Source organism: Phallusia mammillata, chromosome 1 (genome assembly GCF_965637545.1).
Source record: "Phallusia mammillata chromosome 1, kaPhaMamm4.hap1.1, whole genome shotgun sequence".
Lineage (NCBI taxonomy): Eukaryota > Metazoa > Chordata > Ascidiacea > Phlebobranchia > Ascidiidae > Phallusia > Phallusia mammillata.
Window position 1 is genome coordinate 14,088,824 of NC_137252.1, and position 140,967 is coordinate 14,229,790.

Genomic DNA, 140,967 nt, shown 5'->3' on the forward strand with positions numbered 1-140,967 from the left:
GTGATATTTAGGCCTCGTTCTCCACCTCGGAGTTGAACGGAGCCGATGCAGCCCAGCACTACTATAACTTCGGAGCCAGCGCCCAACCCGAAGATCACGTGTTCAAGGAGCCCAATGCCGTCCATCCACGTGAACCAGGAGTTGTGTCATACTCCCGAAGTATTGCCACACCCCATCACCAGCATTCGCCCGATGCAAATAAAAGGTGTGTTGAAATGAATAGCGATTGAGCTTCAGCGAATTGCACAACCATTACCTCATGGGAAGTTGAATTGATATTGAATAGACTGCGTTTTTTTGTATTGTATTGATATAATTTAAGTTTTTGCGTGTTATATGCAAAATTGTACTGCATCTTCTGCAGAAGACTAAGAGCATCGCGTTACTATTTTTATAAATATTTTGTTCACCGAACACTTTTTTAATAGCTTATAAATGTTCTGTATTATTTGTTGGAATTGAAGAGGTGATCAAAATGTAAAGATTTTGCCAATAAATAACTGTAAAATGCATCTATAGAATTAAATTCTGTCAACGCATTGTACTGTAAGCTGCAACCAGTGCACACTGCTTCGACCTAGTATGCAACTTACTTATCTATTATTGAATTACTGCTTTTGAACTGAACTGTACTATGTTTTGCACAGAAGCAGTTTAGGCGAAACAAGCGAAGGTTGCACGTACACCAACAGCAGCACCACGCCTCAATTCGTTAGCTACGCCGGTTATTCTTACCCGGGCTACGAAGGCGCGCAGTCACAACTTATTCCGGCAGCAGTAAGTGAATTTCAGGCCGAGCTTGCTGCGCACGGAGAAAGCTTATACACCCAGCTGAACGGGGCCCAGAACGCCGCGGACCTTAAAATGATTCCACACACTACTGCGATGTCTGAAGCCCACCACTACAACGCGCACAGGGGCTCAACACCAACCGAGAGCCATCCGACAATGCCGTATCTTTATGCCGAAGCATCGGCTGTGGCACAGAACTACCCCCAACACCCGCTCGCCAACTCCGAGCTACATGCCAATATGACCCCTGCTGAATTCTACAACCGCGAGCATTTCCAGTATCAACAAGTCCTCCAGCAAGGCATGATGCCCCTGGACGGGTCAGCAGCGCTCGCTGTGCCCACGAGTCAGGGAAAATTCCCCCACGCCGCTGTTTTCAACCGTCAGTACCGCAACCAATTGGAGAGCATCGCAGAACGAGCAAAGATGCGATTACAAGACAACACTCATTTGCACGACGAGGCAGTTGCTGTCAACCCGATTATTAACATACAGGAACTCACCGGCTACACGGGTAAGTAAGAAACATGCAGCGTTGATTTTCGACGCATGTTTGGTGTCTGCGCCCTTGTCATATCCAGTTACTGCAGTTTCAGCAAAGTATCTGCGACTAAAGGTTAAAACGCCGCTACTATAGCAGTACCAAGAAACAGTGTTATGTACCCCATCATGTGCTCAAAAATTAAAAGCCAAATCAGCTAAGCTTTGCAATGAAGTGCGGGGTTTGCAGAGAGTCTTTTGAAATATTTGGATTGCAGTAGTTTGACAAATAAACATGCATTTTAATCGTTTTTTGCTGAGGTAAATGAATCAGACGTAATGTGGATCTGTTATGAATGACAAAATTTTATAATTGCTAGCATTGCATATACAGCGCACTAAGGTCAAACTGCGATTCATTTAAAAGCATTTTTTCGTAAAATATGTTTATAAATAGGTATTGTAGCCAAATTATTGAAATTTTCATTTGGGGGACAAAGCAACTGCATGCGTAAAAGAATATGAAACCGTGCATTTTGCAAAAAATCAGCCATTTGAATGCATTCCAACAAACGACAAACGCATATTGGCGGCATGGCACAGCGAGCAGCTGTTCCGCCCAACCCACCCAAACTTTCGCGCTGTTCGGACGGAGGTTCTCGCACTCGCGGAATTGAAGATGGTTGCGCGGCGAATATTGGGTGGATGCGGCTTGTGAGGATTCGCGAAGTAGCGTAAGATTTCGGGCGAAACCGCGGGCAAATCAATGAAAATATCCTGTTTCACTTCTCAATTTGCACCGCACCCGCTGGCCACGCGTTTTTTCTTTAGCGTTTTTCTTTAGCCCAGTGAGCTTCTTCCTCGCATCGCTGACACTATAGCTAGCACGTTGTTGGAACAAAGTTTATTTGGGTCTATGCGATAGATTGACTTACTATTAATTAAACGAAACGCCCACTTAATAACCGTTTTTAGCGCTCTAAAGAAGCGATTTTTTTTTTACAAGTATTATTTATTTGGTACAGAAATTTTCTAAATCTATTTGTCGGACGCTTGATTATATCCTTTAAACATAATAGTTACCAGCGAACTAAAACAAATTTTACAAATGTTTCGTGAAAGGAACAGCGGAAAAAACTAACCAAACGAGATAATCTTGTGCGGACAAGCTTAAAAATTATAGCAGAAAAAAATTGCTTATAGGGGAAGACTTTTTTCCGGTTAAGCTCGCAAGTTTAGTCCCACTTTTTCATAGAATTAAAACGCGTCAAATTGGGTATTCTCTGCAAGGGTAGCCTATCCATCCAAAAAATAAACGAAGGAAAACTACGCGGAATGTGAATGGTAAAATCCAAAGGACGAAAACTGGGCTAAAATCCCTGTGGAAAGTACATAGGCCTTCGCGTGACCGGACATATACCGAGAAAATCTCCGCAACAAATATCGCGCTGCCGTTGGATAGTCAATAAATTGTGATCCGCTTAAACTGTGCCCGCAAGAAAGACAGGAGCTGCTCGGTTATGAACAAGATGTTAGGCAGATTGGCAGACGCGTTTCAATGAAATTGGACAACAAACAACCAATTTCTGCTTCTTGTCTATTTAATAAAACATTCAACATTGTGTTGATCAACGCCTGATCGAGCCATTGTCAATTTCCCTTTTATTTTATTTTTTGCACTGACTTGCCGGTCGCGTGGCGTTTAAATGCAAGTTCGTGTCTTTGTGCCAAACTTTGAATCAAATGAAACAAAATTTACATAAAAATAAACAATAAAGTATTCAATAAAACAAGTTTAGAAACCAAAATAAGCTAACCACTCCTCACACTTTTTTATTTGCGTTTCATAAATGGTTACCGCAAAATCATGGTGGAATACTTTTACACAGCATGTACCACAACGTTTGTTTATTGAAGTGTATTGATATCAAAATAACAAAAACAACTGAGGAACTAGATAAACGAAAACAGTTATTAAGACCGCACATATTTTTTTGCGTGAATAGTCAACGCATCTAAGCAATTTAGACACATTTAGTAAAAAATACTGCAAGTAGCCCATTTGATATAGGCCTATACGTCTTCTTGACTTTAATTTGTTTCGCATGAGGATAAATCTAAACATTTTAAACCTGTAAAAGCCACACGATCGTAAAACAGCGAAAATTTTGAACACATAACACAGTAACATTGCATCAATATGTAAATTACAGCGTAAATTCGACAGGATTGTAGCAGTTCGCTTAACAGTTATGGGATATCGAACAGTAATACTTCACAATACTTTATTGTTGTGTGTTTTGCGCTTTAAGGTAACGGACCAATCCAACTGTGGCAGTTCCTTCTCGAGCTACTCTGCGACCCAACGTGCAAGCATTTAATCAAGTGGACGGGTGAAAGTTGGCAATTCAAAATGGAGGAACCCGACGAAGTTGCCAAGTACGTTTTGTTTGTTGCAACCTTTTTAATGAATACAAACTGCCACATAATTTATGTAATCCATAACACGCAGTGTATTGTCTGCTACAAGTGGATTGTGTTTTTTTACTGCATTTTCGTAATCAGTAAATTCTTATGTTGGACTCTTTTTCTCTGGAAGTTTGATGGTTGGCAGTTTACCAAGAATAATACCTATTTTATTTTACATTTCGAAAATAATACATTTCAAAATTAAATTTTACTTTGCATATACTTCTTGCCAATACAGGATAAATTTACTTATAATGTATACTTTGGCATTGCATAAAGCGGTAAATTATACTTACTATATATACGCAATATTTACTCTCTATTACTTTGTTGTTTTATTTATCCACTTTTTGCGCACGTTTTAGTCTAATGGGCCGTTTTTGCCCAAAATAACTATTTAACCATTTCCCTTTTTTCGCAGGCGATGGGGAATGCGCAAGAACAAACCGAAGATGACGTACGAAAAACTGTCACGTGGAATCCGATATTACTACGATAAAAACATCATAGTCAAGTGCCCGGCCAGGTATGTCAATTAGCCACAACCGACCATATAGCCATTCCATCATCCTGCAATGACTGACTTGTAAAGTTTTGTATTTGCGAAATTATGAAGGGCAGCGCACGCTTTCGGGGTCATCGCGAGGATGTGTTGCTCTATATTGATATCTTGGCAGCCAATTATATGTTAGACGCACTTTGCACGACAATTAGGTATTTGTTTAGAGATTAATTGTTTCATTCCAAGGAGTGATACATTTGGTATTAGTTAAGTTGGTTTTATTTCGCGAGGTATAAGAAAATCTTTGCGACACGTTTTCATTGAAGCAATAACCGAGCAGGAAATTGCTGGGCATCGTTGGAACGCTTTTGAGCGCAAAAAATAAAGGTTAAGCTGCAGTTACAGAGGTGTTTTTTACTGGGGCTTGCAAAAAAGTAAATTTAGATGATGTAGGTAAACATAACTAACAAAAAATGTGTGGTCGATGTTTTTTTCTGAATCCTTCGCAGCTAAATGATTTAAAATGAATGCATCGGGCGCAAGGTAGAGAATTGTATTCAGATAGTTTATTCATGAAAACAAGTTACAGCAACGTATGGCAGAAACTTGTAAGTTGTTTAACGACTGCCATTTAAACACGGGGGTTTATTTATCTACGTCCAAATAATCGTTTTGTAACTATCTAATTTAAATAAGCATTAGACGGAAGTTTTTAACACATATTCCAGTGTAAATTTGTCGTCGGTAGCAGATATCGATGGTAGTGTACAACCATTGGGTGTTTTTTTTATATTGACGTACAGTAACCATACCTTGTATCAGAAACAAAGTCGAATTAGGCGCGATTATCAAAAAAAAATCAAGGACATTTTTATTTTGTTAGGCGATACGTGTACAAGTATGTCAATGACCTGGAGAAAATACTTGGAATCTCGTCGACCCAACTTCACAAAATGTTAGGGATCAAACCGCTTAATGAGGATGGGGAGGAAATCATCACTAGCGATACAGACGTGAAAAGGGAGCCAGAATCACCCCAACATCACCCACAGGGGGCAGTGGGTGGATCCCCTCATGTTAACTCCGCCACCCCAGGCATGTTGCACCATAAATTTGACATTTAATGTTGAGGTGTTGTTCTTGCAAAAACGATGTTTGTCACTAAGGCACTGACCGTCCTTTGCGCTGTGGTAATTTACATGCCAAACAATAATGGGATAATGTATTTCTTGCACCTTTTTATTGGGTTAATATTAGTTCTTTATGTGGGTTTGCAACAGTACAAAATTTTTGTTACAAGTCTCACAATGTTGGACCATGAACATTCAAGTGGCTTTAAAAGGTCGTTATGACTCACATCCTGCATTGCAATCGCCAAGGGCGCGACATTGCTAACCGCTCTATAAATCCTACAGACGTAACCAACGAGCAACCAACCACGGAGTCAGGCCACCACCAGACCGGGGAAATATCCACCAGTGCTGGGGTGACGCCCCCTATGTCCAACGGTCCTTCACCCACCATGCATTACCACCCCCAACAACAGCAACCGCAACAACACCAGGGGGGCAGCGACTCACCTTCGATCATGATGACACAACAGCAACATGCGGCCATGCAGCATGCCCAACACGCAGTGACCCAAGCTGATGTAGGAACCTACCCATCGCCGCAGCAAATTGCCGGTAAGGTTTAGCTCGGCGCACTTTCATGCACAGGTACATGGGCTTCGTCCGGGAAGGAACATAGAAATTTGCCGTTTGACTACAGAGTAAACGACCTTGATCAATGGGTCTCACTCGAGCGACGTTTCCCGTTGTCGACTCGACAACCTGCGATCCTCCGCCCTTTCGCTTTTGTTTCGGTCGTCGCAGATCGGAAAAGGGTGTGAACGAACGCGCGCGCGGAAGGTAAACAAAACGCGCCGGAGATTCGATTATTGCACGTCCTTTCGCTGATGCTAATAGCTGGCGAATATGCACGGAGGAAAAGAGATATATGGATGTTGACATCCATAAGTGTTCACACCCATTTCCGGTTTTCGATTAATATACTAACATATGCGAGATCAACAAAACTTGGTTGTTTCATTTTCAAACAACAGACTATGAACAAATATTTACTAAGTCTTGGCTAATGCTTGTAAATCTTGCAGCTCAACAGTCTAAAGGTAACTTCGATGAATGGATCGTCGGAATTTCCAACAACAGCAACGTGCGGGGCCAGCAGCAGGAAACTATGGACGATCTGAGGAAGGGACATCAACAGTCGCACCAGCAGCATGTTATTCAACGACAGCACTCCATGCCATGCAACAGAAGCTCACCGTCAGTTGATCTGCACAGCACCAGCGCTACGCCACCTGCCGGCCAAATGGTTCAGTCTGTAATGGACGGCAATGGTCACTATCAGGCAATGCGGGGTGTAGAACAGCAGCCAGCTGCCGAAATGTCCCAAACTCGGTTAAACTCCAACGCCAATAACAACAGAACGAGCCCGAGAGATGCTAATACCACGCTACAACCAATTTATCAGAGAGAAGTGGACGTGGAGAATGAAGACCACCGTCTTGCTTTGTGCCGGGACAATAGATTCGTTGCATGCAACGGTGATATACAGCCGTAGCGCATACAGAGTGCGAAAACACTCTCTTGGGTGCCATAATGTTCCAATTGCTCACGTTGTGGTGCGTTACTGCCCAGGTGGGTGTACACTTAAGTCGAAGATTACTGTTTACTGCATGCATACAGCATTTCAGCATGCACATAATACTGAACTGTTACAGCACAAGGAACGATGCGAATACCTTACCACAAAAAGGTTTCCTGTTGTTGCTTTCGTGTTCACTGCCTAGAGAAGTCATATTATGTTGCATCTGGCATCCAATGCCTATTATCTAGTGCGTGCAATTTTTAGAGCAGTTAATGCGTTTGGAAGTTAGGATAAGTGCCTTACACTACGAATGAGTTCTTATGGTTTTGTTTCTTTGCGATTTTATAATGCCTTTATCGTTTGTTTATTTTAAATTTGTTGCGGTTTAGGTCGGTTCTAACTTATCCGCTTTTTGATTGTGTTTTTTTTTTCGAGAAGTTCTTTCTAAGTTCAGCTCCTACCGTGGTATAATGGGTGCCAAAATGCGTTTTGAAGGCGTAGGGCAACCAAAGAAATCGGGAATAAAATCTGGAATTTAACTAACCACACTCCGTGCTTTATAACAAATTGCAGATGTAAGTTGAACAAACCATTCCTACCATTGCGCAACCCTGATTTTTGTGAATGAATACGACAAACTTGGGGAAATCTCGCCGCCCATTTAGAATAGCGGTTATTTAACTATTTTGTGACTATTGTTTAGTATTGCCAATTGTTATATGTTGCGAGCGTTGTTGCAATCTATCATGCGGTACCGTGTGCTTCTCCGCTTCATGCTATATTCTTGCGATGTTTTATAGATGTACAAAAAAGGTACGCCCGACAATGGAGAAAAATAATACCAAATTTTAGCGGGTTTTCAGTGCAACGTTAGAAATGTTTTAGACAAGCTGTTCACTGCAGCAGTAGCTGGTTTTGTGGACCAAAAATGCTGTTTTTTTCTGCATTCCTCGTTGGTACCCAGATGACTTTATTTCTCCCCCTTTTCTCTGTTTTTGTACATAACCGTGTGTTGTATATTTACATAACCTTCGCCGGAATACAATGCTTTTGCCTTGAGAACTCACGAAGTAACCAAAGGTTACGAGCACGTAAACCGCTTGGGTGTTGCGCAAGTTACGAAGCAAAAACCGTAGGGCAAGTTACAAAAACATGTTTTTGACAGCAGAACAAAGTGTGACTATAGGGACCGAGCATTTTTCCATTACAGCAGCAAGGCCCACTGTTTTTTTTGCAAAATGACTTTCGCAAATAACACTGATCTAAATTCAGAAAAGAAAAACTGACATAAGAGATATTTTGCCCCGATGAGTGACTGCAAAACATCCATATGAAAGATAAATGTTTACCTGTAAGTTATTTATTAGTCATATTTTTAATGGCGTTCTTCGAACGACAACCTCTCCAGTGGACATTTTCGCCATGAAAAAGGATGCAAGTATCGAGTTGCCAAGTAATTTCAGACGGTCCTTGCGTGGGGAAAGTTGATGATGTTGCGGCGGACTGTGCATTAAAGTTGTTGTAGGGATATGTGCCACATTAAATTTAATAATTTATGCGATAGGGAGAGAAGAAGCGTTGAAAGGCCGCAACTGCAAAAGATATTGGGCGGCTGGAAATGTTTAATTCATGTCTTTTATTTTCATTAGTCGAATTCGGTATGATGTATGGATTAAAAAGGCATTGCGTTGACCCACAAATATCTGTGCTATCGTCGTGTATGATACTTTGACTTGCGAAAAAACGAATTGCAATTTCTAGAAAGGGGAACAGGAACCACAAATCAAAACAAAAAAAGAAGCTTTGCGCTGCATTTGGGATGAATTTTTTTCAAATGTTTGTTGGAGTAGATTTTCTAACACAAAACCCTACAAAACGGGTAAATTATTTGGGTAAAGACCGCATATAAGTTATATATTACTGTGGGGCAACACACATATAGACACAAGATGTTTGCTAATAAACAAAAGCATATGCGCGGAAACTTACTCAATGCACTGTCGCTAGGTTAGAGGAAACACAAACCAATTATCAGTTTGTTGTTTGTTAGTGTTTTTCCGCGAAACCAGCGGATGCAGTTTGCTTTAAACAATCGCCGGGCGTTAACGGCTTTCGACGAAACAAATGCTTGTTGACAAATATACACCCGGGCTTGGTTGCCTTACAGCTGTTTAATAAGTTAGTGTACACAATAGATATTGTACAGGTCATGTGATCCGTCGCATTAATTGTGCTATCATTAAATGGGCCGTACGTGTAAGGACAACTTACAATGTCAACGTAAAATGGTTTCAACAAAGTTGCATGTACCAATAAACACGTACACAAACAGTTTTTAATAAATTGATGCCTGTAGCGTATTTTAGTTCGTATTAAAAGCGCATTAAACTTTCATGTCAGTACTTCATATATCATCTTCGTCGCTGAGTACAGGGAGTTTTGGCAAACGTCGCCGGTGCCTTTCGTATTGGGGGTAGCCCCCGTTCCCTATCGGTTCAAACGGGGTATCCTGATGGTGGCCGTTTGCCTTGGCATAAATAGGAGGTAGTTTGACATAGGGAGACATTGAGGGCGTAATTTGGGCGTGGTTTGCGTCCCGGAGAGCTGCTAGTTGGCGTCGATGATCTTCCGTCCACGAATACGAATCCTGCTGAATTTTTGAGCGCGGTCCCCACGTTTTTAGGTCGTGTTTGTTGTAGTGTTGCTGAGATAAAACAAATACACAAACATATGAAAGACTTTTTGATGGTTATGGTTGCAACCAAATACAATTCCCGAGCAAAAACTCAAGAGGAACTAAAAACGTACTAGAAGAGGTTGTTTTGCCAACTTGCTGACTTGAGCATCTTGTCGGCATATCTATAACTTATGTTTAACTTAGTAGAAGAGTATGGCATTGAACAAAACGTTTGATGAAACAATTTGTATAAATCAGATGGTAACTTACTACAAAAAATTCTTTAACAGGGTAATTTGTAACAATCTATTTTATTTCAACATGTTTTAAATAAGACCACTTCTTTTATTTTTAGTTTTTACGAATGCAAAGCCAGACGACATTTATAATAATTTCTCAGTAAAATATGTAGTAGTACAACACCTTGGATTCGGTGTGCCATTCGTTGATACAGTTGCCAAAAGAAAGAGTTGATTCGAGCATTCCTCGTCTTCGTGTTGACGCCATTTGACGATCCCCAGTAACGGCTTTGCCCTGATTACTGCTCCCACCAACAACTTGCCTTTGAATTGTCTGCGATTTATAAGTTAGCTAGTTTGTCATTTGTGTCTTATAAGTTACACAAGACATATAGGCTATGGAACACGTAAATTTCCGAAGGGAAATCCTCTTTAACAAAAAATACCACAGGATCTTTTACAGGTTTTATTGTAATGCTTTTACAGCAGCAAACATTGCCATTAAAAACTACCTTGTTTGTTGTTTCCCAATTATCTCTTTCGCATCCCAAAACAATATTGCTGGCTCTAGGATCGGTTCTTTTGTACCGTACTGTTCTCGAAGGTTCCAATTTGCGAGCAGAGCGACTTGAATCCTGTATAGCATTTACACCGACAGAAATTGAATAGCTGGCTGTTGGTAGTTAGTATCAAGCTTTTGGCGAGCTACTTACCAAGTATTCCATATTTTTTTGAAATCTCAATGTTTGTGATGACTGATTTTTTGTTTCTGATTTTCTTTCGCAACAAAACGTTTAGCTACAACTTACCAATAAACTTTTGCGAACATGCATGACATATCTTAAGTCTTTGACCAAATACATAAAGAAGCATTAGCAAGATGGTCATTTAGCAATGCAACAGCGAAACAAGGCGTTTTTATTCCGTGCAGAGCAACACCGACCGCGATATGATGATATTCATGTGCACATCGTCACGCGTAATTTCATGCATAATACATGCACCACCCAATAATTCCCAACATGCCACCTTCGCAAAGGATCGCAATATCATTATCCGTGGTCTGTGTAAAACTGTGCGTTAATGAAGTCCATGACATAGTGAAGTAGGAAACAGTTATCAAACGGAGTGACGTTGTTATTTACATAGTTTTGCAAACAAACCATAGTCGTTGATCTGATAGGTGCACCACCAGATAGGTACGTTTTCTTTGGCACTTTATGTCTATTGCTGTTCCGTTTAAATGTTTCTAAGCGCATTTTGGGGAAAATAGAACAAAAAGTTCATACCGCCACTTTGCAACGAGGTCCGCTAAAGCGACGAAACATCAGCGGGGTTGCGCGATTTTCCGCACATCAGATCAAACTAACGGCTGAGGTAACGGTGTGAAAGTATAGTGTTTGTAAACAGCATCTTGTGGCGACTGAAATATCTTGCAAGGGCTAACTCGATGACCGATATGGTCCATTCGCCGCCGGTAATAACCGTATACGCAACTGCAAATAAATATGATGATAGGGGCGTCTTGTTTAGGCCAGCAGGGGGCTTTTATTTGAGTAAGAAAAACGGCGACTTTGATTTGCACCAAGATGATATTTGACATTTTGTTTTGTACTAATCATAGACAAGTCGTTTATAATGGACGTGAAACGTCTTTGTTGTGATAACTACTGTTGCTATTTGGCGCCAACTACCGGTGTAAAATATCCCCAACAGTCTGTAATATTTCCTGCTACATGACCTAAACGTTTGCGCTAAACTTTGCAAGTTTAGTAAAATAAAGTGTATTATGTGTCAACTGTGTGCTCAACCAGAATTTTTCAAGCATTCTCTTGGCAAAGAAGCTAGAGACCACACCAGTGTGTCAGGTTCTAACATCACCGCTTTTTCCTTCACATGGGTCAATGTATGGAAGCATTAGTCACTTCATATTACTGAATCCAACCAATCCTCCAAGTCTTCTTCACAACTTTTATCATCTGAAAGAAAACCATGATTACAGTTAGCCCAAGTATTTAAAATACCTTATAACAGGAGCCCAGGAACCTTCTGCATGTTAAAGGCCATAACCAAGAGCAATTCATTGGGCTGTGCTTTTCATAATCAATTCTGTTCTCTGTACTGTTTATGATATTGTTAAAAACACAAAGACTTTTGGTGCTTTTACCTTAATGCAATCTTTATTAAAGATTAGTGAACAGTCATATCGAACCCACAGCCTTAAGTTGACTTACAAAATAGGGGATATGGGCACAGTACAACTCTCATGAATTGGTATGTTTTAAAAATCCACTAAAACTCAAAGCTGAAGTGCATGCCCTATTTTCAGAATGGTAATAAAAAATGTTATCAGAACTCATCAGATTTTATCCTAAATGGCATACAGATACAAAAGTGAAGTAACATACCAGAGGCCACTTCATCATTGTGGGGAATGTTGTCACAATGTACTGTAGTTTGTTTTTCTAAAATGATATTCGTTAAAACAAAATACATACACACCACACACAATTTATACCAAGTCAAACCTTACCAACTTCAGCAGTTAGACCTTGTTTAGCTGTGCTCAACAATAAGTCATCTAAATCACATTCCAAATCATTTACTTCATCTAATGTTTTGTCATCATGAATGTCATTGATTTCAGCTTTGTCTGAATGCAACAATGTGTCAGCATCATCATTATTTTCACCAACAACCACAGTTGACTTGTTGGTGACAGAGTTAAAGGTTTCAATTTGTGTTTTTTCTTGCACAGAAATTGGAGCTTGGAAGTCAAATGTTGCTTTGTCAATGACAAGTGTTTGTGCAATAGAGTTCTCAATGCCAAAGGTTGAACTTGCAGATGTTTCATCAAGAATCTTTAACAGAGATGGCTGAAAATCAGAAATATATTGCATTTAGTATCAATTGTTTGCAGTAATGATGTGTTTTGTCTGTCAGTAAACTCTTTGAATGCAGGATTCCATGTTTGGAGGTGATATACATAAACAATCAAATTAACCTACCTCAAAATCATTTGAATCAAACCCATAACGCTCACAAAATGTAAGTTGTGACAAAGCATCTGCTATCTTCTCGCAGTCAATGGTCAATGCATCATCCACTTCCTCATTAAAATCCCACTCCTTTTCAGATTTTAATTTTAGATGGGAATTTGACTGACCTTAAAAGCAATGGTCAAAAACATAACAATATAATGAACTATAGTCCAAAAATATTTTCAAAACATACTTGCATATGACATAAGCACTTCATAATCTTCCCCAATTTGATTAAGACTCTCATCTTCTTCTTCATACTTGTTCCAATTGCTTTTCACTTTTCTTTTGGCAAATGGGTTTTCAACCTCATCAATGTCAGTATCCTTTTGGGCACAAGTAATTTTACACACAACAATGTTACAAAAATGTAACTGTGAAAGACACATTAAAAAACATGGAAAATTAATTAAAGTCCGTCTGTTTTACCTTTTGTTCTTTTGGTTGGTTTCCAGTTTCTTGTCTGGTCGAAGCACCTTTTTGTTTGTCTGTGCATATTAATGATAATTCTATTTAATTGCCTGTCGAAATCCCCCCCAAAAAACGTTTGCATGATGGACTTAGCAGTTAGCACACTGATGATAATCCCCCCAAAAAATTTTTGCATGCTGGACTTAGCAGTTAGCACACTGATGATGGGTGACACTAAAACGCTGAATGGGCGGGACGTCGCGGAAACCGCTCAATATCGGGTAAATTGCTGACGGTTAGTGCTATTAGGGTTAGGTTGAGGTTTTATAATAGTATATGAATCAAAAAATGTCCCTGCCTAAAACTTATTCAACTATTTCCTGACATTAGGCAAAAATGCTATGGCGGGACGTCGCGGGAGATGGCAGGACGTTTCGGGCGCGTAATGTAGTGTTCGGCGGAATTTTTTTTAATGATTTTCTATTATAAAACCTTATCCCAACCTTAATAGCTCCAACCGTCAGCAATTTAACCCGACATTTAGCGGTTTTCACGACGTCCCGCCATCTCCCGCGACGTCCCGCCCTCCATTCCGCCCGTCCCGCCCATTCAGCGTTTTAGTGTCACCCCTGATGATATTTCAGCGTTCTACTTGTTAAAAAAACAGAATAAGTGATTAAGCACCACTATACAATTAAATTCATTAAAATCACTTGTATATTTAAACCGGAAGTCTTTAATACGACACAGCGTACATTGGCATTGCTGCTTTCAAAACAACATGATTAATTAAACCTAAACACTGTTTCATTGTCCCATAAAGCAACGCTAACCTGTTTTTGAGGTTTGCATTCCATGTTTCTTTTTGTATTGTGAACTTTTCTTTTGCTTATGCTCGTCAGGTCTCATTATAAAATTAGATTTGTTTACAATTTCAGAACTATTTCGTTTCGTTTTCACCTTTCTTGTGTGGTGGGAATTACCCCAATTGTTTTTGCAACGCGACGGGCGATAAGCTTCACGCAACAAAAAATAAAATATTTTCCATTTTTTAACTTCAACAACAAATCGATAAAGTTACCTAATTTTATAGCTTCTAATCTTTCTTTGTTTTTTTTTGCGTTAGAGTTTGTATCCTGTTTAATTGCTAGGCTTAAAAAAATGCCCAAAACACCCACGAGTTACGACCATTCTGTCAACTGTACACAGTGCAAGTAGGAAGATTGCTTTATCTATCCTTTCCCTTTTTTGCTGCAAGTAAATTAAAACACACAGTGAAGGGAATGCATTCGTTATATTGATTACAGTAACATGTTTGATGTCAAATCACCAGCGAAAAGTAAGACTTTTTAAATTGCGATGCAGCACAATTATATGAATACCAGATGGTAGGCCTATTTACATTTGATGCAAATAAAAGTTTGATGTTTGTCAGAAATTTAGCTCTCCTGAACCGCTTCCATCTTCTCAATGTTGATTGGAATTTCTTTAGGCTTTTCCTCGGGCGGTGGCAAAGCCAGAAGTGGAGCCTTTAACTTGAGAATTCCCTGCTCGTTGAGTGTAGAAGTCAGTTGGTCCGCGTTAACATTTTCGGGCAGCACAAGTGAGCGATGAAACTGTCGTCGAGAGTAAGATTGGTGTTCCTCGTCCTCGTGGTGATCTTCTGTCACTGCATCCACCACAACCTTATTTCCAGCCATCTTAACCTTCACATCTTCTGGTTTAAAGCCGTGCAAGTTAAAATTGCAAGTAAAACTGTTTGGGTCTGATCTTTCTACATCCATTGATGTTCCAGCACCCATATCATCTCCAAATACACCCTTGACCTTATCCTCGTCAAGCAAATTAGGTAGGTGATAAAGCAGTCGCTCAAGGTCGTTAAATGAGCTTTGTCTTCTTGGTGGAAAACCTGGCGCATAGTGGAACGGGTGTAACCAGCCTGGCGCATAATCTGGCCTGATCAATCCCCAATGAAATGGTCGAGGTTCTGTCATTTTGCTGATTGCTAAACTGCCTACTTGTGTCAAAAACACCTTAACTTGTACAGACAATCTGCTGGATGTACAGAGTAACGCGCTGCTTATAAGCTACCTGCAACACTCAGTGCGCGACTCCTGTCACGTACGCGTAGACTATTGTCGAAATTTCGCGACTTTGCTGGCATAGACATCATTGCGTAAACAACTTACTACACTCGAGATCCTAGACATTGTTGGTATTCTATATCATCATTGACATAGGCATAGTTTCTGAAAAATGTCAATAAAAGTTAAGACTGAATAAAAAAAATATTTCCTCAACGGCAAAAAATTTGACTCGCCTTATATGTCAACAAAACAAGTTGACTGCTTCGCGAAATCTCGCGTCATGTCCACGCACGTGACCTGAAGACTGTGACGTAGAAGTTGTAAACATTGTGTGCGTGTTGCAAAATACAAAACAACCTTACCGCAGGATTATGTTTTGGGAGAAAATATTACAAATTAGCATAAGTTATTGTACACCACAAATTAGCATAAGTTATTGTACATCTTATTTAACTCATAACAACATTCATGTTTGTCTGCATATTCGTATTAGCGACACACTGTTGCAATTTATGAACACCTTCATCAAATAAAACTTAATCAACCTAAAAATGACATTCAAATTGCTGCAAACCGAGATGTCGTGTTTTTTGACATGTAAATGTCGCGCATATTCCGATTTTGACACGGCGTGTAACGCATTTGCACCGTCGTTGCATCACGAATTTTCTATTGCGCTCTAGAAAATTCGCACTCACAAGGACACATTTTGAAAAGTAGTGTGGTAATTGAAACAGCTAGTTGGTAAAATTGTTAACTGAAAAAACAAAAAATGTCCCTTCGTTTGATTTTACCTGTTTATCGCAATTGTCGAATGTTTTCGAGGTGGCCAAGAAGATACGCTTGGGATGTTTTTCCAAGAATGGAGCCTTTTGTTGAGATGGAAAATAGGTTTCGTCGTATGACAGAGATTTTCGACTTTCCATCCACGCAATACTACTATAAGGACATGAACAAGTGGATCACTGACAGCACAGACAGGGCAAATTTTACAAGAAAGGTGTCCTTGATTGGATTTGAGCCTAACGACATTAAGGTAAGGCTGAATGGAAACAAACTGGTCGTGGAGGCGAAAAGAGAGATCGAGGACAAGGGCCAAGAAAGCGACTCTTACACATCTCAACAGTTTTACTCGACACTGACAATGCCTGAAAATGTGGATCTGGCAAAACTGAGAATGAGTTTGAATAATTCAGGCACACTAAAAGTCTCTGCTCCTCTGCAATCTGTGGAAGATGGGTGCACAGAAACTGAAATTCCGGTGGACGTTGAAACAGACGCAAAGTCCACAGGCAAAAACAAATAAACAGTTAAACGTGTATTAAAGAACGCTGTATGTGTGAAGTTGTTGACTGTTGTTCGTTTCTTTTGTTGTGTAATAAATATTCATTCACATGATTTAATTGACCTTTTTTGTGATCAATGAACATTTTTCGGCCGAGAATTAAGACAAGCAAAAACCAATTTGTAGATGTTTGTGGTAAACAAAAAGCGATGTTTAGCTCAGTGTTCTTCAATTTACAAAACCAGCCTGAAAGACGGGTTGTTGGTTTTATACGGCGTTTCAAAGTTATAAACAATTTACCAGAAAATAGGTAAAAACCTAAAAAATGAGGAATTATCATGTGGAAAGTTATCAAATTAAATTAGGTCAAGTTTAATTTCTGCAACAAACGCATTTCAATAACAGCAAATAATGTTTTCCCAGAATGACGCAAGAATCAACAGCGTGCGGCTGGTCACGTCTGGCGCTTGCGCTGGGCGTGCCTTTTTCGTTTTTAATCGAGAGAATTCTCTCGAATATTCTGTGTACGTGAGGTGAAAGGCGTAAAAGGCTGTTTTCGGCACATAAATACTCGAGCGTGATTTGTGCTCAGAAACTTTTCAGAAAAGCAGCCGTTTGCGATCAAACCGAGCAGTCATGGACAAAGTTCACAGACCAATCGACTGGGATTACTGGAACCCGGGGGATTCATATCGCTTCTTCGACCGGACAAGACCGACCAGCACGACAGGACCGCGACCGTACCATTGGGGATTAATCAGGCCAGAATACGCCCCAGGATGGCTACACCCGTTTCATTATGGGCCAGGTTTCGATTGGGGTGGTAATATAATAAAGAATGCAAAAATCTCAACCAGCGGAATGACAGAGCCTCGACCACGTTATATGGGTACAGTCCCGCTAGATGTTGCCATAGGATGGTTAGTACCTTTTAACCATGCGCCAGGCTTCGATGAGGGTGCTGACACATCAAAGAAAACTAGTGGCTCCACAACCAGCGCAACAACAGAGCCTAGACCCCGTTATATGGGAACAGTTCCGCTGGAAATTGCCATAGGATGGTTAACACCTTTTCATGCGCCAGGTTTTGATGGAGATGATATGGGTGCTGGAACATCAATGGATGTAGAAAGATCAGACCCAAACAGTTTTACTTGCAATTTCAACTTGCACGGCTTTAAACCAGACGACGTGAAGATTAAGATGGCTGGAAATAAGGTTACGGTGGATGCAGTGTCGGAGGATCATCACGATGACGAAGATCACCAATCGTACTCTCGACGACAGTTCCATCGCTCACTTGTGCTGCCCGAGAATGTTAACGCTGACCAACTGACTTCCACATTCAACGAGCAGGGAGTTCTCAAGTTGAAGGCCCCACTTCTGGCTTTGACTGCGCCAGAGGACAAGCCGAACGAAGTTACCATTAACGTGGCGAAGGTGTAAACTTGATATTCCTTGAACGAGTGGAGTTATTAACCGTAACACACATGTATATATGCATTATAATCTTATTACCTGTAACATGTAGAATTGTTTCATGCTGAAACGTTTGTTATGGGTGACAAAGAAATTACCTTTAAAGTCATTACTTCGGGAGATTTAGACGGCACACTTATATGTTATGACCGTTTACCTCACGGTATTTGTTGTAAATTTCATATTATATGCATCAATATTGCAGACACAATTTTTGTATCGGTTGAAATGCGTACGTTTAATAAATACAGACAAACATCCAGATTGCCGACTACATTGAGAAAGAGGTCAGTCGTTAACATAAAGTGAGAACCAAAGATTATATATTAAGTGAAATAGCTTGTAAAACACTCGTAAAGAGATTTGGAAGGGCTATAATTAAACAAAACAATTATTTGAATCGAAACCACCACAAATACAAGCGGTTAGAAATTAATAAAGATGTAGTGCGAGTGATGTAGATTCAGAATATTCAAACCGGTTGCGAGTAATAATTGCCGCAAGAATAAAACAATTTAATAAACTTTTCGACAGCTAACTATAGCCATTCAAATAGAATCACACTAACTCAAAGGAATAAAGTTGAAAACAAACAAACAAAAATAAATTGTAATAATACTTATACGCTGCACATTTGTTTGGTTTCAGCACACAGCTGTTACAGGGGTAAAAGTGCTTAAAATTAAGTCTAATTATAAAAACTTTCTTCGCGTGTTTTCTTTAAATCAATCTTGGCTTCTGCTCTGATATAATAGCAAATCTAAATCTGTCTTGCGTAGAACCTATCAAATACCTTGTTTTGGGCCATTTAAGTGACTTATGAAATCGGCCAGAGTCACAGAAGATTAACGTGTGTATTGGAACTTTATTGTTTACAAAACCGAAAACATAAAAAAATTACACCTTTACAGATTAATCTATGTGCAACAGATCGTAGCCTACATGTTAATTGGTGAGGTACCGCGCCATAATGTTAGCCAACGTACACATGCTGAAAGTTACAAATGTTAATCGATAATTTTGTTTTAGTTAATCCGCATTTTGTCTTGAAGTTGATTCTTCCGCTTCAAATAAGTTAGTTTAACCGAAATGTCGGAAACTTTTTTCTTGTTCTCCGCTTTGATTAATGGCGCTGTGACTTTTAGGACGCCGCCAGGTTCCATGGACACTGTAAGTTGAGCGGTGTCGACAGCGTCCGGCAAAGTAAAGGTTTTATGGAGTTTGCATGGTGTGTGTGAAGACGCTCCTTCGTTCTCCGAATATTCCTTGCAATCCGCATCAATAATCAACTCCTTTCCGATCGTCTTCACTGCAACATTAGCGGGCCTGTATCCTGCCAATTGAAGTTCAAACTCGTAAGTGTCAGGATTAGCACTGTGTACCGGTTGTCCTAAGTTGATTTCATGCCGCCTGACGCGTTGTCTTTCCACACGTGCGGCTAAAACGTTAAATTCCGGCAAACTCCCAAATGTATATCCGCCCAACAAATCCTCATCTGGGTCAACTTCCAGCAGGACCATTGGATTCCAATCCCGTTCCGGGCTGAAATGAGGCTGCACGTCACTCCCGCTGTCTTCTGATTGGCTGTTTGCACGCTGAACCATAGCTGATTCAAATTTGCGAACGCCGTATAAAAGTATAGCTAGGCGTCGGCAAACGACCACTTATAAAGCCACGTGGAAGCTACGCGAAAGCTATGACCGCGGTGCAGAGTGCAAACATTACGTGCGTCTCGCATGTAGGCTGACCCATCGGGCGTTACGAATTTTGTTGCGCTTAGATCAAAGTCCGCTTGCTCTTTAGCTGTACGCAGCGGCACACTGCAAAACAATACGGGGTTGTTTCAGCAATTATTTTTAAAAATCAATAATGTGTAAATATCAATACCTTATGTAAGTGTTCTATTATTACAGGCGGGCATTTTTGTTAGATGTTCGACTTTCATCGTAGATTTCTGATGTGGTATATATTTTAGTCATTGAGAGAAATGTTTGGATATTTCTGCATTTAACTCCGACTTCGTGTTAATTTTTGTCTGAGTAATACGTTCCAAAACAGGTTTTGCTCCAACACCGCAACATCATTAGGACAAGGTCAGGTGACCTTTTAAACCACGTGCCAATTTACTTTACGTCAAATGGTCACGGCTTCGAGTGTAACATTCGTGTGTTGCTGTTGTGCTGCTAAGTTATTCGAATAGCAACCAGAAAGCAGATTGATTCGCACGTGTGGAATGGCTTTACAAGACTATGACACCATAAACTACGTTATGGTAATATTTACTTAAATATGAACTCACCAATAACTTGAAATGCGATGGAAAATCGTTGTCCTGCACTAAGCATTGCTCACTGCCCAATTCCACTTAACTTTACACTGTTTCTACAGCACTAGTGTCCATATAAAAGTAGATAGGTCATCAAATACCACTTACGTATTGGTAGCTTTTATTTATATATACCCACAATAAAAACAGAAAGAACTTTGCGAATTAAATTCAAGGTGCAAAACAACAACGCTTCGAAGAAAAAAAGAGAAATAAGCACTTTTTTACAGTGGATCACCGCTTAAGAGGCGCAAGGATAATAGCATTTCTGACATATTGGTTCATTGCACATTAACCCTCTGCTGTCATGACAAATGTTGGTTGTCCAACTGCAATGCTAAAAAGTTACCAATGGCAAAGTGTCAGTTGATCTATACGTCTGTGTTTATCGCGACCCTTGCGCCATTCTCGCGGTTTTCGAATGAAGTAAAACGAGATTAGTTTACCGGTTACGATACTGCATTGAGCAATGGTTTGCAACTGTTTCGACAAGCATTTATACTACTTCCAATACACGTGTTTTTTAATGGAAAAAGTCAAGTAAATATTATGCATTATAGTGGCACATTGATTTGAGAAAATAAAACATGATTTAACAAACAATAGTGGCTTATATATATAATGTTCCTTAGAAAAAAATTATACATATGGATATGTCTATGTCATGTTTTTAGCACACAATTATACACCTTGTTTGTACAATGCCATCTGCCATAATTCGCACATAAACCAGACTGTACTTCAAATAAACATGTCCACACAAAGGGCAATGCAAATGTTTACACATGGATAAGTTTGAAGTATGTCTGTCTAGCAACCAAGTTGGCAATCTAGTTTTTAACATTTTAATAGGAGTAGGCAGGGAGAGAAAAAAATAACTGGTGGCAAGAGTACAGCACAAATATTTGGGTAATTAATGACACTTGACCAAAAGAGCCACTTATAATCTATATTTACCAATAGAACACAACCCAAGTGGTACCCACATTGAAACAACTGGTTGTTTTTGCTGGTGAATGTATAATGCATGTAAAAAAGTACAACAAATTTAAGTCATTTAAAACTGACGAATGTTGTTTTAAAATTTACTTCATACATCCAAAATTGGCTGACAATGGCAAAACAACATTTTTTACTAAGTCATTTAGGCACCAAATAACAACAACAGAGTCTGTACCTTTCCTTGAAATGAAACAAATTAATGGTGGGACAAATACCAAATGCTACTTTTCTTACTGCATTCAGATTGAATGGCTAAAAATGCAGTGAGTTGAAACTAATTAACTATTCAGTTGCATAGGAAAATTTGAAGCCTTTAAAGGTAGGAGCACAATCTCTTCCAGGTGAAATGAGTGTGGAGTGCATGACAGCTCAATGGAATGAAAACAAAGCAAAGGACTTCTCAAGACTTGCCTGCAAAAACGATAAGGTAATTCTAAGAAAGAGAGGCAAAATTAAAATATACAACCATACAGGCAAAAAATAGAGATTTTTTTCATAAATAAAATACACATTTGAAGTTCAGCCACATATCTTATGTGTGTGTGTTGACCATTTCACACTGATCATGTTCAGGTAAGTTATTTTTAGGCCTGAAATTTTACAACAATAGAAAACCCGGTACTGCTTTGAACGTTCGTTTAAACCAGGGGCGTGCAACATACGGCCCGCAGGCCAGTGTCCGGCCCGCGGCACCTATTTTCGTGGCCCGCGGCACCTATTTTCGTGGCCCGCGCAGACTTCAAAGTACTCTTAAATTAATATGAATACTTTTTACTGTTAGAGCATGGAATGTTGCTATTTGGACACCATCACTGGTATTTTTGACTTTATAAAACGTCACACTGTGACGACATATTCCCATTGTTGCATCATAGTGTGCATTATGACAGAACTGCCTTTCTAGCAATGATTTAGTAACATGATTTATAGGTGCAGTAAATATATTGACATTTATTCTACGAAAAGGTTAGCAGATATTCCATTGATTAAAAAGTACTCAACGAGTAACTTGATTATGTGCGCTTTGCTATTAAATAAATAATAAGTTTCAAAAAAAGATATGTGTTGCTTTATTGTCTGGCCCCCAGCATCATTTTAACTGTAAATTGTGGCCCACAGCGATAAATAGTTGCACGCCCCTGGTTTACACTGTATGCTCAGTTCTTACCTTCATCATAGGATTTTAACTCTCGTGGTTTAGGCATATCTTCCCCATCCACTTTGTCATTAACATCTTCTTTCTTATCATCTGGTATATCATCCATATTTGGTTCGATTTTAACTACTTCGGAATCAGCCAAATTTTTGTCAACGTTCCTCTTTGAAAGTTTATCATTCTCTTTGGCTACAACATTTTCTTTTCTTGGTTCCTGAAAAAGTAAAGATATTTGTTGAACCATGCAAAATGCACATCAATTACCAGACATACATTTGCTCCTACAAACAAACAGTCTAACTGTCAAGAGCAAAGGCTAACTCAAACATTAGCTGTTGAGTAACTTCTTAAGTTGAGGACATTTAGAGTGCAATTGGTAGACAAATAGTACAAACCTAGGCATCAAATCTTTTTTTCTCGTAGCATACTTAAGGAAGTAGTAAAAATACAAACCTAGATTTTCCTCATTTTCTCACCTGAACAACAGGCTTGATTTCAGGTTCAAGGGCTTCTTGTTTTCCCAGTTGTTGTTTCACTTCTTCTCTTTTAACTGGTTCTTTTTCAACAGGATTTTCCTTTGGTTTCTCCACTTTGATGTTATTTTGAACGTCACTATTTCCCACAACCTGTTTTACATTTTGTTTTGGCTCCTCCACAAGTACTGGCTTTACAGGGTCTTTCACTGCATCAACCTTTGGGATGACAGGTTCAACTTTCTTATTTTCACCATCCTGGGGTGGTTGCTTCTTTTCTGGTGCATCCACACCTTGGGGCTTATCCTGACTTTCCACTTTTCCATCCTCAGATTCTACATGCTCTTTTAAATGTTGTTCTTGTAAGGCTTGAAGCAGATCACTTTGTTTTTGAAGAATTTCTTGTTGCTTCTCTTGCTGTGCTTTGATCTGCATTAGAAGTTCTTCTTCTTTTTTATCACCATCACCATCCTGCTTTTTTACATTATCTTCAGAATTAGATGGCTCTTCTCGCTTTGCATCCTTGTTGTCAACCTGTTCCTGTTGATCAACTGGGAGTTCTCCAGCACCAGCAGGTACTTGATTAGGTTTTTCTCCTGCTTCATCATTGTGTTTGACTGAAGGTATTTCCTCCTTTTTGACAGCAGGTGGATCTTTATCCTTCTCTGCAACATTAGGTTGAAGATTTTCAGCATTTACTTTCGGACTGTCTTTAACTTCTTCCTTTGGAACCTCTTCTGGTTTTTCATCCACTGTGTCAGGTTTGTGGTCAATGTATACAGGCTCAATGGGGTTCGCAGGTTCATGTCGATGCTCATTTTTTACCGGTTCACCTTTAGGTGCTTTTGATGGTGGTGGCTTATCAAGATCAGGTAATGGATTTTCAACATTGGCAGGTGCATCAACGTTTAATGTATCATCATGGGCCTGATGACCATTGAATGAATCCTGTTTCGCAACCTCTGGTACAACCTCAGGTTGAGCAGTGAGGTTTTGATATGTGCAGAATATGAGCAGAAGACAGCCAACCGCAAATACAAATCTTGTAATGAAAGCATCTGCCTTGGCATAAGCCTTAGAGTAGATAATTGCCGGAAAAATGAAGCAAATAAAAGACCCCATTGTTGCACCAGTCAGACCCAGAATTGTTTCAACATTGGGAATAAAAATTGCCACTGTCATGGTGGACAAAACAATGCAAAGTGTGATGACTTTGAAAGTAAATGGCTCTATGTAAGTTTTAGAAGGGACTCCATCTGACTGGGGCTGCTTGAAAAATAGGGTATAGATACTTTGTCTGCAAGGAAATATCATGAGAGGAAAGCCAATTACAACTGACCCTGCAAAACCAAACTTTATTGCCTCAAGCAAAAATGTGTGGGGCAAATTCTGCAAGACATTGCCATAAACTGAATCTTGAAATGTTGTATAACCAAAGACAGCAACAAGGCAGTATACTGTAGTAACAATCTTAAGAGCTCCAGATACTATTGATTCCATTCGCATGACTGAAGCATCTTCAAGAGAATCATAAACCACAAATAACTGACACTGGCAAGCATAAGCTAAACTAAAGATAGGAAGACTTTGAAAAATACCAGCGGGACGGAATAACTCAATTTTTGTCAGCCAGTCAAATGTTAAAAGGCCATTTGACACTGATGTTATAAACATCACTAGGACAAACAGACAGTAAAATATCATGGAGAAGAATCCCATGAACCCCAACACAGACAAGTTCTTCATCAGGCCGAGTGGAAGCGCAATACACAGTCCACAAAACACCAGAACAAACGTTCTAAGTTGAACTTGAGATGCTTCAACATAGTTGGATAAAATTCCAGTAGCTAAATCACCAATAATGACATAAAATGCCACACAGGTTCCCAACATGAGCCCAATCATGCTTAGCTCAACAGCCAACTTTCCACTGGGTCCCACAGCATGGTAGGCTAAATATTCATATGTTCGTCTTCGCTTGATTACAGCTGAGGTCACAAGCATACTGCATGATACATAAGTAAGCCACGAGGCCCCAAGTAGCAAACCAAGTCCAAGCAACAATCCACACTGCTTCATACAGTATGGCATGGCCAAAACACTGACCCCAATAATGCTGTTTACCAAATTTGCAATACCTGGTGCATTCTCCTCCATGGTGAGACTAAGACTGAGAAGTTACAAAGTTTCAATTTTTAGATATATTTGATTTGAAAACAATTAACCTGTGGCTGTTAAATGTAAAAAGAAATTAACAGCTGTAAAAGTCACTAATTGTTAACCAAAAGATAATAATACCAGTTACTTTTGTATATGGTATAATGGTTATAGCTATAGGTAAGACTAAAAAAGCATTGTTTGTTTTCTGCAGTCTGCTCTGCACATTACTAAAAAAATCCGTAATGCATTTTATACAAAAAAATTCAATAGAACTTGTTAGTATAAAACCTGTTAGTATAAAAATCAAACAACCAAACGTACATTAAAGCCTTAAGAGTTCAGAAAGCCTTCTTAAAGTACACGCTCGTTTGATGAGAAAAAAAAAAACAAATAAAAAAATGATACAGCTGACTTGCTTCAACTTTTCACATCGTTTCATATACCTGTCATAGAAATCTACCAAAAACTACATTTACACCGAATCAGTAAACGGCGGCGAAAAAATCGCGATTGAAATACGCCCATGCCAAAATTTACACGCATTTTTAAGACTATTTCTACAACGAACTTACACACAATCTCTCTGGAAAAGTAAAGGAAACCACCGGGCGTGACAAAAACTCCGTATTTACGTTTTGAGTTTCTATTTCTACTACCAGACTACTTATCGAACATCCACGTTGGGACTATCATGGCAAATAAAGAAACAACAAAAATAGTTAATAAGAATATCCTTGTTCCAACGTACACGACCTCTATATTAAACGAATGATGCTGTAGTAGTATTGTACCGAAGCCTCACAAAAGGTTTGGGCCGAAACCGAATAGCCTATCCGACTAAACAATTTTGCCCGAATCAGGCCGAACTTAAAAATCTTTTTCAAAAAGATGATTTTAACTGAGCTCTGTGTTGTTGGTACGAGTGAACTGATTATGATAGGTTTACTTTTTGAGCATGAGGTGATTCAGGTGGGACGCCAAATTTCCTAGATTTTTAAAGGAACGCAGTCTACAAGCCACGATTTACAAACAGCACAGGCATTTTTTATTGTCGCAATCTTTTTTCAGATCGGATCTAGAAAGCTATACTGCATATTTTTTCTAGCAGTAAGATATTTAGCAGATTTATCCAAGATAATGACAGTGTATTTTGTTGTAGGTGATTCTACCCGCCAAGGTCTTGTAGCGTCCTTTGTGTAATAAACGTCGACACAGGAGTAGCCTACAGGCCGTGATCGTGCAAGTGATGTCATTTCGTACATTTGTAATAACAATAGTCGTCATTTCATTAACAGGATGTTTCCTCATGTTCATCGATCAACAAGAAAGGAAAGTTAGACGGTAGGTGACGGAAGAAAGTTTTTTATTCACTGCATTCTAAATGTCATTTTTTTGCGACTGCTGCGATTTTAAAATTCATTGTATTCAATCATATAAACCCCATGCTATGGCTTTTAGTTAAACTGGCTAACCATTTTCAAACTTTCTATTGTAGAAAGACGTTTTCAAGATTAGCGGGCATGAAGCACCTAAATCAGACAAATAATGCACAACGGGCAACCAGAACAAAAAACCCTAGTATTCCAGAAGCAAAATTGGCAAACTACATTCACGAGCCAACATCACCATTCAAGTTGACATGCGACAACGTGAAATGTATGCAAGGGCGAAGTGAGTGTTTAACATGTACCTAGTAGAATTTGACACCAATTTACTGCAGAGGAAAAGTAATAACTCTAATTTACTACAGGTTCCCTTGATTCAAAACAAAAATCGTTTCACATATTTCGAGATCCTTTGGTCCTTGGACATACCAAAGCGAAATAAAACCTATAGTTAACAAGTAGACGTAATTGATCCCTTGCGAAAAGATTCCCACAACAACGTGCATTATAAATTTATATTACTTTCGTAACATTACTTTGTGTGGGAATGTTTTTCAGGTCGTCACAAATAAGACTAAACGTCACAGATAAGACTAAAACAATAATGAAATAGTACGCAAACAATCTCTTTTTTTGTGAAAGGACCAAACAGTTGTACATAGTATTTCGACCGTTGTACATAGTATTTATATTTCACCAAATGTTTTTGGCATCTTCAGTTCCTGTGGGCGAATACAACAACGAAAAATTCGTTTCCCACAAGGTATAGCGTTGTCATCGCGCAGCAAGTAAAATAATTACCATCACACTATACCACTGGGCAGGAACTTGGCCGAATGGTCAGGCGCGCCTGGCCCATATACAGACAAAGCCCTGATCGGGATTCTTCCCCGGAGTGTCCTGGTTTCGAACCCCGCGAAAAAAAACTCGGTTCGAACCCCGTGAAAAAATAACACTACACGAGGGGGCGCCAACCTTCACCACTCTAAGAGCCATTCGGACCAATTTCACATTGCAAAAAAACGCTGGAATCCACAAGCCGTTTTGAAAATTGAAATAAAAAGCAACTGCAATACGACTTCATGTCTCACGACTTTCGACGTTTTGTTGTCAGTTAGTTTATTGCATATTAGGCACACTTGGTAAACCCGTCTTGTCAGCAGTAAAAGCAAATTAAATTCCCCACACATACGTATAGTGCTATAGCACTGAATGTTATGTTTTCTTCAGACGTTGATTTTTATTTATGTGTCAACACGTATCATTAGCCAAATGTTAACCAACAGGTATTGTTGCGCGCGCGCACACACTACAATCCGAAGCAGTAACCTAGATTTGTGTGTTCACCTGCGCGACGCCAGTTTGTCTCTTTTGGGCTTCACGTTTCAGGGCATTGATGCGGTTGTAGTTACTAGAAGCAGGTTCGCTCGGGTTATTGCACTGCAATTTTCATTTTCGATATTTTGTTCAGGATAATCGTCACAGAATTTGTAATCAAAACAGTTGGTAATTTCAAAAACTGATCCACATCAGAGGAATCAAAGGGGCTCCGGAGCGGCTAGTTGGCGACCATGGGCGCCGCCACGTGGGGGCAAGAGCACTTGCCTCCCCTTGGAATTTCAGTGTACCTCAATTTAACATATTTAGCAGCAAACCTAATTAAAGTGGCAGCGCGGGGATTCGTGACATGGTTTAATGCTTTAACTTTTAGGCAACTCAATTGTGAAGTACATGATTTATGGCTTCATATGTAACAAATTCTTGATGCGGTAAAGGATCAGCCAAAATTTGCCCCCTCTTGCAAAATTTTCTGCCGGCGCCCATGTTGGCGACTGTGCAATACACCAACATGACGAAGCCGCGCTTTTTCGCCATTACGAATAGATACATATGTCTTCATGCGCTGGTTGATAATTCGAACATAGCACAATGTTATTCGGTCATTTTTGCAGAACTACCTGTGTTCCAAAATTTAGACATGGCACAAGCAAAGTGGTTAGCTTTGACCAACGCCAAAATAAACATCCAGCGCATGATTTTGACGCGTGTTCGTTAAATCCATTTTCCACGCGTTTCGATTAACCTAATTACTTTTTTATCGTTTTCTCTTTCTGTTTTGGAACACACCTGCACCAGACGTGACAGTCTGCCAGTAAAGTAAGTAAAGGGTTCATCGTTCACTCTGGAAAGTTTCTTTTTTTACTATTTTATTGTTTTACTATTTTAGCGCTTTATATAACTGTGTTGCATTTGCTCACAGGAACTGCAATGCAAAAAAAACATTTGGTGAAATATATATTCTGTAAAAAAATGCTATGACAACGACGGCCGATTCTGTTTGGCCTAGGGTTTTGTACACTGGGTTTTGGATTATAAGACTGTAAAAATACATTTTGCTTCTCGCGGAAATCGCTTGGCGGACCCCTAAGAAACCGCACACCCCAATTTGAGAACCGCTGCTTTAAAGGTTGATCGAATCTGAATAACAGACCGCGAAAAGTTCTGACTTATTAAAAAGAGGCTTCTTTGAGGACTTTCACCAGAAAAAATATTACACACTTGAATTCACTACTAAGGCCATAATGTAAGTCGGACCACCTAATATTTATTTTCAAAAAGTCGCACTGAGTTTAACCTAACTACGTTTTTGAACATATGTGAATGTGGGGTGTGTTCATGGCGTATTGAACATCCGGTGCTGGGTCTGTGTGTCAAATTCTTCATTGGGTCTCTTTTTCGAGTTCGGGTCTGAATATGGAAACCGCTTGCGAGTTTCGAACATACAAACTTTTAAAACACTAAACTTTACATGTCTTTAAACTGCATAAACTCTTTACAATAACCAACAGGGATCTCATGGCGGATGGTAATTCTCGTCAAGTCAACTGCACCGAACTTTTTCCGACGTGAACTTATCCGTCGAACATGGGGTAAATGGTGTTACGTCGAAGGTGGCTTGCTTCGAGTGATTTTTGTCATTGGTAAAGCGGGCGACTCGAGAACAGCAGATTTACTGCACGAGGAAAGCCTAAGAAATGGCGACATATTGAACTACGACGGACCTGACAACTACGGGTAATTTCACCATAGGTTTTCTGAACAATAAACTTACTCTTTTAGGATACATTTACTGATACATTGTCACAGTATTGTTGCCTTGACGACGGTTGTTAATTCAAACGGTATATTATTTAGCAAACACCGAGGTTATTTTTCATGAAATTTACTTTCAGTCTGTTTAGTTGCAACTAAATACTGTACCACAAAATGTTGTAAAAAAAGGAAGTAGTTTTATCACTTACGTACAACATATGGGTTGTTCTGGTGTATTTAAAATCGGTTAACAGTACATAGAGCTTGGTAAAATGATAAACGAAGGTTTATTGATTTGTAGAGGCACGTTATTTAAAAACGCTTTTGATCGTCCGCATTGAATGAGCCATTTAACTTTTTTTTACCATGTTCTGTGCCCGTGTTGTTATTCATACCAGCGTAAAACAATGTACAAATTAATTTGCAGTAACATTGCAATTAAAACTTTGACGGGAATGCGTTGGGCGGCGGAAAACTTTCCAGACAACTACCTATACTCTTCAGCAGACGACGATTTCTTAGTGGATCTTGGTGCTTTACAGGCAGCGGTAGATGAAAACGAGCATGTATTTGGTGTCAACAGCCAATCAGGATTCCCAATTATCTGTAACTACGGGCTACTGGTACTGCCCCCAGTGAACCGAAATCCCAAAAGCAAGTGGTACATTTCTAAAGACGAGTACGGATGGGACACTTACCCACGCTCGTGTCGTGGCGGTATGTACACAATGTCAGTGGGACTGGCACACCGTCTTTGGTTGAAAGCCACTGACTCGGAAGCACCGTTGCGTGTCGATGACGTGTGGATCACGGGCATTCTACGTGAAAAACTGTTCATGCCCGCTGAAATGGTAGTGAAGCCCAAAAAATCGATCGCCATACATTTCACTGGTTACAAAGGCAAACGAGCGAATAACATTCGGACTTTTATGAGTAAAGATTGGACAAGGATTTATATTAAGTTTCAACATAAATATATGTGTTTACGTTAAAGCGTTCAATTAAGCGCGATGTGGTTCTGTTGTTTTAAAACAGTGGTTCTCAAAGTATAGGTCGCGTTATGGTGATTCAATTCTGCCCAAACGAACTTTTTTCATTTCATTTTTAAAGTATTTTTATTCGTCCGTCATGACTAAATTCTTACATTATAAGCATTTTATGTGGCTTCATCTCAGTAACCTGGAGTATTGCATCATAAGTGGTTTTCTGAGAATTTTGATGGCAGCCAGCTGCAGTACAGCCATAGCCAACTACAGCCTCAATTGACCAAGTTGTACAGTAGCCGACCTCAATCGACGAAGTTGTACAATAGCCTTCCAATTTTACTGTTACGCACACGGCGATTGTAACGTCATACGACGGGAAATAATAGGACAAGTTAATCATGCGAAACTGAACTTGGAGATGTAACAGTTAGCGTTCAAGGATGAGTAAGTATTCGTAAAAGGGTAAAAAAAATTTTTTGTTGTTTAAGGCTTGGGTCGTGAGATGTTTATAAAACTCAGATTTGGTCCCGCTCAAAAAAAGTTTGAGAACCACTGTTTTAAAATGTCGCTAGTCATTTAAATAAGGTGATTAACACTTCCGCCACTCTAATTGCATTTTATCACTGAAGCAGTTACTTAAACAAGCGATGGTTTGAGATAGATTGTACAGTAAACATAGGTTTGTCAAAGTTTGCTCAAAAAACTTTTTTAGGATTATATTACTGCTATTTATAGGTTTGCACACAAAAAGACGGTTGTTGGTTTGTTTCACAGTTCTGTACGATATAATTTAAGTAAAGGAAGCAAAAGAAAAACATACAAAGTACAAGCTCGTCGCTGGGAAGGACCTTGCTGTCATGATTCCAGTATGTAACTTGTGGTTTAATGTAAAGCTAAAAAACATCATCTTTATACGCAGTTCTTAGCTCGGTCTGCTAGGAGGTATCGGTCTACGACGTACAGTATTGGACTTATATATCAGGCGGTTTATGTTTGCAGTTTAAACTGAACGATCTAAACTTACCGGTAAGTTGTTTCCTGGACGAATAGCTAAGGAACAGACAATTTTTTGTGTTAAATAGTGTTAGAGAAATGTTTTTGCAAATTGCTGACTAAATGTAAACCAAATTTTTGATTCCATCTAAAAAAATACAATTTTATAAAAAGGAAAGTTTATTTTGCTTACTTCAGCAAATTTTGGCACGTTGCACGAACTGGTAGAGCTACTGACGCGGTGCCTCCTAGGGGTAGAGCTACTAACACTGAGCATTGGCTTACGCCCGGTCTGAGAACTTCTGGTAGGTGGCGCAACAGAGCATATGCGTTTATGGTGCTGTTACAGCAATTTGGGTTTATGGTAAGAATAATTGCTGAGTCAGCACCATAAACGCCTATGCTCTGTTGCGCCACCTACCAGAAGTTCTCAGACCGGGCGTAAGCCAATGCTCAGTGTTAGTAGTTTTACCCCTCCTAGGAGATCCAAAAGTGCTTAAATTTCGATAGGTGGCGTAAAGAACTGAATTATTTATTTAGCGGCTAAAGAGGGTTGGTTTAGGATGCAAATGTTTAAAAATTTTGCATTAGTAACTAATTTTTTGGGTTAGTTTTATTGAATTTTAAATGCTAATACCTTATCCCGACCCTAATAGCCCTAACCGTTAGCATTTTTTGAGATATACCGTTTTAAAAATTAGGCACTTTTGGATCTCCTAGGAGGCACCGCGTCAGTAGCTCTACCGCACGAACTTGGCCATCAATTCGTCTAAGTCAGTGTGCAGAACGGTTTTGCTTCACTACATTCTTTACCTTTTTACGACTACCTTTTAAACCTAATTCCATTGTGCCAGTTAGCCTGTCTGATGCCAAATTGCTGGTTCGGAAATGCAGTCGCTCAGAAAACTTTGTTAGATTTTAATGGTTGGGAATGAATATGTTTCACAGCTATATAATTTTCACCAGAAGATTGCGGTTTTGTCAAAAACAGTTATCGAGGGAAAGTATTTGGTAATAGCAAAGTAATTTGTACTAAAGGACTTGGATTTGCGATTAAAGCCACAAAAGACCATTGAAATAGTACTTTATTGTTTTCAAAGAAGAAAGGTACAGAAAATAATATTTTCGAAAGTTTTAAACTGTACTGTATGCATAACATTTGTATTCCCGTGCAGGTTCGAAACTGCTATTGTTTAGGACTTTAGGTGGAAGTGCTTAACCAGCATATTTACTGTAGCCCAGGGGTCGGCAACCTTTTTGGCGACGCGTGCCAATTTACTTGTTATTTCCATGTGTTAATGACCTCGCGTGCCAACGTTTTTCAAAATAATTGTGGTTCGTGCCAGCAGATATCAATAATAAAGAGAAAGCAGAGTGTTTTGTGCATGTGAGGCTAAATTTTAAGACATCGGCATGATAAAAAGCATAAACAAGCAGTGTAACAGGGTAAATTGTTACTTCATATGAACACGCAAATCGGTTGGCGTGCCATGAAAAACCACCTTGCGTGCCAACCTTGGCACGCGTGCCAAGGGTTGCCGACCCCTGCTGTAGCCTATGTACCACAATGCCGTTTTTTTTAAAAAAAGAGTTTAACCCTTTAACTGCCAAAAAATGATGTTTAGACACGTTCTTGCTCTTTTAGGTTTTATGCAAAATCGATAGAAGATAGGCAAAAACTTTCTTGGGGAAAGTTGTTGGGTATATAATTTTCTACAATTTAAAGATAAAAATTTTTTCGATGACGTCATCACCTATGAAATGACGTCATTTTAATTCTATTTTTTCATGAAATTGCCGTTTATTGACGTTTTTCGTTACAATTATTAGTTACAAGTTGTTTCACAAACAATTCGTTACAAAATTTTATCTGTGTTATTTTGATTACGTCATTAATTAGCTCATGACGTCATAATCAATAATTTCAGTTGCTTATTTTACAGTATTAAATGATAAAATTAATTTCAAGCTGAATTCAGCTGAACACATCTCAAATTGTAAACAAAGATCGCCGCAACACGCGCACAAAGCCCTGAAATCAACTCCAAACAACTGTATGTGAATCAACCAAGCGTAAAATATCAAAAAACGGCTCAAAAACAAAAATTAAAAAAAAACTTGTTTTTTTCTGAATTTTCACTTTCTCCTTAGTGTAATTAATTTTTTTCAAATACTAACATATCATTTTTTTCGAATAAATTGAAGCCAATATGCATAAACTTTCCAACGCACCCCAGTTGGAAAAAAAATTCGCACTAATATGATTTTTATCGCTGTTAACAACGAGGCATGTCTCCATGGGAAGAGCTACTAACACCATAACTCACTTGACACCCAAAGTCGATTAGGGGGCGTAAAGAGCTGAATTTTTTATTTAGCGTCTATAAATGGGTTGGGTTGGGAAATAAGTTTTTAATTTTTTTACATTAGTAACTCATTTTTTGGGTTAGTTTTATTGAATTTTAAGTGTTAATACCTTACCCCGACCCTAATAGCCCTAACCGTAAGCATTTTTGGAGATATAACCAAATCGACTTTGGGTGTCAAGTGAGTTATGGTGTTAGTAGCTCTACCGTCTCCATGCGCATTTATGCGCCCCTGGCAGTTAAAGGGTTAAAATTGGTGAATGGTTTTCACTGTTTTTCAGCTTTTTGAAGGGATACAAATTTACATTTACATTGTATAAAGTCATTGTTAGGGTAGCATTTGTTACCTTTTTAGTTGTAACAACAGCTAGCTCTATTCATATGACACAACACTCCAGGCTTCCGAAAAAGAAAAAATAGGAAGATTTGTATCGGGTAAGCTAGCGCAAGCTTGGTATTGGGTAAGCTAGCGCAAGTTTTTTAATGGAAGGTCTTAGTCTCATCATCATATTTGAGTTTTTTAACACAAACCTTACGCAAAAGTTCAGTTAACTAAAAAAAAGATGTTAACAATATCACTTCTAAAGTACAATACTCACATATCATGTGGTATCTGCAATTATGAGCAAACAACTAAAGGATATAATAGCGGTATGTAAACAACCTGCTACACAACGCTGTGTTTACTGGAGGCAGACATTGTTTAGCAGGAGTCAAGCAAATTCAAGTACAGGCGTTTTAGACAAGGGAAGGATCTCACTCTTACATCTTTGCGTTTAACAAAGCAGCAGCAAGTTTCAATCATGCTCGAACGTTTTTCGTCGAAATTTACACCAAAGAGAAGTAGAATTTGACAGGAAGTTAGTCGTATGGGCTATTGGTATTGTATTGTATGTTTATCAAAAGATAACGGGCTAGGTTTTGTAGCAACAAAGGAGTGGCTAACTGGACTAAAATGACACCGGACTTTATAATTGCTTGACTGCACACAGTTTGCTTCACGCACTTTTCCAGAACGAATCTTGCTATTTCATGTGTTAAGGAAAGAATGTCAAAGGTTTGTAAAAAGGGCATTGCTTGCAGTGATGGCTGTGGGTGTACTTGTGCTGACAAGGTGTCAGTCTGTGGTTTACTGTCAGTGTATAGTTAAACTAACCTCTGACCAGCCGTATATGTAAACCTACGCGGATGAGTTTTTAATTTAGCGTGCTTGCTTTGTTAGTTGTTGGCATGTAAGTAGATTACTGAAAAAGAAGTTTAAAGTAAAGGTCAAGTAAGGAATTGGATTTTTAAAGAGCGTCATTCAGGTATATTTAGGAGTAGTCGGAAACTAGAAAGGTAATGTTATATATTATCATTTATGATCGGCATCCGAAAATTGTTCAATGACCTATACCACAAGTAAAACATAATCCTTTTTTCATTTCACCTGACAAAGATATGTCACACCGTATGTAATACAATTCCGTTGTTGATTCGTTACGCAATCAAAACATTGCAAGTATAGGAAACGTGTCACGCCATGTATTATGAATCATAGTTTTTCTTAATTGTACATGATATATGTTAATGAGGCAACAGTAGCGTTCACCCACACCGTTCCTGGTGCAGGCCTATGGCTTAAAAGATTCCCTTTTAAGTTCAACATTATGTTTCAAGTGCAGCTACCGTGTGCAGAGAAGTCCACTGTTCAGTCTCTTGACTTTGAAAGTTTGCAAGACAACAATGCGATCAATCCGACTACTATGGAAAAGAGAAATGGTGTTGTTGTTGTTCGGTGCGTTAACGCTTTCTGCGTGTTCTTTTCTGAAGTACATCGACTGGCGAAGTACCAAACTGGCAGGGTAAGGCATCATCAGTTCTAGAAACATAAGTTAATCCCGTTTTTAAATATCGCTTGAAGATTTTATTGACAATATCTTACTCGCTAGAAATTCTTACATTGCATTCTATTTTTGAATCAAAATTGTTTAAAATTCCGCAAAATTTCTGTGACTGCCACTGACGTGTGTTGGTGCTCCGACATATTAGCTGATGCGTGACGATTTTAAGTTTGAAAACTTTTTTACTGAGACGTTTTTTCTGGAAGTTGGGGTTTACCTCGTATCATATAATTTTTTCACGACATTTCACCGTAACGTCCATTGCAGTAAAGCTGGGGATTACTTCATAAATCCTATATTAAAAAAGAATGAGGAGCGAAAGGGTTCAAAACGGATGGTCTCATCCGTAGCTTCTGCTAGGTTGCTAAAGTGTATGTATTTACTCAAAGTATTACAGCACATCTCAGGGAAAACAACTTGACGAATTTACATCTGGGAACTATGAACCTTACCGAGGAGCATCTGAAAGGGATCTCACTTACAGGCGAATTGACACCCAATAATGTAACAAATAGCACCCCCGTTGAAACCTTGACAGCAAGTCATCCAAAAATCAATTACTTTCATCAACCGACTATTCCATTCATGGAGAAGTGTGACTTAACACGATGCGACACCACCAAAGGTAAATTTTTGTTCCGCTTCAATTTAAACCAAGGTTGTAAGCGGCCCGAAATTTGAGTCCGAATCCGTTTTGGTCCAAAAGTTTGATTGACAGGAGCAGGACCAGTGTTTTTTTTAAGGTGTTTTGGGGGACCGTTTCGGTCAAATTTCTCCAGCGGTTTGCCAAAATTCCCGTTTAAGCAAATATGGCTATTTTTGGGTATTTAAATGAAACACTTGCGGTCTCTTAAAACTACTTAGCGGTCACCCAAACCAAACCTTAAAAAACCCTGGACAGGACCATAATAAAGAAAACATACACAATGAACAATAAAAACAATTGCTTGAATAATGCATTTTTGGGCTGTTGGGCATTAGGTTATATCCAGCAACAAGTTACCTATCTCGGTAATCTACATTTTAAAAAACTACGGACTTTATTACAAAAAATACGCCTGAACCCGGCCCGACTTACCATTCTGATTTGAACTCGGTTTTATTTGAACTTTAACGTAGTGTGGTTTGGCCTCTTGTTACCACTGCGTCAGTGAACCCACAAAACCCGTGAAAGGCATATGTAAGCTGGATTGGTATGACATATAAACAGAAGTTTTGTACCTAGGCTTGAGCAGATGCATAAAAGTTCTATCCGTGGTCTTATGTGACTGTACAACCAATTACGTCCGCAGGTTGTTCAAATCGAATTCCAATTTTACACTGTTTGGTTAAATTTTCAGGTCTTGGGCACATCTCTAGTAGCAAGTGAAATTAATTTCTGACAAAATGTTACACTAAATGTATAGCCTCCTTTGGTTGCAGTGAAATTAACTCATCATATTTGCCAAAGGTACGGAATGGCGGTTGGTGGTTTTTGTAAAATCCACAACAACCAACTTCGTTCATCGCGAACTGATTCGACGCACCTGGGGGAAATGGCATTATGTTGAAAACGGTTTTATTGCCGTTGTTTTCCTGATCGGGAAATCGGACAACCCCAAAACGATAGATTTAGTACGCGAGGAACATTTTCGAAACCAAGATATTTTGAACTACGACGGACCCGACGACTACAAGTAACTGTAACTGTTGAATAATTAGCATGTTAAAATATTTTAAACCATTTGAAAGCGCCTAAAAATTCCTTTGTTTGGGTTGTGTCTAATAAACTTGAACTGCTTTGGATTTAATGATGACCAGTAAGATACGCTTGTATAAAATTATGCAAGCAAACGGCATTATATGCTTTGAATCAGGGGTCGGCAACCTTTTTGCTCTGCGGACCGTTTTTTAACCCTTTGAAATGTCTTTGCGGAACGGCCTTCAAAACACTACAAATATTTATTAATGCAAACGCATAAATTAGTTTATCATCCCCGGGATACATGGGTAAAATGTTTTGAAGCATTTAACCCGAAAAAGTACACGGCCCAGTAAAGAACTACACGCGGACCGGCGGTTGCCGACCACTGCTTTAGATGAACAAAATATTTTTCCTTTTGTTTAGAGATTGTTTTTGCTTTTTTTAAATTGCATATTGCTATTAAATTTTTCACTTCTTATCACTCAAAATTGTCGTCACAGAAATATTGCAAACAAAACTTTGACGGGAATGAGTTGGGCAACAGAAAACCTGCCCGACCACTACCTGTACGCGTCAGCAGACGACGATTTTCTTGTCGATCTCGGTGCGTTACAAGAAGCAATAGTTGAAAACGAAAAAACTTTTGGCGTCAACAGCACCGCTGGTTTTCCAATCATATGCTTTTACCGCTATTTGGACAAAGCTGAGCCGTACCGTAATAAAAAAAGCAAATGGTATTTAAGCAAGGAAGAGTATCCTCACGATTTTTTTCCACGTTGCTGCCTAGGTGGCATGTACACCACGTCTGTACGCTTAGCACGACGCTTGCTTGAACACTCTCGGAAGTTTGAGCCAATGCGCGTAGACGACGTGTGGATTACTGGCATCTTACGTGAAAATCTTTCCATACCGGAGACCATGGTGATAAAACCTTCACCTTATGCAGCTAAGCATTATACAGGCTTCAAGGGAAAACCATCTAAAACCATACGCAGTTTTATGCACGCCGATTGGACGAAAACATTTGAGAAATTCAGACACAAAAAATTATGTTTATGCGACTATTGAATCTCTTTACGTGTAAAGCTTGGCGATGTCAGTCATTTAATAGAAAAGAAATTGTGTTTGCACTCTATGTATTTGCTATTTTGGTTCTGCTGAAATCGTAGTGGTCCATGTTTTTTATTCCTGTCGTGTTCACTGGCAGAACGCAACTTCATTTTTGTGCTCTCTCTTCTTACATAGAAGGCCAAACAAACTTAACTCAAGCATGACACAACAAAACGAACTGTATAACGAACGCTGGACGTTACAACTACTAGACTGGAGACTACCTATACTGACTGTCCAGCACTTGCGCACAACAACCCCAAGCTGATATTGTTATGTGCAATTTAACTCATACGTTCTTGTTATAACAAGAATTAAAAAAAAATCTTCAACTGTCATTGTTTCGCAAGAGAATGTGATTTTTTTAAAGTAAATACTGTATAGTTCTATCACCACAGGCTTTCTACTAATTGGAATAATGTGATTTGAAAGCAATAGTTGCAATATTTTTATGTGCATCAAACCTTCTTTTATAAGATTGTAGAAATTTTACAACATGTTATATGATATGCCACTTGTGATGTTTGGTGCAAGTCAGTTAACAAACGATTTTGTTTTCATGCTTCATGCTTCAAATCGAGTTTTTGTGTGTCTTTTTTCATTTACTAATATCGTTGCTTTAAGTTTGATTATTATTAACGAGTTCTTTTACGATTATTGCTTCCTTTTTGGCGTTCTATAGTTTTCGCAATTTGTGCTTTTTAATTTTCTGGTGGCATACATCGGCTAAACTAAAGAAGCTGTACCAAAAATGCTGGAAAATAAAGAAGGTTTTATATTACTTCGAACTGTTTACCATACAACTCAACTAAGTCATGCAGTTTTGAACACCAAAGAGCAAGTTCGATTGCGCTTAATAAGTCGCCGTGCAAGTAAACAAATATAGCTTGATTCCTGAATACAATACACGAGACAAGAACATAGTTTATGTTTATATTCAGTGGGAAAAAATGTTTAATACTCTGCTTCACTCGTTCTACTTCAAGCACCCCTAACTATTTTTTTAGATATTTTACAGTGTTATAGCTCACCACTTATCACCCAGAAAATTAAAACAGCATACAGACGAATGAGACGATCACAGGTTATTCCATGACTCCATGACTGGGCTTTCCAAGTCAACTACCGGCTACCGTATTTACTCGATTTTAAGCCGCGGCTTATATTGTTTTTTAGCTGCCGTTTGTGTGGCTTAGGCCTATAATCGAGGGCGACTTATATTTTAATTTTATACCGAAATTATTTCTACACTCCAACATTTTAAATTATTTGGGGTTCAAAACATGTATGCATGATCAGATTATACGTCGATATACGTTCTGTTGGGTACAGTTATCAACGTAACTAGAAAAATAGTCATACCATATAACAACAGAAAGATGTAAGAAACAATCGTATCTAAAATTCCAGCATGCGGCTTACAATCGAGGGCGGCTTACATTATTTTTTAACACCTCAACATGCGGCTTACAATCGAGTAAATACGGTATCTACGCAGTAACACACTAGAAATTCTTTATTGCGTCAAAAGCGTATTAAAACCCAAACAAAAGTAATTATGCCGCAATAATGCACAGTGCATAGTCCAAAAGTTGTTACCAATTCTTTTTGACTTGAGCAAGCTTGTTGCACCTAGAAGGCCTACTCGTAGCACAGTTTGTGAAGCACATGCTTGGATCAATATGGAATTTCCAATATGCTGCAAATTGCATTGTTTCAATAATTTTTTTTTACTACTGTTTAATTTTTTATAGTGGAGGAAATTAACGGTTGCATTGTATGCATTTTTCCTGCTACCGTATACAACAGATCTTATCAAGTGGCGCAAGGCTCAAGACTTATGAAGAAGGGGACTGGTAAGTTTGTTGTTTATAACTCTATGTACAGGGGGCAACAGCTAAATTGAAATAAATTTGGCCTTATAGGAGAAAGAGAATCTGAAAGAATCTTGTAGCAATAACAAACACCGTTAGAAAAAACCCTGGAAATAACCAGGTAACCCCCTCTCATGGGTCAAAACCGAAGGCAGACAGTACCCTGCGTGCGGAGAGCAAGCACAGTAAGTTCTCTTTCTGTGTTGGAAATCACCTGAACCGCACCGAACCGTTGCGTGGAATGTAAGCATTTTTTTAGCATAGGAAAGAAGAGAACAATCACTAACCAAGGTCAAGCTGTACCTTAAGCAGGAACCACAATGTTGGGACATGTTTGGTTTTCCGCTGTGGGTTATTAGACAATCAAAGAGACGCGCTTTAATGACACTACACGTCAAATATACCGGGTGTTATCTGTAAGTGGTTAAAAACTCAATCCTTTGTTGCTAAACTTTAAAAAAAAGTTAATTGTATTCTCTTTGTCATTTCAATGTTTGACACCAATGCTTACGTTTATGGTTGCACGCGCACGCACTGCAAACCAAAGCATACTGACTTAGCTGCAAACAAAGGTACTACATTATTATTAGTGTTAACCCGCCCGCCGTTATTAGTCACCCGTTTTAAGGACACCATGCAAGCATCGTGGGATCGGCGGTATATATTAACTAAATCTCTTCTTGGAATGGTATAGCAACTAACTGTCTTCATATTTTATCACCATGTTTCACCGAAGACGTGCTTCAATGGCCTAAAAATCTAAATGTTCTCTGGTATACAGGATTGTGTTCCCAGCAGTTTTCATTTAGGTCACTTTGCGATAATATTATTATTTTATAATTAGCATTGTTTGATTTCATAATGAACTAACTGTGTTCAATATCATGTGGACACGAGAAGTTTATTGAACATTTCTAGGCCACAAAGAACACCACTGATTTTTTTTTATTCAGATGTAGTGAACGTATGTGGAAGGGACAAACTGTTCAGTATCCTGAGATTCAAAGTTTGCAAATCAGGTGTACGGTCAATCCGGCTATCATGGAAGCGACAATTTATCTTGTTGTTCGGCTCTGTAATGCTTGTTGCATGTGTCCTTCTGACGTATGACGATTTGAGAAAGTTTAAAGTTGCAGGGTAAGTAACTACATAGTGGTTCGGTATCGATTGACAAGAGTTACACCGTTGTCTTTGTCAATGAAGTTTTACTAACAGTGGATTTTTTACGTGAGGTGCGAGCGTTGCCTATGGGTCCATTTGAACACTCATATACGTAAATACGTTTCCTGTCGCATCGTATACACTAAAAAACTTTAAAGTGTACTGGTGTAGATTACAAACCAAGCTACTATTAGACTTGGATACTCCCCAGTACGCCATTAAGTGTAATAATGATGTTTATTTTCAGTCTTAAAGCGAACCAAAATTTGAAAGGCTTTAAAACTTTTCATTTGGGATATGAAAACCTTACCAAGGTCCTTTTAAGGATGACCTTCCTTAGAAGCAAATCGACATCAAATCTTGTTACTAAACGCATCACGACAACCGTTAAAACCGTTACTGCAAGTTATCCGAAAATCAATTACTTTCATCAACCGACTATTCCATTCACGGAAAAGTGTGATTTAACACAATGCAACAGAACCAAAGGTGAATTCGCAGTTTACGTTTTGTCTTGTTTAATATCCGGTAATGAAAAAATGGTCTATTTTAAGTAAAAGCCCAACTTTTACGTGATAGCTATACCGGACCGCATACGCCAGAAACAATACAGGACCTGTAATTGGATTCTATCAGAAGGCAGTTAAACGAATATAACACATACTGTTATTTTGATTTAGTCCTACCCTATTTTTACCAAAAAGATGATACATTCTTATCAAAGGTTATTGGTGGTATTTTTTAACAAAACTGTGATGACTTATCCTAATTTATTGACTTATTGATATAGTCTGGATTGAAAGAATTTAGTTTTTAGTCCTCTGTGAACCCTGGGTAAACAAAATGTCATAAAATGTAACAACTCTCACTGAACTTGTTTACCATAATATTTATTTTAAATTAGAAATTTTTCTCTAAAATGGGGATCACTGTGGTAGGCCTATGCTATATGAAACATTGAACTCCGTAAAAAAAACATTTCAACGAGTGACATTTTCTTTTCTGTACATTTTTCTTACTAAAGCTACAGAGTGGCGATTGGTGGTTTTCGTAAAATCGTCAACGCACAACTTTGCCCGTCGGGAATTGATTCGACGTACCTGGGGAACTTGGCATTATGTTGAAAATGGATTTTTCGCCGTCGTTTTTCTGATCGGAAAACCGTGCTCTCAAAAAATGAAAGATTTACTGCGCGAGGAACATTTTCGATACCAAGACATTTTAAACTACGACGGATCCGACGATTACAGGTGATTCTTGAACCAAGAGCATGTTGCAACATTAAAAAAAACATACTTAAACACCTTTATAAGTTAGCTATTAGATTCGGACGGTATTTGACATAATTTTGTTGTCTGAATGTATGTAGTCGTTGCCTTTTTTATCTTTTAATACAACTTTTAAGTCCTTAAATAGATTCATTGCACAAAAAACGTTGACGGGAATGCGCTGGGCATCGGAAAACCTGCCCGACCACTACCTGTACGCGTCAGCAGACGACGATTTTCTTGTCGATCTCGGTGCGTTACAAGAAGCAATAGTTGAAAACGAAAAAACTTTTGGCGTCAACAGCACCGCTGGTTTTCCAATCATATGCTTTTACAGCGATTTGAACAAGGGTGTACCGGATCGAAGTAAAGCAAGCAAGTGGTATTTAAGCAAGAAAGAGTTCCCTGGCAAAACCTTTCCACGTTGCTGCTTAGGTGGCATGTACGCCACGTCTGTGCGTCTCGCGCGGCGCTTGCTTGAGATCTCCATAGACTTTACGCCAATGCGCGTAGACGATGTGTGGATTACAGGTATTTTGCGTGAAAATCTTTCTGTACCGAACACCATGGTGGTAAAACCTGCACGCTACGCCGCAAAGCATTATGTCGGATTTCGGGGCAAATCGATTAGATCTATACGCAATTTTATGCACGCCGATTGGACGAAAACATTTGAGAAATTCCGTCACAAGAAATTATGTATATGTAACTATTGAATATCTTAATGTGCGTCGCTTAAAATTGCCATACAGAAATATATTTTGCTGTAAATGTTTATGCTCTAAGACTTAGGGTGGAATTCACGAAGTTAGATTAAACCTAGATTAACGTAATCCTAGATTAAGTAAGGGATAATCCCTGGTAGCCGTATTCACCAACCTCGATTAAATTTTAATCTCGGATTAAACAGGCAAAATTTTAATCCTGCCCTACCCCAGGTTTAAGGATGGATTAAGTTGAATGCTGGGTTGTTTGGGTATTTTAACCCACATAAAAAGTAGGTTTTGTGTTTAATTAAGCTTTATTTGTGTCTATTAACCAAAAAAAATGTAAAAAATAATACTTCATACTAATTTTAAAAAATCACCACTTTCCAGCTTGCTGCACTGCAGTACTTTATTTTTTAAAGCAGTAAAATGGATGTAATAGGGGCGATAAAAAGGGTAGATAATGATGTCACAGAAACCACAACAATGTTAAAAAGAAACCAGAGACAGATTTAACTCTATTGAAAAACTTAATGATGTTGAATTTTATAGCTGATTTTGATTTTGCAAAGAAAATGCTCGATTGTGAGCCGCATGTTGAGGTATTAAAAAAGTGATGTAAGCTGCCCTCGATTATACACCCCACATTTGTTATGTCCAATAACACAACATAGTGCAACTGTTTGTCAATAAAGAAGACAGAGCGTATGTTGACTTGTAAAGCCTATATTCAAAAGAACTTGGAATGCGAAATAAATCAAAAGGCATGAGTGTAGAATAATATCGGTATGCCACAAAAATGTAAGTCGCACAAACGGTAAGGTAAAAAAAATGCGACTTAATTACAATTTAATTAAAGTTGTATTGAGCTCAATTGAAGATGACCTTGTCTGTGCAACAACAAAACAACAACTATAGTTGTGTGCTTTTTCAACTATAAACGATTATATTGCTAACAAAAAACAGTATTACAATACCCTGTGTCTAATGCAAAAGTACCAACCATTCAATACACAATAAATGACTTCTAGGTGTATACACAAAAACGCCTAGAAGTGTTTAAAATCCCAAAACACACAGTTTTACACCTTCATATAAGTCAAAACATCGTTTAAAATTGCCTAAAACCCATGCGGCCATAACTATGACTCAGCATAATCGGGGATTAGGGATTTAATCGGGATTAAAGTACCGATTAACTAGTCTCGGTTTAATCCTGGTTGGTGAATACCAAGTAATCCAGGTGCTTAATCCTGGATCAATTAATCCTAGATTAGAGCCTAATCCAGATTAAATTAATCTTGCTTGGTGAATTCCACCCTTAGAGTCTAAGTCCTTGCCTATCTGAGCTACTGCTTGTCTGAGCTTAGTCCGACAACGAAGACGGCGTTTTAACCTTAAACTTAGTTTATTGAGTTAAGAGAGTTTTTTTGAGATTATTAAGAGTGAGAGTAACAACACATATCAATATATAGTGGCAAAGGTGATAATGACGAAACTGTTCAACCGTGCATAAGGTGTTAAACAGCGACAACTGGCAATTTAGGTCAGTACTGAAAAGGTGACGATGACGAAACAAAACTATCATGCAATCACAGTCACTCGTATGATATTATACGCGCTTATGTATAACTTCAATACACGATACTCCACAATAGCCTTTTATCAAAAAATAAACCCCAGGCAACCTTTTGCTGTCATTTTTGTGAGAGGAACTATGTTTGTTGCTTTTTGTAATATATTGAGAAATTAGGTCGGTTTGTAAAGTCACATGTTTTCAACAAAATCCCGATTGGCAACATCACATTTCAACACTGAACAACAGGAAGCAATTAATATATTACCCTTGGCGATACTTTTCCACGTCGCTACTTGGGTGTCTGGTGGCTTGTAAATCAAAGCTACCCGGTGAAATCCAAGATTGGACAAAATATTTCCAATGTTTTACTTGCATGACAAAATAGGTAAGAAACATGGCGCGACATATTGAGCTTGTCGCGTGTCGCAGAATATCAATTTGTTTAACTTCAGTTAAATCAAGTATTTTTCTTGTAATGTGAGCCTTAATGATTATTACACATATGGTTGCCAAAAGGTTTAAATTCACGATTTGTGTTTATGATAGCATTCATACCTTTTTCACAGTTTATTTTTTTATTTTTTTCACGGGGTTCGAACCCAGGACATTCCCGGGGACGAATCCCGATCAAGGTTTTTTATGTATGTATATGGGTCAGGCGCGCCAGACCATTCGGCCAAGTTCCTGCCCTTTTTCACAGTTTATAATAATTTAAAACTTTTGCTTTGTTTTTAGCGACACTAGTGGCCAACTATGCCACAGCTGTAAGTTGACTGAACACTGAACGTAAACAAAGTAACAAACTTTTGAAACTGTTTTTGCTGGTTGTTAAAAGGCCGAAAAAGAAGCTTTGTTGTTTTGCATGACCCGTGTACAACGTCGGTAGATAACTATTTGTTTAAATTTTTCTTGTACAGAAAAAAATATAGCTGAAAGTAGATCTGGCTGCTTGGATTTGTATAATTTTAATCCATTCCAGACCAAAGCTTGAAAGCAAACATTCCTCCTGATGTTCTGCATTGTGGGAGTAAACATAAAAACCTTTTCGTTTTGTGTCAATGGAAGGAGATAGCAATGACCAAGCCCCAAACAAAGACTTTCAAGATGTAAAAATTAGTTTTGTATATGACCGCTGCCCGGTTTGTGACAAGGTTGGGAAGTCACTTGCATGCTCAAAATGTTTGGAAAAAGATGAATCTAAAAGTTTTTTGATTCTGTGTGAGGGCAAGGTTAGGAAATCTCAAAGTCGGCTTGCACGTCCTATGTTCCTTTTAAGGTAAGAAAGCCTTCAAATCTCTGTGTGCAAAGCTTCATGAACAATGTATTGAAAAAAGTTCTTTTATTTTGGCAAAACTTTGTGACCTCTATATGTATTGATATACATTGAACAAACTCAAGAAGCTGTTACAGAGCATAATAGCTTTTAAAAACTGAAATGTATGATATCTTTTTGACTTTTCAACATTTTTTGTGAAACATTAATGACTATTGTTGTTTGCGTTTTTTAGTTTGGGGTACACCTACCAAAAGGGGCCTTCTGGCCCGATATATTCTTACCTAAACAGTGTGTTATTTTCCAATTTACCTGAATGTATTAAAAATTTAGTGACCTGTACATTTTACCTTGTTTTAAAGGTCGGTTCAAGAGAACTTGCAGCAAACACAATTCATCGTCAAATCACATGTCAAAGAAAAACTGAGGTACCAAAGATATTTTGTAATGCAACAATACTTGCTTCTATGCAAAATTTAACATAAATATTAGTTTTGTATTTGACAGATTGGAAGAGGATATTGCATCTATTACTGAAAAAGCCCAACTTGTAAGTATTTATAGACAGACTTAACAAAAGTGCTTTTTTAATGGCCATGTTGTTCCTTTGATAGATAAGCTCTATTAATCAGTGCAAGGCTAACGTGGAGCGACTGAAAAAACTCTTGGTAGCAAGGAAATTGGAAAGTGAACATCAGCAACATGTGTTAATGGAAAGCAAAAAGTCTCTGTCTGTTTACCAGAAAAGGCACTCGCGAATACAAGGAAAAAAATCAAAAATGAAAGAGTATATTGAAAACAAGCAGGTAAATTTATGTTTTGTCTATTAGTGTTATGTTAGAATTGATGTACAAGTAACATTAATAACTATTAAAAAACATTGTTTTATACATATATATACATACAATTTGTTACAACTATTAAAATTTGTGTGCAGATGAACATCACTTTAACACTGTCAAAGATTGAGCCACTGACAATCACATTAAACAGGAAAAGAGTGGAATATATTTCAATGCTTGTTGAATATATTTTCCCTATTAAAGAATTAAAAAGAGTTGAAACAATAACCAGGTTTGTATTCATTTGATTTTTATTTATTGTGGTAAATATTTTCTAAAAAGGAAGCACATATTTCTTTTATCAAACGGAAATTAAGAAAGAGGCTTATTTAAAAAACAAACCAAGTATTAGCTAAGTTTTATATGTGCAGCAAATCTTAGGCATGAAATCTATCCTCTAGTTAAATACAATGCAATTATAACATAATCACTAGCACTTTTGTAATTAAAAAATGCAAACAATTTTGCTCAGTGTGGATGGAAAGGATGAGGATGAGAGTGATTTTGTTTCGGACAAGGATCGTACTCTTCTGCAGGAGGAGCTTGAAGAGGCACGGAGGATGTCTTTTGTACATGGAAGATGGGTGGACCAACAGGTTTTATTTCAACTCAGACACTATCTTCAGAAAAAATAAAGCTACAAAATTAAACTATACACAAATCTACTAAAACACATTAGGCAAAACATTCTATATTTTATGGTTAGCCGCTGTGGTAGATTCACATCCACCATGTAATTGACAGTATGTGTCAATTTGTTTCAAATTAAACTGTATGTGTTTTCAAATTGGGTAACTGCCAAGGTGGTGACTGTAAATTTTATCAAGACATTTGCATTAACACAGGGGTTCCCAACCTATTTACGATCTGCCATGTGTACCACTTCTTTCAGCACAACTAATTTGATTGAATCATATTTTATTCAGAATAATAATATTGGCCTACTAAAATAAGTAACACTAAAGCACCACAACTGAATTGAATGAGATTTTTGTTTACTGTAAACAAGATATAAAGTTGTGAAACCAGGCTGTTGTGGAAAAAAACGGAAGCTTCTCGTGTACCACCTGAAAAACCTTCCACTAGTGGTACGCGTACCACAGGTTGAGAACACCCGCATTATCAGGATCGTTTTAACACCAACTATACATGCAAAATACATAACTCGCCATATAAATTGCAGGCCGGAATTAGCGACATCGTCCAGATATCTGTTGGAGCCGACGAAGCGAGTGCACCATCTGACGGCAATTACGCACCCTATCTTACCTGGTTGGAAAATAACTACAAGCAAACAGCGTCTGATCCGCCGAACTCCCCTGGTAGCTTGATTTCATCCACATCCGAAAGTTTCATTGTCCAGCATCGAGCTCAAAACTCAGCCATGGCAGTTAGCGCTGCCTTATCTCACGCCGCGCAGATGGTACATGTGATGAGAAAACTGCTGCATGTGCATCTGCCGCATCGATTGCACTTCAAGTAAGATAAAAGTTTGTAATGTTAGCTGTATTTAAAGCTGATCTGGTGATTTCGAATGCGACCTTTAGGAAAAGGCGAAGACAGTTGCAATAGGTTCAGGCCTCATCACTCAAAACGTAGCCCTTTCTCCCACAATATAATGCACTAGCGGGGTACGCACTAATCATACCTGTGTAGTATGATTAGGTCATGGTGCTTAAATTGAGCCAATTTCTATTTTCATTACAATAAACGAGAAAAGACGACCAAAACCAGTCAAAACCATCTAGCCATCACCTGCCAACGACCACACAAAAAACGGGAACTTGAACTGCATTTTAGTAAGTAGTAAGTAGTCAACCTTCCTTAAATAAATAGCCTAGATCAGCAAATTTCAGTTACACAACCAGTAACTTCACAACACCCTCTGCGAAATCTAAACGACAACCGTTAAAACCGTTTCACAAAGCGACATTAGTAGAGAAAGACTTGGCATGCATGGAAACAAAAGCGGCATCGAATAGGGTTGTAAAAAATCAATAACAAATGATAAATAAAAATGAAGGTTAGGCACATTAGCGACATGGCCCCAAAATGAGCTTACTTGAAGATCAAACTTTTGATGATAAGAGCGACTGCAACAACGTCTGTGATTCTGGATAATGTACGAATTTGTTTGGGACCTGAAATACTGAAGATAAAGCAAAATCAAAAAATGAATTTGTCCATACTACAATGTCAAACAAAATAGATACTGGTGCAACCTGCAATATATGTACGAATGTAAAAGGTTACGGTAAAGATATTGCCACGAAATTTCTGCGACCCCCAAAAAATGTTCAAATGTGCTCGTAACGTCATATCACTACCACGAAGAGGACCGTCAATCAGCTAAAAATAAACTGTGCTTTAACTAGCTAAATAAAATGAGGTGTACCTGCAGTGTGTAAAAAAGAAAAGCTTGCGTATGTAAAATAACTGGCAGTAGTTTATTAATAAACTGCACAATTTCAATTGCAGGACATTCTGTAGTCCCACGATTTCTCCACTCGTCTTTTCCAACACAGTGAAGCTTCTTAACAGCAACATACTGACATTATGTCTAAACCAGGGTGTTGATGGTTTCACTCTGCACCCGCTGCACACATTACGAAATCTTCAAGTTCTAACCGTAAAACTTCAGAAAGATGGACTTAGGTATGTCATTGAGCTAGTGATTCTCAACTCTTGACTTAAAGTTTCGCGACTTAAATGTGGCTTGTCGATACCATTAGTTTAACAAAGCCTTTCTACAACTAAGTACCGTACATTATGTATATTGATTTGATGTTTCTAGATACAAGTTCTTGTGCTTTTGATGTTTCTATAGTTACAAGTTCTTGCAGCAAGCAGTTGTCACTTGACTTGTGTTTCTGTGACATTAAAACACTTCAGGTTTTTAATAATGGTAGATCGCCACAGCTCGGCGCTTAGTTTACGCGTAATATCTGGGTCGCCGGACAGAAGCTTGAGAAGCACTGCCTAACGCCAATGAAGGCTAGTTTGTGCCGATAAACGTGTATGTAAGTAGTACTATTATGCGTTACTGCACTGTTCAATTTATTCAGATAAATTGTTGCGCAGGAGCTGAACATTGCAAACTTACCTTAAAGCATGTCTAATTTTGTTTTGTTCATGTGAAGTTATATATTACGCAACCGTAGCGACCCCATAGCACTAATTCTTAGTGTAGCGTTGAAACCTCGGTACACGATAAGGAAACCAGCACAAATTCACAAAGTGCAATATAATCGCCACGGCTTAAGTTTTACCCATGACCGCGGCATACAAGGCATAAAACACAAGCATATATTTTGTTTTCTCTTCAGACCTTTTCCATGTACTCCCGCGCACGATCTTATTCTCTATCTGGAGGAGACGCTCGTACTTACTGACATCTCGGACGACGAGCTTGACAATGACAACGATGTCACATTGGATTGGCAACTGTCGCTCGATGAAGACTGGGAGACGGTACCGACCAGCGAAAGCAAGTAAGTAACGACTTACTTTTGAAGTTTTACTACCCAACAGCACAATTTGGAACAGAATGTCTAACCTCGCAATGTTTACAAATGATTTGCATAATTTGGTCTAAACTATTTTCAGGATAATACATCCAACAGGTTTGTTACAGTTTTTGCGGGATTAGTTTGTTGATAAACACATAGAAATCAATTTATCGTACATAGAACCCAAACAACAAAGAAATTAAATTTAAGCAATAAAGGGGACATATGAGCAAAGAAGTTGCGGTCCTTTAAAATGTTTAAATAGTGTGGTTTGTCTGTCCTATAAAGATGTTTAGTCTACAGTTTACACTTGTCTTGTGCCAATGTATTCCCTGTCAAAACTCGCTGCCTGATGTATTGTTAAATCCTTGACGTGTAACCCAAAAATGCATTGAGTTTTAATTTTATACAGACTACTGAGTAAAACTAGACAGCTAGTTAACAGAATTTTTAGCTCTTCCGGCAGTTTTTTATTGTAATATGCCAACGTTTCGATGTCCCATACGAAACACCTTCATCAGGGTAATGACATACAATGCAAACACAAGTTATTATAAAGCGAAAAGGGCGGCGAAACACACACAAAAAAGGCGATAGAAATAACGCAGTGCGCACCAATGGTCGTGTGATAACACCTGGCTCAATGGTGCAAAAGTGACCGATAAGTTATCGGCATTAGAACGTCCGTTTTAACGTTCATCGTGTTGGTGTGAGAATGTATGTTCCACGACTCCAGGAAACCTCGCTTGTGAAAATCGGTTTCTCTAGCTAACACCTGGGCAGCAGAGAAGTTTATGGTGTGACCGAGGGTAGTAGCATGTTGTGCTAATGCCGATTTTTTAGCATCTTTCTTGGCTACATCCCTCTCGTGTTCTTTACGGCGCGTATTCAGAGATCTTCCCGTCTCGCCAATGTAAATCTCCTTGCACTGTTGACATGGGATCGCGTACACCACACCCCTTGCTGCGTTTGTATCAATGGGATCTTTGGGGTGCGACAGCATCTGACGTAGGGTGTTGACTGGTTTAATCCCTACTGAGACCCCAAAGTCGATTAACATGCGACGTATTACGTCTGTTAACCTAGGAATGTATGGCAAGGTAACAAATGTACGCTCTTTGGACTGAACCTTTTTCCGAGCACCCGTGGTTTTTCGGTCACGGAGGATCCAGTTCGGGTAGCCATTTAACCGCAGGGCCTGGTGTACCCTTCGTAATTCGGTTTGGAGCATTCCGGGTTCTGTGGTCAACCTTCGGGCCTGATCTGTCAGCGATTTCACCACAGCTCTCTTGTGGTGTAGAGGATGGTGAGACGTGAAATGCAAATAGCGCCTGGTGCTCGTTGGTTTGTGGTACACTTGCGTGGAAAGTCTCCCGTCTGTTGCCTGTAATACCTCCACATCCAGAAAGGGAAGCCGGTTGTTAGTTTGCAATTCCATGGTAAATGCGATCCCTTGTTGCACGTTGTTTAAGTGATCTAGAAACGCTGTAACCTGGCTAATATTGATGATGCAGAACGTGTCATCCACATATCTTTGCCAGAATCGTGGTGGTGTGGTAAACGTTTGGAGAGCGCGTTGTTCCACCGACTCCATGACCATATTGGCAACCACCACCGACACTGGAGAGCCCATGGCCGTGCCATACACTTGTTTGTAAAACTGGCCTCTAAATGTGCAGTAAGTCTGCTGCAAACAAATCTCTAGTCCAAGATGAATGTCCTCGCATGACCACTTGGTTCTATCCTTAAGGCTGTAGTCCTCCAGCAGTCTTGACTTAGCGATTCCCAGTGCCAGGTCAATTGGTATGTTGGTAAACAACGAGACTACGTCAAACGAAACCAACGTTTCGTCTTCATCCAGTGGCCGTTGCGTTGTGACTGCTTTAACAAACTCCTCAGAATTCTTTACCGTGTATTCCGTGTTACCCACCAAGGGCGCCAATAGTCGAGCCAGGTATTTCGCAAGGTTGTAAGTCGGGCTTCCAACAAAAGACACGATTGGCCTAAGGGGTACATCTGTTTTATGGACTTTTGGCAGTCCGTACAGTCGTGGGGCAGAACCATCGGTGCTGTGCAACTGATGAAACATTGCATCCGAAATGCATTTCCGTTCTTTATGTAAGATAGAAACAAATTTGTTGAGAACTTGCTCCGTTTTTCTGGTCGGGTCACGTGGCAAGTTCCTGTAGGTATCAGAATCGCGCAAAAGCTTATAAATCTTGTCATCATACTCCTTGCGGTCTAGAATAACAGTACTGTTACCCTTGTCTGCCGGTAGAATGGTGATGTCTTCATTAGCTTTGAGACTTTTTATTGCACGCTGATCGGCTGCTGTAAGGTTGCAGGGAATGCTCTTGTGACTCTTCATGCAGTTAACAAGCTTGCTCTGTATCAATGTCTTGACGTGCATCGGCAGCGAATAAATTCCCTTCTCCACACATGCTAACATACTCCCCTCAGGAACTGCTCTTGGTGCCGTTGCGAAGTTCGTTCCAAGTTGTAAAACCTTTAGTTCCACATCATTCGGCTGATAATGCGACAGGTTGATGACCCAATTCCTTTTTCCGGTTGCATTTACATCTTCCTTCATCCTTGGCGCAATCGAATTGAGATGTCGTTCGTTGTTGTTTAATAGCTGACGCCGAAGGAATTCATCACCCGAAGTGACGTACCTCTCAAAACGACGCAAGTCATGATCCGAAAGAATAGCCGTTAATCTGAGAAATACCTCTTGGGACTGTGAAATGGCTACCCGAACTGGATCCTCCGTGACCGAAAAACCACGGGTGCTCGGAAAAAGGTTCAGTCCAAAGAGCGTACATTTGTTACCTTGCCATACATTCCTAGGTTAACAGACGTAATACGTCGCATGTTAATCGACTTTGGGGTCTCAGTAGGGATTAAACCAGTCAACACCCTACGTCAGATGCTGTCGCACCCCAAAGATCCCATTGATACAAACGCAGCAAGGGGTGTGGTGTACGCGATCCCATGTCAACAGTGCAAGGAGATTTACATTGGCGAGACGGGAAGATCTCTGAATACGCGCCGTAAAGAACACGAGAGGGATGTAGCCAAGAAAGATGCTAAAAAATCGGCATTAGCACAACATGCTACTACCCTCGGTCACACCATAAACTTCTCTGCTGCCCAGGTGTTAGCTAGAGAAACCGATTTTCACAAGCGAGGTTTCCTGGAGTCGTGGAACATACATTCTCACACCAACACGATGAACGTTAAAACGGACGTTCTAATGCCGATAACTTATCGGTCACTTTTGCACCATTGAGCCAGGTGTTATCACACGACCATTGGTGCGCACTGCGTTATTTCTATCGCCTTTTTTGTGTGTGTTTCGCCGCCCTTTTCGCTTTATAATAACTTGTGTTTGCATTGTATGTCATTACCCTGATGAAGGTGTTTCGTATGGGACATCGAAACGTTGGCATATTACAATAAAAAACTGCCGGAAGAGCTAAAAATTCTGTTAATACGTTATGCCTGGCAGCAACAGTGTATTCACTAGACAGCTAGGTTTGACTCCCAAATATAAGGCCCAAATACAATTCCAGTTGAAATGAAAATTGTCGAAACCATTTTTCTATGAAACCATTTCCAAGTACTTACATAATTTTCCTTCTATCTAGATCACAAGGCACCGCTCCAATGCTGCCCTACACGTCAATCAACACACAATCCAGCATGGCGCAACCACCCTCGGGACTCGTCACTAGTGCTCTTGGATGGGTGAAGGGTTGGTGGGGTCCCAACGAATAACCCGATATTTTACTGTTTTTATCTTTACATACCACAGGGTTAAAGTAGCATGACAAACGTCGTTCTCGAACAAGTGCCAATAGTTTTCCAAAGGACGCTGTGGTTTTCGGATTGCCTGTATACTTTAAACAGCATTGTAAAATTTTGCCTTTGAATTCTAGAGTTTACGCGAAAACCAAGCATTTTTGCCGTGATTTGTACCTATAAGAGTGACAATAAAATGTCTAAGCGTTTCATTAAGATGCGTTTTGTTGTTCCTTTCTTATCTAAAACTAGAACATCTTGTTTATTAGTAAATGTAATGAAACAAAGTGCAACGTAATTTTTTAACCCACCAAAATCCTTAATAAAAAATAGCCATGTGTTCCTAAATTGCAGCATCACGTTAAGGGTTAAATTAAAACCTGATTGAAAAATACACATAGATCTGTAACCTCAAAACGGTCTTAGCGCCAACATTTTTCTACTTGTAGTTATCACTTATGCGTTTACATTAAATGACAGTGGATTTTCTTCCAGCACTGTGCGTACTTATTACGGTGCACAACGTCTATTCCAACATGTTTCAAGCGCCTGCACTTGTGAATAGATTGCCCAGTACGTACCTTGCTGTTTGTCATGTGTCTTGCAAATACAAACCACTTCTCTTCACCTATTGCTGATCCTGTGTTGCAGTCCTAAATATAGTTAGCGTTTCTATCTGACAGTGTTTTCAAACGTTTTTCTTACGTGGACTTCTCGAAGTTGAGCAAAATACCGTACGACTTACAATGTCACTTATATTGCAAGCTTCTGGCATTTTTGCAAGTTGTGCTACATGTGCATAGTTAAACCATTCTGCACATAGCTGGTTGTTATGTAATATTTTTACCTGGCTCTGTAAGCCTATTTACATACAGCTCTATGGCCTACTGATTGAGAAACTCTGGACAATGAAAGTGGTGCTACACCATTTTTTTACAAAAATATCATCCACTTTTTTTTAAATTTTTTGAAGAGAACTTTCATTGACCCAGTTCTGTAAAGCTAGTTTATGTTGTCGACAAAGCTTCCAACTGAAGACTGCATTTTGCACGAATAGTAGACAAACTAATTGGTTTATTACACACTGATGGCCAACAGCATCAGTTGTCTTCACCAGGCGATGTTGCAATACACATGTGGGTGGGAAAAAATAGAAAGAATGCAAATGACACCAGGAACTGCATTGGGCAAAGAAAAGGCTGCACACAAATTGATAGGTTTGCAAGCACGGCAGCAAAGCAATAAAATATCAGCATTGGTCAATAGTGATAGAAGCAAGAAAAAATGGCTCCGACTTAACAAGGGCGATTGCACGAACTGCGCAAAATGGCTCCGACTGCTCAATGGTTAAAACAACTTAAAGTGAAAAAGGATGATAAAAAATGTCGCATAAAAAAGGACAAAATTAAAAACAAAAAAATTAAAACAGCATTGCTGGCAGTAATCGCATTTTGGCTGTTTCTGAAGCTGAACAATAGTAATTTAGTCATTTCCTACTGCAATATTATGGTATTAGTTCAATGAATGTTACGTCTTTGCTTTTGATTTTCTGGAAAAGCCAAAGCGTGAAACAGAGGGACTCGAAGTCTTCATGGAACTTTTCTTCCGAAGAAGTTTAGAGGAGGCTGGCGTGCTTAACGAAGTTTCTTTTTGATGGTGATTACCATTTTCGACCAACCTATTAATATTAAAATCATGAAACTTTTAGGTATGTTTGTTTAAGCGTTTCTGGAAAGAAGATGAAAGTAGAGTCAAAGAATGCGAAGCTTTAACATACTCGTCCAACTACTTGCGTTTTAAATATTTTTTTAATATTAAGATTTGTTGGCAAACAACTCACCCTGTTTTGTCGTGTCCGTTTATTCCATTAGACATATCAGGTTTCACGTCCTTTTGATCCTCAACGCTTGCACTATGAACTGGGGAATTGCTAACCAAAACGACATCTGGCTGGCGACGAGGACTTGGTTCCGAAGAACTCGATTTAGAGTTGCCATTCTTGGTAGTCTGCCTCGCGCTGCTTGCTCGTTTTACTTTCGGTGTCAACAGCTTTGAAACGATACTGGATCTGCTTGGACTACTCGTTCCTTCTGCAGAACTGCGCCGGGGCTTTGATTCGCTTCTCTTGCTGCCAAATCTTCGCAAACCCGACCACTTCGATCGCTTGGGAGTCTCTTCACCGGTTTTATCCTTGGTTTCAGAGCCGTGCGAATTGGGATCTGCTGAAATGCCGTTTTTTCGCCCACGGTTTATTTGTCGTGGCTTTTTAATCTTGCTGGTGCTTAGGTCCACTTCGTTCTGTACCTCCTCGCGTGTTATCTGCAACTCAAGGGTCGGTCGGCTGCCCTTGTCTTTCTTCACAAGCGTCAGCTGGGCGCCTTCCTTTGAGGTTGACTTCGTGATGATAATCGGACGACTTGTTCTTCGCCGTAAATCGCTGTCCTTCACAACCAGCTTCCTGCTTGGCGATGGTGATCCACGACTTCGTGCTGGACTCTCGCTTCTGCTCTGTGTGCTCACGTAGTTCATTTCCAAACTGTTGGTTGCGTAAAGGCAAACTTGGCGATGTGAAGGCTCAATTTGGTTACTAAACTGGGCAGCTGTCACCTCAGCAAGGCTTTGCGGACTCTCCACGCCCCCTGATGATACCGAGTCTTTGCGTGAATAATAGTCGCACTCGAGTTTCGGCATTTGAGGTAAATTATCGCTTTCTGCAAGTTCTTCATCTTTATCACAATCTTCTATTTCGTCGCTTGTCAATTTGTCACCACTTCCCAATTTCCAATCCCAGCATACATTGTTGTTATTTTGGGGCTTGGGAGCTTCAATGATCTCGCTGGGCTTACTATCTAATACAAGTTCTTCCAAGGTCTTCTCGGCCTCTAGTAATTGTTGCAAAGCACGTCTGGTAGACTCGTCCTCGGCAAAATCCATCTCCCTGCCACTGTCGAAGTTTTCTCGAAGTTTCTGTCTCGCCAATGCGCGCTGCTGTTCAAGTGACCCCTTCTGCTGTTTACTGCGCTTCACCTCCTGCGCGAACTTTCGCCGTGACACGGGAACAAGAGGGTTCAGCGACGTCAAGGTCAAGCAATAAAAATTAATGTCCACCGCTTCGCCCTCCGCGCCGCCCTCGTCAGTGACATCATCGTTCGGAGCGCGCCAATCACAGTCATCCACGTTGACAAGCATGCTATCTGGGCGTACTTCGGTTTTGCCACCGAAAATAGACGCCACATTCTCGTACACGTGAGGTTTGATTGATTTTCTCACCTCAGCCTCATGATCGCATCCGTCAGGCTCCTGTCTGTGGTCAACTGCAGTGGGATAATTCTCACTCGCTTCGAGGTGATTGCGATTATGAGCGATTTCTCTGTTACCGTTGCTCGGTTTGGAGAATTTCGCGGGCCTGTGCGATGCGTCTCTTCCATCACAGTGAAAAACAGAGTCTAAATATGACGCATGATCGTAAACTGGCCCTCCTTTGCCCTCACCTGACCCGGCGCGGCCACTTTGATTTACATGATGAAAATTGCCATTGTCGTTGCGCGACTGCAAAAGGGACATGTTTGTATCATTGCCGAACAGCGCGCGTCGTGCCTTGGGGGCTTCCTCAACGCAAAAGGATACATGTTGCGCTTTTACGTCGTTAACGCGTTCGGTTTGACCTGACGAATTCTTTGCAGAACGCGGAGGCTTCTGTGGTTTAGGGGAACCACCTCTTGTGGCCACAACCCCGTTTACACGAGAATTAACATTTTTTGAAGGTAACTGTGGCTGCTTGGCGCTGTTAGGCGACGGTATCCTCGACAATCCAGAACGTACAGGGTTTGTTGGGGTATTTGGTTTATCTTGCGATACGCGTGGAATAGGTTTCACTCTGGCTTCGGGTACGTTGTATCTTAACACTTCGCCCGCTGTTGGACTGTTCAAAGATACATGTTGATGTCTCGCACCGCCATTGGTCAGTTTCATGACTGGAACAGATTCAGGCGGCCCCTCGTTATCAGTCAGCTCCCGGTCACTCATAGGTACTCCATTCCGGTTGACATAAACAACAGTGTCACAGGAAAGCTCACTTCCAGATGTACATTCCATTCCCGAACTGCATTTAAATGCTTTCTTTGTTAAGTTTGTGCTTTAAACTTGGGTTTCGTGATAACGGTGGGTTTAAGTAAAAAAATAGAAAGTTAAGTCAAAGGAATTAACTTGGGGTGAAAATATTATTCAAGAGACAATTACAGTAATGTCAGAGAGGCAAATGGGTTTGACACTAACCCGGGAATTTAGTTGCCTATATAATGCGGCAAATAGTGCAATTACGAATTACGAAATCAAAAAATGCAATTACGAAAAGTCCCAGCTGTTTAAATAAATCAGGTACTAATATTTTTTGATTCGGCGGTCCTGTTAACACCACAATCGCAAAACCACGTATTTGTTTGTATTATACTGGTTGTCACGCCAAAGATTACTGGTACGCTTGCGCCATAAAATGTTCAATAAAATGCGATAACCCTGCAAAAGACATTCCGCTTTTACAACGGGCAATAAAACAACTTTACCTTGAACCGATCACGCTGTCATCGTCACGTGTTCGATGACGCAGGTGCTTTGGATGATGGATTCGTGAACCGACGCCGATGGCTGACGCTCCGTTGGGCACCTGTAATTAGGAGGGCGAGATGTAAACAATGCAACAGCTGCAGTAAGCTAATTGCAAAACGCAAAACATTGTTTTTCCATATGCTTTTACTGGTGATTGGAGTTGTAGCTTTGTGTACGTTAGAATACACTATACCGAATCATCTAATGCAGGGGTCGGCAACCTTTTTAACAGTTTGGAAACGCTTTAGGTTAACTTTTTTACCACAACGCAATCACTAAATATGTTGTTACATATTAGTGCAGCACAAAAACAAAAGGCTTTCGGGGCTCGTATTTAATCAAAAATGCATTTCTGCGTACCTTATTCTTCTTTTTCAGCACGCGGTGTATTCTTGATGCAAGCTGGATGGTTGCGACCGTGTCCGCGTAATGCTTTTTGTCACGTGACACGTGAGCGAGCATCACTGCACGGCAGTTGATGTTTCCCAGGGTGTCACGCAACACACATGTCAGTTTGCTTTGTCTGTGTTGATGCAACATGTTCGTGAAAGTTGCAGTATAAATTAGGTTCAATGCAAACATTAATTTGCTGAATATCTTGAGATGTGGTCCTGTGGACATCTATGAGCTTGTAACCGGTAGATAAAAATATATATATATAAAATCTCAACTGTTTCTGTCACGTAAAAATGCCGCGGTGGTAAATTCTATCAAACATTGCTTATTTGGTTCGGACTTTTAATTGTCAATTTTCTTTCGTTACCTACAGTTAGTTTGGATACTAACTCCAAGCGGGTTCAACGTACCGAAAAGGGACGTGTTTCGAGTTATTGACAATTGCCATGATCACGTGACCCAAGGAGGAGTAGGACAATGCGAGTGATCCTGGCGTCTTGATGAGATTCTTGTCACAACTTCCCAAATCGATAAAGTGGAGTCGACTTCGCACGGATGAACCTAGAAAATACAAAAATTCTTTGTTTGTTGGTTCTATAGACTCGTAACAAGAGTTTGAAATCGATCTTTAATAAGTAATTTTACAGAAAAAACGTTTTGCAAATTTATCATTTTTTTAAACAATCATTCAAAAGAAATCTCCATTAATTCACCACTTGGTTATTAGTCGTATATTTAATAAAAATATCCCTGAACCTTCTCCGTTTTTGTCCGTTCGATGTTGCAGAAGGTTGAGTGAGAAGATCACGTGAGAGTGACGTCGCGCTTCCGGGGTGTTTCTCGAACCGGAACAGCTGCGAGATGCGAGAGCTGCATCGAGAAGAAAACCTGCTCGCTCTGAAGTGCTAGCTTGTATCTCACATCTGTTCTCAATCTTTAGTGAAAACCAAAAAAATTTTTCTGATACACAGAAACAGTAGTATCCTAATGGAGTACAGGCTTTATTCCTTGTATATTTTTTCTTTTGAAAGCTGTTATGATGAGACATTCCGGAGACAGAAAACGTGTTGCAAAATCGAGGAAAATAACATACCCTATATCAGGGGTCGGCAACCTTTTTTGCACTGCGGACCGGTTTTGAAAGTGAAATTTTATCGCGGACCGGTCTTTAAAAAACTACAAATATTTAGCAATGAAAACGCTTAAATTAGTTTATCTTCCCCGGGATACATAGGCAAAATGTTTTGTCGCATTTTACCTGAAAAAATTATACGGCCCGGTAACGAACTCCTCGCGGACCGGTACCGCGCCGCGGACCGGCGGTTGCCGACCACTGCCCTATATGCTATGGTGCACTGAATATCCGTTATGTGGCAAATTTATCATTTAGGCCTAAACATATTGTAGCAACGAAGTAAGCTAGCCTGGCCTCTATAGTGTGTCAATATGAACAATTCATGCTTAGTCTTATTCTATGGCATCTGCATATCATTTCTCACATAAACGTATCCGAAACCTGATGCTCACCTGGGTTCCCACGAGTGGATCTTCTGTAATTGTCAAAGCTGATGGTGGAGGATCTGTGAAAAACAGGAACAAAACCATTATTTTACAAACGACTTCCAATTGTATTCAAATGTAACAATGAAACGGAGGCTTTGAGCATTAATTTATACACCAGCATATTTGATGGTTAAAGGCATAGTACGCCAGGCCCATTGAAGGCGCCACACCGAACCAGCCGGTCACCTAGCATTCACCACCATATAGCAAGGCGTAGGCTAGAAATAACTTAACTGATTTGTAAAGTATGTTCATAGTTGCAACTTATTTTGAAACGAAGACATATATATGTATACATATATATATGCTCTAATACCTAAAGTACAAAAAACGTTTGCGGGACTGCATGTTTAAACTACAAATGGTGTAACTAATCAACTGACTTACCCTCACAATAACCCGTGAGCAGGTCTCTTAACTTCTCCGATGTGCCGTAAACTTCGATGGCTGATACGCTCACAGTGAATCTGCTTCCCTGTTGTTCCTGTAATTCTCCGATGCAACGAAACAACCAGCTGATGGCGCAAGGGATCACTCCCATCTCTTGACCCAAATTGTCGCTGCCGGCTAGAACGTATGTCTTGCCTGCACGTTTATGGTGATGAATTTTATTTTTTAAATTAACAACTTTAAGGCACGTAAAATACAATAATACTTATAATAGTTCTTTTTAACAGTTTAGTTTAAATATGGACTACATCAGAGTTGTAAGTCGGGCCGGGTTCGGCCTTAGGTTTCCTAAAAAACGGGCTTGATTCGGGCCTGACTTCACATTCTGTGTCAGTATTTTTTTGAATACATTTAACTAGCTAAGTAGCTAGTTGCTGGACCTGACCAACTGTCAAACAGGCCTTAAACGCCTTGTTCAAGACCAATGGTCTATTATTGTTTATTGTGTTTGTTGTCTGGGTCTTTCCTGAGACTAGTTTTTATTTTCGTGTTCAGTATTTTGGTTTCAAAATTGTAGTTTTAAATGTAGTTTCAAAAGATTTGAACCAAATCAATCTATGTAACTTAGTTGTTGGTCCACATGAATACAGCCAAACAAATGGTATACCAAAAGCAGATATAAATACAAAAGAGATGTGTGTGAGTGTTCTTGAGCAATACCTATTTTTCGTCGCAACGGTTACGACCATGTCGCCATGTTGTCACCAGGAAGCACAAATGGGTGAGGCTCGTTGCGCGTTTAAAATCGAAAAACAGGGGCCCAAATGGATATGTTTCGTTTACGGACGAAATGTTTTGGGAACCGGTTTTCCTGTTTGTTGTGTTACTTTACATTTAATTCATACCCAGATAAGCTTGGCCGTAGCAGAAAACCGTTCCATCTGCACCGTTGAGAACAGCTTGGATGACGTCAACAAGGCTTGCTGAACAAATCTCACTCTAAAAGAAAAAAATCACGGTCATTTATTTTGCCATTGTTTACATAGGATTGCATATGTGTTTGACCAAAGAGCGCGAAATTGCACTCGGCGAAACGCAGAAAATGCGTCGCAATAGAGTTTATGCTGTGTCGCAAAATAATGAAGCCGTGATTCTTAACCTTTTTATGATTGATTTGATTTATCCCAGTGATTGGTTTGTTTTATCCCGATAGTTAAGCAATGATTTGCCGCAATTTGATTTATATACGAGTATGTCGTGATCGCTGGTCTGTACAGACGCTTCAGGGCTGATCCCAGTTATGAATTTATGTTCATCTCAAATGATTCGCCGCAAGTATTAAGTTAAAACTTTTAAAACCATTTGTGTAACGGATAAATACGTTGCGCCAAAATCACAAACAAAATTGTATTCACCTGAGTTGTTTCATGCGTGAAAACCGAATCAAAAGCGTAAACCTTCGGAGCAGCTGGATTGTCGGAGCGCCCTCCAGTGGCAGGATCGGGAGGTGTGAAAACACTCACGTGCTTTTTGTTGCTTTCCATCCGCAAAAAGTCGTCTGTCGGTGAGTTTTGACCATTTTCATTTTCACCACCGCCCATTCGCAACACAATCTTTACCTAATATTTTGGAAAGGCAAAAATAAAACTGGTTTAGTTTTGCATTTATTGTGTTGTTGGAAATTTAGGTAAATCATACCGCGTGACACATACCCTCGATTATAATGAAAATCTAGATGTTTATGGCAACATTACTAAGTTATTAAAAATACATTAAAAAAAAGGTTTTTTTTTAAGTTATTAAAAAAAGTTTTTCCTGAGGACCCATTTCTTTCCGTTCACTATTTCATTTGCATTAGAAAAGGGGAGAGGCTAACGAGGAAACGGATAGATTGGTTCGTTTTTTGCAATATGAGACGAATCAAAAACAAATTTATGTCAAATACAACGGTTTTTGGTCTTTCTACGATTTGTCGATCTCGGGCTTGTCGGCTTCTTAAAGGGCCGAGACACTTAAATTCCGCCAACGCGTATCGGCCAAGATTGTCCGCACGGCATTTTTCACTTTGGCGAACAAAGCATATCAATTATAGAACAGAAACTGTGTTGCTTTTTCAGCTTAGTTCGGCAAAGTTTGACGTCGGTCGACCCGGGAATCAGATTACTATAGGCCACCCAGCTCATTACTGTTCGCGCACCCGTTGCACCGTACATTTGCCCTCATTAGCACATGCAAATTATCACCAATTAAGCCGCCGGCTTTTGCTTTGCTGACCCCAAATGACAAGCAAATCGCGAACATCGGGTTGCTGCGACATAAGCAGTCGCAAGGGAGAAAAGTAACTTACGGAGAAACAAAAGGACGAAATTACCCAAAGGTTACTATAGTTTACGGAACAAAGGAAACCCCAGGACAAGTGTATGCGTTTCAACTTATTAGTGCTATGGCGCTGGTCCACACCATGAACTTATTTAAAAAGCACATTGGGTTAAATCGAGTTTGTAGCCAGACAAACCAGACAAAACGAAATTCTCTTTGTACTCCACATGTTGTGGTGTTGCGATAATGAATAAAAAACATATTCAACGTTATTAAATGTGTCTTGTTATCTACTTCAAGGCGATTTAAAATGCATATCGTCCAAAAACAAACTTTCAAATATGTTGACTAAACCAACGCCAAAGTTTGTCCTTTGTTGAGTTTTTTTTTTGTCCCAATGCCAATCTTGTTTCAACATAGTTTACCTTAAAAGGTTTAGACTTCATTGCATAAGAAAGCTTTCACATTGTCAGAAAATATTCGATAGCGGTCCTAGTATTTGTTATTGGCCTTCCAATGAACAAATCACGATCAGCAGCTAAAATGAGGGATAGCGCTCTTAATCAAGTCCCGCGCCCCAATTGGCACTCGCTAATTTCACTTACACGGCAAAGCGGCTGGCGCAGACATATGGCACAGAATATTGGCGTTTGCCAAGATCGATTGTTGCACCAGCTACAACTGCTGGGCGGGAGTTCGTTTTAATTCCGGACTCTGGCAAGGCCAATAAAAAGCATCTTTCAAACGAACGACGCGAATCTAGATTGGTTTGTTCCTTCCGAGTGATTTTACGACTGTAACGAAGACAAATTGTTTCTGTGCTCGTGCAATTTACGACCCGACAATACACGATTGCATTGTGTTGCTTGATAAGATTTGTGAAGAAACGGTTATGGGCTGGACTTTACCTCATTACAAAAATAATATTTTTTGGGATTACTATTAATCGGTTTGGGGAAATATACAATCCTGAAGTTTGAAATGATGAAAAACATATTTTAATGTTGACCAAATACCAATTGTCGATTTTACCAAGAATTTGTTTCATTTCTTGACGTTTCCAATTTGTTTTGCAATTAATAAACCAAAAGTGATCACTTACAATTGTTTTCGGAATCTATTTATGATACAGGGGATGACAAAAAGATTCTTGATTGACGCATTCCAGCGTTTATAAACAACCTGGTAGGAATTACATTTGACACAGTGAAGTTCACAGTCTAATGCCCTTCTATGTCACAAATGTGAAGGAACAATGCCGCTATCCCTATAAACAATTCACACAGTTGACATTAGCCAGTTGCCGCATTTCAAAACAGCCCTTCTTTCTGCAAACAATTCAATGCCGGGACAAAACGTTTTTTTTCACAGCCTCGAGGGCCACATGGGCCGCGGGAGCTGATAAAACTTTAATACCGGAAATAAAATTTTTATGACACAGCGATGCGAGAAGGCCTTTCTTCGGGCGCAGCACCGTGGATAGGGCAAAACAATTCACTCACAGACAACGAACGCTCGCCAGTTCCACAGAAAAACGACAAGAAAACTGCTTTTCAGCAATTTGCCGATCGCTCCCAAAGATTTTTTGCCACCCAGGTGCTTGAGGCCACCAGTTTTAAACGTCAGTCAAAAGTTCAAGGGCTTATTGGCCTCGAAATCTCGAGTGCAATATGGCGATAGCGAAGACATGCTCGGTTGAAAAGTGTCCTGTATACAACAACGGTATAATCCTGCTAAGAGCGACTGGTCGTCATAAAGCACAAACATAAACGCTGTGATTGACAAATAGAATGTCCATTATTTATAATACGACAATCATTTGTAATCATCACAATGCCATCCACTGGTACTTTGCTTGTCCCATTTATAGCCTTGTTATTAGGTTGGTAAAGTTGGCACTACGCGGATAGGTTGAAATAATAGCCTACAGGTTTTTTAAGGCCCTATGAATTTTGTCCCATCTTTAATATATCACTTAAATTCCTAAAATACTAGTTGAATCTACTGCTGTTGCACAAAAGCCAAAGAGCCTACTTCAATTTGCAACAAACGCAAGATTTTACGGTGTTAAGTATGCCAGGGATTTTGCCAATACAGCGGTTGAGGTAAAACGCGTTGGTGAAATCCAACCCAAAACAAATTAACTTTCCGCTGCATGTTCAGGGTGCTTGAGGAAACTCAGTCATTGAGCTTTCAGTAACGAAAACCACCACAAAGTTTCGGGTTTAAGGTTGTGGCTGTTAAGCGCTTAACAGCTATTAGGCAATTTGCAACAAAGCGTGTCCCCAAAAAATGCCTATCTTACATATAGCAGATTCCAAACGTTTGTAACTGATATTAAAATGCCTGACAATTTGATTGATATGCTCTGAGTTTTGCAATGTCTGAAACGAGTTTTCGTTGCTCAATAAAAGTACGACATGTGTTCAATTGTATGGATGTAGAATGTTCATTGCAAACATATATGTCCAAAACACCAACTTCAAGCGAATATACATATCGACCTATTGGTTCCAGTCACACAAATGATCGGCAGACGTTACCGACATCAATCCCAGTCCCAAGGCGCAATGTTTCTATCGACCTCCTGCCATATGTAACAGATTGGCGACGACCCTTCAACGGTGCCGAGCTTTTGAGACGATACAAATTACCCGTCGGTACAGGAAAAACAAATGCGTTTTGTCATCCAACGGCCGGTACCCTTTTCCCACCCAAAGACGGTTCAAGACTTAATAGTTAACGCGACAATTGGCTTGCGCAAATGTGAAAACCCTAACGCCGCGGTCAAGGCGGCTTTAGTCTTCATTTTACGCTCCGATGGATAGTGTGTTTGTTTGTGGACAACTCAATAGCGAGTCACGTCCTGGGACTACGTGGAACAGGTGCGCGTGGTAAGTAACAGCGCATTGACATTCTGAGGGCTTTCACTTGCACCCTCTTTACCAATAATATGTTTTGGGTATAAGCGAGGTTTTAATGGAAATCTGGAATGTCGCCGAACGCCGCCTAATGGAGTTGCTACATTCAACAGCATGGGTTCTTGACACGACAGCCGTAAAAATATTTTAAACAATTAAATTACGATGTTGCTACATCGATGGATAAGACTTGCGGTTTAAGATGCGTACAAGCGAAAAGGGCTTTGAAGACCTAAGGTAGTTTACGAATCTCAAAAGCCGTTGGTGATTGCAACTGTTGCACCTGCCTTTATGCTTCAAGTGTTTCGTTGACTCAAGCTCATATAATCCAAAAGCACCAAGCGATATGAAAACAAAACAAACCTTGCCAGGGCCTGGGTGGTCTTTCCTTCGGTTCACCCCGTTGTCGTTGCCACTAGTAGTGTTGGTTAATCCTTTTATCAGACTTGGGGGCATGGGTGGTGGAGACTTTTTGAGAAGCCCACTGTAGTTGGTGGAAAATGGTCGGCGTTGTCGCATCTTGTCCGTGCAAGCTGGAGTACGAGATCCTCCGCCACACCGCTGTGGTATGTGCGAATATTGTTGTTGCTGCTTCCTGCGGTTCGGTTTGGGTGGGATGATGCTCTCTACAGGGTTGGACACCCCTTTTGCAGATTGCGGACTAAAACAAAGAAACAGCCCTGCTGAAACATTCAGACCGTTTAAACATATATTTACATCTGACTATTGTTGAGCGACTGTAAAGCAACAAGTAAACATTACACTGATAGGCGAACATCAATATAAATTTCTAAAATATATCTTAAAGCACTACGTCTGGAAAATCTAAAACACAGCGTCAAGACCCGTCAAGACATCGATAGCCACCTGTAGATACGGTGACCTGTTATCCCTACTCCTATTCTTGTCATGCACCATTAGAGCAGCGCTTAACGAGTTTATCAAACATCTGCTGAGGATGCTACATCCAACGTTTCCCGGCGCTAATGGACACGGCATGACACGGCCCCTTGACCCTCAATAATTGTCGCTTACGTGCTGCGGCCTGAATCCTATAGTTTTCGCTGCGAAAGGCAAAACTATACACTCGAAACCGTTGTTTTTAATACCCACGCACACTCTTCTTTCGCGTTTTTTATCAATATTGTCACAGGTATATGCGCATATATAGATGGAGCGACAAGTGGATGCAATAAATCTATCGCTTTAGGTACATTCTGACGCATTGAGAGGTAAATTCTCACGGCTTTTAGGCATGTGCATCGTGTGTAGTGCCGACTTTCGTCGATGTTTCGCTCGGCTACAAAGCTAATAAACGCCTAGTTTGTATGGGCTTGCACTTGGGAACGCCATAAATTATTAAACACCGCTCATCGGGGCCTAGGACGAAAAACCATCAAGTTGAATTTTGTAAACTACAGCGACGACACATCAATTATGCACAGACGACGTACAGGGAAAATCAACTAAAATCACTTAAGTCCTAATATTAAACAAGGTTTGTATGGCAAAAATCGTAGTTCGTCAGTTGGTACTTTGTTAACTATGCAGTCCATGACCAGGGTTGAAGTCGACACTCGACAATATGCCTTTGCGAGGACACAATGATCGCTTTTGACGCAAGCACTCATTACTTCTATAGGCACCATGGGCAGCAATTTGCTCCCGTATGCCACAAAACATACAATCCCAACTGTTGGGAAGAGCGACTTTATGGGTATTTTGTTATATTATATTTAATAAGACCAAACTTCTGTCAATACGTGTATACTTACACAAATCGCTTTGCACAATAAACAAGTTAGCAACACAATAAACATTTATATTTATACTTACCACGGTATGCCGGGCTTTCGGTTCATTCTTGTTTTATAAATCCAAACTTTGTGATCATGACGACAAGTCCTTGGTCATTTCATTTTCCAGGTATTCAAACTTATTGTTGTGAATAAAAACAGAGGCAGCATGCAAACGTCAAGGCAAAACGCATGCAGTGGAACCGTTCGGGTCCATGTATCAGCTTAAGCGGCCACAACAACTATTGCCTGAAACGTAAAGTAGATTTAACGGCGTCACGATTTGACCAAATGCTTAGTGCGAACAGTGGCGAGACGTAAGTAAATACGACCCTTATCCAAGCAGTTATACACTCGGGTTTTTACTGCCTGACGTATTCTTGTGTACGAGGTTCCTGTTTCCCCAGTCAGATTGTACCAGGGAGCACATATGTGTGGTTTGGACTATGTAATGCGTTGTTACAACAAAAACAGAAATATCTGAATTAATATGCCCCTTTTTTACAACGACGTCACACAACTAACACACAATAAAAACTATAATGTTAACATTGTCTTAAAACGGCTCAAACTAATATGAGATTTAAAAAAAAACTTCCTCACATTTTCGATAATTAGGTAAAGATATAGCTAACCAAGTCTCGCTTTTATTTTAATCAAGTCCCTTTTTTGCAAAATTGGCACACCCATATATCTGTTACGCCGTATCATTAAAACACCCTTATACATAAAGCGGCATGCAAACCAAAGAAATATACACCTCGAACAGCACGTAATATAACATTACAGTTGTCATTTTTCTTATCACACTTGTCATTTTTCTTTCTACACTGAAACTTGATAACTTTGTAAAGCATCCACGTTCTTTAAATAAAAGTTTAGATCTAGCCTACCGACAAGTGTAAGCCTAGCTGATTTTTATGGCGGTGCACTGGCTAGGTAAACCTGCATTTGCATCCCAAAGCAATTGAGACCGCAGTTGCACATCCAATATTCGCGTGTACGTTGACATGTCCCTTTCTCTCCCCACGAGCTATCGATCGAGGAATTCCAATATGTCAATCCGCCTGTGTGCATCAATTATGCATCGGAGGCTTCGCTAATCCAGCATTTGCGGGGACACCGGGCAATAGACGCCCGCGCCAACAACAACAAGATCTGTCGGCGAGACGACCCGCACATGTTATCTGGGGGATTATTACGTAACTTTTCAACACCAAAATGTCCTAGCAACCAGTTGTCTCACTGTCCTAGCAGTGCAAGCAACATCTATTAAACGTCTATCTTTTAATATATTTTCTGTCGATACAACAGTGTTTTTTTATTCTGTAATTGAATTAAAGCTGAAAATGCGACTTCCTTTGCAAGCTCCAAAAGTATTCTGCACTTTGCATGTTGGATAGCGTAACCCTAAACTAAGGCAAAGTAGGTTACCGATGAGTGTTAACTTAACTGGGCGTTCCTAATTGTTAAACACGGTCGTAAACAGAATTCCTGCTCCTGTCAATCTTGGCTATAAACTAGAATTTATGGTTAGTGTCCTTTAAACAATACCAACCTGACCGCAAAGTTGTTAGTTCGTTTATTTTATCACTTTGTCAACACGGACAGTTGACAGAAAAGTTAATAAGCTGGCACGTCATACAACTGAACAGAAATATGTCTCCAACGATCAACTGCTGAAACCAATGCTGATAAAACAGCCTAAAACAGGGTAATTTTTCGCGTTGAATAAACATAGGTATTTCATAAGCTCATTTTTACCTATAAAACCGATTAATATTTGACTATCGGGTTGGTACGGTCGCTGATGTTTTGTCTTTGTAAAGTTGCCAAGGAACCGAGCGTCAAAGAAAGTAGAAATTTCGTTGTTATGCAGTTGCGGCTTGCAAGTGGGCCTGCTAACTCGCTCCTTACCGCGGCCTGGAGGGGTGATTTCATTTTGTTTGACAACACAGGATGTCGCTATCTATAAAAAAAAAAAATGTTTTGTGGTTTTGGGCCTTTGGCTTTTTTGCCCAATCTGGCTCAGATTCTCGAGACAAACATTACACCAGTTTAAAAGCATACATTACCAAGTTGTGTCAAATGGTCAAGTGGGTTATTTCTTATGGTTGTGATAAAAATAGACAATAAACGAAGGTTTTCATTGTAAAATAGTATTTTCATTTTTTAGTATCCGTATTTCGTAACGTCTGCTAATCTGAGCATGTTGTTTTTAAGGTTAACATGAAGTAGAGATAGGCAGCTACCGCAAAGTAAACCATTTAGAAACTTTCTGAGTCACAACTCACAATCCAGTCCAGTCGCTGTTGGTTTTGTCACAAGTTAAAGAGTGATTTTGTGTGACGTGAAGAGTGCTGACCACTTTGCTTAGTGCTAGTGCCAAACGTCTCTCCAAACAGAAACAGTAGTGTAGTGGAAGTAACACTGGTTGGTAAAATTTGAGTAGTAGGAAACAAAATACATTGACATTTATACCTAGTCTCTGGAAGCTTTTTTGTCTGCTAGTTTTGTTTTTCTTGGAAAAGTGTGGGCTTGTGTAATAAATGCGAACTATGCTTAATATGTAAATAAACTATTTTAACCATTCATATATTTTTTGTACCGTTTATTTCGCCGGTTTCAAAACTAATACTATACAATTTGTTTTCATTAAAACATAACAAAATGTAATCAATTATGTTTGTGTACTATTTTGTTGCACTTTATATATATAGTCTTTTTTAACGACAATAGAGACTGAGAAAATGCCATTAGCATTACAATGTCATAACTTATAATGTACTCTAATTTACTGTTGTTTTGTTCAGGATTTGTTGTAATGGCAAACATGACCTCAGAAGAACCAGCTTCTTTTCAAAATGTTCCAATTGACACAGCAATCCTTTGTCCGGAAAGCCTTGAACATTTTAAAATTGATAAACATGGAAAAGTAAAGGTAAATCTTATTCAATGGATATTGCAGAAAAAATATGTTAGTGCTTGAATAATATTTCCTTAAGGTAGAAAACTTTTCAGTGTGATATAATCCTTTATAATTAACCCTGCTAAAATTGTAAATGTTTTACATTATGGCATTTACAAGTCAATTTTGTTGAGTTACTGCGCACATTTAGGTTCCCAGGAGGCTTATTCACTGCAGTGATGGGATTTTAGAGGAGTACAGTACTGATGAGGAAGAAGAAGAGCCACCTCCACCTCCTGTTGATGTGGTAAAAACCTGATGTTTGTGTGGTAAACATATATGCACTGGTCAGATATGGAACAAACAAAATATAGTGATGTTTTAAATATGCTCTATGTCAGAGGTCTGCAAAACTTTTAAACTTTCATGTATTCTTTACCGTTTTAATCTTGTTCTTCAGCTCTGATTTTCCAACATTGCAAAAAAGCGTTAAAAAGCATAAAAATATAAGCTGCATAAAACATGTGATTGTGTTTTGTGGAGAACTTGGTATAAGTATTGAAAATAATTTTTCACTTTTTGTTGTCTTGTTGTAAAATTTAAGTCAGGTTTCAACTGAAAGTGTTATTCAAAATCAAAATAGGATTGAATTTGTATGTTTTTTCCAAAGTTTTTGCCAACTGAAACTTTTGATCATGCCTAACGAAAAGTTACATATGTTTATCATCATCATCATTCTTCTGTCTCGCTTAATCCTTAATGGAGGGTCGCGGGGGCAGCAGCTCAAGATTGAGCCTCCACACTTCACGTTCAGTCACCAATTCCTTCAGTTCATTTGAACATATGTTTAAACTAAAAGATCATAGTTGATTTACAGTTGGTCTTTTTTGCAGTCAAAACTCACATGGCCATCATACTTGTGGTATCAAACTCTGCAGACAGCTTTTGGTGGTCTTGCTGGTAAATTTATGCAAATTAAACCAGTTTGCTTTTCAATGACAAACATACTTTTTTAGTTTGTGACTACCTTGGAGAGAAACTTGCTTACTTTTTTGGCATAACTAGTCCTAAGTATCAGTATGCAATTGATGAAATTCAGCGTATGGAGGATGAAGAACAAGAAGATGCAGATTTGGAAGCAGAAGAGAGATCAGCAGAAGATGAGTTTGTCAGAAAAGTAACTGGGTATGTTCAGAGGATTTTTCATAGTTTTGTTTTATTTCTTAGGGTCATATTTTTAATATGCATGGTCAACCGGTCACAGGAAGACTATACATTTTTCAGTGTTGTTGCAAATTTGCAATGTATACATTCTTTGCTTGGGAAATCAGCTGATTCGGTGTAATGCCTTGAATAGGCCCGGCATACTATGATGATGATGTATACATTATTTTTTAGGAGTTTTTTTAATGCTACTTTTGTGCAGGGCAACTACTGCAACTGTTGATGATGTTACTGTGAAAGATCCCAAGTCCAATATACAATAGTCATTCTTGCAAATGTTTTCACGATTTGCATTTTGTTTTGTCAAAACTGTGAGAATCTATTGTAACCTTCACAACTTTATACCCATCTGGCAATAACACAATGGTAGAGTAAGCCAGGTGTGGGTGGCCCTTATTAATATATTTCTATTTTTTCTTATTGTTATGCAATTTTTGCCGTACAATTCTTCATTTTACTTGTTTGTTGTTCTGTTTCTTGGTTGATAAACCTCTTGTCAAATGTGATACTGCACATATCTACTTGTCTTTTTATATTATGTGTTCTTTTTGCTGTACAGTACTTATCCGACTTTACCTTATCGAAAATAAGATTGTCTTGTTTCCAGTTAATGTATTAATATTTACTGCAAAAAATGTTGAACAGATTTGTTGACAAATGTGCAGTAACCAGTAACCAACGACATGGCGAGCTTATTACTTATTAGGAAACTTGGTTCACCTTGTTAGAATTTAATAATACCTTCTGACTTGTTTGACAATTAACAAAAATATGTGTCTTCCACTGTGCTGCAGGTATTTTTTAACCTTTATAATTTTGCCCACATAAATACTGATCCAGTTGTAATCCACATTCACCTCCATAACAGATTTCTCCTCGACAGATTCACACCACATGTTTTATTGTGTTTCTATTTTACGTACTTTACTGGTACTAGTAAATGTTATACTTGTTGGTAAAAGTGTAGGTTTATTCAGAAAAAACCCAGCATACCAGTAGGTTGTGTTAGCATACATGGTACTGTTTTTAAACATGCGATTGATGTAACATACCTAAATTACATCGTTTAGCAGTGAGCCCAGATATTTATTTTTCTGTAATACTGCCAAGGCACAGACGCAAACATAAGAAAGGCCTCAGAAACAAATGATTTTCTGAAATAGACAAGTTACCATAAGCTTTTCAAAAACATGTTTAATTCCTGTCCGCCCTTCATGACGTTGGTTCTGAAACTAATGTGTGCAACACAGCCAGTAGTTAGATGTCTAAAAAATAGACATTTCCTCTGTAACCTTTTGTTACGCATTGCATTTTTTGAAAACATATTCTTCACATCCTTCAAAATTGTTGGATAAAAGAAAATGCATGTTTGGATAAAATAGGACCGCTAGGTGGCGTTGTGGATAGCACGTCAACAAGGGACGCCGAGGCACGTTTGTCCTGTTTTTTTGTTGTGTTTGCCTTTTGTTTAACTGCAACGGTCCGCTTTTAAGTTTTAGTGTACCGTTGACAAAATAATTGTCAGTGAAACAAAATGTATAACCACTGACCAGGGACGAATGTGTCAGGTTGTTATACTGTTTGACTGTGAATTTTTAGTTTATGAGCAGTTGGTTGAGCATTTCATTTTTTCGACTTGTCCACGAGGCAACTGCGTTGTGGTAACACTGTATTTAGCGTGAAATGTAAATTTTTAGAATTTTTTCTCCAAAAGACTGAGCCTATTAAACTTGACAACCATTAAATTACTGATTGACAAAGCCAACACAAAAAGTAGATTGAATTGAGATTAAATGATATGTGACATTTTTTAAGCTGTTGCTATCTGTTATTGTTTGCTTTATGTATGTTGTGAAAATTTTGAATTTAAAAATATTCCCAGGATAGCAATAACCTTAAAAATTTAGGATATTTTTTGTGACATGGGTTTAGAGTTTGATTATTTTCTGCTATTAAAATCATTGGTAATTTCAAGCCTTTTGGGTCAGAAATTTTTTATGTTTTTGAAATCTAGATGCTTAACGAGTTTGTAAAATCTAGATGTTTTTCTAAATAGCAGTAAATAATCTTTGGGTAGTTTGGATTTGGATAACCCAACAATAATGGACTTTGGATCTAGTCATGTTTTTGCTGGGTCCAGTGATGATAAAACATATTACTCCAGGTAGAGTTCATGTTACTTCTTATGACAGGGGTCGGCAACCTTTTAGGCGATGCGTGCCAATTTGTTATTTCATTGTGGTAATGGTTTCGCGTGCCAACGTTTTTCTAAATAATAGTGGTTCGTGCCAGCAGATAACAATAATTAAAAGAAAGCAGAGTGTTTTGTACATGTAAGGCTGAATTTTACAACAATGGCATGATAAAAACTATGAACAAGCAGTGTAACAGGTTAAAATGTTACTCCAATATAAACAGGCAAATCGGTTGGCGTGCCATGAAAAACCACCTCGCGTGCCAGGGGTTGCCGACCCCTGTCTTATGACAACAGTACATTATTTATGACAGAGATACAAAACAAAAAAGACATAAAAGGGTGTGCAAAATTCCTTACCGCAAAAAGTGTAGTTATCTGAATTTAAAGTTTCAGTCTATATATATAAATATGAGTAGATATAAAGATATCCTTATTGATCTTACTTAAAATGCTTCAGAAACTTTTTATTTGAACAGTTTCACTGTTTTTAAAACATGTTCACAAATACCAAAGTAAATTTTGTAACAAGAAGCCACATTATTTTGCAGTGTTCCCAAAGAAATCACATCAACTACCCAGCATGGTAACTTTCAGTTTTTTTTGTTAAACTTTTTTGTTGTTGGTTATTACTCATATTGATAGGGAATGTGGGTGTCATTAGATACTAAATACCTAAATCTTAACCAAATGTGTAATTTAACATCACATATATATATCTTATTTTTTTCCGAGAAATTTTGTTTTGAAAACAGTGCTTTGGTGTTCTTGACAGGAACACAAAATGAAGTTCAGGATCCCATATATGAGTCCATTGACAGAAAAGCCCAATCATGGTAAGTGTTTTTGTTTTGCCAAGTAGAAAACTTCATGTTCGTTATGTTAGTCTGATCCAGCATTAACTCATACATTTTTAATGTCTGTTGGTTAATTTTAGGCAAAATAAGGAATTGCCACAACTCCCAGAAGAAGCTTTAGCACCCCCAACAAAGCCTAAAGTACCAGAGAAACCAGCAATATACAGAACACAGTCCTTGTCTGACAAACTTCGAAAGGTGAAATTGTACATGTATATATATATTTTACGTTGGCATTTTACCATGTGGTACACATAGCTAGCTATGATATTAGGCCTGGATAGCTATAAAAAGTTTGCTTCGGCACTAAATCCCTAACAATTTAGTCTATTATGATGATGTGTTTTCAATTTTTAATTAAACATAGTGGAATGTGTTGCATGTCTTGACAAAAGCCTCCTTTAAAAAATAAATCAATTTATGAAAATGGGAATGTAAACATTTTTATTTGTCTGAGTATCGTGTCAACAATTTTTAACTACTTGCGGCACTGTGTACTTTAAAAAACATGTTGCAGTTTATGGTGGTGTTTGCTCATAGGGAATTTCCCTGAGAGAAATCCTGTGTCTCTTCATTGTGTAAAGACCCTAAGCAAACATGCTGACCAGTTTAATGTAATCAAATATCACTGATCATGTTACTGCAGCACCATATCAACAGAACTTCAGGATTAGATGTCAAATACATGAATTCTGCCACCATATTTTGTTTTCTTAAAGATGTCTTTTTTGGCAAAATTAATGTCTTTTATTGATTTTTAAGTTACTGTGTATGTTTTCCTGTTCAACCTAGAAAGTTGGTTAGTTTCGAAATTACAATTCATGTAACAAAAACTTTCATGGACAATAACTGTTATGGCAAAAATGTGTGTTTTATGTTTCTAAGCTTTTTCTAAAATTTCAAGCAAACAAATTTGTCTTTTATCAGGCCCTGGAGGTAAGAGAAAAGGAACTTGAAAGTAACAGCAAATTACAACCAGTGTTTCATGAGTATGATGCTGTTGAAATGGGTGAGAATAAGAGTGGGAGTGGACCCCCTTTGCCACCAAGAACAACTCTCCCACATGTTCCAAGCAGCCCTACTTCCCAAGCTAAAAAAACTGTATCTAAGAAGGAGCCTATTTATGTACCCCATACAGCAAATAAAGGTGCCCCAACAGCCAGCATTCCAATGCTGAGGCCCCCACCATCTTCCATCAAGCGAAAGACTCCACAGCCTGATGTCAACTTTGCCAACTTTACACAGCCAGTTGCTGGTGGTGACTTGAAACAAACCGTAACGACCAAACAGACTTCAAATGTACCAGAGGAAGTAGCTTGGGACGCTATGCCTACAGCTAACACTCATAAAGTCGCTGTACCAAACCCCTACCATGAATTTCAGCAAACCAGTCTTGAGAGACTATACCCAATGTTGCCTTCGGCTGATGAAGACAGCAACAGCCATTTAGCACAGCCATCTATTGTTCCATCAGCCCCTCAATTAAGTCATACATTGGTAAGGCGAGATGCGGAGTTCTTGAAAGATCAATTACGCTCTTCAGCTTTGGTTGTGAATGGCAGTGGCTCTAATTCAGATTCGGTAGATACTAATTTGCAACCTGATGGTGAATCGGTATGTTGCACAAAACCAATTTGTGTGTTTAGTTTTTGGAAATACACAAGTATGGTTTTTTGTGTGTTTTACTGTAATTTCACTGTGTGTTTTTAACTATTGCTGCTAATGCCTAACTTTTAGGTTTTTAATTGATTTTTCACTCACTTTGTGACTTTGGCATAACTTAGTATTTTATTCACATACTTTTGTGATTAATTGGTGTGCCAAGTGTGTGTGAAAATAGTTTGACTCAATAGCACAATGCATGTGGTGCGTTGCACCAATACTTCAGCTACTAAACAATTTAAATCAACTGCAGGGTTTGTTACAAGTCTTGCCAACAGCCCCTCGTTTGACTGCAAGTATGATAAGAAGAGATCAACAAAGAGCAAGTCCATCGCCATTACATAGGTACAATGATGTTTTCAGCGCATGTATAAGTTTCGGCCAGCAACTCGGCTTTTAAATTTAAGACTTCCACATTTCATTCTGTGCGGTGGTTAGTAGTTACCAGTTACTACATCCCTGTCTGTTATAATGGCCATTGCTTGTTGCTTATACAGTTTTTTAATCTTTATCAAAATAGAATCCTTTTTATCTGAACCATTTTGTTTTCAATGTTCTATAAAGGAAAAACTCACAAATTAAACAATACATAAAACATATAACTATTGTGTTTTTTTTTCTTGTCCTACATAAAAATGGAATTAGATGCTATCACATCCAGACAAAAATAGTATCACACAAAAGCTATTCTTATACAAACTGTGACATCTGTGTAATAAATGGGCTAAAATTGAATGAAATACTATTTTATTAGTGCACCAGGCCTGTGATCGCTGTTCTGCATGAATGCTTTAGATCTGATCCCAGTATGAATGTATGTTCATCTTAGCTGACCATTTTGTTAGAGTTTAAACAAGAGTATGTTTACTTTCCACTGCCACCTTAGGTGTCAATTTACTGTAGTGGCAGAGGTCGTGCGTCACCCCACTTAAAATCTTTGGGGTGGTAGCTATTATAAAAGAGCTATGCTGCTAACCCAACAATATTTTTGCATTTTAGACATGTGTTTCATTCATTAGAAGTCACTTATTTCACTTTAAGCACATGTACAGCAAGCGTTAAGCTCTTTGTGTTTTTCTTACAACTTCTCATTGTTTAGGCGCGCTCATGACTGCCACATAGTATTAGGTTAAAAATCATAAATATTGTACAGAATCAAAATATTTTTCCATTTTTTTCGGTTATTTTTCCCTTTTTTACAGGACAAACTCAATGGAGTCAGTTTACTCTTCAGCTGATACAAATGTGGTATGCATTAAGCTTGGCATCATAGGAGAAAAAAATGGAAGTCAGATGTGTTATGCTCCTCCTGTGCAATGTGCAACATGTACAGCTTCTAATGTTAATGCTAGTGAGGTACATCGTTTATTCTTCACCAATTACCTTAAAAAATTATATATTAACCTTTAAATATATTCCAAAATTAGTCAAGTAATTTGGAAATTCTTTTTTGGTAACTTTATTTCTAAATTACCAAGTATGGCTTTAAGTATTGTAAAATGTTTACTGTGCAGCTAAATCTACCAAGAAATGATGATAAAAAATTGATATGAACGCTTTGTGTATTATGACTTTTTATTGGGGATGCAACTTTCATGACATGCAGTCACAAAACAATTAATTAATCAACATTTTTTCACTGCAGGAATGGATTTGCAAGTTTTGTGGCAGCAAGAACTTCTCTCCCTGTCCTCAGATACCTGAAAGATTTGCTAGCGATGTTACGTATGTTTTACAACCACCAATGCAAACCCTGGGCAACAATGATTCACTCGTGGTTTTATGCATTGACACGTCAGGAAGCATGTGTGTCACATCAAAGGTGGGAATGTACTGTAATAATTTAACTGCTGTCACGTTTGGTGGGTTCACACAGGTATTTCAGAAAAAAGTTGACAGGTGGTACCTGATCAGTATAAGGTTGAGAACCACTGGTTTTAAGTGTACTTTACAATGGTTAAACTTTGTCAAAAAGGGCTTCCCATGAAATATGTACAAAAACATCATGTTACTTAGTAAACTGATTCTAATCCATACAACCATCATGTTTCAGGTTGAATCACCTTCCGGTAATTTGTTCGTTTCAAGACTACAGGTTAGATAACAACTTTGTGTGTTTTTGTAGGTATTCTGTTCCAAATTGAAAATAAAACCATAATATCATTTTATCATGAACCAACTCTTTCCGTTTGTTGTGTTGCTTTTCCAAGCCTACCTCATCTGTTTTTAAATGTTTGCTACAAAAGTTGGCCAATAGCTTTATTTTAAGGAATTTGAACAGATTTCTGTGTTTATCTTTATCCATTAGTTTTTTTTAGTAAAGTGTTAAATTGAATTAGTTAAGTGTTAAATTGAATTTGTATTGATATTTCTATCAAAAGATGTGTTTTTTTTCTGCTGCTTGTTGATGCCGCAGCTATCTGAATAATGTATTGGTGTGCCATTAAATTTCCCGGTAATCAAACTGACAGGCTGACAGATTAAAATCAAGACTACGGTAATGACGAATATGTAATTAATACATGACTAGTAGATTTATTGCCACAGGTTGAACTTATGCAAAACCTTTTTTTTTAAACTGTTGGTTGCTATGCTACCAGACATTACCAATGAAGTTTTGATTAAATGTGATCAAGCATTTTTGAAAGCCTTATTGTGTGGTTTGTATTCTAACAAAGGGTGTACAGCAAGCCATTCATGAGCAGCTAAACAGAATTTCTACATCAAACCCCGGGGCAAGGGTGGCTTTGGTCACATTCAGTGATGTAGTAAGTAAACATATATGTGATTTTAAACCACATTTTTACACATTCTTATAATATAGCTGATAGGTACAGTTTTCGAAAGGCACATTTTAAATGACAAAAACACTAATTTGAATACGTCCTTATTTTAGTAATGTGTAAAATATTGTCTGACAATCGCATGCAGTATGCAGGCAATAAATATGACGTCACTCCATGTGACGTCACTAATGCGTGCAACCACAACAGCTCAAACTCAAAGCCTAACAAAGTTCCAATAAAATGCAACGTTCGTCAAAATCATTAATAAGGGAATGTTTAAAACAGTGGTTCCCAACCAGGGCCCATGGCCCCCCAGGGGGGTCACGAGCTATGTTCAGGGGGGCCACAGGTGTAGATTTACCAGAAACACCCACTAAAATTTCCCTAATTTAATCAACTATTTTGCATACTATTTGTCTATATTCAGGCTTTTTACGAATGCGGACCCTTATTTACTCTATTCGACCTGCGTTTAAAGCCGATATTAGTATCCAATTTCCACACGAGTTTGCCATTTACATTTTAAGGGGGCCACAGGACTTACAAGGTTACATGAAGGGGGCCACGAGGCAAAAATGACACTTTTAGGGGGCCACGGTCCATGGAAGGTTGGGAACCACTGGTTTAAAATAACATTATTTTGAAACACGTTGCTGTAGAGCAGTGCACTGCCCTTCAACCGGGGTTCTGCGGAACCCTTGGGTTCCGTACAACCCTTACAGGGGTTCCGTGAACTTTATAGGGTTGCAGTTTTAAGGCACGTTTTATTGCTTTTTCGCCAGCACACTTGTTTAAATGCAAAATCGTTCCTGATTTTCTTCACATTTTGCGATGTTTCGTGCGATACCGCTATCAAACTAACCAAAATTTCCACGGTGGCCGCCACCGTGCTTCGAAAACGCACTCGCGGCGCCGCCCCGCCACTGCCTACTCGGCGCCTATGCAGGCAATGCATTGTCTGAAAAAAGTTGTAAAAACTGCAAATCCTAAAGTAGTACAGACGAATCCGGTTAATCGCATACCGGTTAATCGCATAATCCGTTTAATTGCATCACAATTAAAAATCCCAAACCGTCGCCCATCGTTTGTTAAGAAAATCGTCCGGAGGTAATGTACGCGAAAAAGACGTAGATGTATTTTTGCATTCCACACCAATAACGTTGAAAATGACACGTCTCCGACCATAAAATATTTTGGAAAAGTTATTAGGAGATTAAATCGGCGTTCAGTGTACCTTTTTTTATTGCCTTATCTAATCGCCAATAGTTTAAATCAAGCGTTTAAATAAAGAGTTCAACGTGTTAAAATTACGAAACTGGTGTTCCGTCAAAGACGCTGATTGTAATTTCTTACTAAGTGCGAACTGCACCAAATTCGAAGTGTTAAACTGTATTGAAATTTAAACAATGTTAAATGTAAAACAACTGTTTAAAAATGTTTTCTGTTATATTGTTCAGGACCCGCCAAACACGTAATGGTTGTAAAAAATGTTAGATCGCAAATAATCACACCATGTTGTTTAGATTCACGTAGTTGGTAACGTGCCAATGATTGCCATATTTTGTCTTCTGTTCGTGACCTTGCGCAACTTATCAGGTAAAACACCGATTAAGAAAGGCATTTATTCCTGTAGTATTTGTTGCTGCTTTAAATTTTTGAAGCAACGATCACACGTTGATCACGTGACAGTCACGCTAATCTTGCAGCTGCAGTTTTGCTGAGTAAGCTAGAAAGTAGCGCCACAATCTGAGTCGTTAAAGTTTTGCTAAAATCAAATATTCTTTTTGTCAATTGGATAACGGGTTATAATAGAAACTGATGCAGCTCGCCTTAGTGCCCTTGCGCTGTAGAATGTGCCAAAGTTGTAAGTTTGACCCGGTTTCGGTCGTGTACTTTCGGATTTGGGCTTGCTTACAAATATGCACCTAGCACTTTGCCGCTTAACGCGTTGGTTTGAACTAGAAAACGAAATAGGTTAGAAACAACAGGCCATTTTACGTGTATATTAGGCGAGAGGCCTGGCAAGACTAAAACAAGACTAAAACGTCATAAACCGTCTTCATAGGGAAGTTCCCAAATTTAAATGTTGGGCCGCTTAGCTACGATGCGATGTAACATATCTTTTCAAATAAACCTGACTGCAAGAGAAAGCACAAATCTAACGAACTGTGGCGTGTGCGCCAGTTAAGAGTGTGTGTGTGCGTTTCTACTGTTTCTTTAACACATTTAGGCGATTGCACCATAGCCACGACAGTTAGGAAGCATGACGTCATGTATTGCGCTGAGAGCAGCAATTTTTTCAATTCCCGGCAACAAAAGAGAGGAAATACTGCTCCGTTGCCATAGTTGAGCGTCACTGCAACTTTGTTTCAGCTGGGGAAGTGAAAATGAGCACTTTTGTAAACGGCGTGTGCTGTTTACATAGCAAATCGATGATGCGATTAACCGGATTCGTCTGTATAAACAAACCTTTAATTGTCAATATTTAGATGCAACTTTAACTTGCTACGTTTATCTATTTATTAATCTACTTCAGGTTCAAATGTTAGGTGACGGATCGCCAAGTCAGCACTTAAAGCTTGACGATATGCAGCTATTTGATTTCGACTATTTACATTATGTCGGCTCCACCGCTCCCCTTCCCAGCCCAATCTCCAAGTCCAAGGGACAGCTCGACAACGCTGTTTCCAAGTAAGTTGTTTGCACTGTGATAGCTTGAGCCCGTTTCAAATGCGGCTTTTGCGCAGCGAGTTGCTAAACAGAATCTTGGTGCAAACACGTTTAGATGTAGCTGCAGCGCGTTTGTCATTTTTACTTTTACCTCAATTGTGGCCTGTAATTTGTCACGCTTTATAACGTCTCAACGTTGCGCACCTATTTCCGACAAGGCGATTTTTAGGCATTTGTGTTACAACAATCATTTACGGAGCGAAATAAACTCAACTGAATTCTATACAGTCAGTGTTCAGTTCTAAAACAGTTTGGACAAATATATCTATTATTATGTGATAGAACAAATATGGTTTGTTTTTCCGCGAACACAAATTTTGCTATTACTTGTTTAAATCAAATCGACAAAATACCTTTTTTTATTTTCAAACCCTGTTTGGCAAGGTAAATGTTTGGATTCGTTACTTTGCAATGGTAGCGTTGAAGCGACTTTTGCAAAAATACTTTCCAAGCGTTCCACTTGACTAATTATGGGTCCCCTTCCCTGAAGGGGACACATATTGATTTTACTCAAATTGTTTTTGTTTTTTTTCTTTTGTTTTCTTCCTTTTTTTTCTCCCCAAAGTTTGTCCGACTCGTTTTTCCATCAAATGTTTGATGGATTTGGCTGAAATTTACACAAATGGGAGATATAGTTATGTAGATGTGCATCCCACTTTGTTTTTGTTGATAACCCCAGTATTTACCCCGCTCGCCCCCTAAAATGGGTGTTTTTACCCAAAGTTTGTCCGACTCGTTTTTCAATCAAATGTTTGATGGATTTGGCTGAAATTTACACAGATGGTAGATATATTCATGTAGATGTGCATCCCACTTTGTTTTTGTTGATAACCCCAGTATTTACCCCGCTTGCCCCCTAAAATGGGTGAGTTTTTAAACAGTGTCAGAATTGGCTGAAATTTGGATTTCTTGTATAGTATGCCATTTATAGGTGTCAATTGTTGTGTTCAACCCTGTAGTCCTAACATTTACCCCACAAGCCCCTAAAGTGTAAAACGTATTTGTATGTTACTGGGCACCACAAACGAAAGATTTATTTGGAGCAATAGTGTTACAAGGGCAACCAGTTGTTTGTTGCTCGTTGGTGGGTTTCTTGGTGGTCGTTTTTGTGCCATGGCAGTTAGGGGCTTGTTAACAGCCCTATGACGTCAGAAACAGTAACGGTTGTTGCTCAAAACACCTCTAGTGGTCGAAATTTTAAACATTGGCGGATTGGGCTGAAATTTTGCAGTACTATTGATTGAGTCATTGTGGTTTTTATATATTTTTTAGTTTGTGTGTCGAACCCAATTAGTTGCCCTACTAGCCCCCTAAAATGGGTCAGTTTTTTTAAAACGTTAAATAGGACATACTTTAACCAATATCTGGGGTGAATCTAATTTTATAGTTTGTATTCTACATAGTATTATTATTTAAGCCCAGTGCCGATCACTGTGTTTTACCTTACAACACCCGACTTTTGCATGGTTATCTCTTGAAATGCATTATCTACAACTTTGCATGTGTGGGGACCCATGAGTTTTTGCCTGCAGAAACGACTAAAGTTATAAAAGACGGTGACTAATATGGGACCCAATACAAAATAAGAATAGGAAATATATTTATGTTTTAAAATAGGTTATAGTGTATATGCAAGGGCAATATGTGCTAAGCCACCCTTCTAGTATTATTACACCAACTTGACTAACTCGTCGCCTTCGGTCAGAAATAATAGAGAAAAAAAAAACGGTTGGATCTATTAAATGCTCTTGTAAGTATTATTCAAGTTGTATAGCAATGTTTGTTTGTTAACAGCCTGAAGGAGGGAGGTGTAACTGCACTCGGTCCGGCTTTATTGTTGTCAACGGCTCTCGCGTCACAGAAGCCCGGGTCACAGGTAACTATGCAGTTATCATCGAAATTTAGAAACTATTGCTTCAAAAACAAGCATCAGTTGTCGTAGCAACAAAAACAGCAAATCCCTTAGCACCCAAACTCATTGTGTCCTATTATCAAGTATTGTTACCTTTGTGGTGCGGTAACTATTTTCTGTTAAACGATGACGCACTCGTTCTACAACTCTCATGTGACCTTGTTTTCAAACACGCATCACGACAATCCCGTGATTACGGTCCGCGCAAGTGTGTCGTCGAAGTGTTTCCAAAAATAACTCGAAACTGCGCAAATACTAAATCCAGTTGATTCCTGGGGCCTCTATGTACGGAACTGTTAGTTTTATGATGAATAAGTTTTTCAAGCAAAATTATTTTTTTATGTTGCTATTTTGGACATTACTTGTAAAAAAACCTCAATACTAAATGGAACCATAAGGTATATAAAAATCATGGATATTTCTGCACTTCTTGGATAAATCGTTTAACTACAGCCCATATCCGAACGTTTGTTGTCAGAACCAACCAAAGATGATTTGAAAAACCTTTAGCTCAACGAATAAAGTAAAACCAAACAACGCGGGAAGTCAATAAACTTGGAACGAAAGAAAGGTTTCACTCATTCATTAGAGCAGGGGTGGGTTACCTTTGTTACTGTGGGGCCAAATGCAATAGCCAAAATTGCGGTCCGCACCTGTGTATAACACAAGGTGATTTTTCTTCGTTGCTTACCAAATATGCTTAACTACAAGTGAAATTCGCATTTAATTCTATAGCTACATATTGCCTGGTCGCAGAAAAATAGCATCGAGCGCATTAATGTGCTCAAAAATATATAATGGTTAAGACTCGTTTGCCAACAGATTTGAAAAGCCGCAGGTTGCCCACCTCTGCATTAAAGCATTAATAATGAGGAGGAAGCCATTTTTCAATGTATAGTTGGTGCCAACATCCGTAAAGTGATGATCAAATTTCAGGGAAACTCGATGAACGTGCGTCTGGGGGAAGCAGAGTTATTGCTTTCGCTGTCGATACTTTATTCTCGCCATATTACGTAGCAATTACACATTACGTAATGACTAAAACAACACATCGACAGTAGTATAAGGATCTGTGCAGATTGAAGTACTCCATTATATTACTTGTTAAATTTGTTTATGTCCATTTAGTTTCGAGACGTGCTCTCTTGCAGTTGATGACTATGTTATAGACCTGTATACTTAAGTTACTTATATAAACAACATAAATACGAATGTATTCTTCATACACAAGTTCTTTGGCACTTATGTTTTTGATTTTAATTACTCTTCAAGTCCTTGTATAGTGTTTCTATCCTAAATAGGAAATATTGACTTTTTAAGCAAGATTGTATTAATTTAGTCCACTACTATTAAATGTTTGTTGTAAAAGACCGACCAAGTTGGTCTTGATATTTGTAACAAGTCCAAGTGGCGTTAAAGTAAAGACGAGCTTGTGTCGCTTTGAACTTAAACATGTTGCAGTTCAAGTTTACTTACTAGCTTGATAATGGCAATCACCAGGCAAAGTTTCTAAAATTTGTCCAGTAGATACTATTTTGGCCTCAGCTGTCAACCTTTATAATGTATAACCTCCTAAAACTATTTGCTGCTTAAAAGGCATGTCTTGTATTCTTTTATGAAGATCGTATTCAAGCGAGTATGGTTTGTTAGTGTTTTACACTGGTTTGTGTTTAGGTTATTGTTTGTACCGACGGAAGAGCAAACGTTGGTGTGGGAAGTTTGGAGACGGAAAGCGATTATGAGTTATGTCACCATTTCTACAAACAAACCACTGAGATGGCTTCCATGTCTGGGTGTGTAAATGACTTCATATGTTAAACTGTTAAAGGATTGCAGACTACTAAAGCCCTCATGAAAAGTATGCGTCAAACTAAGGCACACCAAGGTTACAACGCCTGTGAGCTTGCGCAAACATGCCAGTGCAAAAAAATCTGTTTGCAAAAACTACCTCCTTTCTCATTACCGATTTAGTTTCATTTTTGCTTGCATAAGGGGTCCTACCACGGATTTGACGTGGTGATGCAAAACCGTCACGTTTTGTGCTTGGCCCAAAACATATTATTGTACTATTGCATTATAATTCGTAACACATAGAACAACTTTATTGGCATGTCGCTTACGGTGCATCTGGATTATCATATTACAGTAGATCAACAACTGTTGTTTGGGGAGTTAGATTAGTAAAGCACCTGACACATTTTCAACTAACTACTGTGATTTGTTCGTGCAGGGTGATTGTCTCAATTCTAAGCATCGCGGGAACTGACTGTCGACTTGTTGAACTCGGTAAAGTCGCCCAAAAGACTTCGGGAAAGGTAGGTCAGCCAACGTCATTTTGACATACCGCGAATAGTTAGACTGGTCTGCCTAGCTAAATGGTTCGCAAAGCGGAACGGTTGCTTCGCGTGCAATTATTTTTGGCTTGTAAAAACAACCTGTGGTCAAGTATAATATTCTGCACTCCTAGACTGTGACAAGCCAGTGTAAATAATGTGTCAGTATGTTTGTTTTGTTCTATGGTGAAAAGCTTCGTAGACCTATGTATGTCTTAGTTCCATATTTCTGCGTTCATTTCATGCTAAGTGGGCTGTTACAAATTCAACAAAACACATCATTGGCTTGTATTGAAAGGCTTATGGTGGTTGACTTGATTTCAGTCACAATTTGATTAAATTTTCCGTAGAAACAAGCTTGTAATGTGAATGAGCCGTAGAGAGCGTTGCTTTTACTTCTAATTTAGACATAGCGCTCTTATGGTCTCTTTGTGCAGTTGTACACAAACTTATTCGATTCAATACCCTGCAAGAGTGGCTGTGTAAGAGAGCATGTCATTGAAGATTGCATGGGTCATTGTTTTCTGGACATTAAAATTCAAATTTTTGAGGAATCTTTTGATGAATTATCTGTTTTCTTATTACAAAGTTTACCACCTGTTGACTTTGCAACATTACCTACCCCAAAATTCTGAGAAATAATACGGTTTATTGTGTGCCTGAACACAAACAAACGACACACACATTGAATTTATGAAAGGATACCTATCTCGTTGTAGCATAAAACCCAAGGATCAAATTTGAATGCAGCATGTTAGACATCATTTAAGCTCCATGTAGACGAAATACATGACAACCTGGTTTTCCGTATATTGCGTAAACATTAAAACCGCTACACGGTGGCTAGAGGTGCGTGAAAACGGCATTTCCTGCATTGTCACTTTTGACACCTGCGCTATGCAGTCAACCCAACACACCACACGTATCCTATGTACTACACTGATCCTCTGACATCCACATCGGATGGAATCACGCTTCGTATGTTTCCAGTAACGCTTTCTAAAACATTTCAAACCGCCATAACACCAGTCTTTTTAGAGCGGAGAAAAACTTTGCAAACCTGCGGTATATATTATGTTTTATCCCGTGGTTTTGTGGTAACCGAATATACCAGTTAGATGATATATATATATAATATTTTCTATTTCTAGTTACGATATTAAGTTTTAATTATGCAGTTTTTATTTGCAAGCTTTTATCACTTACCATAAAACGCCCAAAGTGTGTGATCCTATATGGCAGTGGTTCTTAACCTTTTTCCTTGCTGCACCCCTTTCAAATCACCAACCAAGTTTCGAACCCCCCTGGGTTTTTGTATTTATATAGAATAGACCTAACCAACCTTAATGATTGAGCATCCCCGCACCCCCTAGGAACAGTTCTCGCACCCCTGGTTAAGAACCCCTGCTATATGGAAACTTTGGGCTTGCTTTCACAAGCTTCGTGTTCCAATTTCCTAATTGTAGGTTGTACATACTAGGGTTTCTCAAATTTGCCACTTTGGCTTATCCCGGGATTCCGGGACAAAAACAACCTCAATGCCGGGATATCCCGGGATTTTATTCGATTTTTGTTAAATTTTTATATTAGTTTGTTTGTTTCATTTTTATTTCTAGTGGGCCGGCAAAGCATCAATGCAATATGTTCAGAAGGCCACCGTAGAGCAGCCTAAGTTAATTGAATATTTTTTTAAGTTGAAATCAGTTTTCAAATTAGTCAGTTGGTAAGTCCAATTTAGTTCAACCCATCAGGTTCCAGCTACTGAGATAGGATTAGAACCCACAACCTTGTGACACACGTCGATGGCGCTATAACCACACCGCCGTCTTGGAATTTTACAAATTGCCAGATTTTTACCAACTGGAGAGCTATAGCGCGAATTTGACTAACTGGATTCTATAACGTGGGTTCTAACACTGTTATAATGTTCGCAACAGCAGAACTATTTATCATTCCTGTTTGAATTGTTGCAAGAAACCTCGGTGAACACTTTAATTCACGGAAACCCAGTGGATGTCGCACCTCTGGTTGAAGAGTGCAACTAAAAAAGCATTCAATTTGCTAAAATTGTCCGGGATTCCCGGGAGATAAACCCTAGTACATACGAAACCACGAATATTGTCTTTTAAATCGAAAGCGTTTTTTACCCCCTTTATTAAATCTGTAGCGGGTTTGTTCCCTCATAGAACACATTGTTGTGGATTGTATTATGTGAACAATGCGGTATTGTGCAAACAGAAACTCTTCCTTCCCTGCGACTGCGAGATGAATTTCAATGGGAAAAATATGATAAAAAAGATTTATGTTTGTTGTGTTTAAGGTTAGCATCGTAGAAGCCAACAACATATCTGAAGAGTTCCATGATATTCTTTCGGACACTGTGCTGGCCACTAACGTATCAATTGACCTCGTCACACACAAGCAACTGTAAGCCTGCAACTTTTTACAATTTCTGCGTTTCTAGTTGTCTGCAGAGTATAAAAAAGCCTGGTTGAACGACAGATTGTCATTTTTTAATGTAATGTCACAGTAGTTCCGTAGTATCAATTTACCAAGATAATTGCCTCCTTTGCTCCAGCGCCCAATGCTGTGATGTATATCGCAGAGCAACAGAAGTAGTTCAATTGTATTGGTTGATTCCGGATGTAGCCTAGAGTTAGTAAATGGCACTTTCTGTGTTTTTCAATTACCTATCCAAAATATGTAAAACTGTGTTCTGTAAAATAAAAAATGTGGCAAAAACTACGCACACTCCACCAAGCAAGCTATAATGGGGTTGGGCAAATTACAAAATGTATACCTTGGGTTAGTTGCAAAATATAAGTCCCAAGAATAAAAACTAGTCACCCGTTTGTCATTTAAAGGCAATAAGTTGTTCTCTCATAGTCCTTGACACGTTCTTCCAGCATATCACATATCAGTTTTAAAGCAACTACAACGGCTTAGACTCTTAGAAAACGCCTATACCTATATGTGTTTTGTTAACCAAAGTAACCACTGGCAAATACAAATTGTTGGCTTAAGGCGCAGTTATTTACTGCTTGTATGTTTTTGAGTTAACTGTCGTTGAAGGTGTGTTTATTTTACCTCAGGTATTTCAGTTCAACGGAAGGAGTTGTCGGGAGCAACGTAGGCAACTTTGTGGGAAATATCACAAACGATTCTGAGACTTCGTTTCGATATGGCATCAAACGAGATGGAGGTTTGTAAAATATGGGACGAACTAACGATTTTCTAATGTTAAGGTTGAACTATTAGCTTGCCCCCCCCCAAATATTTTACTCACGCCTACCAATTCATTTGACACTTGAAGCATTTCCTTAGTACTTTTTTGTACAAGAAAGACAGCTGTGCTTTTTCATTGAAATCGTAAGTTTTTTTCGTAAGACAAAAAAACTTAACTATTTTAATAACAAAAGTTAAACCTTTTCAAATTTCCGTTGTATTTAATCCACTTGTTTCTTAAAATATTAAAGTCAATTTTGAAATATCTTAATTATTTTCAACAGAATTTGCGAACGTAACTCCGCCGCAAGAGGCGCCCTTCCAACTGAAAATCATGTACCGTCCGCCAGATGGCAGTGTTTGTTTGCGCGTCATCACCCAGATGCGACCGGTGACGGAAAATCGCGAGCTTGCTGAATCCGAGATGAACTTGGGAGTTGTAGGTAAATATGGTCTGACTCTCTTAAGTCATCGTACTAACATTACACAAGCATGTAAAGGAATAATTGAACAAGACTTGGTGCATAGTCAATGAAATATAATGCGGGGCATTTGAGGTGATTTCACTGATTTGTACATCCATATTTCTACAGTAAATTAGACTCAAATTATTCAAGAAGAAAAATGAAAAAATGCTTATTCAAAAAATGGTGTATAGTTAATCAAAAGTGCCGAAATATAAATGCCGTACATTTGTGGTATATATATATATATGTCAAATTACGCGTACAGTCGGGATAAGATTTGACAAATTTCAAAGATCAAAAGATCTATTGTTTAATTAAAATGCTTTCCTACTCGGCTAAAGTCAAGTCGTTTAAGAATAAAATACCACCGCAAGTTGTACAAAATTTATCACAGAAAGTCATTTGATGATCCTCGCATCGCGAGACAATGTTTCGGAAAGTTTGTTTAAACTAGAAATAGTCAAACAATTATCGTTAATATTCGACTAGATTTGTCATGTTAAATATTGACTTTTTCGATCCTGCACATGTCTCTACACACATTGTTCGAGAAGTCAGTGTTTGCTCTTCATGAAAAGTCTTTCTTAAACTTCAATACAATTCCTCACTTCTCAGTGCATAGTGCAGAAGTTTTGAGTAGCTTTCTTGCATTTGACCCGTTTGTTACAACTTTGCGCTTGTAACTATTAAGGATTATGTTTGCAAGACATTTTCTTATCATACTTTCAACTTAAAGCTTTGTATAAAGGGGCTTTCGGTACAATTGTTCGTATTTATGCCTTTGCACGTTTGGTAAATTAGAAACTGTTATATTCTGACACTGGATTAAATCACTTAAAGTCCAAGTGTCGGTTATTGATACCAAAGCTACACAGATCAATGCAATTTAGGAATTTATTGTCATTTCTTATCCCACAAGCAAAATCCGGCTCTGTGGGCCACCTAGCGGATGTTTGTCGTGTGTTTTTACATATTTCTTTACATACGTACAGGTGCCTATGCTAGTCAGTCGGCAGCTAAACTGGCTTTGGAAGGAGAAATTGACTATGCACGTGAAGTGACCAACGCACATAAGCAACTCTTGTTTCGTGGCATGTGAGTATGAAAATTTAATCCATCGTTAAAGAGAGCTGTCTTTACAATCGTGATTTATCATACTTTTTTAACGCAACTATCGTTTGGAGGTATCGTACAGGGCTTGCGTATCACCTACTTGCGGAAAATATCCACAAATCAAAACATAGTCTGAACTGACAACTCCTTGAGAATTATCAGCTCAAGGTGGAAAGTCAAAACTAATAACTCCAAAAATAGAATTTAATACAAGGCAATTGGAAGATCCATAAATAATGTACAGAACAAAAAAAGCGACTTGACATTGAAAATGTGACACAAAAATGCACATTGCGTTGCATAGAAGTTACAAGTTCTTTTTTTGCCGTGTTAGCTATTAGGGATGTGCCAAAACTGCAAACGTTCTGTTTGGTCGAGCACCGAGCATCTCACGTTAATGCTCGGTGCTCGGCCGAGCACGCTCGGTGCATTATGACGTCACAAAAATCCCCTTTCTACGTATTAGCTCTACAAGGTCTTTTACGTCACCAGCGGTGTATTAAGCTGTACAGGCCCCAGAAGTACACGTTTTTCCACCATCTAATACATTTGAAAAATGATTCGTTTTTGTTCATAGACACCCTTTCGAACACTAGTTACGTATGCTAGCAAGGCATGAATATGCAAATTTAATGCTCGGGTCAGTTCTTGCAACTGCTCGGCCGAGCACCGAGCATCAAAAACAGCGATGCTCGGTACCGAGTACTCGGGTTCTGGCTCGGCTCGGCGCATCCCTATTAACTATAGTAACCTTGTATACCACCTGGAAGACCTTCTTACCACAGTTTTAAACCACTTTTCTGCACTATAAATGGCTAACATGGCCTTTTCAACTTACGCTTACGTATATTTCAATCAACCAGGAGTTTACGTTCTCAAACAAGTTCTATCGCCACTTTGAAAGAAGAAGAAAAGATCTATGAAAGTGTCAAGAGCAAAATTGATGACATTGGTCGAGAACTTGCAAAGGTAAATCTTGTTGTTATGTGGTGACCCAACACATATGACGTCACTCATGCATGACGTAATATAGAGTTGTAATGCGGGGCGATCTTGGGCTTATTTCCAGCCTGACTTTAAACACCGTCAGATTTGTGTAGTAAATCCGCTAGCTTTTAGGCCTAATCTCGGCTTTTTTTGAAAAAAAACTTTGAATCCAAACGTGGCGTTTAACTAAAATGTGTCTCGGTTTTGACATTCGAATAAGGAACGAGCTGTAGTTTTCAGAATCAAATTCAGCTAACTGCTAAAAAGTCTATGTCATTTAACTTAGTTCGTGTTTTTTAACAATCACCAAACCACGCTTAGATTTTGAACACTAAAGCTGTACGCAGTACTTTTGTGCCGAAAGATGACTAGGCATGAACGTAGTTATTTTTTTAGGTTGACGTTAGTTCATCAAGTGAAGATCTTTCGTCCCCGGATATCATCCCTTGTGAAGTGGATGTTTATGAAGGAGTTGGCGGAGTTCCAACTTTACCCCGTGGGGCTGATGTAAGCTACAAAAAAACGTTTTACTTGAATTGTGTAATATGGGATTGACTCGTGCAGTGTATTATGGAATCAAATGATTGAAAGAACCTAATCTGTAGTTATTTAGGATTCTTTTTTGGGTCTTAACTTTGTTTGGGCCTTGCGCAAATTAATACCCGGTTTTGTCAAATATGCACACAAATACTAAACTGAAATAAAACCAAAAGCTAAAAATTATTATTTCCAGTTGAGCCCTTTACAACTGATTAAACCAAATGTACAGTTGGCAATAAAAGCTTGAAAAAGTGCACACGAAAAATAAAGACTATTGTTGCAAAACCAGATGTTTTACATAACGCTAAAGTCTTAAATCACCATCGTAGCTACCTGAACGCTACATGTTCACTGACGGACAAACTGTAACTGTACTTTATCATTTGTCCGAGTTTTCTGGTGTGACAACGAGCGGAAAATGTACGCAATCGGAGTGAAACACTCTGATGTCAATTTTTACGGCGGTGTGTTGTGCAGGCTGGCTCGTCATCCTTATAAGGCTGTATACACTGCAACTAAAAAACTTATTATGGGTTATATGTATAATTGTATGTAGTGTTAGTGGTATGAAACATCATAGTATACCACGTGTGTCTGAAACGGCGCTCTATGTGCAAATATTCGAAAGGTCCCACCTGCTCTTCCTCCTCGTGGAAGAAGCATGCAACAACCGAACAAACTTTCCAAAGCACCTTCTCTCGAATCAATGCTCTCCAAGCTTCCATCAATTCCCAAGGGACCGATCGGCAAAAAGAAAAAAGTAAGATACCTTTCACTTTTCTGGTTTTCTTTCAAAACACGAAACTTTACTTTTTGCTGTAAAACGTTACGACACGAAAACTTGTTAAATTTCTGTAAGACTCTACACTAAAGTTGCCTCAGCTTTCTTAACTGAAGAAAAAATGATATAGATCGAGTGTTTGCGAAACCAGTTGTTTTGTGACTCCTTCCTTTCCGCTTGGCGTCGCCTTAGAGTAAATCTAACATTTCAGATATTTTCGGACAAAAAAGAATCCATTTGTGATTAGACTTAAGACTTTTCATCATTTTTCACGTATCGGAGCATAGTTTTTACTTGCAGTTTCGTTCATACAAGGTGTGAAAAAAGAATGCTTTGGGTTTTGGAGATATTTTTTTCTAAAATAAAATAGATGTGCTTCGCTGCTGCCAAAATATAGATTTGGCTCTCTTGTAAAATCGGCACTAACTTAACTTAATAGATCAAAAATACTATTCATATTGTGGTTAGTATGTAAGCGACCGTTATAGATCTTTTAGCATCGATTTACTTGGATGCACATGCAGCTAAAACGAGACCGCGAGAACCCAAAATTATAACTACCTTGGATTAGTGCGGATTTGGTGTTGTATTTAGTAACGGATTGCTTAGTCACGTGCCGGCATGTGATTACTGACGCAAGTGTGTGAACCCAAAAAACGCCAAAACCAAAGTTAGACCATGACAAGGCGTTTGTGTTAGATGCAAACACAAGGTATCTCTTTTCGGTGTTTTTGACTCTTTTTAACTCCCATTGTGTTGTTTCGCGGGTATGTGCATTTCTTCTAGGCCATCTAGGGCCACAATGGAAGCCTGGAAAAAAGTCATGCAGTGAAGCATAACGGTGCTTTTCCAGCGAAGTTTTTTATGTAGTTCGAACTAGTACTGCACCAAATCCGTTAAAAATCCGTACCGATACCAAACGTTGTATATGTCCAAGCATAAAAGACATGTCCTAATGGGTGCTTCACAACGAATCGGATGTTAGTAGTGGAAGTAAACTTGTCTTAAACACTCCAATACAATCTTTTTTGTATGTATAAAAAAACACAACCTTTTGCAACTTAATCGCGTTTTAAAGGAACACCCAAGTAATTCGTTACGTTTAGATTGATCAGTTAACTTCAAGTACATATTGATTTTAAACGATAAAAATGTTCGTGTTCACCCGGAATAAAAACAAAATAGAGTCGAAGCTGAATCCTAAGCAAAACTGGATATTCGACCGAAATAATTAGTGCTGTGGTTCTCAATCTGGGTGAAATGAATTTAAAAACCTTTGGGAGGAATTTACTTTAACTTTTACATTTGATTTGTAGATAGGCACTTAAGCTCTGGGAACATGACTTGTGAAGTTGGCAAAATATCTAATTTTAAATGATCTTTGTATAGTTGAGCATCTACTATGTAGCATATTAAGGGGGGATTCGCCAAAAAAGCTTGGGACTAATTTATTGCGTCACATGTTTAAACCAAAGCGTATACGACTGTATTGATTCACATCATAGATTTGAGAAACAACCCCAGCTACACCATTTTTAATTTTGCGTGTAAGTTGATTTCAAACCCATAATGTGTTAGTTAAACTTATAACGTGAGTTTAACCCAGAAAGCCGTATCTCCTAATGATGGATAAAAGCACTTGGGCAATTTGTACACTCTTTAAATGTGATATCGTATTTCGTTGGCGATTTTTGTCGTGTAGTGGACTGACGGTGACTGTGTCATGTGATAGTTGTTTTGGTGCACAACAATCTGTACGAAAGCTTTTAGTGGTTAGTACGTATCAGTATAGTGTTTTTATAGAAATGTTTTTTGGTACCAGCAGCAAAAAAAGAGTTGTATTACTGCGAACTGGATTTTCTCCTGATGGTTTAAACTTGTGTAATTTTCACAAGTACGTCATATAGGGTCACAATTCCTACATCATGTATCACGCGTATAATTTCCTTTTGAAACCCCGAGTACACCAAACGCGTCGGTGCGTCTATTTTTATTTTCGACGCTGAACCACTTTGACGCACTGCCCCACCCAAATACGTATCCCGTGTTTTTCCAAGCCCTTTCTCGTTTCCTTCGTTCCTTAGTCGCTTAGTTGGGTCACAATCGTTCCATTGTCAGTCGGCCACCATCCAGTTGGGAATAGTCGCTTCGTTGAACGGTAACGTCCGATGAACGCCAAAGGGCTACGTGTCCCTGATGACCATTGTGAGTCAGACTCGCGAAAAGTGTTAAACCTCTCTTATGCTCCCCGATGTTGAAATTTGTGACCATAACGATACAACTAAAATGTCCTCGCTTTTAGTTGCTTGGTAACCGTGGATTTGTAAACCTTTTTAGATTGATATGCTTGGTGCATTTAATTAAATTAAAACAAATCGTCTCATTTCTCATTACAGTTTTAATTGGAAGCAGCGATTAACTGCGTTGTATATTCAACCCAATTTAACGAACTGTGGGAAAACGCTTACCCAGTTAGGTCTGATTTAACACAGGTATCTGCTTCACACTACAAAATATTCACACACTGTGTTAAAAAAGTAAAACGATCCACAATGACTTTCCGAAGGAAACCAAACACTTGTTTACACCTGAATATTTTACGCTCTGCTGGATTCTTACGTCATAGTGTGATCGTCACCGTGCTGCGCGTCGAATCGTCAAATCATTTTGTTGTGCCATGAATCTCAACCACACGACATTTTTGTCCACCCATATCACACGGAGAAAAGTTGACAGAAGATTGCAAGTTGTATGCCGGAATAATCCCACCCACCCTTTCACGCTTTAGTTCAGAACACTGGAACCTTGCCTCGACTGTGGTTAAAACCGGTGACACACGATGCCCGCTGGAAGACGAAACTAAAGTTTTCCTTATTGTTTTGGCCCAAACTCACGCGAGATTGCGGCCTTACGTGGTTTTCCCAGGAAAGAAGTGAACATGTGTTTTTGGTCGCATGTTTCGAAACACAAACCCGTTTTGGTGATCATTCCACAATTTTAAGATTTTACTAACTTTCTTGTTAGTTTATAAACAAATATTCAAAATGAAGCCAATCGTATATAATCGAAGCTTGAACTTTTTACATGGACTTTTTAACGTAACAACAAACCAGGGCTAAATATTGAGCTTTAAAAACATGTAAAAATATCAGTTAAAATGGTTGAGGCTAATTTGTCTTTTAACATGTACTTGTGTGTGAAGCCACAGCCCTTTAATGAAATGGCCGTGCACGTAACTGTGGCAGTGAGAAAAGCTCTAACCTTTATTAACAAGATGATATATTGGTAGCGGTAACGTGATTTGGAAATACAATGCTATGTATTCCTCTTTCGCTGAGATAACACATCAACACAAAGACTCACTTTCAGGGGTGTTATTGGAGAGGCCAACTTTCTATTTAGATTACGGTAATGAGGACCCTACAGGTCTTTTTGTAAACTTTTCAAGTACTGGGGTAAAACCATATGCTGAACTCCTATCTAAATTTAAATGCCGCGCAGATGGAAATGTAGTTACATTATAAAGAGGCATTAGGAAAAAAAACATGCTACAATTTGCATTTGAAGATAAAATTGGCACTTAATTTGTACAGTTTAAACGTGATGTGCATTACCCTGTTCAGTTTTCCTCAAGCGGCTTTAAAGCCTTATAGTGGACAAACTCGTTTTCCTGTTGTTACCATTTTACCCCTAAGTGCACGCAATGCTCGACTGATTTTTCACCGCTAAAGAATCCCTAACACAATGCAAGTTATTCAAGCGGTAAATGCACCCACACCGTTCGGCCGCAGAGGTTTTCACCGCAACCATTAACTGGATTTTGAAAAGTTGGTAACAGCAATATATTCAGCATTTATTCAAAAATATAGTTTTTGTTGTTCTTTGCGTAAATTGGTTGGTCCTTCTTAACAACTGCATATTCCAGTGGTGTCCAACCCTTTTTGACCAATTCCTCCCTTAACGATTGAAACATTTTCAGATGCTAACTAAACCATACAAAGATCATTTAAAATTGGGTATTTTATCAACTTCACAAGTCATGTTCCCAGAGCTTAAGTGTTTATCTACAAGTCAAATGTAAAAATTAAGGTAATTTCCTCCTCTCAAGTTTTAAAATTCATTTCTTGGCAGGAATTCCTTTCCGGTTGGGAACGACTAACTATTTCGGTCGAATATCAGGTTTTGATTGTGCTTTTATTTCTCAACATGCAGTTGTGCTTTTATTTCTTTTGTTAAATTCGCCTTTTCCGGATATCGTTGCTTAAAAAGGGTAGAGAAGTATTAGAACCATCACCTAAGACCATTTTGCCGCACTTGACCGGGTTGGCATGCCTACGTGTTGTGGTATTGTCTTACTGGGGACGAGTTTTCGTGAGGAATTTACATTCGAAACTCGGCAAATTCTTTCGTTTCTGTCCGAAAAAAGGTTTGCCCCTTTTAGAAAATTAAAAAGCGAACGTGCAAGCGTTATCAAGATGACATCCTTCTCAATCTGGTTTTCATTTTGTCTTTCCACAGGTCATGAATCTTCATACTACTTCTAATTGCTTAAACTCTGTGTGTATTTGTTTAAAGTCCATTGTGGTAACTGTTTGCTCCGTGAATATTAAATGTTCTTACCTGTTTCTACTTCTCCTCCAAATCTTCTCCTCATAAGCGTGTCAAAAAGTTGTTGTTGCATTTGATTTTGCTTGAAGCGTTAGAACGCTAATATTTGTGAAGCATTCGATTTTCTTTGTTGCGTTGCAGCAAATTTTAAAGAAATGGGATTTTACGAACAACGCATAATTATAAACTATGCGACGGTTTGTACCCGAATGGCCTGCACAAAATTTTGTGTGGGGTAAATTTGTAAGCCTCTATGTCACTTTGATTAATAAACAGCCCCACCTAAAATAATTTCCATCTGTTTACACGCCAATATATGTATCTTTTTGACTCGGCATTTTAAATACATTTTATAAATCGCTCTACCGCTTCATAGGCTACATCATGAAACCATTCAAGTGCATTGAATTGATGCTTATGTATGGCAATATGCGAGAAATTCACCCACTCTGGGGCCCACTCTTTTATGCATTCGTCCACGCTTTTGATAGCAAGATAATAAATAGTGCAGGATAAGTGACCATGTCGAAGTTTACTGAAACAATTTTACGGTGTGTTGATTTTGTGGCCTTTACCTGTTGTTGGCCAATCTTTAACATGTCCATTGATGCACAACGCGGGCAGGACTTTTCTGTCTTCGTTTAAAAACCTGTTTGTTGTTTTACCTACGATATTAGCTTTGAACTACGCTTTCTAAGTGGTTTGGTTCACCATTGTGCTTCGAAGCACAGATCTGTGAGACGTATCGGTTCAAGACAGTGCATATTCTGTGGCCATCAAGTGTTTTTTATTTATTTGTTGGGGCTATTAAGGCTTTTTCTTTAAATCCATTATTGTGCCGCTATTATATCTTAAGAATGAATAATTATTTTATTTGTTCCGCAAACTCCACAAACAACTGAAAGCGTGTTCGTATATTATATTTGTACAATAGCAAAATCGGTAAAGAAAGTGTATTTGCTGTGAAAAGAAATTTCTTGTTTCATTACCAAAGGAAAACTTTCTGACCAACATTATAAAATCTTGAATATTTTGTCACCCCATGCTCCATATAAGATGTAGAAGTATTATATAAAAGTTGTGTAATGTTAGTTTATTTGTAATCTTAGTAAGTAACACTCTATTGCTTAGTTTATTTCCAACCTCACGTATCGTTTAACGCAGAACAAAAAGAAAGTTGCCCAGCAGTATAAGGACGAAACGGCTCAGAAAATGTTCTCCTTTTCCAAGGCCACGAGCAGTCGCATGGTTGGCTCATAGAAAATGGGAAGTGTGACGTCAGACGTATTACGTAACAGCCTCCTTCTGACAAGGACGACGCCGTATTGTGATGATATGAGCGAAAAAGGTTCCGTTTCTTACCATTTGAGATTACCATGTCTCTTTATCTATGTGCCCTAAATAGATTTTTATGGGTAAAATTATTTGTTTATGAGAGTCCGTCCCACGTACTGCCGTTTTGAACGTTAAATGCTAAAATTGTATTGAATTACCAAAATGTAAGATTTGGCCAAATGTGATGCAATAGCGTTACAGCAATGCAATAAAACGCATTATGTTTGTGCAAAACTACAATGAACTTCTGAAAATCTTGTGATATTCTATTTTATCTATTTAACGCCCCAACCGATACGCGTGTGTTAGTTTGCTTATGCATGTAGAAATATTAATTAGGTTTAACACGTAGAGCTGGTAGCTGGTTTAGTTTCTGAGCATTTTGGTGCATATTGGTGCGAAAACTTAAAGATATTACCTGACCAAATCTTACCGAATTTCTTTTGTTTTATTATTTCTTGCACAACCGACAACCTGACCAAACTGTTTTGCTTCATATTGTTATGGTGACCCAAAATTACTGAGATTTAAGTTGTGATTTTTTTGACTTGAAATGTGGCAATGCACCTGAATTCACTTAATATGCATGTGACTACAAATCTATAATAAACACACCTAAAATATGTTAGTTAAATGGACAATGGCTTGTTTTCAATTTTTTTGTGAAAATTTGACTGATTTAAATTCGAAAACTGTGTTAACATCGATTAAAAGAGACTTACAATAACGACAATTTTTTTTTCAAAACTTAATTCCGCTTCTTTGTAAGGTACTGCTTTAGTACGTTAATGTAGAGTATTTAACACTGCGCTTATTTTATTCCCACACAAGTCTACCCAGTAGATTTTTAATAGGTGCCTTCATTGACAATTTTCACACATAGTTTCTGTATTGTTTTTTATACTTCAAAATCATGTTTCTTAACTTCTTAACTTAAGATACAGCTTAACTTATGCAATACTTTATTATTACCAATGCAGACACCTGACATTAATTTTTTTTGCACTAACCCAACATATATTTTGCGATAGGACTTTGTACAGTGATATTGTCATTCACTGTCGCCATGTTACTTCAGTTCCACTTTGTTGTTTTCTGTGTATCTTTTTTGTTCTTAAATATAAGTTATCATATTTAAGTTTTCTTGCGGCTCCAGATCGTGCTTTAACTTTCGTTTCCGTCACCATTAAACCAGTTTTGCCACGAATTACTATGTGTTGTGTTTACAATTATGCAGAAAAGTAAACCCCTGAAAGCTAGAAATGTTTGAGACTATATTACTGCTTGCATTTTATTAGGAAGAGTTGGAGTGCGAATGTGTTCGTTTGGGTAATTTACTGTATGTCCGGCTTTTTCCTGTAAGTAGCACTTGTTGGCATATAGGCCTACTCTGTCTGCACAGGTCAATGTATCCTGTTTTAATGTAACTTTGCGGTTTGGCAACGTATGTTAAGAAAATAATTGGTATAAGTTTAGGAAATGCACACCTCAATAAAATATGTATACGTACCAGCGTTGTAATTCGGGACGGGCTTTCCGGTCGGCTTTTGGTTTGAGTTTCAATATAACGGCCTTGATTCCGGTCTCACTTAACACGCGCATCGTTTTTGTTGAATCTTCACGGGTCGGGTTTAGGGCTTGCACGTTCGGGGTCGGGCCCCAACTTTAGACTCGCCTACCATTCTGATGCATACATACATTTATAGTTTACATTTTATAGTTTGGGTATATATTTAGTTAATAGTTTTCATACAGCCGATACAAACGATGTATATCGCTTAAAAAGCGGTACATTTAACAATTTATACTGACGATTATCAAAACGTATAGTTTCCACGTTCGTGCAGTTAAAACACTGCTTCAGACTTGAATGGGCAAATGATGCTGTCATCATACGCTCTTTTGCATAAACAACATTCCACTGATATATGTGATCTGGTACACATCGACTTCTATGGGTAATTGCACCATCCATTACTTCATTCGCAAAACATGTTGCACAGGCATGAAAAATTCCCCAGATAACACGAAGCTATATAAGCACTGGTGCCAATATAGTTGCCTGGCAAACTTGTGCTGGGTGAGGTGAATGTTCTCGTGATGTTAAAATTTTGCAAGATACGTCCGAGTCAAAATAACAAACGAAAATAGAAAAACTCCTACCAGTATAACTTATATCTAGTCCACTTCAAATTTGACGCCAGCAAAATGCTTTCTGAGTAATTTATCCGTACTAAAATGTTAGACGCTGTAACTTGAATGGGATTAAATGTGATAGTTTGCTGCATTTGCGATCTTTTTGTTTTTTATTCTTTGTACTACGTTTCATTAGTAACGCCGCAAAATAAAGACAGTGGCGTTTTAATAAACTTCAGCATCAACGCCTGCGATTTTTAATTGTTAGGTAACTTAAGATTTAAACGCTCCATTGGGTAAATGATATGTTTCAAAAATAAAAAAATATTGCTTTATCATTTTAATGTCTTTTTGGGGCGTTTGAATCAGATGCGCTCTAATTTATACAACAAATCGTTGTTCATTGTTTTCCCGGCTTATGCCCCACGTGAGATTCGTACAATAGGAGGCAACGGGGTGCATTCGTCTTCAATGTTGTACTGACGTTCGCTGGAAATCATGAAACGCAAAGAATAGAAAATTTGCAATCATTAGGAAGTAAACAATACATTTTTTCGAAAGTAAAATTCTCTGACGAAACATAACCAATTTAAGGGTTTCTTTGTAGTCAGGATCCAAGGTCCTATGAGTTAAGATTTAACTGTTAAATTACAGTTAACTAAGATGTCAAATCAATTAGTGTGTCTTGCTGCATTTAGCGAAGGTACAATGTTGTACGCTGTTTGATGGAAGAGCGAATAAGTTAGTAATGTGTCAGTCGCTAGTATTGAAGAAGTATGTAATACTGAAAAACACTTTGTTTTTGTTGGCAAACAAGTTGCGTTCTCAGAGTTGTGCGCTAGACTGTGGTGATTTGGACACTCTAATTAGACCGTTTTGAGACAGATAAGCCACCAGGCCTAAAACAGTATCGCTTCAATGAAATTTATTCGAGACCACAATGGACTTGGAAATGATAAAAACAATTGATAATAAACAGCCTAGCTTCGTAGTGTATATAACGGCCCAGTAATTTTTGCCCGAATCTACCTAAAATGTGATTTAAAAATCTACCTAAAATGATGTTATGCCAACTTATCGAATTTTAGTAGATCAAACATTTTTTTCCCAAATGTAATAAAATTTAGGACAAAACCCGCGTCCGACGGTTTTAACAAATTATCGAAAACAGGGCAAAACGCTTACGTAAGCGCTTGTGTGCAGCTATTTTTTCGTAAACAATTTTATATATCTTATAAAAATTGAAAAAGGTGTCTCGCGAAAAATTTTCTGCTGTAAAAATGCAACGGTGTGTCGTAACTTCAACGGGAAAAATAAGAGTCAGCTTTGGGCTACAACATGGTATACTTGTGGTTAAAACTTACTCTCTGCACAGTTTTAAATTTAAAGTTGTTTGTTGCGTAGAAGCAAGGATTTTGGTTCGTACACGTAGTGCTTGTAAAGATGAACTTCGCTTGCCGAAATTGCGCAACAGTTCCCAGACAGCGAAAAAGGTTGCTTTGCTTCAGTTGCTTCCTGGCTATATAGGGTCAGTGAGCCAAAAATAAAAGGCTATACCCATCAAGCTTCGTTGTTAAGAACACTAATTCCTAAAATTATGTTTGTAAGTTACAACTTAACAGAAACCTAATTTTGTTTTAAAATTTTTCTGTATGTGAACTATTTGCGACACAAATGAATATATTGTACTTGTTTCGGACACATATTAGGTGTGGTACAACCGGTGTCTGTATCATATTCAAGCTGGAATACTGCGTAACGGTACTGAATAGTTTTGCCACATTTTCGAAACTAAAGACAGCCATTTGTTAGAAAACAACGTGTCCTTGATAAAGTACCAGAATTTTACGCTGAGTAAATGCCCACTGCTCCGTGACGACAAGCATACCTTCTTTCGTATTGTGCAGCTAACAGCCACAACGCAAAGCAGAAATCTCGTGATCTATGTTTTTTTCCACGCAACGCAGATTCGATTCATCAAAGCTCTGGCTGGCCCGACGAAAACTCTGGAATTTGCGTTTATATTATACCCTGCGTTTTAAAATGGTGAAATGTATAGTTGTGAGATGAATGTCAAAAGTCATGTACCGCCAACACAACGCATTGGTGCCTGTAGAAATTTAGTGCATTATACGAATTTGTTTGTGGACGTTCAGAGGCAAATTGAAAAATCTTTACCATAACAAGTTTATTGTTCGTACGTGACAACTTTCTCGTACCACCACCCACGCTTACACACATAGTTCTACGTGCCCAGGATTGTTAACCTGGCCAAGACTGTCGCATTGTAGAGCCCCAATCGCCCGGTAAGGCCGGGGCTGTCACACTTCAGCTCACAGCAGGTATTTTCTAAACATGCGTTCGTCGTTGAGAAAGGTTTGTAGACCCCGCAACTGTAATGTTCCTTAACGCATTGAAATTTTACTGGACTTTTAGGAATTTGTTGGACCTTTGCGTGACCCATGGGGGTATTTTACCCTTTTCTCTACGGGCATTAACGTGAGTGGTGGGATAAAGTTCATTGTCGCAATTACGTAGTACTACAAGCATGAAAAAACCTGCTTAAATATCATATTTAGTATCGGTAAGAAAGCCTTAACTAACGCATTACTCATAGATGCGAACACATTCCTTTTAGCAAGTTGGCAGCCTACTCGAACGTAAAAAGGTTTGCAAAAATATTTTATAGGGTCCATTTGGATTAGCTTGTTCTGAACAATGACTTTGGCTGAAAGCTTTTTACTACACATTAATTGCGTTTCTTTTTAAATATGGTTGGTGTTGATTCCGAAAACTCATTTTGTGACTAAGCGTTGACCTAAAACGACTTACTGAAAACAGCAAAACCGTATGTTTGCAGCGTTGTAATGTGAAACTCGTAGAAAAAACATGGCAAGCCGGCGTTTTTGAAAACAAGCCGTAAAAAATCTTACCCCACGATTTTCGTGCAAACTTGTTTCTGCTAGGCTGGCATTCGCACGCACGGTCGACGAAGCGGTTAACTGGGGACGATTGGGTAGAAAAAAGGGGGAACGCTGTTTAGACTATTTAGTCTGTTTCAGACCAGTGCCCATATTTTTACCCAGAACATTTTCGGGCACACCCTACTCAAAAGTTTCTAAGCTGTGTCAGGGCGAATGGTTTTTGCAGGATTTAAAACTTTTTGAAGTATTTTTTGCGTTTGTGAGTTTGCTAAAATATTACAAGCCTTGTTTGTTTTTTTAGAATGGAGGCTTTTGTAGATTAGAGTTATCATAAGTTTAGTAAACGTTTTAGTGCGATTAGATTGACTGCTTTGTAAATAATTTTGATAAAAGATAAATTGGTGTAATTTATTTTCATTGACTTGATACTAAGTTGCTGGTAAGCGACCGACCGGTCCAGTCGAATACAACTTTTTTGTGTCTCAATCAAAAGGGCTTAAATTTCACGTATTTGCGTTGTAATTAACAGGTCTTAGTCACAACGCGGAAAAACACGGTTTGGTGCTTGTGCTCTAAATGGACGTTCGTGAAAATCTTTTGCCATTGTTTTAGGGTAAAATGAAAAGGCTATAAACCAGCAAGTTTTGTCGTCTATATGATTTTTCTAATTATTCTTCTCGTTTACTTTTCGTCTTTAAATCGCTTTGCGTTATGCACTAATTGTTGTAGGCATAGTTTGTAAGAACAAATTAAGTCATTTAAATCATTTACGCAAGCAGACAAAAAAGTAATAATTGATGGATATCTTTACTGTAAAGAAAAAGTAACAGATTTAAAGTTTACTGACATCCGATTGCAAAATCTTCACGTAATCTACAATAGGATAATACGTGGAAATGTTCGGACTTTAATTTGTAGTCGATTAAAAAAAAACGGTTTGCCCTATTTAAATTATGTTGTATTCGTTTTGATTTGGGATATTTCTACATATTTAAATTTTTTTAACAGGCAAATTCCCTGAAGTGACAGTAATACGATGCACCTTTGTGTTGTAAAGAGTTTTTTGGCAGACGAATTTCCATGAACATTTCCAAACCCCAACGGTAACAATAGGACAATATATGCTGAAAGTAATCATCGTTTTGGTGATAGTTGCTACAAGTAAAACAAAATTGCCACACTTGCGTGTGAAACGTAGGCACCTTCGCAAACCGATATTAAACCATCAGACCCACAACCGTTTGCGAAAGACTCACATCATTGCCCATCGGTTTCAATACAACAGCGCCACTTAGCGGATGAGTGTTTGGTCTTGATTAAGTAAGAAAATGGTGCATACTGTAAACGTTACTAGTCCATTTTGTAACTTTATCAGTTATTAGTAACCTAGTTCGTTGTTTATGTGTTTTGGGAACGGAAATAGGAAGAAATTTGAACGAAAAGCAAATGGATGTTTTACGTTAGTCTTAGTGCTTACATTTTTTGGATCAAAAGTTTATTTTACCACGCGATGACTCACGTTGACAGGTTGTGATTATTAAGTTTTGACGTAAAGGGTGACGTGTAAAGAGTACGCTTTCCGCATGACTTTCCCTGTTAAATTATGACTTTAGGAGTGCCATAAACGGCTGACGTAATTTTGACGAATCGTGACGCGCTGGGAAAATCTATTTCGGCCAACTCAATACCACTCCTTTTGTCATCGTTATAGAAATACAACAAAGTAGTAATTGTAGTTGTACTAAACTTGCAGTTTGAACTTTTTACGTGTTTTTTTTGCGGTAGACGAAATTACAATATTAAGCGATATTACCTGCGAATGAATGACGTCATCGAAAGGTTTAAGCGACGTCATCAAGTATAAAGATGACAAAACCGTTTGGTTTTAATTTTTTTATTCATCTAGAAGTGAGGTGATTTAACTTGTGTTTTATTTGACTGGGGTTTAGTTCAACCCATCATAAACATGGTAAGGTACCTGACCAATTGCTTCGTGCTGCTAGTCTTTTTAGCACTAACGAAAGGACAGCCAACTGTCACCAATCCATCATTTGACGCCTACATGTCTGTTGGTAAGTTATTTACTTAATGTTTTACTACTTCACAAGTTGGACACATTTTCACTTTTCCTGTTGCATGTTCAAAATCCGGAAGCACTGCTTTTGCGCGTGTTACCTGTAAGGATACGACGCGAGTTAGTGCCATCTAGGGTAGGATTGCCACACGTCAGGATTTTCGCTGACATGTCAGGGAATTTAGTGTTTAAATCTGCGTCAGGGAGAAATGTTAAAATGTACTTAAAAGTCAGGAATTTAAGGAAAAAAAATATATACTATATGAAATTAATGTACCAACGGAGAAAGTTTAGTTAGCTGCAACCGCGTCTATACCATGAAACGTAACGATGTAAACCAGTGGTTCTCAAACTCGTTTTCGGGGCCGCATGCGGCTCCCAACTACTTATTTTGCGGCTCGCACCAGACCTCAGAAAACCACCAAACATTGCTATTTTAGCTTTCAAAGTAATAATCTTTAGTGATTTTCTCAAGGTTTCGTTTTTTTGCGACTCTCTGCCCACTTAAAAAAATACCATTTGGCCCCGACAATAAAAAAGTTTGAACACCACTGATGTAAACTGACGGCGCGCATGTTAACGCACAAGGTTGCTGTTTCGTTTTGCAGTGTGTGTGCGCGTGTAACAATACCTGTTTGTTACCCGCGTCTGAAGAAGACACAGCGTTCAATGCTACGTGGAAACGTAGAAAATTTTATTTGCTTTAACTGTGTACCTAATATGCAGGGTACTAACTAACAACAAAGGTCGAATGTCGTGAGACATAAAAACGGTTTTACAGTGGCATTTTATTTCAAATTTAAGGAGGTCTTCGTGGTTCTCCGTGTTTTTGTTTTGTGTGAAATTTGTCCGATTGGTTTTTAGGTAGTAAAGGTTGGCCACCCCTGTAATATGTGCTTATTGTTTCAAGGATAGTAAGAGTAGTGAGCTTAGCCTTATAAACTTAACTAAACAGAAGCCTACGCGAAAGTTAATTGGCAAGGATCAGAGTATCGTATCTAACGGTTTCTCTTGCTCCGTCCGCGTTGCTTCCGAATATTCTAAATTTATCCCCGAATAGAAGTGTTTGGACAGCAAAAACGTAGCGGTTCTCAAACTGGGGTCCGCGAAAAGTAACGTAGCGGTTCTCAAACTGGGGTCCGAGAAAATGTGGAAGTAATTCTTATTTGGCGTCAGTTTGTGTAACTGAATAAAATCAAAGTGAGAATCGACCGTCTCCATTGCTAAACAATAGCCTTTATTGCATGACAACTAACAAAAATGCAATTGTTTGCGCACAATCTGATGTTTTGTCTTGTTTGTGATGTCAAATTTGGATCAATGTTATGCGCAATTTTGCATGTCTATCGTTTTTCTGAAATACACATTCAGGCTTAAGGACCGCGAGTCCTCGAAATAATGGCAAAGGGGCCGTTTAGAGAAAATAACGAAAAAGTTTGTGAACCACTGGGTTAACGCAACTGAGATAAACTTTGTCAGGGATTGTGTTGTATAAAATATGGCAACCCTAATCTAGGGTTGTCATCAAACAAATAATTATTTGATTATTTGAAAATGTATCAAATAATTTTCTACTCAGTTAAAAAATCAAGTATTTTTTTCGGATGCATTAAACCTCAATATATGTGCAAAATCAGTTTGCACATCGGTGACATTTTTATGAAATTGTGGCTACACAGAAGCACTGCAACTTATGTTTTCAGCCTTATATTAATGTTCATTAACCCATGCGCCAAAAATGTTGGACAAAAAACATGATAGTTTACTGTTCATTCCGGCATTAGTTACACCCAGAAATAATTAAAGTTATTTAAGCAAGAGAATAAAATGTTGTAGATCACAATTCAATTCCGCAAGTATTTAGAAAAAACTGTTAAAATAGAGTATAAAAATAAACTTGAAAATACAAATAGTTTTGCCAAATTACAGAGAATAACTAAAGCATGTCTCTATCTGTACTAATTTATCCTTTTTACAGAAAAAAAGATGTAGCCTAGAAACAACAAATAAAAGCTTACAAAATTTGTTTAGCAATTTCAATTATCCTCATTTAAATCTGGGCTTTATGTATCGGGTATTCTAAATTATTTGAATTATTTAATTAAGTTATTTGATTTGAAAGGAAAACAATTATATGATTATTTGAAAAATTAAAAACCTTTATTTGATAACAGCCCTAGTGCCATTAATACTGTTTTGTCTCATCCATTTCAGCCATGCACACTTGTGGACCTGACAACCCGTCTGAGGGCGAAGTAATCCCGCTGACTGAGAGATGTGGAACTTTGTTGTCCCCTTGCTTCGGTGTGCGAAATTATCCCTTGGAAATCACGGAAGGACTTCGCCTTTGGTATCTTAATTTTGCACAACCGATAGCTGGTGAGTATGCACGCTTTGCCAATACAATTTTGTGTAAAATATATCTCTCTGCTGTCGTTTTTGACGTGCAAATACCTATACGATGGTGATTAATAGGATACTTTACCAATCTGTTGAGACTAACTTAATTACAAATTGTTTTGTTATTACAACTTGAATAATGTTTAATGCTACAACTTACTTTAACTCCAAAATCAGTTCCACTCTGCAACTATTATTTGCCCGTCAGTTGCAGTGTTTAATATAGGACTCTGTCATTTCATAAAGGTCTTCGTCTCACTGCTAACCAATTTGAAACAAACGGCATCAATGGTATTCTTTACATTGGAAGATCTGTGGTAATGCCCACAGGAATATTCGGAGTTGCGAGGTAATAAGTCAAATCTATCTTAAATGGAAATATTTCGCATCAATCGCTTTTGTTTTATCTCAATAAAGAGATTTTGAAATTTATGGAAGTCTTACTGGAGCTGCAATGAATCCGTTTACATTTAACTTTACTACTGCGACGGGTTCTACAAGAGACGGAAACACCTTTTTCTTCGATAACGTGGAAACAGCATTATTTATGAGCTTTTACTCATCACTCGAACCGGCAAATTCGGGATTCAATATCTCTTATTGCCTCGGTAATCAGTCTTCAAAAACTTATCTCAATTTTCAACCTTTTAATTCGTGGTCGTTTAAAGCGTAAGTCGTCAGTTAAACCCACGTTTACTAAATAAGAGAGGAATTCAGGCAAGTTCACAACATTTGATATTGATTGACTTGCGTGACTTTTATAATCATTTCAAGACAATACGTTTTTTAATGCCTGTTACTGATAGGTAAAAGTTTTAACCTAGTGCTACGAAATTCTGTGTTGCAGATGTGAACATGTGTGCTGATACTACTTTCTGCACCAATCCTGCTAGGGGTACTTGTGTTCGAAACGGATTTGAAGAATATTCATGCAACTGTATGAGCACATTTACTGGCGCACGCTGCGAAACAGGTATAGAAAACGACATGTTGCCAAAGATTGACTTGTATTGTCGAACAAAATAACAAGTTTTGTTTCTGATGGTTGTGTAATAGATGTCGATGAATGTACTCCTGCACCTGGTGCATGTGATCCTATAGCAGCGTGCACAAACTCTGAAGGATCATTTTCGTGTGCATGTCCTACTGGATACAATGGAAACGGAATTGCTGCATCGGATGGATGCACCGGTCAGTGGAATAAATGATTTCTAACTTAATTGTAAACGGTGTAGTTTGCACACTCTGTACAAAATATTTTTTGATGAAAAAAGTAGGTAGAAACCTATTTTTTTTCTTTTATACTCTTTATGGACAAGTCATGGCTTTGATCAATGATAGCAACCAGGTGTTTAGGTCTTTGAGGTTGCATAGAAAATAAGCCAGAAATAATTATCTAAAAAGCCATAAAAGACACTTTTTTTGAAAAAATTTGCATCACAACCTAAACATTGCGCAAAGAAGATTATGCATGTGTTTTTCACAAGTGAGATTTATTGCGCATATGAAAGTGTAGTTGTCGTTGATATATTCCATACATTATAGGTACGTAAGGGTGTAAACACATCGATTGCTTCTGGGACTTAGGTTAAAAAACTGTTTCATAAAGATTTCGCCCAAGAAAGCTTAACCACACTGCGTGCAATCAGTGCGCACCCGACTTTTACGAACGTGACATCAAACTAAAATATAGTTTTGTTAAGTAATATCGCTCAAGGACTTTGAGGGATTATGATGTGGCGCGAAATTTTTCTTAATGAAAGTTTACTGGGTAGAAATTGCTTGGTAAATTATCCCTGGATCAAATTTCTACGACATGTTTTGCTGGAATTTAACAAACCCTAACATACATTGCCATTTTTCGGCAGATATTGACGAATGCAGTGATGCAGCATTAAACAATTGCAGCACTACAGGTTCAAACTGCACAAATTTGCCTGGAAGCTTCGCTTGCTCATGTTTAGCAGGTTTTAATGGCGATGGAACTGACTGTGTTGGTATGTTTTGTTATTAAGGTGAACCGACGTATGTATACCTCTTTACCCTATTCTACTTTTGTACTTAGATATCAACGAATGCGAAACAAATAACGGAGGATGCGGAGATACGGCAATGTTTACATGCACAAACGAGCCAGCAGGAAGTTTCACTTGCGGATGTTTGACCGGATTTATTAACTATCCTACATGCACCAGTCAGTTTTCTCATTCTCATAAGTTAAACTCAGTACCTAGAACTAATAGAAGATTTATGTTTTAGACGACAACGAATGTTCAAGAAACCCCTGTGTTACAAATGCCGGTTGCTCGGACAATGAAGGATCCTTTGTGTGCACGTGCAACGCTGGCTATACTGGTGATGGCTTGGTGTCTTGCAACGGTACGCGTCTTTTCTTGCAGCAGAAAAGCATTATAAAATATATACCCTTAGAAAAAAGGCTTAACCGACTCGAAGGGTTTTCTAACACATTTACAGCGATTAAAATAAAACACGACCTTGCTTTAAGTATACTTCTAATATTTGTTTTATTTATTGAGAATTGTGTCACCTAAAATGTTTCTAGTAACATTAAAAAGGTTTTAGCTTCGAAAAAGCTGTCAGAAACATTGTATATACAGTTAATCCGTATTTTTGCAAACGTCTTAACAAAGCATGTTTTGAGTATTTCTGATACTTAACACTAAGGCAATTTTGAAAACAATTCATATGATATGTATTCACTTTGAAAGTTTTTAAACCTCTACCGGTATTGTGTTTCTTTTTACAAAAGTATTGTACGTCGATGCTGTTTTTACTACTTTTTGGTGCATAAGTTTTCCGCTTTCGTAGATGTTGATTATTGTCCTTACTAATTTAGCACTACGCATATTCGCAACAGATTTTACGATATAGTTACGTGTCTCAATTTCTTGACAGTCTACCAATATTTTTTTCCTACATTTACGCAGATATCAATGAATGTATGCCCATATCTTCATGTGATGTTAATGCAATGTGCGAGAACACAGAAGGCAGTTTTATCTGCAGATGTTTAGACGGATACACAGGATTTGGTTTACCCGATCAATGTGCAGGTTCGTGCAATGCGACCTTTTTCCATCCGTTTCCGTAACAAAAATATATTTGAAAAAAGCGTCCGAGTAAAACCACGCAAAAGTTTTCAATGACTGTTTGCATGCACTAAGGGATGTTTTGGTTCGATCATTAGTTTGCCACAACGGTTCAAGGAAGTAAAATACATTTTAGGCAAAAATGAACATCGACGTTTATAAAGGCATGTTAGTGGTATATGTGGTACGCCACAAAAAAATTAGCGACAATTAAATACACTTTGTCCAAAACACGTGTTTGCAACACTAAAACAGTCAATCATTTTTTTCAACGGAAAGGTGACTTTGAAAAACATATTTCGAAAACCAGTAACAAACTCATTTCACAACTTTTGAACATCATTAAATACATAAACGAGTATTGCACTTTTCTGAAAATACTGGTTTTACATTATGTCTGGAAGCAATAGCTTATTTATAATTAAATACATTTTTTGTGAAATACGACGTCCACTAACTTAATTGTTTTGTTTTTCTTATTTTTTCAATTGCGACAGACGTGGACGAATGTGCGAACGGGGATAACAACTGTGATCCAAACGCCAATTGCACAAATGCTATTCCAAGCTTTATGTGCACGTGTCGAAATGGTTGGTCAGGCGATGGAGTTACCTGTGTGGGTAGGTTAGCTTTTTCACGTTCGTTATGCCAAACTTTTTTGTTATGAAGTTACAAACACAGATCATCATCTTGGTAAAGTGAAAAGTGCAATTAAAAGCAATACTATATCATATTCATTAAAATAGAGTCGTGATCACAATATGCGGAGGTAAGAGATTTAAGTTTTCCCTAAAAGTATTCCCAATAAATGTCTATGCAAGTAGCAACTGGTTTCTTATATAGGCCTGATTTTTTTGCATTTAAAATACATGGATGTTTAAACACTAACCCAAACTAAACATATCGTTTAAAAACTCCTCAAAAAGCCACTAACCAACACTTGGGTGTTTATTCAGACATCAATGAATGTGCGGAAACTTCCGATGATTGTATGATGCCCGCAGAGTCTTGCAGAAACTTAATGGGAAGTTTTGAATGTCCTTGTAATGAGCCTGAGTACCGAGGAACGCCTGGCAATTGCATGGGTAAGTATTATGTTGAATAGATAACCAGTTTCAATACCTCTGCTTGCTTGATTTATATGCAACTATAAATCCATGCTTGACTGTTTTAACTGCTTGTTTTTTTTTAAATCAAAGCCTACCTAGTCTATTAAATGCCACACAGATGATTTGAGTTAAGCATATATAGTGTGACGTCGAATGGTTGTGTATATGTTATATTTGCAGGTTGAACTAAGCGGATAGGTGTTGATTGCCAGTAAATGCTTTAGCTTATTTACAATCGATTTTCTTGATTCAACTTTTCATGATTGGACTGCCGTAACGACACAAACGATCCTAACTTTTTACTTTCCTGCTTACCCTTAGGTTACTTTTGTGCTGGGAACTTGACGGAGGACACAGTTTGCAATATAACAGGCTTGATTGAATGGCCAACCTTCTTCGACGGAAGCATGCTTTACGAGACAAACCAGGACGTGACATGGTTTATTGACCTTTCGGCTGAAAGTGGTAAAAAAGAATATTTGATTGTCCAATGCCTACAGTCTTATGGCGCTAAAAGTGTCGTATCGCGTTGAGTCTAAAGTAAAGAAAAATAATTTAAAACTAAATTTAAAGCCGTGTTCGGCAGCAACTAGACCTTTTGTTATATCTACAAACTATTTGGTTTTTGTTTTGTCGAACGAAATTGGTTATTTAAGTTTAAATTTTGTCACATGTGAAAAAATAGAAGAATTTTTAGAAACAAAAACGGACCTATCAACTACCAAGGCTTAAAATTGCTTAAAAATGTGCTTAACGTAAAGTAGTATTTTTTTGGTTTGAAGCGATGAGTGTTTTTCAGCTGTAGGAATTATCTTTACCATTGTGGCTATTGACGTCCAACCTCAAGAAGATTACATCATTTTCAACAACAACTCGGACTATCGTGTTCTTCAACCCGTCCCACTTTTCGTACGTAACCTAATCGACAATTATATTGCTCTTATTATTTAAGTGGCACTCGTTAAAAAATTATGTAATAACCATCTTTTGTGGTTAACAGTTTACTGGGTCTACCGATGCCATCTTAAGCGGAAATACAACGGCAAGTGAGACTAATCCCCTTGGTTACAATGTGACTTCACAATCATTCACCATTAACCGCGATCAAGTCTATGTTCATTTTCACAGCGACCGAAGCACCACGTTCACTGGATTCCAAATCAGTTATGAAACAGGCAAGTGAAGTGCATATAGCCTACGCTGTTTATACGATTGCTTGTTTTTCCTATAAATGTCAAGAATAAAAAAAACATTGACTTATTTAATTTAACTGTTAAATGCTGGCCGCAAATTTTTACAAAGTTAAACTTTTGCACAGACAAACCATTTCTAAAAAAGGGTTACAAAACATGTGAAATCTATTCTACGCAATGTGTATTTTCTGTTTGAGAAAGATAACTTTGTAAGACATTGCATAATGCTCCCATTAATTTATTCTAAATTTCATTATTGTCGATCATATCTTTTTTGATTAACCTGTCCAATACTGAAGGTTAAGAAATCTCTCTGCCTTGTTTAAATGATTTAAACAAGTGTTTAATTTTTTTTAATATTCTCAACTTTTTACAGGCATAGATATTTGTACGGCAACCGCTCCTTGTATGAATGGAGGAATGTGTGCAAATGAATTCGTTGGTTATACTTGCCAATGTGACGCTAACTGGACAGGGCGTGACTGCGAAATAGGTAAAGCTGTGTTGGTGTTTGTATCGGTCTTAAATTATCAATTAACTTAATACGACGAACATCACTGATCATGTTCAAATAAGTTTGACATATGCTGATTTTATTTACATTAGTTATCATTACCATGTTTTCAGGTTAATACGCGAAAGGCCTTGGATACAAAATATTGTACAGCAGTTATAAGTCGAGTCGGGTTTATGCGGGTTGGGTTCAGGCTGAAGTTAAAATAAAACGGGTTTGATTTGCCCCTAACTTTACCCTCGGACTGACTTGTTTGCCAATTTTACTCACTTTCGGGTCAATTTCGGTCATTGGTTTGCAAAAATCGGTTTCGGGTCCCTATTTCGGACTCGCCTACAAATTTGTCAGCCACATTCCGACTATAAATTTGGTCGATAATAAACCATAGCAAACAAATTTTTAGTACATCTAAAAAGTTATTTTTACCACAGATGTGAACGAATGCATGGATCCAAATCGTTGTGACCCAAACGCTACCTGTACTAACACCGCCGGTTCTTTTGATTGCACTTGCAACTCTGTTTTTAGTGGAGACGGAATGACTTGCAGACGTAAGTTGCATTTTATATGATTGATTTACTGCAGATTAGTAATTACTTTGAGTTGGGGGTTGTTTCTGGTTGTGCTATGAAAGATAATTATTAAAAACAACCAGGAAGTATTCCATTAACATTTTTCCAACATGTTTTTACCAAATGTCTACGTAAGCATCAAGATTCTGTAGGTAGAACTTTTTTTACATTAAAATCATAAACATAAACTATAAGCTTACTTTTTGTTATGTTTTTACGTAGCTGACATCGTTATTTCCAATCTGGAAGCTTTGTCTGAGTTCAACATGACCAGCGGCATAACTTCTGTCACTGTCACTTTCCAAGTTACCCCAGAGTGGAATACTCTGGACTACATTCAAAACTACGTTTTAACATACACTGACAGCGAAGGGATGAATACCATGATCACCACACCTTTTGTCAATGAAACCAATTTTAATGTAAGTATGTTGATCTCTGTTGTATTATTGTTTACGTAACTGGTTTTTATTTGTTTTACAGGTGATCACTTTTGATGTTACTTCATTTACTAATTACACAATCGAGTTAGATCCAGGCGAAAATGGAACAGAGATTTCGACTGCAACTGTCAGCTTTTCCGCTTTTTCTATAGAAATCACGACTGCCGATAGTCGTAAGTTAATTTGTTGATATTACTTTTTCGATACTATAACTCACCAACTTTGACTCTAATAACAAAACCCTAGGTCGTAGTACCTTGTTGTGGGTCACCATAGCATGGTTGAATATAACGTTTACCAACAAACTCATTGACACAAGAGGATTTTTCTTATTTAGTTTAACATGTCCTCGCGGCAAGTTGACACATCAGTGGGCATATTTATAAGCATTAGAGATGGTTAAAGTTAAAAACTTATTAAAGTATCGTAATTTAGCCACTGTCTTAGTGTAATGGAATTATGAAGTGAATCATAGTTATACTTAACTACCATGATAGTTATTTTTTTAATTACCATTTCGGCTTTAAGAAATACTTATCCTGTTCAAGAAATTTAACACACTTTCCCTTTTTAAATGCCTAGAAACAAATCAGACTCTTTTTGCAATGCTTTGCTCCAAAAAAGCAACATTATTAACTTTAGTTGTTTAGTACATATAAGTTTGGCCTGCCTTTAAATCTGAGCTAAAGGAACCAACAACAAAATTACCAACCGTTTGTCAGTCAACCATTAATAAAACTGATTGCAAGAAGATATTTCAAAAACGAATTTATTGTGAGACGTTCACCTCTCTAAAAAAGTATAATGCGATGCATTCAAGAACCTTTACAGGAATAGACTTTAGATGGTAAATAAAACAGCAAAACCTTTTTTTGCATCCAAAATTTTATAGCTTGTAACATGTCACAAATAAAAAGTTTTAAATTTTGCATCGGTCGTAGCAGATTGAATGCAAAAAGAACAGGTCCAAAATTTTGTGAATGATTATGGTACGTACAAAATACGGCAAAAAATAAACCATTAAAGTTATATTATAAAAACATAAAGTTAAGTAATGGGCCACATTTCGAGAAATGCTTTATATCAGAGGTCCCCAATTCACGACGGGCCAGATAAAATTTAAAATGACATGCAAGGGATACATAGGGTTCAAGACCTAACGCAGCGCCCAAAACTGTGGTCCGCGAAGGATTTTTGCGGGACCAACAAGAGTACAGTCTTATTTAGAGTCAGAGCTACTGTCAAATAACAAAAGTGCGTGAAAAAGATAAACAATCTTCTCTACTTGGAAAAACTCATTTATTTCATCACAATTAACAATATAATGGCGTCTGTTCGCGCACAATAACGAAGGCATTGACACTTTTAGTTTTTTTGTGTGATGTAACAAACAGCCTTTGGATTATATCATGTGTCCTGTGAAATTAGGTGAACTTAAACATACAAATTGTTGCAGAAATACTGTTACTTTAACTGATCTTTCGAAGATTAACTCAAGGTATAGCTTTTCATAAGATGTATAATACCATTAGATATAGACCAAGATCAAATACTCACACAGGCCGGATCCGGCCCGCGGGCCGTATTTTGGTGACTACTGCTTTATACCTTCGGGTACCCTACAAAAAGGTTCCTGTTAATTTGTTTCTGCAGTGCCACTCGTCCCAACTGATCTTACAGCAGCGGGCGAAGCAGTCCAAACCACACTTACATGGACAGCACCTGATGAAACTGGTCGTGGAGTCACTACCGGGTACCAGATCGGAACAAAGCGATCGGCAGATAGTTGTGCGGCATTCGGAACTATTGACCAACGTGAATGTGACTCAGAAACGGTAAGATTTAACTTGTTTTCAATTAAAGTAGTTCAAGTAGCTGTAGCGGTAAAAAATGGCAATTCTTATCCGTAAAAGGCAAACAGAAGAATGCTAAAGAAATGCAAACAAGCTTTTATAATTCACGGTTGACCTATAGAATTTGATACCAATAGGGTCCAAAAACAACGCAGTCTTTGCGTTGAGCAAAATTGACGATACTGTCCAAACATTAACTGCACATCGAAAAATCATTTTATTTTGCACTCTCACTTAACTTTGTAATTAGCACGCTTTGCCCCACGAAACGTTCTCATTGCAAGCTTGATCATTGTTGATGATTCCTTATATTACAAAACATGGAACCAAATAAGTAACCCTGAGTAACAATTAAACCATTGCCTTGCAGATGTACACAATCAGCACACAAAACTTCGCTACCACTATGTTTGTTCTCACTGATCTAATTCCTTATCGTGAATACAGTATCCGTATCCGCGCAGAAACATCCGCCGGTTTTGGAAACTGGAGTACACCTGTGATACAGTTTACTGGTATTTCGGAAGTTTTAAAACAACGTCGTTTAAGGCTTTGCTAATACCAACGTTTTTATAAAGGTTATGTTTGCAACAGTTCAAGTACAGAAACTGGAGTACCGATTTGCCCACATACTTCTGGCGCTTTGCTTTCTGAAAACTTTCCAAGGCCGTACCCGGGTTTTACTCGCGCTTTTTGGCTTTTAGAAAACCCTGATAGAGGTATGTAGAACTATTTTGTATATGCTTCGGCTAGGTTTGTTTGAGAGAAGGTCCCATTTAAGCGAAACGTCAAGAATGAAATTTGTTTATTTAGGAACTTTTACAATCTTTGTTTTGTGTGCTTAGATATTCGCTTTGTCTTTGATATTTTCGATACTCAATTCAATCAAGACTATTTGGACATTGGCTATGGAGCTTTGCCAATCCCTATTGCAACAACTGACATGTATGTTTTTGTGTAATTTACGATGTAACGCTTGTCAAGTTTCACAATATGTGTTAACAAATAGTCAGAAAATATCTTCTTGCGTATCGACATGTCGTACGGTTTTCTATTAAATGACATTGATAATAAATAATGCAGACGACTACAGTTGACTGGACCGCTGGGAAACACAACTGCTCCAATCGTCCGCACGAGCGCAGAAACTGGAGGAATGGTCTGGGCTCGTTTTGAAAGTGACATTTTCACGGAAAATAGAGGCTTTTTAATGATTTACGAACAAGGTATATATTTTACTCATCAAGTTTAAAGAGCTCTTCTGGCAAATGTGATTTTATTCCGACGTTTCGACGTCCTATACAGGTCGTCTTCATCAGGGTAAATAACACTGAATGCGACTAGTACAGTGCACGATAAACAAAGGAAAAAAGGGGAATAAAATCACATTTGCCAGAAGAGCTCTTTAAACTTGATACTATGCCTGGCAGCAATAGCTTATGTATATATTTTACTCATATTTGAACTTTAAATGTTGAAAACGGTTTGTTGGACTAACGTCACGCTGTTCTGCATGTGTTTTTGTTTTGCACAAATGTAGCTCAAACGTTTTCGAATCGGTGAGCTTCTCCATATATATTCCCCAAATGTATTGATTGCATTAAACACCACCAAGATTTACATAAACACATGGGAAGTCATTCTAAACGACATAAATATTAAAGGACTCTTTACGGAACTTTTTTCCTAAAAACAATTACACGTTATATATTTACGTAGATATCGACTCTTGCTCGAGCAGCCCATGTCTTATGAGTGGAACATGTACAGACGCAGTATTTGATTTCACATGCACTTGTCCGTCTTTGTGGAGTGGAAAATTGTGTAATATACGTAAGTGGCATAAATAGCGTTATTTATTAACTACCATTAATCGGATATTTACAAACTTTGTTTTTTTTAATGTATTTAGCGCTTGTCACAATCGATGCCACTTGTTCGAGCTCAGCAAGCGATAGCATCACTGTGATGTGGACAAACAACCGGGCCAATGACTCCAGTTTGATTTCTGTAAGAATAACTTGTTTGGTAGTCTTGTATAGACCGCTTGTTTGTTCGCTTGTCAACTTTGTATTTCGTTTTGGTAGATGTACACAGTTACATACACATCGACCACCACTGGCAGAGTGACAGAGAATTTCCCTATTGGCACAAGTCAAGCTTCGTTTTCGGGATTCAGTCCATTTGAAAATGTCACTGTCACTGTTGAAGTGGTTGCAGTTAGTCCAGCCTCTCAGGCAACCACGTCAACTTGCGAGGGTCAAACACAGGAAGCAGGTATTGGTCGCGCTGAAATCTCCTTAAAATAGGAGTTTTGTTGCTTTGAACTAGTCCATCGGTGTGATAGGCAAAACGTTAGCAAAAGTAAAGGTTTAATAGCATAAACACAGATTTTACGGAGCATGTGCAGAGGCCGTACAAAAATAGCAATAAATATGCAATCCGGTAAACAATATGTCTGTTTTTTTAAAAAATTAAGCAAACTTCTAATATAGACATAGTGAAAACGCAAGATGTTTGTTTTTAGCGCCAACTGCTCCAACTATAACAGCTGTGACGCCAGCAACAGGCCCAGCTCTTGATGTCACGTGGTCTGCACCAGCGACGCTCAACGGAGTTTTGACACAGTATACGGTTAACTATCAGACAACAGTAAGTAGCTGTATTGTGTGATAATATTTAAGCGCATTCTCTTTCACAATATTTTGGTTCTATTTTTTATGTATTGATTGCATGTTGAATACTTACAAGCGATATGAAGTTTTAAAAGTTGCAAAGGCAAATATTAAAACAGTTTGTACGTTTAAACGGCTTAAACGGGTTTTATATATAATGTAAAAGCATCGAGCTAATAAATGATAAGCTGTCCAGGTGTGGCATTGCACGAACTAGCTAATGCTTGGGTTTTTACCCTGTTACTCCCAACAAACTGGAGTCCGTTGGAAGGCTTCACTAGCCAATACCCTCGATCTCTCGTTACTAGCTGCAGTGAAAAGACCTCATAAGTCCAAACAGTGTGCACTGTCTTTGGGTTTTATATACCTTTTTTACAGATTTCGAAGTTTAGTTTTTTTCGGAGCATGTAGATGTCAAATACACAAAATTATAAACTGCTTTTGATCAAACAGCAAACAAAAATAGCTTTGAAAGTAAATTATTTTAGCGTTGCAACTTTTTGTGATAGTTCACTAAGCTCGTTTAAAATCTTTCGATTGTTTTTCTTCTTTGAGTAAAAACTAGAAACAGACTCAAAATCTCCTCACAATTCCAGAATCACGCTACTTTTGGGGAAAGTATGGCATCAGGCAGCATGAATGTTACAGATGGATTAACAACCCAGCTCACAGGACTTCAAGCTTTCAGAATGTACCAAGTAACCGTCACAGCTACTACAGGAGGAGGAACAGGGCCTGCTAGCGCCCCTGTAACTCAAACCACGCCTGAAACAGGTGGGTGGTAGGCAAAAGTGTTGAGCATTTTAGGATAGTTAGATACGTTTTTTTTCTGTCTTCGATAATACTATTTTACCTTAACTTTTTTGCTTTTTATTTTTCGCAGCTCCCACCACCGGTGTATCAGGAGTAACAGTAACGGTCAACACCACCCATGCCGTCATCAGCTACACCGCACCAACCCCTGTCACTGGGGTCTTTTCGTACGAGGTTCGATACTTTGTTGTGGGCAGCATATCATCGCAAACTGTCAACAGCAATAATCTCATGCAAACTATCGCTGGATTAACACCTGGGGTTGATTACACGTTTGAGGTAAGCTTGTATTCTCCGTTGCCTACCACCCGAAGACAGCAATATGCACTGCTTATTGTTTCTAGGTTATTGTGTCAACTACTGCTGGAAATGGTCCCCCAACTTCGGCTACTGCAACAACGGACGAAGACATAGCTGGGCTTGTGGCAACACCAACGTTTACAAGTACCAATAACTCAATCACAGTAAATTGGGTTGAACCAGTTCCTCCTAATGGAATAATCACTGCTTACAGGTGGGCAATAAATGTCGGTTACGTCACTTGGTGGTTGTTTTAATGTTTTTGCCACTTTTAAACTGTGTTCTGCAATAAGTTCAAATAGTCATTTTTTTGTGATTTTTGTGTTGTGCCGCCAGAAAAAGTTTGTCCACTCTGAAAGTTAAAACTATTAACCGATTGGGACAAAAGCAACTTATAATTGTACAGAGTTTCCTGGACACCAGTGACAGGTACAGTTGGTGGTACGTCTGATAACTTAACCGGAAGCACCCTGTCGTACACCATTGAAGGGTTAGAAACCTACACAGAATACACTGTTACTGTATTTGCCCGGACAGCTGTTGGGGAAAACGCGGGAACTGTCGCCAATCAGCGAACCAGTGAAGGAGGTATGTAGATCATGTAATGAGTCGTCTAAACATTATACTAATATACATTAAATTCCACAAATGTAATGCGTTTTGCCGAATCGTTTTGCTGCTTTCAATAGACCAGTTTATTTGCTGTAAAAATCCTTATAGCCTTAGATCTCCGAATTAACAGAAGCCGTTCAACTTACGACCACTTGGTGAAGTTGTTCTTAGTGTTTCTACACAAAAGTGAAAAATCTTACAACAACAATTGACACACATTGCAAATATTTGAGTCAAACATATATTACTGAAAAATAAATTACTGTTCGGTCTGAAACTAATATCGACATGCGCTAAGATTTCGTGTGTTGATGGGGACCAACATTATGGTTACGATGACTGTTTAAAACTTTTCAATGCAAACCGAACCAATTAACGTTTCATAAATATATATGTTTCTTATAATATGTTTTAATTGGACACGTGTCTTTTACGATAAAACACGATTAAAGTGTAAAGATTGTGGGCATTTTTTTCTGTTTTTAGTGAAACACAATACGAGTATTTTTCCCTTTTTACAGTTCCCCGCACTGGCGTAAGCAATATTGTTTTCAACCCGAGTGCAACTGGGGTCATTGTAAGCTACGATGCACCTTCTGTTGTGACTGGAGTCTTTACATTCACGTTGGAATATCGTATTGCCACAGAATCAGGTTTATTTACTGCAAGTTCAAGTGCCACCGAAATAACTGGCCTGAGTACTTTTACAACTTACACAGTTAGGGTAAGTACAGCCTTGAGATAGGGGCGAAAAGTTAAAATTTTTACATTTATATGAACTTCAATACTTATATTGTATTTGTACAGCTTTTTGTATTTTGTCATTGTCCAAAGTGCCATGTTCTAGGCGAGCCTTGAAAACTACATCACGTTCTGTAATTTTGGTTGTAGTGTCAACATCTTAAAGCTTGTAACTGTTTCTTCGCAGGTTAATGTAAGCACTGGTGCCGGTGCTGGACCAAGCGAAGAAAGGAATTTCACTACCGCGCAAGACATTCCTGGCGATGTAACAAATCCTAGTAGTTCGGCAGTCACAACCACAAGTGCTACTGTGCAATGGGAAGCGCCGTCAACTCCCAACGGCATCATAACAGAATACTTGTATGTTTTCTACATTTTTCGTTTTATGTCGGTCGGTATTAGAAACAAAGAAGCACTTCCCAATTTTTAATCGTTTTGTTAATTTTGCTGTACTTCCCAGTCGCTTCTGCAAAAAACATTGTTATAAGTTTGGCTTTGACTCATCGCTTCTCAACCATTTTCATTGTTCCGTCTACAAATACAGTATTTTTTGATACAAATCCAATGCCCCCTGCATAATCTAGACAGAAATAAAGCCCCGGTTTAGCGCATCAACGACCAGATTCATTGTCGGCTAACTAACATAGGAAATTGTATCTGGCTATGAGAGAAAACTAAAATACATGGTAGACAGCTAGTAAAAGTTATATCAACACATAACTAAAATTTTGAGTTTCAGGCAGCTCTGTATATTTGCTAAGTGTTATAAAACAATGTGTTTTTACAAACTGTTTTTGTTTTTGAAGCATTTCTTGGGCAGTAAATGGCGTTGAGATGGAAGTTGCAGTGGCCGCCTCCGTAACCACCTACGAAATCACGGGACTGCAGCCATTTACAACATACATGGTGACAATCGTAGCAGCCACGATCGCAGGGAACAACACTGGTTCGATTGTGATGTTTTCAACACCAGGAGACGGTACCTTTATTTCTCACTCTAAAATATTTCTCACAAACGAAACAAAACCAGGCATTCTCGAATTTGTGTTATCTTGTCACAAATTCGTATGTTGCCTTTGAAACCTAATGTTTGTGCGTTTGCAGTTATGTCACAATTTAAATGTTTGTGCGTTTGCAGTTATGTCACAATTTAAGGCGAGGAATTCTTATATCCGGGTAGTTGTCAAAAGCGAATCGTGTGTACTGTAACTGACGTGTATGCAATTAAATTTTAAGGACATTAAGTTTATTTGACCTAATTGTAACTTTTAGTACCTGATGCTCCAACCCTCGGTCCGAATATCAACACTGACAATTCATTCAACTTAACGATTACACCTGCAACTCCACCAAGGGGCGACATACTTTACTATGAGATCCGTATAAGGTAAAATAGAATATCCTGACAATAAACCACGGTAACATTTTGCTAAAAATACTATTTCAGACAAAACGTTTCCGAATGTACTGCTCTCGGCGACAGCGAATGTTACGACGTAACGCAAACGTTACCAGCTTCTCAAACAACATTCACAACAGAAGTTCTGCCTGGGTTCAGGTAAAGACCATTTATATGCCAAATCAAAAAGTCTTACTGTCGTAGAATGAAGATATAGAGTGGCTGTACTGACTTTATTTCTCTTTAGATCTATTATATTTTCTGTGAGGGCTAACACAACTGCAGGATTTGGACCTGAGGCCACAACGACGGTAACAACCGAAATTGTTGGTAAGTATCCACACCATTTATTTTAGCAACGGTGGCTTTCAGCGTGTAAATTGTCATCAGACAAGATAGGCAGCTCTTTCTACACCACTACTTAGTCTACTATAAAAAAGCATTAACTCTTTAACACTATTTTGCTTAGAGATGATTGTTAAGCGATTTTCAGTTTATAAGATAGGCATTTGTATTTGGCTGACATTTTTTGTTTAGCTTTTTAAATAGATGTCATGTCGTTTAAAATTTGGACAAGAAATGGTCGTGGTATGCTTCACTGCCTGACACAACGAGATATGTTCTCTACTTGGTATACTAAGATCTATACGTTTTAACTGTGTGAATTTGAATAATTATGTGTGATAAGGTGGGGTATTGGCAAAGACGTTTGAGCAAGTTGAAGCTCCTTTCTACTTAACAACTTGAGGCGGATACAGATTAACTTGTACCCTGTCGAGCAATTATAACTTTTTATATTGCGTTTCACGCAGCGGCCGGAACAGTTACAAATGTTACTCTTACTCCAATCAACTCCACCGCTATAAATGTGGCATGGATAACAGCTAGACCTGTTCCCGGTCCAAGCAACTACACCATTACTGCAACCGATTTCGCGGGTCAAACTAGCGTAAGTTTATCGTTCTTCCCAGTATAATGCAGGGATTGCCAAACAAGAGATTTTGGGGGTATTGTTATTTATACATATATTAACCGCGCACGGTTTAAAAATATTTCTGTATCATTTCCTGCAGTCAATACCGGACGGACCTCGTATGTCTACTATAAGGTGTTTCTTTGGGGTCACCCCCGCCATTTTAATAAAAAAAATTAAAAAATAGGAAAATTCTCAAATGCCATTATTTTAATTTGCACTTTTACTTATTTACCATCACCAGCGGGTTTTGTAACGCCGCAGAAATGTTTAGTGTAAATTCTAAAAATTGTTTGTTGAAATTAACTAAAAACTACGTTTCAAATTTACAGTGAACTGGACAATATTTAGCCTATTATGGTTGGGAAATTTATCATTTGGTTGGGAAATATACTATTTTTAATTAATTGCAGTGTAGGTTTTTAAGACAATGTTTAATCGATTTTGGTTATTCGCTAACAATGATATAATTGAATGTCTCGCAGACGTTTACCGTGATGGATTCTGACGGCACGGCCCTAATGTTTAACCTCACGTTCGCTGGGCTCACTCAAGGGTCTGTTTACGCGGTGACTGTCACCCAGTCTACTTCTGTTGGCAGTGGCTCTGCTTCACCCATGGTAGAGCTGACAAGACGTGAGTTGTAGGTTTCAACCTTGTACAGATTGACAATTAATATTTCTATGTTGAATATAGCCGCTGCAATTTTCGCTGGAGCACAACCTAATGTTAGTGTTACTCAAAACCTTCTTGGTGCATCTGCTACTCAGGCATTTGTCATGGCGAACCCATGCAACAGTGTGGCTACGTTTTTCACACCTAATGGCGGAACAATCCAGGCTGTTGATGTGATTATAAGAGAATCAGGCTCTTCGGCTACTAGTAAGCTTCTAGTTTTTTCAGATATGTTGATTTTGCTTTCAAACTTCAATCTAATCTCAATTGCTTCAGCAATATGCAACTTGAATTTTTGATACTGTTTGTATTTTTTGCATAATATTTTGCCAAGAAAACTTCGCAAACATCGTTTCTTAGTGTATACATATCTAACTGTAAAAAAATATTTGTTAAAATAATTTGCTTCTATCACCTTGTGTTGAGTTTAAGTTGGTTACTGTTGGAAATATTATTTACCGTGTATTTGTTGCAGCTATTAGCTACTGGGCAGAAGCATCCATCCTGAACCCAACACCCCAATATTTTGCTGCTACGATTCCCTGCAGTTCACCATCGGGAAGAAAGAAGAGGAGAGTATCTGATGACGGTCAAACATTTGTAAACGGTAAGCATTTAGAGAGTTGCACAATAATTGTTGCAGTTTCCCAAATTTATCATCGCTACTATCTAACCTAGCACATAAAAAACAATGTATCCTAATACATGCGTGTGTTGATTCAAATATTTTTGTCTCAGGCCACGACCAAACCTGTGACCCATCGTTGGTCACAACTGTTTGCAATGGACCTCTTGCATCCGGTCGATCGTACGAAGTTGCTTTTCGGGCTGACACCGGAGCTCCTGAGGGAAAATCTGGTTTGACCGCATTTTCGGCTCCAGTAACAACAGCAGGTGATTACAAAATACCGCTGCCTAATATTTGGACAGTTCATGTTATCTAAATGTCTTGCTTTTTCATATCCCGAATCCTTAGCAAAGAGTTTTTTTTTACTTTTCGGTTTCCGTGTGTTATAGGAAATAAAAAGTTCGACTCTCGTTTATGAATAACGTTAACGTAAGCTGTATACTCAGAATTCAGATTATAATGCTGCACGGGACACGCCATTCAAAGGCTAATGATGCATTTCGAAAACCCTTGTATCTTTTTTTATGTAAGGAACTTTTTTGCACCAACTTTCGTCAAATGACAAACCTCATTTTTTTTCGACAGAACTAAATTTGTTTATGTAAAGCTAACCCAAATCATTAGTGATATTTAGATTTTTAAAAAATAGAGTGAGAACAGACAGGGGAGTTGTTTTAATAAAAGTGCATGGTTTTGTTTCTATTTTGTATAGCCTACTTGTATTCAACTATGTTTTCTCAAAAAAATTTGGGGAGGATTTAGAAAATTTTGACAAATTACCTTGAGGGTTTCGTGGCACTCAAAAGTTTTTTTTTACTAATAAACACTAGTAAGTTGTACTGTTCTAGGTTAATTGACTAGATACGTTGCGTCGATACATTGACTGGTGAATACAAGTTACAACTCTTTCTCCAGAACTCTGATTTTTTTATTTTTCAGTCGAGGCGCCGCCGAGTGGATTGACACCTGGCGAGATTGCTGCCATCGTGATTTGCAGTTTTATCGCTTTACTTCTTATCATACTGCTCATATACTTCTGCTACAGACGCAGAAAGTAAGTGCTTCTTTTAAATATCCTGATTGCCACTTTATAATCTATGCTTGAGTACCTGCGTGATTGGCTGATCTCAACCTTACGTCTACTTGCTTGTGTGTTTGGTTTTTGCTTTGTAGATCGAATTAATGCAATCTAATTTTCAATGATATTTTTTCACCAATGTTTGTATGAATCAGCATGGTAAATGATGATTTCAAAATTAATCGCCTTCCGGTATATGATAACCTAAAATTGAAAAAGCAAGTTAATGTGGGTTAGGCATAAAATGTTAATCTAATTAAAAAATATCAGTAACGTTTTCTGCATTTAATCGTGGGATCCGTCAAATAATAAATCAATTGCACGAAAAAGCATCATTGATACCATTTTAACTGACTAAAAACTGTATTGTAAGACGCTATAATAACGCCAAGCGGGTTTTTCACGCTGCGATTTTGTTGAGTCCACAAACATATTGTGTTGGACAGGGGCGCGGGCACATACGCACCAAAGGGGGATGACAACGGCGCCTTCGACGACTCCGGCCGACAGCGTTACCGCGTGGACCCTAGCGTTCCAGCAGCGACTTCTTATACCGAACCTACTGAGGGCCCAGGGGAAAAACTCGCTTGAGAAAAAGTATGCGTCCTGCTTGTGTGTTATTTTCCTGTTTATTTTTCTGAAACCCAAAGCATGATTTGCTTGAAATTGCATGTTGCACCTTCGCATTCCCAAAACGATTGATACTATGTTCCTTTAGTGTTGTGTGTTGTGAAGATAAACTGATCACAAACAAATTTATGGTAGTTTGTGTAAAAATGTGCTACAACCATTTTTGTACCATGTAATGTTGCACTGCAATGTTAAATATCTAACATCCGTTGTTTTTGTTTTTCAGAAGCACGATTGTTTAAAGCTGAAGCGAATTGGAAAGGTGACTTACACCGATCGTGTACAAAAATGTGATGTGCTTGCAAACGCCAACCTTAATATGCATACTGTCTCCAACATGTCCTGCCAATGGCAAAATCTAACGCCTTCCTAACCCGCTCTTATCAGTTTTATTTTATCTGTGTTTTGAGAAGATATTAATTGTTTCACAGTGATAATATTTAGTTATGCTGTGTGTAACATCACCTTGTCGCCTGTGTATAGGTCTTTGGCCGAAGCTGCGGTACAAAAATATAAACGTTTTTTGTTTGCTTTGTCACATCAAATCTGCCCTTAATGTAAATAAGTGATGATCACCCACTGCTCTTCTGGTATCAAAGTGCTGCGATCTTATGCAATGAAGAGCCATACTGGATGAAATGCTGAGTCATGACGGATCTGCGCAAGATGGTGCTGTAATGACGATTCGTGAGTTTAAATACGTTTGGCGCATTTACACAATAGATGGTGCGTTCGTTGCTTGCGTAGCTCCCGAAATTTCAGCCCGACCCATTGCATGGCTTCATGGTGTTGTTCCGTTTCCTTTTTTTAATGTGCTCGCTTATAGTATTAACGAATGACGTGAAGATGCTAATAAAGAATTATATCCTTGACCTAAGGGTTGTAGTACTCGTGAAACTTTTACAATTATGTACAAAAAGAATACATTAGAAATTCTTATGTCAATACTTCTGGTAATAATGCACATAAAAGCTAAGATTATTGATTGTATTTTGCTTAACATGTCGCAAATGAAAGGTATGATTTACGAAAACATTTGTGCTAGACAACTAATACATGCTATAAACAATCCACTTGTTACGACAAAGCTCTTGCCACTAAAACGGCATTTAACGGGGTAGGTATTTCACATTGGGCTACACAAACAGGGGCTACACAAAACTCGTCTGTTTTTGTGGTGTTGGACAGAAACATTAAAAATACTAACAAGGGTCTACTTCGAAGGTAACTGCAGAATGACTTGTGCAATAACATTTGCAACGATACAACGTTGTAACAAGTCTTAACACTGCTTTTTTTGCGTGGTCAATGTTATCGGCTACAATCAGCAGTATATTCATCCAGATGTGGACTGCTGCCCAGCAAGTTCTCAGTTACGTCTTGTATGACATTCCAACACTCATCAAGCTTAGCGGTACTACAGTTGACATGTCCGGTCGCTATTCGAATGATGAATTTTCCCCCGACGCTTGCAGGAGTGATAAAGAATCTTCGGTCGGCGTGTATGGCTTCGTACACCTTTCTATTCAGTTCATTCGTTTTCTAGGAGATACAATGATAAATATTTGTGAAAAGATCTGTGACCAAATGGGACTTATAATGACCAGTACAGAGTTGTAAGCGGGCCTGAAATTGGTGCTCGAAACCGGTCCCGAACGTACAAGCCCGAAACCCGGCCCGAACCCCAATCGTTTTTGAGAAGCCCGTTTATACCCAAAAGTTTGATTGACAGGCCCTTCATTCAAGCCTTGGGAAAAATCAGGACAACAAACACAATGGGCAATAATAGACAATTGGTCTTGGACATGGCGGTTTAGGGCGGTTTGACATTAGGTCAGGTCCAGCAACCGGCAACTAGCTACTTAAATTTATTCACAAAAATATTGACACAGAGTGTAAAGTCAGGACCAAATCAAGAAACCTAAGCCCGAACCCGGCCCGACTTACAACTCTCGACCAGTATACTGCTGTTTTGGTGTTTATTTGTTCAATTATTGTGGTTCTTTCAAGCTTTGTGCAAAAAATTGTGTTTGCTGCGCAAGTTGCCTTTAAGTCAAAATGTAGATATAGATTTAATGTAAAATGTGTGGTTTCAAAATCAATACATATTTTTGTTTATCCTATCCCATAGCTATTATAGAGCAGCAAAAACACATTGAGGAGATATAGTTTAACGTTTTTACTAGTGATGTACCGAATCGGCAAAATTTCGATTCGGCCGAAACCGAATATTCGGTGGTTTTGCCGAATAAATTCGGCCGAATCAACCGAATCATTTATGACGTCACGCGAAGTCGTACGCTACGCGTTTGACATGAAAAAATGTTTATCATCCAGGCAACTAGTGCAGGATAGTTGTGTTTCGTCCTCATTTTCGTTCTGTGGGGTTTAAATTGCCTCAAGCATGATTGGCAACCTGCCAATGAATTACTAATTCTTGACCACAGTGTAAAAAATGATAATGTGTTGAAAAAGATAAACAGTTACGCGATTTTCGTTAAGTTGGGGCTTTTGAAAGATTGCGTGGTACCTTAATAAGCAGAAAAGTCACGTTTAACGCTTTAAATTTCTGTTCGTAAAAGATTCGGAATCTTTGAAAAAATGACCGATTCGGCCGAATAAATTCGGCAAACCGAATATTCGGTACATCTCTAGTTTTTACCTCTTCATCAAAAGTTTCTATCTTCAATCGAAAACATACGAGCCCGAGTGTAACTGGAAACAAGATTTCGTATCGACTGTCTTTTTTTACCAAACCCTCCAGGTGTTTTGCTTCGGCAACTCCTCTCCTCACGTGACTTCGCAGCCCCTCCAAACCAACCATACGTAACACAAACCATATTTTGATGGCACGGAACCGCCTGCCCAACCCAATCTGCCAGTGCTGAAACAAAAAGGTCATTCTTTTGTGTTTTATATGAACTGTGCGTTGTACAATCAATGTTCACGGGTCACCACAGACTCAATATGAGGGATGGAGACAATAGTCGCTTATAGTAACATACTGAAAACTTTGATATACGGTGGATGATTTCAGAAGTTTTCAGTCTGTTTAGTGTTTTGTTGTTTAACTTCGATTTTTGTATTATTTTGAAAAAAAAAGAAAACGAAACAGGTAAACACAAACTACATACCATGTAGTCAATGGCGCTGCCCATTTCTTCGTGTTGAAGGTATATGGGGTCCACATTGAGTGCGTTTACGGCATGAGAGCTGTTTTTAAACCTGAATTATACAAACATGTAAAACGTATGTTCACCTCTTGCCTCTCATCGCCTTGTGTAAAAAATGTTACCAAATCATCTATACGGGCCGCGTTGAAGAGCTTACTACACATATGCTGCTGATCGCATCTTAAAGGGGGTTGTTGTTAAAAATTATAATCAGGGTTGTAAGTATTAAGGCTTTTGCCTTGCGTGTTCACGCCTTGGACCGATATGACACGGTAGAGCTTCGTTGGTTTTGTTTATTGATTCTAAACTGAGCAAATTCCAAAAGCAGAAATACGTTTGAGAATTCAACGTTGAGTAAACCCGATAGTACAATAGGATAGCAATATGAAATGAAAATGCTAACTGGGCAACCGCAAAACGTAACTGGGCAACCGCAAAAAGGACCCTTGTAGGAAACAAAGATTTGTTCAAAAACGTTTGTTTCGTTTCGTAGGAATATTTATTTTTTCGGTCTGTATATTGAGGTCCATGTCGATGGCAAACTGATGTACCGAAGTTTCTTCTGGCCTAAACATTAACATCCCGCTATGCTGTTTTCCGATGTTTCGGTTTTTCGAACTATTTTAAAACTTTGGCCCCAACCAAACGTTTCGATTGCATGGAATTGATACCTAAACTTTCATTTCCGCCAATGAAACATCATAAATTGACTAATTGTTGTATCTATAAAATACGAGCAACGTTGTCTGCCAAATATTACAAGTTTAGTAAACTTCCGCATTATTAAGTGACTTTACTGGCATCAACAACACAAGGTTTTTTGGAAACATCCATATAATCGGGGATTTTAGGCTCGCCCTTATTCGGCCGAAATTATTCAGCCCCAGGGCTGATTATTCGGTTCCATTTTAGGTCCCCGAACCATTTTAGGTGCATCATTATTTGTAATACTAAACGTAACATGGTAATCACTCAACCGTATGCCTACGTCACATCTCAAGTCGTGTGATTGCACTACAATGTTAGAATGCTATATGACGTAATAATACCCTTGAAGTTTCTTTTTTTTTCTGCTGTGCTTTTGACAGTTTAGTGCAGGGGCGGGCAACTTCTCCAGTCGGCGGGCCTGATATGGAAAAATGAAGTACCTGGCGGGCCGGATTCCTGAATATTTATCCAGTGATTTAAAACGGGTTTTTGACCACCTAAACTAAATACAATCAAGAACGTCGCAATTACAATACAGTCCAAACAATCTAACTGATATAACATAAAACTATTCACCACAGACTTGGACACTGCTGAAACACTAACTAGGCTACACGTACGTGTGGAAACAAAGGAAACCGTGAAAGCAGGCCACACACAAGGTTGGCAGTTATGTCGTAACAATGGACGTATGGTGCAATGGTAACAACGGCGGGAAAGTTTTTTTGTTATTAGGGAGCGTTACTGTCCGTTACAACTATAATTTGACGCAGTAAGCAAGTAGCGGGGGATTGCGGCAGACTGTGGCCGCGGACCACATTATCATGTAAGACCTGAAACTGTCTGCGGGCCGCTCAAAATCCCGTCGCGGGCCGGATCCGGCCCGCGGGCCGTATGTTGCCCGCCCCTGGTTTAGTGTCAAGTTTTATTGGGACCACGAGTAGTTCGTTAAGTTGCTGGTTTGAATTTGCAAACTTTAGATAAAGTAATTGAATATAATTTGTTTGTGATTAATAGATCATAAAGCTAAATGTGTAAACTCTGATGAAATGAGAATAAAGTTGCCTTTACAAGGCGAGCTTCATTTTGCTTTAAAGTTATTCAATTTGTCGTACCTTTGAAGTACGCATTTATGTATGTGTAGGACTTATCTTGAAAAGCGATGTTTTCTGTTATGTGTGATTTCCTTTGACTTTGCCTCTTTCAAAGAGAGACCAGACCACTCCCGATCACAAAGGAAAAAAAAAACAGGTGCGAAAACCATGCGATTTTGGGTGTGCCAATTTAAATAGTATCTGTAATGCCGCGGGTCTAATTAACCGAATTAGGTATCTAAAACAAGTCACGGGTATTGCGCTTTGTGTGATTGAATGAGCTTGAAACCTGTAGGGCACCGGTTTGCTGTTGAGGTTGACAGAAATGTTCACATTGTTTGGGAAGCTGTTGCTGCAGTATCTGTATTTATCTGTCAATCGCTTTACTCCAAACTCTAAAAGTTGTTGGTAAGAAAGTTAAATTTATTGTTGTTGTAAGTTTAAAAAGGCTTATTTCGTTTGTATGATATGTTTACAAACCGCTCGAGCCATTTGTAACTATAAGAATGAACTTAGTTTAAAGCAATTTCTTCACAATTCGCGAAGGCCTCGCTAGTTGCTATTAGTTCTCTGCATAAAATGCACCAACACCGGATCAGGACTAGATTTACATAAACCTGGACCTTAACTTTATTAGATTGTGTATGGCTCACCACAACGCAGAACAATCGTAGTTGACCATCATCCATTTGTGCGGGTTGAAGTTGAACGACGTTGTAAACTGAAAATAATCGCGATTATAAATATTTACTTATTCGCAAAGTTTGTGTGGAAAGGTGAAGGAAATTACAATCCCAAATAGTTTGAAATTAATTTTATGTGGTTTTAAAGGGCGAATTTATGGTAAGCTTGTCAATGGATATTACAAATAACTTTGCAAACTAGGCGTTTTAATAAAAAAATACATTCGTTTTTAAGAACGTTGTTATGTAAACTGTTGCTGCCACTGTTAATATATTAACTACATAATGCTATGGCAAAAGCGTTTTAACGTCATTTTCAAAGTTGCCTTCATCAGGGGTTGCAACTTGCAACACTCCAGAAGTAAAACCGTAAAGAACATTTATTTATTTTATTGCCTGTACCTCCAAACCCTTCCTAATATATTGAAACTCTGGACAAAGAAGAGCGCTCCCGGCATAAGCGGCATCAACGTGTAGCCACATTCCTTCTTTTTCGCCTGAAATAAAACATTTTTTTGTAGTTTCCGGACTGCTTTTGCTTTTTTCAAATGTAGATTTTCTACATGATATACCATGTAAAAAAATATCACGAAGTATACTTTGGCGGTATCGGACGAAGCATTGATAACTTTACAAACGAAAAAATGTTTATCTGTCGATTCTGCCACTGTTTTACAAAAAGACACTTGACACAGACTTTTGACCCAGTCACCAGTAGATCAATATTTGTACGTCTGAGACGTGCCGAAAGACCGATTTGCCCAATCAGCAATTTTAATTTTTAACATTAGAAAAATATTTACATTGAAAATGTAAGTAATTTGTTGTGATAGGGTAACAAATATATGTTTGAATCGTGAAAGTAAAAGCGATCTACTTTTCAAGTAAGATATAGCGCACTCTGCATTGTTAAGCTATTGCTCCGCGACTGAGTAACCTTGCTTAAAGTTTCGGTCGTTACGGTTCTTTCAAAACAGACACTAAACAATACTGCGGAATGGTTAATGCAAACCTGCACAACAGTATTTTAAAGTAGCTATAAGCAATACAACTTTTTATTGTTTGTCTAAGAAGTTAATTAACAAAAAACTGTTTTAATATTTTTAAATACAACTTTTGATAGTGTTTTGTTGTGTTATATGTGATGGAGAAGCCCTGGCCAGAAAATGAACAAGATTAATGTTTTTTTTTATATGTTGTCACTAAAGTAAAAACATGATATCAGTCCAGCCTTAACACTTACATATAGGCCCGACTTCTGTCAAATCATCGAATGTGCAGCAGGCTGTAGTTCCAAGTGACGCACAAACCTACATAGCTATTCAATTATTCTTTGTCCATAGTCGCTATTTTGGGCGTATTGTTCAACAAAAATATTAACCTACATATATTGGTATTTTTCCGTTTTTCTTGTCGATCTCTATTGCAGCCAGAAGAGTTTCCCCCCGCAGTGACCCGTCTTTGTCCGCTTCTAGTAATTTTAAATGAACCAACGCTATTTTGCCTGCGAAAATCAATAAATAGTTTGAAACTGAAAACACTTATTGAACTTCTTTGACAACGCACTACTTCTGCATGACATAACACGAAACTCAATATGTTTACCTGCTTTTTCTACAGATGAATTGCTTAGGTTGGAAGAATAGGCCACCAGACGCTTGGCAATGTCATGATGAGTTTGGTTGGGATGTAGAGATAGCTGTGTACGAATTGCCTTACTCCTCGCACTTAAAAGTGTCATCAACGTTGCTTCACTAGCTAATCCTAAGTAAATATTGAAAAATTGGACATAAACAAGGTGGGTACTGGCATCATTTGACTATTTTAACACATTGTGTAACCAATGTATAAGATAGAGCAGGGGTGTGCAACCTATTTCGTCGGTGGGCCATATAACCAATTTCGGACATCAAGCGAGGGCCACACAATTTTTTTACACGTTGTTTACCTAATGTTGGTACGGCTTGCATTATAGTATTACGTCAATATTATTTCTACAACCCTGCGTTTAAAATCAACTTTACAATGTTAGGTGCAAGTAAGTTTTGTCGTATCACTGCCTTTCACAACAAAGTCATTGTTTACTAGACAAAGAGGTATATTACGTCACATTCGGTATAGATGCGCAACAAGCACCTAGTGCGCATAGAAGACCAATTAAGTTCCATGCGTTGGTTTAGCTTATTCTTGTTACGTATAGCAACTAAGGAGATTTACTAAAAAGCTAGCCGGGATTTTTTGCTAAAATGTGCATTTTTACTTGCTCTGAATCAGAGTGTTGTTGAGGGCCACACCAGACGTCTTGGCGGGCCGGATTTGGCGGGCCGGATTTGGCGGGCACACCCCTGAGATAGAGTATCGTTTTTATCCAGGCTTGTATAGTATTATATATTTTTTGGTGCCAACTGAATCTGTCCAGAAACAATTATACTTTAGCCACAAACTGCAAACCGGAAAGTTCAAAGTTTTGTCGAACAAGAATCTACGTTTTATAGGTGGGTTTCTTAGATTTTTTGTTGTTTAATGTGCATTGTAGCACTTGCGTATGGGCATAATATTTCACCTTCAATAACTCCCCCTCCAGGACCTATACCATTATGAAGATAAAACTCGGGAAGGTTTAGGGCTTTTGCTAACCAGTCCATCATGACAGTTTCCAGCTCAGTACATGCTGGAGAAGAAGCCTGTTCGCAAAGTAGTTCATTATCATTGGTAGAAAAGACAAACATAGAAAAAAATACGATCAATCTCAACGTATGCGAATATGCATGAAAAGCAATTAGCTTTTAATAAATTGACAGTTGTCAAAAGTTGGAACTGTGAGGCGCCACGTACTAGCGGTAATAATTTGAATCAAACACTCGACGCAACATGTTACAAATTATGATTTAGATCAGGGGTGTGCAACCCGCGGCCCGCGGGCCACAATCCGGCCCGCCAAGCCATTTAGTGTGGCCCTCAACAACACTCTGATTCAGAGCAAGTAAACATGCACATTTTAGCAAACAATCCCCGCTAGTTTTCGATAAATCTCCTAAGTTGCTATACGTAAGAATCAGCTAAGCCGGCGCATGGAAGTTAATTCACCCAGATCTATGGTCTTCTTTTCGCACTGGGTGCTTGTTGCGTATCTATACCGAATGTGACGTAATATACCTCTTTGTTTAGTAAACAATTACTTTGTTGTGAAAGGCAGTGTTGCGACGAAACTTGCTTGTACGTAACATTTTAAAGTTAAACGCAAAATAAAACAAAACGCAGGGATGTGAAAATAATATCGACATGATATTATAATGCAAGCCGCACCAACAGGAGGGTAAAAACGTGTAATACGGTACATGAAAAAAAAAATTGTGGCCCTCGCTTGATGTCCGAAATTGGTTATATGGCCCACCGACGAAAAAGGTTGCACACCCCTGATTTAGATGAATAACGTAACTTCGTGAGTAAATTTTGGCTTTCGTTTGACCTTTGTAACACGGATATATTTAATGCCAGTAAAACACGTTTTTTTTACGTACCCAGGAGAAGCCAATGGGATTGGCAGCACCAGACAGCAAATCACCTAGCAACGCGGGATAACTAGTACCACATGGAAAGAAAGCAAGAAACCCTGCTGAATTCCAATGCGTCGAACCTTTCATGATTACTTTTTCGACATCCGAGAATACTTGAGGCCAATTTTCTGCTTCTTCAGGGGCTTGACCAGGTAGGAGCGTTCTCATAAAACCTAAACAAGACACGTAAGTTTTCAACCCTGAGCCAACAATATTGGCTATTAAAGTTTATTTTCGCCAAGAATGTTCTAGTTCCTACACTGACTTGGTAGGCGTAAGCTGTCGCAACTGTCGAAACTTTTCTCTGCGATTTGACGTACTTGGTTTTCTGATTACTGTGCTAAAATTACGAATCAGTTATTTTGCAAGCAAAATTAAAGTAAAGTGAGTAACACGCGGCCTGAAATCTAGGATTTATTTCGAAGGTAAAAACTATTGCAACAAATACTTACGACCAGTCAACCGCTGTATTATTATCTTTCTGTTTCGTACTTTACGTTTAGGTATAAATTTTCTTTTAAACATATCACAATTGTTTTGAAAATTTACCCAAGTAACTCAATGCAAATGTTGACAAATTTCAAACAACGCGCACTGAGCTGTTTTACCTGGCTTTACATTGGGAAAGGTTTGGCGTTCTGCAAGTGTTCCGTAATAGTCAATAATGCGATCCACCAATGCGTGTGCGGCGCTTCGAAAATCGTCGTGTTGCAGACCAAGATGGGGGTAGGAATTGACCTCTGAGTTATTGACTTCTCCATTGATATAATTCATTGCTAACGAATAAAGATAAATGTATCCTGTTTTCAAAAAAACAAAGCAGTGCGCGTTACACCTAAACGCACATAACTCACAATCATTTTGCAAGACTGACTGGAACTTTACCTGAATGCTGCTTCTAATAAACCCATCTGACTTGACCACCCACTAAGAATCAAAATATTCTAGCATGGTTTTGTACAAACAAAAGAGACTTGCAACGATCACAATACAAAAAAATGTTTACTTAATGTTTACTTTGAGCGATTTTAACTTTAGGTTATAAACACGAAAATAATGTGTAAAATAAACTCTTCTAAAACAACACTATGAGCTAAAATACTATTATGAAATCTTAACCAGTCGCTGTATTTATATAAGATGCGGACGATAAATGTTAAATATTCTTACTTTCATTCCGCTTAAAGATGCAATACAGCGTATTGCCGCATCACGCATTCATGCAACAGAAAAACTCCTTAAACTTACTAAAGTTTTTCAGACGAATTTATTTTTTGTCAATTGCCTGATTGCAAATTACGTTTGAACACTATTTTTTTGTCTACTTTACACAAGTTGGTCGTTAACACTGCAGTTGTTTTATCTGTAAGAGCTTCCGGAGAAAACCCGTGTCCTATTTTTCGCGGCATAGTAGGGCATCGTAAAAGGAAAGGTTTTATATAGGGCATGACAATTAGAGCTTGTTGGTCAAATCGTTTTGTACCAAATACACAGACTTGCTCACATATTAGTGACTCAAGATACATTCTAAACTAACAACAATAAAATCAAATATAGTTTTGTATCTTGACAACATATATGATGGTTACTGGGCTGAAAAAGTACCTTTTATTCCGGCTTAAAATAACCGATAACTAAGAAAGATGACGTTACATTGAATGGTTTCAACCTCAAATTAGCAACCGAAACTTATTCGTAACTGCGTTTTTAAATAGTCTACTTCAAACAAAAACATTTTTATTTGGTTACAGCTACCTCACTTACAAGACGCAAATTGCATGAGAGTACTTTTATTGCTTTTATTGCACCTGAAAATGGGGCTCACTTTTTGAGGTTCCTATTACAACAACACACTTGTACTCAGATCTGCAAAAAAATGTTTCCTAATTCGTTTATTCACTCCAAACCAACCTTTTTCAAATCAAATCGGAAAACAAAACGACTATTTTCTATTCAAGGCATTGTTTCTGACGCACAGAAACTGTCCACAACACACCACAACGAGGCCGCATAATACTGTGAATGGGCGGTCTGGCACATTTCCTTAAAAAAAAGCTCAAACTAACACAGACGTGTTAAAAAATTATTTACATAATAATGACCTCACGACAAAGAAAAGCATATATTGCACAAGAACACCAACTCGAAAAAGGAGGTCGATTAGTCAGAAACACATACGTTCGAACCTCAGGTTTTCAATGAACGACATACCTAATAACGATCTAAAATTACTAGTGAGCGATTCCAACGGACAGTCCTATGGCAATAGAGTAGACTGGAGTAACATCTCAGGACCTTTCAGTGAACAAGAAAAAACTAGCCGCAATGGACACAGACTTTCGAACGTCTGCAGTACAAATGGACTGAGCCAATAATTTCACATAAATTAAGCAATTACGGGTTGTACAAGTCAAATACAATACTCACTGACGCACAGCACACTATCCGTAGGAGTCGCGGACACTAAACAATACTGCTTTAAAAACGGACACTAAACAATACT

At 38.4% G+C, this 140,967-nt stretch overlaps 14 protein-coding genes and 1 long non-coding RNA gene across 26 annotated transcripts in view; 8 read left to right on the forward strand and 7 right to left on the reverse strand.

The window, feature by feature from the left end:
- Positions 1 to 8,508: 8,508 nt before the first annotated feature.
- Positions 8,509 to 11,264, reverse strand: LOC145208664 (uncharacterized). The gene is made up of 4 exons (XM_080078987.1): positions 10,525 to 11,264; positions 10,324 to 10,446; positions 9,996 to 10,145; positions 8,509 to 9,599 (listed from the first exon to the last, which is right to left on the reverse strand). Exons 1-4 carry the CDS (start codon positions 10,534 to 10,536, stop codon positions 9,300 to 9,302), a joined length of 585 nt encoding a protein of 194 aa, XP_079935113.1. The 5' UTR covers positions 10,537 to 11,264; the 3' UTR covers positions 8,509 to 9,299.
- A 315-nt stretch (positions 11,265 to 11,579) lies between these two features.
- On the reverse strand, positions 11,580 to 14,250 carry LOC145208648 (uncharacterized). The gene is made up of 7 exons (XM_080078986.1): positions 14,097 to 14,250; positions 13,282 to 13,340; positions 13,046 to 13,178; positions 12,820 to 12,977; positions 12,345 to 12,687; positions 12,220 to 12,276; positions 11,580 to 11,790 (listed from the first exon to the last, which is right to left on the reverse strand). Exons 1-7 carry the CDS (start codon positions 14,170 to 14,172, stop codon positions 11,738 to 11,740), a joined length of 879 nt encoding a protein of 292 aa, XP_079935112.1. The 5' UTR covers positions 14,173 to 14,250; the 3' UTR covers positions 11,580 to 11,737.
- Positions 14,251 to 14,538: 288 nt separating this feature from the next.
- On the reverse strand, positions 14,539 to 15,386 carry LOC145239411 (heat shock protein hsp-16.2-like). The gene has a single exon (XM_080102731.1). The coding sequence runs from the start codon at positions 15,255 to 15,257 to the stop codon at positions 14,703 to 14,705; it is 555 nt and encodes a 184-aa protein (XP_079958857.1). The 5' UTR covers positions 15,258 to 15,386; the 3' UTR covers positions 14,539 to 14,702.
- An 826-nt stretch (positions 15,387 to 16,212) lies between these two features.
- On the forward strand, positions 16,213 to 16,656 carry LOC145233576 (body wall muscle protein HR-29-like). The gene has a single exon (XM_080098369.1). It carries the CDS (start codon positions 16,213 to 16,215, stop codon positions 16,654 to 16,656), a length of 444 nt encoding a protein of 147 aa, XP_079954495.1.
- Positions 16,657 to 20,544: 3,888 nt separating this feature from the next.
- On the reverse strand, positions 20,545 to 25,322 carry LOC145203814 (putative sodium-coupled neutral amino acid transporter 10). The gene is made up of 3 exons (XM_080076128.1): positions 23,075 to 25,322; positions 22,611 to 22,812; positions 20,545 to 21,853 (listed from the first exon to the last, which is right to left on the reverse strand). Exons 1-3 carry the CDS (start codon positions 25,226 to 25,228, stop codon positions 21,843 to 21,845), a joined length of 2,367 nt encoding a protein of 788 aa, XP_079932254.1. The 5' UTR covers positions 25,229 to 25,322; the 3' UTR covers positions 20,545 to 21,842.
- Positions 25,323 to 29,471: 4,149 nt separating this feature from the next.
- On the forward strand, positions 29,472 to 30,701 carry LOC145233664 (beta-1,3-galactosyltransferase 5-like). Its single transcript, XM_080098470.1, has 2 exons — positions 29,472 to 29,691; positions 30,137 to 30,701. The coding sequence occupies exons 1-2, from the start codon at positions 29,480 to 29,482 to the stop codon at positions 30,699 to 30,701; spliced, it is 777 nt and encodes a 258-aa protein (XP_079954596.1). The 5' UTR covers positions 29,472 to 29,479.
- A 4,145-nt stretch (positions 30,702 to 34,846) lies between these two features.
- On the forward strand, positions 34,847 to 39,512 carry LOC145209100 (beta-1,3-galactosyltransferase 5-like). Of its 3 annotated transcripts, none has more exons than XM_080079348.1 (5): positions 34,847 to 35,392; positions 35,719 to 35,898; positions 36,327 to 36,562; positions 37,388 to 37,613; positions 38,122 to 39,512. In XM_080079348.1, exons 2-5 carry the CDS (start codon positions 35,780 to 35,782, stop codon positions 38,687 to 38,689), a joined length of 1,149 nt encoding a protein of 382 aa, XP_079935474.1. In that variant the 5' UTR covers positions 34,847 to 35,392; positions 35,719 to 35,779; the 3' UTR covers positions 38,690 to 39,512. The 3 variants fall into 3 exon arrangements, with proteins under 3 accessions (XP_079935474.1, XP_079935473.1, XP_079935472.1); XM_080079347.1 differs by having other exon boundaries at positions 34,847 to 35,361; XM_080079346.1 differs by lacking the exon at positions 34,847 to 35,392 and having other exon boundaries at positions 35,580 to 35,898.
- On the reverse strand, positions 35,457 to 36,333 carry LOC145209101 (uncharacterized). Its single transcript, XR_013855007.1, has 2 exons — positions 36,155 to 36,333; positions 35,457 to 35,915 (listed from the first exon to the last, which is right to left on the reverse strand). It is a non-coding gene; the product is annotated as an uncharacterized LOC145209101 (long non-coding RNA).
- A 6,698-nt stretch (positions 39,513 to 46,210) lies between the features above and the next one.
- On the forward strand, positions 46,211 to 55,372 carry LOC145209099 (beclin 1-associated autophagy-related key regulator-like). Of its 2 annotated transcripts, none has more exons than XM_080079344.1 (10): positions 46,211 to 46,596; positions 46,956 to 47,021; positions 47,086 to 47,143; positions 47,208 to 47,399; positions 47,531 to 47,667; positions 47,908 to 48,031; positions 48,619 to 48,914; positions 49,914 to 50,090; positions 50,762 to 50,926; positions 54,592 to 55,372. In XM_080079344.1, exons 1-10 carry the CDS (start codon positions 46,379 to 46,381, stop codon positions 54,719 to 54,721), a joined length of 1,563 nt encoding a protein of 520 aa, XP_079935470.1. In that variant the 5' UTR covers positions 46,211 to 46,378; the 3' UTR covers positions 54,722 to 55,372. The 2 variants fall into 2 exon arrangements, with proteins under 2 accessions (XP_079935470.1, XP_079935471.1); XM_080079345.1 differs by having other exon boundaries at positions 46,212 to 46,596; positions 47,101 to 47,143.
- A 430-nt stretch (positions 55,373 to 55,802) lies between these two features.
- Positions 55,803 to 69,004, reverse strand: LOC145209098 (uncharacterized). The gene is made up of 12 exons (XM_080079343.1): positions 68,776 to 69,004; positions 67,303 to 67,600; positions 63,115 to 63,318; positions 62,605 to 62,698; positions 61,697 to 61,894; positions 61,274 to 61,326; positions 60,503 to 60,680; positions 60,157 to 60,307; positions 59,711 to 59,873; positions 59,308 to 59,408; positions 56,586 to 58,847; positions 55,803 to 56,423 (listed from the first exon to the last, which is right to left on the reverse strand). The coding sequence occupies exons 1-12, from the start codon at positions 68,799 to 68,801 to the stop codon at positions 56,273 to 56,275; spliced, it is 3,879 nt and encodes a 1,292-aa protein (XP_079935469.1). The 5' UTR covers positions 68,802 to 69,004; the 3' UTR covers positions 55,803 to 56,272.
- Positions 69,005 to 70,927: 1,923 nt separating this feature from the next.
- LOC145219942 (protein FAM177A1-like) lies at positions 70,928 to 73,473 on the forward strand. Its single transcript, XM_080087242.1, has 6 exons — positions 70,928 to 71,168; positions 71,549 to 71,676; positions 71,855 to 71,950; positions 72,537 to 72,603; positions 72,660 to 72,828; positions 73,070 to 73,473. The coding sequence occupies exons 2-6, from the start codon at positions 71,560 to 71,562 to the stop codon at positions 73,128 to 73,130; spliced, it is 510 nt and encodes a 169-aa protein (XP_079943368.1). The 5' UTR covers positions 70,928 to 71,168; positions 71,549 to 71,559; the 3' UTR covers positions 73,131 to 73,473.
- A 431-nt stretch (positions 73,474 to 73,904) lies between these two features.
- On the forward strand, positions 73,905 to 101,604 carry LOC145219925 (uncharacterized). 2 transcript variants are annotated; one of them, XM_080087224.1, is made up of 22 exons: positions 73,905 to 75,031; positions 75,613 to 75,647; positions 75,837 to 75,897; positions 75,999 to 76,116; positions 76,846 to 77,532; positions 77,834 to 77,925; positions 78,783 to 78,936; positions 79,226 to 79,402; positions 79,634 to 79,675; positions 80,259 to 80,348; positions 82,903 to 83,057; positions 84,891 to 84,972; positions 86,683 to 86,801; positions 87,239 to 87,323; positions 89,662 to 89,768; positions 90,434 to 90,543; positions 90,851 to 91,009; positions 92,026 to 92,128; positions 93,010 to 93,115; positions 93,530 to 93,640; positions 94,302 to 94,433; positions 100,227 to 101,604. In XM_080087224.1, exons 1-22 carry the CDS (start codon positions 74,970 to 74,972, stop codon positions 100,320 to 100,322), a joined length of 2,883 nt encoding a protein of 960 aa, XP_079943350.1. In that variant the 5' UTR covers positions 73,905 to 74,969; the 3' UTR covers positions 100,323 to 101,604. The 2 variants fall into 2 exon arrangements, with proteins under 2 accessions (XP_079943350.1, XP_079943357.1); XM_080087231.1 differs by having other exon boundaries at positions 76,846 to 77,499.
- A 5,714-nt stretch (positions 101,605 to 107,318) lies between these two features.
- LOC145209478 (uncharacterized) lies at positions 107,319 to 130,120 on the forward strand. Of its 2 annotated transcripts, XM_080079757.1 has the most exons (46): positions 107,321 to 107,529; positions 109,746 to 109,910; positions 110,178 to 110,280; positions 110,349 to 110,539; positions 110,779 to 110,904; positions 110,988 to 111,122; positions 111,800 to 111,928; positions 111,997 to 112,125; positions 112,191 to 112,310; positions 112,880 to 113,005; positions 113,539 to 113,661; positions 113,998 to 114,126; positions 114,472 to 114,615; positions 114,950 to 115,059; positions 115,151 to 115,325; positions 115,720 to 115,836; positions 116,289 to 116,408; positions 116,652 to 116,851; positions 116,913 to 117,045; positions 118,526 to 118,707; positions 119,096 to 119,240; positions 119,304 to 119,444; positions 119,571 to 119,670; positions 119,809 to 119,951; positions 120,445 to 120,558; positions 120,638 to 120,735; positions 120,813 to 121,002; positions 121,253 to 121,377; positions 121,997 to 122,174; positions 122,284 to 122,492; positions 122,558 to 122,727; positions 122,920 to 123,101; positions 123,647 to 123,849; positions 124,054 to 124,226; positions 124,673 to 124,845; positions 125,139 to 125,253; positions 125,314 to 125,424; positions 125,513 to 125,595; positions 126,078 to 126,214; positions 126,724 to 126,874; positions 126,935 to 127,120; positions 127,389 to 127,520; positions 127,652 to 127,807; positions 128,481 to 128,595; positions 129,066 to 129,216; positions 129,476 to 130,120. In XM_080079757.1, the coding sequence occupies exons 1-45, from the start codon at positions 107,424 to 107,426 to the stop codon at positions 129,208 to 129,210; spliced, it is 6,438 nt and encodes a 2,145-aa protein (XP_079935883.1). In that variant the 5' UTR covers positions 107,321 to 107,423; the 3' UTR covers positions 129,211 to 129,216; positions 129,476 to 130,120. The 2 variants fall into 2 exon arrangements, with proteins under 2 accessions (XP_079935884.1, XP_079935883.1); XM_080079758.1 differs by lacking the exon at positions 129,066 to 129,216 and having other exon boundaries at positions 107,319 to 107,529.
- A 102-nt stretch (positions 130,121 to 130,222) lies between these two features.
- LOC145209481 (aromatic-L-amino-acid decarboxylase-like) overlaps positions 130,223 to 140,967 on the reverse strand; it is a 14,759-nt gene continuing 4,014 nt past the window's right edge. For 4 of the 7 annotated variants that reach the window (XM_080079765.1, XM_080079762.1, XM_080079764.1 and 1 more), the window contains 12 exons: positions 140,892 to 140,927; positions 139,073 to 139,240; positions 138,429 to 138,637; positions 137,471 to 137,591; positions 136,513 to 136,671; positions 136,293 to 136,411; positions 136,151 to 136,217; positions 135,310 to 135,404; positions 134,878 to 134,945; positions 132,384 to 132,474; positions 131,912 to 132,133; positions 130,223 to 130,791 (listed from right to left, as the gene is read on the reverse strand). In XM_080079765.1, the coding sequence (XP_079935891.1) occupies positions 130,561 to 130,791; positions 131,912 to 132,133; positions 132,384 to 132,474; positions 134,878 to 134,945; positions 135,310 to 135,404; positions 136,151 to 136,217; positions 136,293 to 136,411; positions 136,513 to 136,671; positions 137,471 to 137,591; positions 138,429 to 138,637; positions 139,073 to 139,240; positions 140,892 to 140,927 (1,586 nt within the window). In that variant the 3' untranslated portion in view covers positions 130,223 to 130,560. The remainder of the gene's footprint in view (positions 130,792 to 131,911; positions 132,134 to 132,383; positions 132,475 to 134,877; positions 134,946 to 135,309; positions 135,405 to 136,150; positions 136,218 to 136,292; positions 136,412 to 136,512; positions 136,672 to 137,470; positions 137,592 to 138,428; positions 138,638 to 139,072; positions 139,241 to 140,891; positions 140,928 to 140,967) is intronic. The other 3 variants (XM_080079767.1, XM_080079766.1, XM_080079768.1) reach the window with 3 other exon arrangements.
- Positions 134,454 to 140,967, forward strand: part of LOC145209480 (uncharacterized) — a 27,052-nt gene continuing 20,538 nt past the window's right edge. The window contains exons 1-4 of the transcript XR_013855108.1: positions 134,454 to 134,632; positions 136,528 to 136,705; positions 137,182 to 137,402; positions 138,433 to 138,616. The gene's annotated coding sequence lies outside the window, so the exon portion shown is untranslated. The remainder of the gene's footprint in view (positions 134,633 to 136,527; positions 136,706 to 137,181; positions 137,403 to 138,432; positions 138,617 to 140,967) is intronic.

Bases quoted from the DNA above. Each gene is read 5' to 3' on its own strand.
- LOC145208664 (XM_080078987.1), bottom strand. The intron at 10,146-10,323 runs GTAGTTTTTAAT...TATAAATCGCAG, and splicing joins ATTGGGAAACAACAAACAAG to ACAATTCAAAGGCAAGTTGT. The intron at 9,600-9,995 runs GTGTTGTACTAC...GTTTTATCTCAG, and splicing joins AATGGCACACCGAATCCAAG to CAACACTACAACAAACACGA.
- LOC145208648 (XM_080078986.1), bottom strand. From the start codon at position 14,172: ATGAGACCTGACGAGCATAAGCAAAAGAAAAGTTCACAATACAAAAAG. The intron at 13,179-13,281 runs GTAAAACAGACG...TGTGCCCAAAAG, and splicing joins ACCAACCAAAAGAACAAAAG to GATACTGACATTGATGAGGT. The intron at 12,277-12,344 runs GTAAGGTTTGAC...ATATCATTTTAG, and splicing joins AGGTCTAACTGCTGAAGTTG to AAAAACAAACTACAGTACAT.
- LOC145239411 (XM_080102731.1), bottom strand. From the start codon at position 15,257: ATGACAGAACCTCGACCATTTCATTGGGGATTGATCAGGCCAGATTAT.
- LOC145233576 (XM_080098369.1), top strand. From the start codon at position 16,213: ATGGAGCCTTTTGTTGAGATGGAAAATAGGTTTCGTCGTATGACAGAG.
- LOC145203814 (XM_080076128.1), bottom strand. From the start codon at position 25,228: ATGGAGGAGAATGCACCAGGTATTGCAAATTTGGTAAACAGCATTATT. The intron at 22,813-23,074 runs GTGAGAAAATGA...TTACTTTTTCAG, and splicing joins AAATCAAGCCTGTTGTTCAG to GAACCAAGAAAAGAAAATGT.
- LOC145233664 (XM_080098470.1), top strand. From the start codon at position 29,480: ATGGTAATTCTCGTCAAGTCAACTGCACCGAACTTTTTCCGACGTGAA. The intron at 29,692-30,136 runs GTAATTTCACCA...ATTAATTTGCAG, and splicing joins GACGGACCTGACAACTACGG to TAACATTGCAATTAAAACTT.
- LOC145209100 (XM_080079348.1), top strand. From the start codon at position 35,780: ATGCGATCAATCCGACTACTATGGAAAAGAGAAATGGTGTTGTTGTTG. The intron at 35,899-36,326 runs GTAAGGCATCAT...ATTTACTCAAAG, and splicing joins CGAAGTACCAAACTGGCAGG to TATTACAGCACATCTCAGGG. The intron at 36,563-37,387 runs GTAAATTTTTGT...TATTTGCCAAAG, and splicing joins ACGATGCGACACCACCAAAG to GTACGGAATGGCGGTTGGTG.
- LOC145209099 (XM_080079344.1), top strand. From the start codon at position 46,379: ATGGAAGGAGATAGCAATGACCAAGCCCCAAACAAAGACTTTCAAGAT. The intron at 47,022-47,085 runs GTACCAAAGATA...CATAAATATTAG, and splicing joins CATGTCAAAGAAAAACTGAG to TTTTGTATTTGACAGATTGG. The intron at 48,915-49,913 runs GTAAGATAAAAG...TTTCAATTGCAG, and splicing joins CCGCATCGATTGCACTTCAA to GACATTCTGTAGTCCCACGA.
- LOC145209098 (XM_080079343.1), bottom strand. From the start codon at position 68,801: ATGAACCGAAAGCCCGGCATACCGTG. The intron at 61,895-62,604 runs GTATGAATTAAA...ATAAACGTGCAG, and splicing joins CTACGGCCAAGCTTATCTGG to GCAAGACATACGTTCTAGCC. The intron at 60,681-61,273 runs GTGAGCATCAGG...TTTTCACTAAAG, and splicing joins ATCCACTCGTGGGAACCCAG to ATTGAGAACAGATGTGAGAT.
- LOC145219942 (XM_080087242.1), top strand. From the start codon at position 71,560: ATGGCAAACATGACCTCAGAAGAACCAGCTTCTTTTCAAAATGTTCCA. The intron at 71,951-72,536 runs GTAAAAACCTGA...TCTTTTTTGCAG, and splicing joins CTCCACCTCCTGTTGATGTG to TCAAAACTCACATGGCCATC. The intron at 72,829-73,069 runs GTATGTTCAGAG...ACTTTTGTGCAG, and splicing joins TTTGTCAGAAAAGTAACTGG to GGCAACTACTGCAACTGTTG.
- LOC145219925 (XM_080087224.1), top strand. From the start codon at position 74,970: ATGGACTTTGGATCTAGTCATGTTTTTGCTGGGTCCAGTGATGATAAA. The intron at 75,032-75,612 runs GTAGAGTTCATG...ATTATTTTGCAG, and splicing joins GATAAAACATATTACTCCAG to TGTTCCCAAAGAAATCACAT. The intron at 90,544-90,850 runs GTTTGTAAAATA...TATTTTCAACAG, and splicing joins TGGCATCAAACGAGATGGAG to AATTTGCGAACGTAACTCCG.
- LOC145209478 (XM_080079757.1), top strand. From the start codon at position 107,424: ATGGTAAGGTACCTGACCAATTGCTTCGTGCTGCTAGTCTTTTTAGCA. The intron at 119,671-119,808 runs GTATGTTTTTGT...TAAATAATGCAG, and splicing joins CCTATTGCAACAACTGACAT to ACGACTACAGTTGACTGGAC. The intron at 124,846-125,138 runs GTACCTTTATTT...TGTAACTTTTAG, and splicing joins GTTTTCAACACCAGGAGACG to TACCTGATGCTCCAACCCTC.